Below are 121,896 nucleotides of genomic sequence, written 5' to 3'. Positions count from 1 at the left end.
GGCAAGAATACTGGAGTGGGTTGCCATTTTCTTCTCCAAGGGATCTTCCTGACCCAGGGATCAAACCCACAGTCTCCTGCATTGCAGGTGGACTCTTACCATTTCAGCCACCAGGGAAGCCTGTAACACTAAGAAGGAGGAAACATTTCCCAGGCCTGAAGAGCTGCAGCGGGGACACTGCCTAAAAAGTGTAGGCGTTAGGAAAATACACAGCCAATTCCTTGTACTCTTGGGAATCTTCCTTAATGACCTGGGGTGAGGTCGATGCACTTAGCAGCAGCATATTGGCCCAGATGCTACAGGGTCCACTGTGAGGAGCTGGGAGAGGTCAGCTGGCCCAACCATCTGTCCAGGTGGCTTCAGTCACAGCACTCCTCAGGTTATAGAGACGGCCAAGCAGCAGAGGGCTGGGATCTCTAGCAAAAAGCCTTTTGGGAAGGATCTGGGAAGGGGCAGAGGGAACCGGTGGTTGGCCACTTGGAGTGAGAGCAGGTTGCACAATCAGCACCTGTGCTTCCTAGGCCCCAGTGACATTGCCACGTCTCACTGTGTATGCCAGTGGCTTTGTGCTGAGACTGCAGGATTGTTAGGCATTAGCTCTGAGCCATGTCTCTAATTTGATCCCTGAATGGTTATCAGTAATTCCATTTCCACACCAAATGAACTGTGCTGGCCCGGGGAATAGGTTATGGATTCTATGGAGGGTGGCACCTCAGTCGGCCTTAGGAAGAAGAGTCCAGTATGGCAGTATAGGTATGGAGAACCTCATGTGTGCCCAGAATCCTGTTTACCCCAGACAGCAGTGACCCCAGAGATATTACACAGCAAAGTCAACATGCAAACAATCGCAGCCACTGCTAAGGATGAAATGTAGTTATAACTAAATCCTTTCATGCCCCCAAAGCAAACTGAATATTCCACAGTCCATCTGGCTAGAAGAGCCACTGGCTTGAACCAGCTGAGACTTGGGAGGACTGAGCTCTGTCACTGTTGGGGCAGGGCAGTTAACCTTTTACACTGATTTCTGGGCATAAGAAAGATATTCATACCTCAGTGATCACTGAGAAGCTGAATGAAAATAATGGATGACAGTGTGCTTTAGGGTAAGGGAAAAAATGGACTTAAAAAGCCTTTCAGGGGACTTCCTGGTGGTCCAGTGGCTGAGACTCCATGCTCCCAATGCAGGGAGCCCGAGTTCAATCCCTAGTCAGGGCACTAGATCCCACATGCTGCAATGAAGATAGAAGATCCCACATTCCTCAACTAAGACCTGGCATGGCCAAATAAGTTTGTTTTTGTTTTAAATAAGTCTTTCAGAATAACGTTAATATAAAACTAGGAAACGGCTCTTTGGCATTGTAAAGCAACCCTCTCATTCTTGGACTGTGCTGAAATGTATATAGATCTTCATGCCTTGACACACTCACACCCACCCCTACTCTCCTAGCCCAGCCGTATCTGCCTCCTGCTTCCTATTTTCTTCCCTGACCCCAGACCTGGCCATTCCCCAATCAGAGACAGTACTGCCCTTGTATCTTGAAGGTTGGGGTTTCTGGTCTACCAAGAAAACACTGTCTCCCTCCTTTACCATTTCTAAACTAGAAGGAAAAAATAACAACCCTGAATCAGACTCTGCTTTCATGAACTGCATCCCACAGGAGGAAAGTCAGAAGGTGGCAATCTGCTCTGTTGGGGGCAAAATTTGTTTTTTCAGGAGTCAAAGCCAGGCATGATTCTTCCTCAAACACATGGTGTGTAGACTGGAACCAGGAGCTCTGTGATAGTTTTGGCCAGGAATATAAGCATTAACTGGCTGAGCTGCAACTCCAAAGAAAGGCCCCTTTTGTTCCTAATGGGGAGGGTATCATCCACTGGACACCCTGAGGGGCAGAGGAGTAGTCCCGTTAACTTGTCAAAGTGAGACTTGGCAGAAGGGAGTCTGTACTAAAGCCATCAGTCCCCAGACCTGGTGGTTTGAAAAGGTGTTTTATGGCTTCCATCTCAAGTTAGTTAACCAACATTAAAAATAAATTCACTACAATGCTCTGCTTCCAGTTAAATGCTCTGCATGAATTCTTTAAAGTTTTTTTATGCCATCTAGAGAATTCCTGGAGTTCATTGCCTTAAAGTGGTGGTTAGACTCCACTTAGACCAAGTGCCTTGGATAGAACCTGGAGGCAAAGTCCACATCCTAAAATACAGTGTCTCTTCAATAAAACACTAGGGTTTTTTTTCTGTGTAGCCAGAGAAATGATTTTTCATTGAAACTACTGTATGTAAGTTGCTACTTTTTTCCCACCTCACTGTTGTTCAGTCTCTCAGTTGTGTCCAACTCTTTGCGACCCCAGGGACTCCAGCACACCTGGCTTCCCAGTCTATCACCATCTCCCTGCTCAAATTCATGTCCATTGAGTCAGTGATGCCATCCAACCATCTCATCCTCTGTTTTCCCCTTCTCCTCCTGCCTTCAATCTTTCCCAGCATCAGGGTCTTTTCCAATGAGTTAGCTCTTTGCATCAGGTGGCCAAAGTACTGGAGCTTTGGCTTCATCATCAGTCCTTCCAGTGAATATTCAGGGTTGATTTTCTTTAGGATTGACTGGTTTGATCTCTGTGCTGTTCAAGGGGACTCTCAAGAGTTTTCTCCAGCACCACAGTTTGAAGGCATCAATTATTTGCTGCTCATATGCGTCAAAGAGCTCATTTCCAGCTTTCATATCCATACATGACTACTGGAAAAAAAATCATAACTTTGACTATATGGACCTTTGTAGGCAAAGTAATGTCTCTGCTTTTTAATACATTGTCTAGGTCTGTCATTGTTTTTCTTCCAAGGAGCAAGTGTCTTTTAATCTCATGACTGTAGTCACCATCCACAGAGATCTTGGAGCCCAAGAAAATAGCCTGTCAGTTTCCATTGTTTCCCCATCTATTCACCATGAAGTGATGGGACCGGATGCCATGATCTTAGCTTTTTGAATGTTGAGTTTGAATCAAGTTTTTTTCACTGTCCTCTTTTTCCCACCTCACAAATCTTATTTTCCCACACATCCTACCTCTCCACTCAACCAATCCCAGGCTGACTTGACCTCTTGACCCTGACCTGGCTCCTGTAATAGTGGGGCTATGCTAGAACAAGTACTCAAGGAAAATATTGATTGGACAGAACTCCTATGAGTGATGAAGCTTCTGTTAGACTGTGACTTCCTTATCGTTCTTGAGGGCAGGTGCATGTCAGGTGTTCAGTAAATATTTGTTGAATTAACACGGGTTAAGTAGACAGAATTCACTTGAAAAGCAATCTTTTTTTTTTCAACTAGAATTTTTTTATGAGTGTGCTTTCTATGCTAAAGACCATCATTGGGAATGCGGGCAGAAGGCCCACATGTGGCCTCTACATGTGACCTGGGCTTCCTCATAACACAGTGGCTGAATGCCAAGGGCAAGTATCCTGAGAAAAAGGGGAGTAGGTAGAGGCAGAGCATATTACTTTTTACAGTCTGGGCTTGAAAGTTCTGTGTTTCTTCCACTGCATTCTGTCGATCAACATAGGTACAACTGAACAGTTTCAAGGGAGAGGACGTAGGGAGAGCTCTCTGGCCGGAGAGTCAAAGTATGGCAGAGAAGAAAGGAAGCAAGAACCTGGCAACTGGCAGTGGATCTAAACTTGTAGAAGGAAAGGCGGAGGGCCAGCTCTACATTTCCATGCATTCCTTTGTGCTGGGCTCTATGAAAATTGATTCAGTAGTAAAGAGTAGGCATGGCGGTGGGAGAAATACCATCCAGATATTTATCTAGTTACACAGATAGTAGTTTCTCATTAGAAAGCAAAATTGGTGGCATCGTGCAATCCCTTACAGCTGGAGCTGTATTGGGAGTGGCTGTAAGGTTTCAGGGCTGGGAACACTCCGATCCATTATCAGAGTGGATACCATTATCCCGTTCCCTGACACACTGTATAGTTTCCTCCAAGCCTGTGTGTAATTGGACCGCAGCATGTGTTCTCTGAGCTGCTTCTCTGGAATCTGCTTTCTCTAATGAGGAAACCAAGATAGCTTCAGTCTACTACACCGTCAGACTCTGTGCTTCCTGGCCAGGACAATGCATACCCTAGTTACGTATACTTCTAACAAATGTACAAATGGATAAACATTTACCAAGTGCCTGCTAAGAACTGAGAATAAAAATGCAGTGATGTATCCCCTCAAGGAGCCTACAGATGAGAACCAGAGAGGAGATTTGCAGACTTTGAGATCAATGCCCACAAAGAGGCCACACATTGGGGCTCCTGAGGTTATGGTGAACATGCAAATTACTACAAATCTTTCAGAACAACATGGGATTAACTATGTGTGTGTTTCAGCCACTTCTGCTGCATAACAAATTACCCCCAAACAATAATCATTGGTAGCTCTCTCTGTGGATCAGGAATTCAGATAGGGTACAATGGGGATGGTTTCTCTCTTCTCCACAGTGTATGGGGCTGGATGACTGAATCATCTGAAGGCTGCTCACTCCCACGTTCAGTGGTTGATTCTGGGTATTGACTGGGGACATCACTGGGAATGCAGGCACAAAGCCCACATGTGGCCTCTACATGTGGCTTGGGTTTCCTTATAACATAGTGGATGAATTCCAAGAGCAAGTGTCTTAAGAAAGAGGGGGAGATAGAGACAGAGCCTATTATTATAACCTGGGCTTGAAAGTTCCGTGTTTATTCCACTGTACTCTGTTGATGAGATTGTTGGATGGTATCACTGACATGATGAACATGAGTTTGAGTAGGCTCCATGAGTTGGTGATGGACAGGGAAGTCTGGAGTGCTGTAGTCCATGGGGTTGCAAAGAGTCTGACATAACTGAGCAACTGAACTGAACTGATTCTGTTAATTAACACAGGTATAAAAAAAAATGAATGGTTTTAAAGGGCAAGAAAATAGATTCCACCTCTCAATGGAAGGATATCCCACATCATAGCATGTGGGATGGGACATATATCGATATGACCATTTTTGAAAAATACAATCTGCCACAATGTGCAAGGGCTTCCCAGGTAGCTCAAACGGTAAAGAATCTGCCTGCAATGCAGGAGACCTGGGTCAGGAAGATCCCCTGGAGAGGGGAATAGCAACCCACTCCAATATTCTTGCCTAGAAAATCCCAAGGACAGAGGAGCCTGGTGGGCTACAGTCCATGGGGTCGCAAAGAGTTGAATATGACTGAGCAACTAATACTTTCACTTCACAATGTGCAAAGCCCCCCAAAATGTTGATTTTGTATTAAAATATTTTATATAAGATGTTAATGCTCTTTTAGCACTCTTTGGCTGGGAAAATATTCAACAGAAAAAAAAGTTATGTCTAAGGATGTTCACTGTGTGCATTTGTTTATTTATCTATCCACCCAATAAATACTGATTGAAGTAGTTAGCTAGGTGCTAGGAATAGAAGCCTTAAGATTTCCTTTTTACTTTGAAATAGCTTTCTAGTCTATTACTAACTTGGCTATAACAAAACCCATCAAACGTCAGTGATAGATGGTCTTACAAATTATAGTACATCAACTCTGTAAGACACTTGGAGGTGGTGGTTTAGTCACTAAGTTGTGTCCAACTTTTGCGACCCCATGGACTGTAGCCCACCAGGCTCCTCTGTCCATGGGGTTTTCCAGGCAAGAATACTGGAGTAGGTTGCGATTCCCTTCTCCAAGACACTTACAGACTTATTTTGACCTCTTTTTAAAACTCCTACAACTTTGGAAAGACTGTGGAAAGATAGGGGGAATGTTGGGTGGAAGTGAAAACAAATCAGAATTGTATGTCTACTATGATTACAATTTTGTAAAAATATGCATGCAGATCACCAGAACTAGAAAAAATAGCCAAATGTGAAATCAACTTGTCAAAATAGGAATATGGATGATTGTTTTTCCATTTTCAGAACTTTTCTCAATGTTGTATTCCTTTTACAATCACAAAAGTCCCGAGAAAAAAAGTGACACGAAGAGGATCCTGTAGGTCAAAGGATGAAAAAGCTCTGCTGAGCAAGGAGCTGAGGAAAGGCTTCATGAGAAAGGTGGCAATCGAATTCCAGGAGGAGGAAGAAGCAGAAGGAATCAAGACATGAAGACAGGAGAGGAAGAGCTGTCTTTGGAAAACTGCAAAGAATCCAAATAAAGATGTACTTAGAAGAGCATGGGAAGATGGGACCCGAAGGAAAGGTGGACCCTAGTTACTAGGCTAAGGACTGAGGACTTTATTTGTAGAGACTCTGAAGCTTTCTGAGCAGAGGAAGCCAAGGTGGTGCTGCAGGAAGATGACTGAGCACAGTCTTGAGGATGGACAGAAGCTGGAGCAACTATAGGCACGGAGACCTGCGAGGAGGCTGCTGCAGTAAGCTAGGGTCTGGATGCCAGGGGTGGCAGAGAAGACTGGAGAGCATTTGTAGAAGAAAAATGGTCACAACTTGGTAATCTGAGGCACACAATGCCAACATTTCAGTTTAGGTTATTATGATATGAAGATAGTGGCACCAACAGAAACAGAGGAAGAGGAACTGGTTTGGAGCAGAAGAGAAATCTTAAACATGTTGAGTCTGAGATGTTAATGGGACATCGAGATGGAGATGACAACCGATAGTTGGAAATACAAGTCTGATTCTCAAGAGACTTCCACGTTTGGCAGAACAATATGACTGTATCCCTTTCCCTCAAATGTTCTTATCCCAGCTATCTGTAACAGCTCCTCCCTGTCTTCACTAAGCCCTCTCCTCAAAAATCACCTCCTCAGACCCTTTCATGTTACCCTTGAAATTACATCCCTGGCACTTACCATCCCCATACCCCACATGCTCAGTTCTTCTTCATTGCACATACCTGAGATTTTACTTATTATCTGCTCCCCCCACTAGCATCCTCTTAGAGATGGAATGCTAGTCTCATCTTCCTGTTTGAGGAACTATATACTAAAGGGCACCTATGTATCAGTTAGGCTTCCCAGGTGGTGCAGTGGTAAAGAATCTGCCTGCCAATGCAGGAGATGCAAGTTGGATCTCTGGGTCAGGAAGATCCCCTGGAGTAGGAAATGGCAACCCACTCCAGTATTCTTGTCTCAGAATTCTCATGGACAGAGGAGTCTGACAGGCTACAGTCCTTGGAGTTGAGAAGATTTAGACATGACTGAGCAACTGAGCACACACCACATTTATCAATTCACTCCTAAATAAATTTCTACTGTGAAATGATAACAACTAATAGCATGTGTTTTTTCTTCAGATCCTAGTCTAAAAGTTTCAAGCTTTTCTGCGATGTTACAGAAGTAAAAACACATACCAGTGGGGTGGTCGAACACACATCGCACTGACCAGCACTTAATCACATGGACAGGACTTCCCTGGAGGCCCAGTGGTTGGGACTCCGTGCTTCCAATACAGGGGGCACAGGTTTAATCTCTCGTTGGGAAACTAAAATCCCATATGCTGCATGGCATGACCACAAAAAACATCACACAAACATAACTAACTGCAAAAGAATCTAGGGAAAGTTATTTTTTTTTCCTGGCCATGGCCAGCTAATAATCCTAGCACTACAGAAGAAGCAGATAATGGGTATCAGACAACAGTAGTAGTCTTTCCCTGCAGGAGATGTCTGAATCAATCTCCAGAGCCCTGGCTGCACCTAACTCCAAGAACAGTAACTGTGGATGCAGAACTCCTGGTTCCCTTGAACAATTTAACTCTCATCAAGTGCTTCCTTAATTGCCTCACCCTCTCCACCTTGCCCGGGGAACTGAAAATGAGGAACTGTCCAACATTTCTGTATTCCAGATGCCACAATTCTATAAAACAAAAAACACTGCAGACTTGTCCACGGTTCTCCTTGACCAACATTCTAAGTATGTGTAGCCACATCAGCATCACAATTGCTGGATCCAGTGTAAAATAAAAATATGGGGCCCTTGCACAAAACTTATCAAGACTTTTAAGACAGCCACAACAGAGCATTAAACCCAACACAGGGCTGTTCAAAGTGTGGGGTTCTGTATGACTACCCAGGTCACAGGCCTGTGAAGTCATTTCTCTATTTAGCCTTTAACAAAAGAAAGGAGTTGTTATATATCATGAAACCCAGAGGCAAGTAATGTTGGCTTTTCAGCCTGCTTCAGCTTTTAGGGGAGGTTTTTTTTTTTTTTTTTTTCCTTTGTCATGGCTCTGAAACGGCCCTGGGAATCAAACAGTTGGACTGTTTGATTTTACAGAAGCCCAGAGAGGATCTTGGGGCTTCCCTTATAGCTCAGTTGGTAAAGAATCCGCCTGCAATGCAGGAGACCTGGGTTCAATCCCTGGGTTGGGAAGATCCCCTGGAGAAGGGAAAGGCTACCCACTCCAGTGTTCTGGCCTGGAGAATTCCATGGACTGTCCATAGGGTTGCAAAGAGTCTGACTTTCACTTTTACTACTTTCAGAAAGGATCTGTGAGTGCCTGGGGTGCGGCTGGGTGCTGGTACCAGAGTCCACTCTAGAAGTCTGCCCCCCCACACTGTGTCCCCTGGGAGCCCTGACTGCATTGCGGGAGGGGGTCACTTTTCCCATCAGGCAGGCTCTGTGGTGTCAGGTCACAGGCACACTGGACAGTCTTGAGACCTCCCATTGCTCACTTGGGCTAGACTCCTCTTCCCACCTCTGGTCAAAGCAGAGAAAAAAATAAACCAGAAAGTCACCTTGTTCTTGATTCCCTTTAGGGAAGTACTGCTAGTCATGGAAAGGCTGAGTGGCTGGCCTGAGAAGGAAGAGCTTGGCCACTGCGCTCCCAGGCTCCCTCCTCAGATATCCCCTGGCGGTGGGTCTGTGCCCCTCTAAGTGGGCAGAGAGGTTACAGGAGGGCTGCCTGACACAGCAGAGGGCCCACCCTGACGGACACTCGCCGGGGTGAGGTATGGGCAGACAGACAGTCATCCTGGCGGAGGCTGGAGCAGGAGGCAGCAAGCTGGGGAGGGCAGCGTGGGGGCTGCGCAGAGCAGAAGCAGGGGCAGGGACAGATGAGTGCGTCACGGAGAGCAGGCACGCGAGTTATCAGATGGGCACGCTTTTCTCCAGGGGAAGGAAGGCTGTGCGAGACGCGAGAGGGAGGAGAGTGGAGTGATTAGCAAAGCAGGGATTGAGTCACGCGTCCAGTCCCCAGGGCAGCGTGTGCAGGCTGCGGGCTCTCCCGGGTGCAGACGTGGTGGCAGGCAGCCCAGCAGGCTCCGGGAGAGGTGCCAGGCTTCCTGCGGGGCCTCGCGAGGTGGGGCCTGGAGCCTGGGGTCTGATGGCCACCTGGCTCCTGGCTGGGATCCAGAGTCCGCGGGCATCTTTGCCTCTGGGCGTCCTCGCTGGCCTCAGACACCGTCCCAGTGAGCAGGCCTGATGTCCCTCCCCCGCGCCCCCTTCCCCTCCACACTTTAAGGATTCGGGGTTTCTGAAGAGCTCGAGGGAGGCAGAACTCCCCCCGAGGCTCCCTCCCAGCACCACTCTGGCCCAGAGGACAGAATCTGCACCCCGTGGGTGAAGGAGAGAGCATCCAGGTCTAACACACACCGAGGTGCTGGTGATCGTGGCCACATCACCGCGGGCAGACCCCGCCTCTCCACGACTGCTAGGCCTGTGTCCACTAGGTTTCTGGCGCCCTGGGGAGTTGCGGTAAAGAAACCCCACTATTGCTCTTCCCCGGAGGCTGGAGAGCTGTGAGTGGCCCCTCATCGCCCGGTTCCCGGGTCTCCACAGCCCCTGAAGATGAACGTCGTGCGGCCCTGTTTCTAGAATTCCCTTTTAAGAGCCGATGGCCCCGCCCCCCGGGCTCTGCTTATGGGGGCTCATCAAAGTTGGGGAGCACGGAGAGCTGAGGCCGGGGCGGGGGGGGGGGTGGGGGACAGGGAGCCCACGGGGAGGGGCTGTTCAGAAACGCAGGGCCGAGCGCACTTCTGAAGCCGTGCCAATGTCTCCTCGAGGACCAGGGAGTTCTTCACACCCTGGCCTGGTCACTGATGCTCGCCCCTCTGCTGCCAGAAGCTTCTCTGCCCTTGCTGAGGAGGGGTGGGGGTGGGGTGGGCGTCCAGGAGGAGGAGGCGAGGGCCGGACTCTGTCCCGGGCTCGACCCCGCACTTGGCCCTGCGTGTCCTCTCCCTCCTTCCGCGTCCCTCGCGGAGGCATGGACCGTTCTGAGGCTGGGGCTTCTGAAGCTGCTTTCACCTTCCGCTCACATTCCCCGCCTCCATTTTCTCTGTCTGCAAAATGAGATCAATACATCTCGGCTGTGAGGTAAGAGGCCCTCCCAAGGCTTAGCTTGGGACAGAACAGCAGGCCCGCCGCTCCAGACAGTGACGTGCTTTCTCTCCAAAGACAGAGCGAGCGAGCCGCCGAGCGGGCCTCGTGCTGCTGCCTCGTGCGTCACCGGCCTGGGGGGGCCAACTCCCCAGCCTCGCCCAGAGGCCGGGACAGGGGGGAATGGCGCGCGCGCACGTGTGTGTGTGTGTGTGTGTGTGTGTGTGTGTGGCTGTCTCCCTGTGTCGGTCCTTGTGTGTGTGTGTGTGTGTGTGGCTGGCTGTCTCCCTGTGTCGGTCCTTGTGTGTGTGTGTGTGTGTGTGGCTGGCTGTCTCCCTGTGTCAGTCCTTCGTATATGTGAGGTGTGTGTGCCCCTGGTGTATTTGGGGTGTGTGTCCCTGGTATATTTGGAGTGTGTGTGTGAATGTGTGTGTGTCCCCCTGGTATATTTGGGGGGGTGTGTGTGTCCCTGGTATATTTGGGGTGTGTGTGTGTTCATGTGCGTGCCCTAGTATATGTGGTATGTATGTGTTGTGTATTTTGTGTGGTATATGTGGAGAGGTGTGTGTGGTGTGGTGTGTGGCTTGGATTAGAGGCTGGGACAGGGGTGAATGGTCCTAGTATATCTAGGACCCTAGTATATCTGGGATCTGTAGGGGGTATGTATTTCATGTGGTGTATGTAGAGGGGTGTGTGTGGTGTGGTGTGTAACTTTTCTGTGGTGTGGCATGTGTGTCTAATGTGGGACTGTGTACACAGCTAGTACTAAACCGTTTATGAAATAAAAAGAGGGCAGGAGAGACTCTTAAGAGGCCATGGGGGTCCTCTTCCCTGTGCTGTCCCCTCAGCACCTTGGTCTGCGCCCCCCAACCCTCTTCATTAGATGAATGTTGGAGAGGAAGCAACTCCTGACAGACCTAGAGCAGATGTGGATGCAGCTGGGGCAGGGCAGCAGGTGGCCATCCTTAGGCGACACGCCCTGGGTGGAGAGCAGGGTTCGGCACGCCCACTGCTGGTGGGCTGCCAGGAGCTCTTCTGCAGGGAGCAGGACCTGAAGCTGCACCCCACCATTAGACCCCCAGGTAGCAGGATTTGGGGGAGGGTGCAGCACAGCCTCAGTGCCCCCCTCCAGGATTATATGCCAGGCAACCCTCTGGGAGAGCAGGAGGAATTCGAGGTTTTCAGGGTCAAGTGTCTTGACAGGCTCTTAGCCTCCCTCTCCCCAATCTGTTGTTGTTTAGTCACTTAGTTGTATCTGACTCTGTGACCCCATGGACTACAGCACGTCAGGTTTCCCTGGCCTTCACCATCTCCCCAAGCTTGCTCAAGCTCCTGTCCATTGAGTCAGTGACTGATGCCATTCAACCATCTCATCCTCTGTCGTCCCCTCTCCTCCTGTCTTCAATCCTTCCCAGCATCAGGGTCTTTTCCAATGAGTCAGCTCTTTGCATCAGGTGGCCAAAGTATTGGAACTTCAGCTTCAGCTGGAGATTAACTCATGTTATAGCAAAAGCATTTAGGTTTTGCATTCAGAGCTCCAACTCCCCTGCTTACCAGCTAAGTGGCCTTGGGCAGGTTTCTTAACCGAGTCAGATTTTTAACTGAAGCCTGTGAAGCCCAAAGTCATACAGAAACTATTATGAGAGCTTTCTGGAAAATAGAGACTGACAACACTCCCTACAGGGAAGAGCTGTGAAAGTCATTCATGGCTCACCAAGCCCTCTGGACAACGAACACCAGGGCACCTAGCCAACAGCGTCTCCATCATCTGTCCTATCTGAGTCCTCTCCCAATCCTGACCTCATGAAAAGGAAACCAGAAGGGCTCTATTACTTGGCTTCTATCTGGTATCTTGAGATTTAAGGACTTTAATCAGTAGAACGTTTAAGAGTTAAATAGTTACAATAACAAGAAAGCTGCCAGCTGGCCCTTCCAGTGACCTTGCCAGAATGTGAGGGAAATGGATGGCACAATCTGAGTTTGACTTCCCTCCCGGGGAAAAGTGAGTGACTGCAACACTTTAGGATCCAAGTTTACCCAAAGATAAGCTATGGTCCCAAACAGCTTATATCTAAAGTATCATCTGCGTCCTGTACCCCACTGCCCCCACCCCACCCCAGCCCTCCTCCATGCCCTGTTCCAGGTCCACAGTTCCAACATGGCATCTTTGGGAAGGGCTTATGGTACCACAGGAGGGCTCCCAGGGAAGAAATGTGGAAAAGTCTTAAAAAGCAGGAAGTCAACAACACTGGTTGAAAAGACAAGAAAAGGGGTGAATTTTTTCCTCAAGTCCAAGTCCAGGATTTCCCAGGCCTCTTCTAGAGGTCATCCTGCTGTCATTGGGGGAACTTACAGCTAAATCTGTGAAGGAAAGAACAATCTTCCCAGTGGTGACCGTCGAGGCAGGAGCAGGAAGGAGTGTTCCTTTTTTGAGGAACCACTGACAGGAAGCCTGAATTTGGAGACTGGGAGGCCGCCCCTAAACTCCCATGCCCCCCCAACCCCAAACCTCAGCTATGGCTGACTAGCCCCTGCCCCACCTTGTCCCTGGAAAGAAGAGGCTAGGGGAGCAGGAAGAAGGCAGGATTGAAACTCGGGCTGAGGCTCAGGCTCTGCTCTTGGAAGCACTACCGTAAGGAAGGGGCTGGGCTCTTCTCTCCCAAAAGAGTTGTAGGTGATGCGGCAGTCTGGGGGACATCTCCCCACTGAAGGACACACTGCAGCCTTGCGCCGCTTGGCCAGCTTGCCCTCTCACCTCACTGCCCCTCAGACTCCTTTCTTCAGCCCTGGAAGCTTTGCCGCCTTTGACTGGTAGGACAACACAAGCCGGCCCTGGAGGTTGTCAGCGTCCCGGCCACTCATGCCCTTTCTGAAGGAACTGACCGTCAGTCATCCTCCCAGGGAGCAGCTTGAGCTACAGAGGTTGGGGTGGCCTGACTGTGGTGGGAAGAAGTGGTGGTGAGGAAGAGCTTGCTTCCTGAAGCATGAGAAGCAAACCCCAGAGAGAGAGCCTCATGAGGTCAGCAAGGGCTTGAGGTGGGAATGGGGCGGCAGCTGGGTAGATGGTGCGGCTCCTGAGGCTGGGACCAGAGCTCCTCCCAGGCTGTAAAGTATGACATCAACCACCCAGGAAGACTCTAATCAGATACCTGCTGACACTGGCACTTTACAGGTCACTCTTTTTCCTTCTTGGGCTAGGGTCTCATAACCTTTGGAGGGCAGTTTCTCTCATTTCAGAGAGGAGGAAAGCAAGGTCCGGAAGATCACATTCTAAATAGAATCATGAAGACTCAAAGTCACGTTTGGTTTAAAGCTCATGTAACTAACCCCCGGGGCCTGGCCAGCTGGGTCCAGGTGCAACCAGGGCGTCAGGGCCCACTCAGCCGCTAGCTTGTCCTTTTCAGGGCAGGCTCTCCACAGGAGGAAATCACATGACCCAAGGCTCAGCACTACCCATGCCAGTAAAAAGACACTGAGTCGTCTTTTTTAATCCTTTAAGAGAAAGTATAGAGAATACTCTTATACTTATTACTCAGATTTGTCCAATACCTACTACTCAGCCCTGAGTTGGTGTTGAAAAAAAATTTTTTTAAGAAAAAACATAATAGATAAACTGTAGTATATCCAGATAGAGGAGTATTATTCAGCACTTAAATGAGCCATCACACTATGAAAAGACATGGAGGAAACCAAGTGAAAGAAGCCAATCTGAAAAGGCTACATTCTGCATTACCCCAACTATGACATTCTGGAAAAGCAAAACCATGTAGACAGTGAAAATATCAGTGGTTGCCAGGGGATGAGGGAAGGGGAGGTGCATTGGTAATGCACAAAAGATTTTTAGGGCAGTGACATTATTTTGTATGATACTGTGATGATAGATACATGTAACATGTATCTTTTTTTTTAATATGAAACACTTCACAAATTTGCATGTCATCCTTGAGCAGGGGCCATGCTAATAGTCTCAGCATCATTCAAATTTTAGTATATGTGCTGCTGAAGCAAGCACTGTAATATGTATCTTTAATTTTTAAAAAGTATTATTTAATAAAATACATACAAGAGTGAACCCTAAGGAAAACTGAATTATGCCTGCTTGTGACGTGTCATCCTTTGCAACAAAAGTACCCCTCTGGTGGGGGACGTTAATAGCGGAAGAAGCTGTGGCTGTGTAGAGGCAGGGAGTATATGGAAAATCTCTGTACCTTTCTCTGTTTTGCTGTAAACCTTAAACTGCTCCAAAAAAAAAGATAATCTTGTAAAAAACAAAAAGCACAGAAACATTAAGGACAATAACACCTAAGTCTTGATGACACAAAGCCTCTACAGTGCCCCCATGGAAGTAGTTCTGTAGGTCAGTCATAACAACATACCTCAAACCTGGTGACTTCAACAGAAATTTTCACATAGCTCTGGAGGCTACCCGTTCTGGATCAAGATTTGACAGGGTTCATACCTCTCTCCTAGCTCTGGTGGTTGGCTGGTAATCTTTGGTGTTCCTTAGCTTGCAGATGTATCTCCTGTTTCTGCCTTCACATTCACATGCTGTTCTCCGTGTGTCCATTCAAATTTCCCCTTTTTCTAAACACACCAGTCATGTTGGATTAGGTAGGACCCATCCTAATGATTTCATTTTAATTTACCTCTGTAAAGACCCTATCATTGAATATGGTCACTTTCTGAGGTACTACAAGTTAGGACTGCAACATATCTTTTTTTTCGGAGCCACAGTGCAACCCATAATGCCTGCTGAGGACACAGCCTTGCTCCAACATGTGGCAGCTGGTTGAGTGCTACGTTGCTATGGAGCCATTCAGACAGTGTTTATAACTAGCCCCGGCCAAGCGGATTTTATTCCATCTCAGAGTCTCACAGGTAATTTCACAAGCAGACTGCCACTCACACCTGCTCTCCCATCAGAGCAGCCTGTCAACCTGCAGCGTGGTGAGACGCATTTTCCAGGTGTCACTGGACAGTTCTACACGTGGCAGGTCAGCCTGCATTCAACAAGCACAGACAATTCTCCACCAGACGGTTTCAGGGAACCCGGGCACTCTCAGAGCTTTTCTCTTTCCCATCTGTCTCTCTTGCACAGAAGCCATGCCAGACATTCCACCAGTGAGAATTTTCTCAAGATCTATTGCCCAAAACACACTTACTGTCTGACACAGACGTTTTTATATCTTTTAGAGTCCCTTTTCGCACTGCTGACTCCAAGAAAGCTAATTAATTATTTTAGACACCACTATTAAATTGACACAGTGATTAATCTGATCATCCTCTTTATGAAATTACCTCTGAAATGCTAACTTCTCGTCTTCTGAAACTCACTGTGTAAATTACTCTGAAGATTACATTGTACCAGCTTTTGGCTCTGTAAATCTTAATAGCAGTTTTTTTGTTTTTTGCCGAAAGCAATAAAAGCTGTCCCGAATTTATCAGGTCAATCAGGAAAGAGGCGGGCAGCAGGAAATTGAAGGTGACTCACGCCACAAGTGGGAGTTTGACTGATGGATTGTTAGAACCTTCTGTTGCTGGTTACCATCAGGGGACTTGGCATCAGTGAGTCAGTGAGCAGTACACAGGCAGCCTCATGAACCAGAGGGACATGTGGAACCCACAGTTGCAGGTGTCAGGGCTCCAGCAGGAGAGAAGAACTAGTGTTCTAAGAGTGGTCGCTCCCCCCACTCTCCTCACCCCCTCCACCGCCTTTCTTGCATTTTCTCTCAGTGCACCCGCTGAGTTTCTTGGTGGCCCATTTGGGCTCAAAGCCCACAGAGAGCTGCCTCATGGCTGCCCACCCTGAGCAATCCCCAAAACTCCTAGGCCTGGGGAGGGAGCAGAGAGCACACCTTAGCTACTGCCCTCCACCATGCTTTACTCCACCCAGTGGGCAGGCTCCTAGACTCCAGGTTCCATCAACGCTGCCCCACAGAAGGAATTTTAAAGCCTGCAGAGGCTCTCAGGCCTGGTAGAAATAGCAGTGTCAATCTTCAATTTTTTTTAAAAGCTAGTTTTCCTTCTTTTTTGTAGTAAATCCTGAGCATCCCATATGTGCCTTACCAGGAGAGTGTTAGACGTCACATTGCCAGTCCCTTCTCAGGCTGCATGCAAAACAACTTTTACTTGTTTTGAGAACAGCTGAAAGACAAAACACACTGAACCTGTATCAGGCTTCCCACTTCTTTACCAGTGGCAAAGAATCCACCTGCCAATGCAGGAGACACAAGAGACGCAGGTTCGATCCCTGGGTTGAGAATCCCCTGGAGAAGGGAATGGCAACCCACTCCAGTATTCTTGCCTGGAGAATCCCATGGACGGAGGAGCTTGGCAGGCTACAGTCCATAGGGTCTCAAAGAGTTGGACACAACTGAGCACGCTGAACCTGTGGCCTCATTTATCCATCCATCAGCCCATCCATCCATCCATCAGTGTATATTGAGTAACCTACTGCATGTAAGGCTCTGCTCTAGGCTGTTGGGGGAAACAGAACAAGAACATGGCAGAGATGATTCCTGCCAGTATCCGTATCCAGAGATGATACCCTTAATAGAGAAGGTGGACAATAAATAAGATAAATACTAAGTAAGATGGTGTTCCATGCTTTCAGAAGAGGATAGGGACTACTAGTGTGGGTGGCAGTCTACAGTTTTAATTAGAAGATGACATTTGAATAAAGAACCAAAGGAGGTGAGAGGCTGAGCCATGTGGAAACTGGAAGGAAGAGCCTTCCAAGCAGAGGGGAAACTTCCAGTGCCAAGGCCCTGACACGGGAGCATGCCTGACTGGTCGAGGAACAGCAAGGAGGTGCTGTGGCTGGAAGAGGGTGGCAGGAGTTGAGTCAGAGAAGTCTGGAATCCACGGGCCATGGAAAGAGCTGAGTAAACTTGCCACTCGGGTGTTTAAAGGAAGCATCTCCGTCTTGTTCCCGTGGTCCCCTGGGGTTCTGGCCTGCCCTGAAGGTGTCTATCGGCAGGCAGACCACAGCCCAGGCTAAGAAAAGGGTTTGGGCTGGAGAGCATGAGGGGACGGGCGAGGGGAGCAGCGTTTCCTGGGCTCTGAAGCCCCGCTGCCAGGATTCTCCATGTACCTGAGGAAACTGAGGTTAGAGGGCCTCTCCCTGCGGCTCCCCCTGTAGTGTCACTAGGGCAGGCCTCGCCTCTGAGCAGGTTCCTTCTGCTTCACTGGGAAGTTTACCACCTACAAGCTCCCTCTGTCGGGGATTTTTCTCCCATCCCTGCGCATGCAGGTGCGAGATAAGAAAGTCCGTTCCCAGGAGCTGCTGGGCCGACTCCTCTGGTGAAGGCGAAGCGGTTAAGGATGCCCTCACGTTGCTCCTGAGGGCGGAACACTGTGAGGGCGGGCTCCGGTCAGCAGCTGGAGCGAGGCACGGTGAAAGGCAGTCCCCGTCCTCTGGAGGCCTGAGGGGAGAGGGGGGCACTCCTCTGTGACCCCCACACCCGAAGTCCTGTGTGGAAGTTAGCCTGTTATTTCATTACTCTCACCCCTTCAACAAAAGGATGACTTTTCCAGTCATGACGCCACATTGAGGCATTAAATCCTTCCCGGGGTCTGAAGGAGGGACAGGAAGAGCCCAGGAAAGCTTCTGAGGGGAGCAGGGCAGGGAACCCAGTGTCTGTCCCCCTAGCTCTCCCGCGCAGGCTGTTCGTTTCAGACAAACTCTTGTCTTTGGGCCTGCGATCGCATCTGTGACTGCCCCTCTGCTGAGCTGCCCCACGAAAGGCTCTTTCTGGAAAGGAATAGCGAAGTGTGAATCCGGGGAGGCTAGGAGAGCTCTGGCAGCTGTTTTCTGTTCAGCTCTGGGTGTGAGGATGCGTGACAGCGCCATAGCTGTGTGTGTCCCCTGCCCTCTGGCTTATCTGCCTCTTCCCCCCGAGAGGGCCCAACTCCTGCCTCTTCTCCTCCCCTCCTCCAGGCCCACACCACGTTCCAGAACAATCCCCTCCACCCCAACCGGGTGCGTGGTGGAGCCGGCCTTCCTCCCCGTGGCTTTTCTAGTGAGCCTTTCCTTCCCCCAGAAGTCACGCTCACATACCCGAGAACGCCATTATCGACGGCCCTCAGGGTTGCCATGGAAACAGAGCATTCCTCCCGCCTCCCCTCCTCTCTGTTTACCTTGGTAAGGGACTGCGGCAAAAACCAGCCTGCGGCGGAAGGGGAAGGAGGGCGGAGGGAGGAGAGAAAGCCAGCCTGCTCTAAACCAGATCATTCCGGTTCAGAGTGGTCCCCACTCCCTCTCCCCCGCCCCTTTCCAATGCCGGGAGCCGCTCGGCCAGGCCTGGTGGGCTGCGTTGGTAAACTCTGGGCCTTCCGGTAGCGTTAGTGGAGAGGGTCCGAGGCTCCTCTCCCCGGCCTCCCCGGCCTCTGATCAGAGCTAGATAGGGGCGCCCTGCTGAGGGTAGGAAGGGAGGAGAACTGAAATCCAGCCCTGACCGGTGTGCCTGCCCTGGCCGCCGGAAGCGTCCTTACCCTGCCTGGACCACTGCCGTGACCTCCCAACAGAGTACTGCTTCCTTTCGCGCCCTCCCTGGGGAAGCCAGAAGCATCCCCCTGGCTTAAAAGCGTCTCACTTGCTCTTAAATAAAAGCCAAACTATTTGCCCAGCTCCTCTTGATCTGCCTCACCTGGCTCTCCTTTCTCGCATTACGCACCTCTGCTTCCAGGTTCCCCTTGTTCCTTCCTTCTAGAAGACTCCAGAAGGTGGGTTTTGTCCGTGTCAGGTTCGTTATAACAACATTTGATGCGCTCTGGTTCGTTATAATAACATTCGTCCTCACTGGCGCTTTCTAGCTTCCTGAACATTCAGTAGGTTCCTAGGTTTTATCTAGCTTTTCTATGTAAAACGTAAAATAGTTCATATTTACATCAGCCCCATTCCACCCACCCCAGATGGAAGCTCCCTGAAGGCAGGGCCATATTCTCTACTGCATGGCTCACCAGGAGGCGATTGCCTCCTCTAGGGGAGCTCCGTTGGCTTCGTTTCTGCGGAGGGGAAGAGGGGGTAATTGGCAGGGGAGCCACCCAGACAGCTCTTCAGGATGCCCGAGTTGAGCACCAGGCTACCTTTAATTTTTTTTGGCCGCAGCATTGGGTTGCAGCGTCTCAATTCCCCAACTTGGGACTGAATCTGTACCCCCTGCATTGGAAGCTCGGAGTCTTAACCATTGGACCACCAGGGAAGTCCCCACCAGGCCATCTTGCTGCTCACAGAGTAACACTGCCCAGTGTGTGTGCAGCAGGCATCCCCAACCCTGCCCAATGGGGAAAAGCCAGGATGGCAGGGCGGCTGGAATCTCAGTCCTGGAGTGGAGGGGGCATGTGGGTTATCCTGCATCCTGAGGTGTAACTCCAGTGCCAGGGCTTCACGGCCCCAAACGGCCCATCCCCAGGAGGTGGGGGTGGGGGGAAATGGTTCTCCAGATGCCCTTCCACTAGGATTTTCTTGGTCATGACCTGCTGTCTGCAGCCAGGCCCTGCCTGGTGGATGACAGTTCTTACAGAAAACCTCTCGGAACTGTAGGCAGGGCGCCCTTTTTCTGGGCTTTGCAGGTCTGGGTAACTCTCTTGGCAAATCACATAAGTTGGCTTGTCTTGGTTTCACAGTCTGTGAAAGGGGGGTAAGACTTCTCCATCCTTTCAATCATCCAGTCATTTACAAACAGACTTGGCCAGAAGGGACCCAGAGTTACAGTATCTTGAAGAACTAAATTGAAAGAGCTGCACAGGATTCTGCATTATAAAGAAAAAAAAAAAACACCAAAAACCAAGAACACACACTTAAGGAAACAGCAGCTCCCTCTGCAGCCCATCTTATCTCCCAAACTCTCTTACAGTTGCTAGCTCGTTCATCTGTTTTTTCCCTCCGTTTCTTCTTTTTTAAAATTTATTTATTTAGGCTGTGCTGGGTCTTGGTTGCTGCACAGCATTTTCTCTAGGTGTGGGGCATAGGGCTTCTCACTGTAGTGGCTTTCTTCTGTGGAGCATGAACTCTAGAGTTCAAGGACTTCAGCAGTTGTGGCTCCCCAGCTCTAGAGCACAGGCTTAGGAGTTGTAGTACATGGGCTTAGTTGCTTTGCAGCATGTAGGATCTTCCCATGGGATCGGACCCGTGTCTCCTGCATTGGCAGGCATATTCTTTACCACTGAGCCACCAGGGAAGCCCCGTTTCTTCTTTACATTTCTAATATGCTTCCCTGATTATTTTTAGCTTTTCTATGTATTTCCTTCCTGACATGGAAAATGAGGATTTCTCTTTCAACACTTACTCTCTCTACTACCTCAGCTTCCTCTATTTAGTTTCTTTACTGGGTTATCTTTATAATTTTAATAAGTAAAGGTACTTCACCTTTACTTCTTATTCCATCATCTCTAGAGAGTAACCTAATAATGCTTATTATGTGCCGAACATCATTCTGAGCACTTTACACACAGGTTTAAGCCACACGGTAATATCAAGAGATGGGTTATAGTTATTAGCCCCATCTTAGGGAAAAGAAAACTAGGACTATTTTACTATTATCACTAGTGGTTTACCAAGAGGGAGAGGAGATAAACGTGGGTGGCCAATCTGCCACCTGTGCACTCAGTTCTAACAGGGAAAGTTTTCGGAAGCATTCATTCTGGTCTTTGCTCTAGTTCCTTGTTGGGCAAATAAGCGTGATGGTGGCAAGTAAGGTACAGCAGTCTCCTGGTCATCTCAGCCAGCACCAGGCAGTTAGCTCAGCTGTGGGACAGGGATCCCCAAATGTCACTGATCAGCTAAAATGCAATCAACTAAGGAGTTTGTTAAAGTAACTCACCTACAAAAACAATCTTTGGGATTTGGACCTAGGAATCTCTGTTTTTACCAGTCATGCCTCATGCTTAGAAACCAGTGGTTTTTCCCTTGAAACATAGACGGTTGTGACTGTACATAAAGATGCACATTTTTCCTCTGAATTCCCCGTAGCTTCTCCAACCCTTCAAAAGTCTTGGTACATCCATATAAACTTGTCTAGCAGTGATCTGGGGAATATATGGGATGAGACAGTAAAAGGGAATATGATTTGCCCCGCAGTCACTCCCTTGCTGATGTCCTGGAGGGAGCCGAGTCGTGTTGAAGGGACTGTGTGTGTCCAGGAGTTCCAGAACAGGGGCAGAGAGAAGGCACACACAGTGCCTGTGGGCATGAAAGGTGGAAGACACACAGATATTACAGAGAAAAGCTGTCTCTGTGGGTGGCAAAGGACGTGGTGGCGGCAGGTGGGACTGATGCTTAGGTTATACAGGTGAGCTCACATTACCATCAGACAATCATATTACCATCAGAGCATCACATTACCATCAGACAATCAAGGTGGCCTTGAACCAAATAGATCTGGGTAAGATTTATTGATCAGATTGTTTTAGAAAACCAACAGCAAAACACTGACAAGATACATAAATACAGATTGGACATTTTAGGGTAAATTCACTATATTTCCTACCTGCTCTTAGGAAACCAGGTAAGGTGGAAAAGCTGTCCTGATCACATGGCATGCACACCAGACTGCAAAAGGACTTCCACACTATTTAACAGGACTGTGGCAAATAGCTTTAAGGTAAGGCGAGCATCGTGTGTGGCCTAAGCATACCCTGTACCAAGAGCCAAGCCCAGGCTCGTTCTCGAGACTGCTGAGTGGGGGGTTCCCTTTTGTGCCCATGTCCTTCCACTGAAAGCCTCACTGGCAAGTGCCACTAGAGGGAGATGCCTGGTGCTGTCCCTGCTCAGACTCTGTGTACAAGGAAGTGGCTTTAGAGAAAGTCAGTGTGTTTCTGATGCCTCCTTTGTATTCTAAATGTGCAACTATTAAAACAGCAATTACTACAGCTTGGTGAAACTGCCTCTGACTCACCCTGTACAGTGACTAAGCAGGTCCTTTTCAAAACTTATAAAAAGTAAAGAAGAAAAAAAGATAAAAACATTTAAATTATACTAAAAAGATGGTACCACTTTTTGAAGCACAATTCAAAACTTTTTTTCTTAACAGCAGATGAGGGAAGAAGTCACTTTCCAACGAATCTAATGACCTTAGAAGGGAAACACCACTGCTGGGCATGAGCTGGTGGCGACGCACAGAGGTCACGGAACTCTACCAAACCTACCTCAGGCCCTGCCAAGGCCCTGGAGCCCCAAGGCATTTGGGGAACTTAAGCAATTGAAGCCAATGGTGACTGGTTTTGGAAGCTTATGATCTTAGGACCATAAACCCTCATCCATCCTGGAGCTCAATGCTAGAACAATGAAGAAGAAGGAAAATGGCTTATTGTGCTACATCAGAGTGCTGGCAGGTAGACAATTCAATAACCTATTCCGCCTTCTAAAAACATCTGTAAGACACATAAAAACAAACTGGTTTTAGAGAATTAAGACCAACATAGTCTTAAAGGATAATTTAACCTTCCCTACAAGCCAAGCTGAATGGCTGGAAAAGGTATCTCCTAAGGAAAATGAAGTTTCCTTCAAGAACAGTGGAAAAGCAAGTGTTTGCAAAGAGAGCCAAAGAAATGTATTCAAATGATGGGATTTCTTGTGCATCATACACAGCTTTTTCTTCTAATATGTGCTAAGAGTTCTTTGGTGGTTACAGGAGAGACAGCCTAGAACTCAGGGCAGGAGACTATGCCAAAGCAGAAGAGCAAAGAGTGATATCTAAACTCAGTATTAACAGCTGTCATCTTGTTGACCAATTACAGCTAATCAAGCTGTTTTCATGTTCGCTGGTTTCTAGCCCCTCTGGGATTCCTGCTTTTCCATTTCTAACTACACATTAGCCCCACTCCACTGAAAATGAGGTACTTATGGGAAAGGGGTAGGGAGAAGGAAGAACTATAAATGAATCAATTGTTTGATAGGAAAGTTGAAACACTGATTATCTATGGATTTCAATTATCTGTGCTTTAATCTGGTTACTCTGGGTAACCAAAGGTCACTGTTAATATACCTTTTGCTTAGAAATGTTAATGTTTATTATTATATTTTTAAATTAGTTACGTATTGGACATGAATAGTTTAGAGCAAATTTTTATATCATGTTCCAGGGCCCTGAAAAAAGAAGATTCTGCCAGTAGAAAGGGTTTCAGTTTGGCTCCTGAAAAACAGTTAAAATTTCAATCTATTCTATATTGGTTTATAGATTTTCCAGAATATGGAAAATACTTTATTACATGAAGAAAGTCATCATTTTCTTCATGTAATAAAGTATTACATTCACAGATAAATTAGTATATACATGGGAGAACTGATAGTATTAAATATTAGGTTTTAATTCTCCATTTAAAAAACTTATTACAGGTAGACTTCCTTGTTCCTGGGCAAGGAAATTTAAGAAGATATGCAAACATGAGATTGAGTACAAAGATGACTGGGGAAAAGTCTCAGTGCTAATAAGACCAAGAAACAATAAATCTCTAATAGCTGGAGTAAGGAGACACTGGACTTGAAATCCAGGTTTGCCAAGAGTTGGCCTAAGTCAGCCAATCACATCTCAAATTTCTGGTATAATTTTAACTCTAATGTAGTAAGCTGGCTTCCCCAAGACAGATACAAAAAAGTAGTCTACCTGCTTTACAGTCACACCCTATATATAATCTGTATATATCCATATGTGTTTCTATATATTGCACTTAAACTCATAGGACTGCAGTAAGATGGCTGGGAGTACCTCAAAGAGGCAGAGAAGCAGCAGGCATAAATTTTCCTAAATCAAGTAACAGTGTCAGGCATTCAGAGTGCTGGTTATAGATATACTAAATGCCTGGTGATCCCCTATATAAAACTCTAGTCATCTACATTTAAGTCATCATACACACAGTCTCATTTGGCATCCAGAACATGTGCACCTGTGTGGTTCTATAGCGCTCAGAGCTGATCATACTACATCATTTTCACTAGTGTTATATTAAAAGAAGACACTTTAGACCAAGGGTATGTACTTTTATGAAAATGTCACACACAAGGTCTTGGCTGTCAGGCCCCCGAAGTCCACATCAAAGAAGACTGCCTTCAGAAGGCTTTAAAAAGGAGGCTAGCAAGTGTGGATTGAACCAGTCTCTCTTTTAGCTCTCTGGTGTCGCAGAAGTAGAGACCTGCTTATATCCCAAGACTATGGAAGGATAAGCACAGAGGCTGAGCATTCAGTCTTTGGTCCCTATGAATCCATGACAAAGATCTTTCTGCCACCCTGAGTAGTGTGACTTATTTATGGATAGTCTCCCCCCAGCCAAATATCCAGAGACTAGACTGGAATCATGCAACAAAGCTTTGTTTTGAACTAACAGAGCTGCTCAGACTGACTTGGTCTGGAGAGAGCTCCTCACAGGAACAAGCCTACCAGTGGGTGGTAAGAGGTTAAAAGGCCAGACCGGTCATGGCAATGTGGGCGTGAGGCCTCCAGAGGAATCGCTCCTTTCCTCCTCTCCCCTACCCCTTCAACCCCGCAAAGGACCCAAACTCACAGATGAAAGATGATAAGACCCTTCAGAACACAGGCTCCATGAACTCAATCCCACATGGTTGGGAGATTATAATAAGGCCTAGAAGTTAGGAGTCCAAGTCCAGAGGCCATATTTTTCTCTTTCCCAGAACCAAACAATAGATAGTAACTTTTCAGCTACAACTCAAAGGTGATTTTAAATCCACACATGAGCCTAAGAGATTCCCTTCTGAGATGAAGGAAAAACAAGAATAATCTTAAAAGCTAAGTGAAAAAGAGGCACTTAAAGGAAAAATATGTCCCCAGTCTGTCTGAGTCTCCTGTTGTGATGTAACCAACGGGATGATCAGCACTGTGCCCGCCTGCACACCTTTAGCACCTTTCATGCACATAAGGACTTCCAACTGCTCGTGTCTCAGTAGGTCACTGATGGCAAAGCAAGTGAAAATTTAAGTCATTTCTGTTTTAAAATTAAAATACAATATAAAACAAACCAGAACTAAAACTTCACACCAAAGAAGTGAATGATTCTCAGTTCCTTTTCTTCCGCATGCTAGTTTTTAAAATGATACTTAGGTCTTCAGGAAGAATGACTTGTGGCTTTTCCCCAAGACCTTTTATCCAATTAATAGGCAATTACAGCACCATGCACATTAAAGCAGACAGAAAACGAGGCAAAAAGCTAAGAGAAAAATCAAGGGCCGATTGGTTTTCTAGAGATAGAACCCATTGCCTGAGAATATATAAGTGCATGGCCCAGAGTGAGAAAAGAAACATTCTAAAAGGAAATGGCCAGCATGACAGCCAAAGCTCACAGCCCAAGAGCAGAAGCCCTCCCTGCCCTACTCTTCTCTGGCCTCTCGTGAACTTTATATGTTTAGGGCCTGCAGTTCCCCATGATGGAGTCAAAAAGATACCTGAAACCATTAACAGGCAGAGAATTTAAAAACTGCCCAGAATGAAGAACTTTGACCACAAGTTTCTTGATTTGAAATGTTCTCATGCCATAATTTCTAAGAGCAACAACAAACAGCACAACCACCACACACGATGAAGTCTTTAGACAAGTCAACTCTAACCACTGCTGGCACCAGAAGGATAAGAAAAGAAATCACTGATTGAGAGTTGTTGAGCTGCTTAACTTTCCTCTAAAGCAAGTTAAAAGATGGGTTATGAGCTGCTTAACTATCCTCTAAAGTAAGTTAAAGGATACGTTTGGGTATCTAGGCTGCAAGATACCAACCACTGCTGCCATTAGATCCAGCTACTCAATTAGATGTACCTTTGAAAACAGCAAGTTAAACACTGAGCTTTCCCTATAATCTGCAGGATTCTCAAGGTTAGCCTTCTTGTTCTATCCCCAATGCTGCTTCTCATTGTTGCTGGATTTACTTTTTTTTATTTTTGTTTTTATTGACGATGTTGACTTAATTTATAGGGCAATGCCTGACATGGTCATATGTTGAGAGTTCCTTTAACATTTTTTTTATCTTATCTTGATTCATAATGTTATGAAGGTACTTTCAGATTCTCCCTCAACTTCCATCAGGGAAGAGGGAGTATGTGAGTATGCGTCTGTACTGGGGCAGAAGGGAGAGAAGCAAAGAAAAAAGCACAAGGGAAAGTGAGATTCCATAAACTTAAAACAATTTACAGAAAGGCATCTGATGTATTTTCTGAATAAGGCCTTGATCAGGGTAACCAATTCTCTCTGTAGCACATTCTACACTGCCCATAAATAAAGGAGTCTCTTTAAATTAACATTTCCAGTATCAATGAACAGTCCAGTAATCCTCATTTCAAGCGCTCGATGAGTCCCTGTGTGAGTCCAAGGTGCAGAAGCTGTGTTCGGGAGAGGTTTGCTAGGTTGGGGAAGGCCGCAAGCAGCTTCTCCCACGCCAGTTCCAGCAGGCTAGGAACCACCAGCCAGATCTTAAACAATGACCCAGTCCGTTTATTTTCGTGGATGTTCACCACTCCTCCATGAATGTACATGCAACCAGCCTATGAACAAATGGCAGTCAAAAGAGGATAAATGACAGATACTTAAGCTGAAAATTCGGCAAAAAAATTTCATAGCAGGCTGAACTGAATGAAGTGAAATCAAAAATTTCTCACTGATACCAACACAGTGCAGAGATCAAGAAAGATTTATATAATGAATGAGTTACTAAGGGAAAAACTAGAGATTACTTTTACTTCAACAACTTTGACATCGTTAAACTAAGATTATATTAAGTACCCATCATGCCAAAGATAAAAATACAGAGATTAAAATAAAGCTCTTAGCATTCAAGAAGCTAGGAGAATCTTCAATAACACAGCATTTTGGGGGTAAAATTATTCTGCCCTCCCAGGAAACATCTTTGATATTACTGTCAGGGCCTGAATACCACATGCAGCATTTCTTTTACATTTTATGCAGCTCTTTTAAGCTGGTACATGATGGATTTTCTCCCTTTTTCTCAGAGGAAGAACTAGCTTTGGAAGAAAGGTTTTAAAAGCACATTCTTAATCCAAGCTTTGCTAATATCAGACATCTTTTTTTCTTGCTCTATCCCTAAAAGTATTTCCTTATCATCTGCAACTACATAAAGAAGATAAGAAAATGAAAACTTACTGGTGTAACAGCTGCACAGTGAAAGTAAACTGGCTCCGGCATGGTAGCGGGGAGCTTAACCCATTGAAAAGTCTGCAGATTCAGCTTCCAGATATCTCCCAGGATCACTTCTCCATTATAGCCCCCACAAATAAACACATCTATCAGTAGAAGAGAAAACCAAAATCAGGCAAAAGAAAAAAGCCACGGTGACAGCATGTCCTATCATAGCTCTCATGGCTAGCTGACATGGGGCCAGTCCAGTTCCCATACCATAGGGAACTTCAGCTGGTGGGCTGCTCATTCTGCTGCGTTGTCCCGCACTAGAGTCTGAACTCAGTGTTTGGATTTTTTCTAGGGCTAAGGATGCAAGCCTCTGAGGATGCTTCATGTCCAGGTTCTTCAATTCAAACACGTTCAGGTGCCAGGCATAGGAAGTGAATGAGCAAGAAGGTTCAGGGAAAATAGATAAGCCAGGTAACAAACAGGAGTGCACTTGCTCTAATGGGGAAGATGGTGATGCAGCTCCCGCTGATGGAGCTATGCAGGACTTAAGGTCAGTCATGGCCAGACCTTCCAATTTTGTAAGAGAAGTTGGAAATTCAGATTTTTTTTGAAAAACAATACTTCTTGATTAAGTATTGGCCACTAATTCAAAAACTGTAATACACACATGAGCCAAACAAAACACAACTGCAGGCTACCAGTTTGCAAACCCTTCTTTTAAATAATGTCCCTAAAAGGACGGACATTTATCTGCCCATAGAGACACACATTCTCTATGTAGACAACTAGCCTGCAATGTTCAGTTTGGGGCACAGAGGTTTTTCCAAGCTTTCTTCAGCCCAAAGAGAACAGTCTGAAGCCCATGTTGATCTGTGCTAGTTATTAATGTCAGGAAAAAAACCTTCCCCCCCCAAAAAAAAAAAAATTTTTTTTAAATCGCTGTTATTTTTCTGTTTGTTTTTGTAAAATCAGTTATAACCAAGTATACAACATGTAACAAAGGCTATGTGAAACTTCAAACTAAATGCTCAGAACTACAGCTGAGTTCAGCTTCTATGGTGCCTGGATTCAAAGAACCAAATGAACCCTTGTCTTAACTCAGGTCTAGATCAAGTTTAAGCCAATACCTAATTAAACTATAAAATACACTAGAAACATTTTTGGCTAGGATTCAAAAAAAAGTATGGTTCCATTTTTAGAGAGGCAAAGCTGAACAATGCCACTATCTATAAATCTTGCCCAAAGAGCAAAAGCATAATAAAAAGCACCTCTGTACTAGAGATGGCAGCATAATCCTAGTAAAATCTGAACTAAGTTGCTAAAAGGATATAGGCTATCAAACTCATTTATACACACCTTCTTCCTCTCCAAAACTTTAAGGCAGTATAACCAACTATAAAATAAACTGTAAATTAAAAGACAGGAAGGTTGTCCAAAGAAGAGTCATTTATCACACTTAGATAAAGTAGCTGCAGCTGCTTTCTGAAGCCATACAATGCCTGTGTTGTAATATGGCCAAAGAATGAGCTAAGAGTTCTATTTGGCATCAGACAGAGAACAGAATAAACTTTAAGAAATAACACTCTGAAGGAGTTATTACAATGTTAATACAATGTCTACCAAGGTCTCTATTGTATGTCAGGATTATTAGTGTTACTCATAATAACCACAGACATCTGTTAAGGTACAGTGCTGAAAGATTAGGTGGTATAGAAAAGCTTACTTATCGCTTATTTTTGAGTTCTCTGATAAGAAGGAACCTAAGCACATTAGTTTACTTTATGAAAATTCCTAAGAGAAGCATAACTTTATGGATTTCCCTTTAAGTATAAACTACAAGAAATAGACTCTCCCCAAAGGTATGCTATGACTCTTTTAGGGTTATCATTAAGAAATAAGATATTCTCAGAATATACAATTACAAAAATGGAACCAGCATGCTATTTGAAATCCTTACCATTTTTTATTTGAACACAACTGTGACATCTCCGGGCTGCAGGAAAACCTGCCAAACATATAAACATGGAAATTCCATTATTCATAAGATACAGCAAAAGACAAACTATGAATAAGTTATTTAAAACAATCCCTTTGTTGCATTAAGCAAACACTGACTAGTCTTTCCAACCCTCCCTTATTTCACACTCAAATAAAGCCATCAGAAGTTCCATCATAATGATATAATGTTAAGACGTCAGCAAAATAAAGTGAGGTGGCAGTGGGCAACAGTTACTAGTGGGTCTCAAGCCCTTTTACCCACAAAAAGACAGGTACATCTTGATTTAAGTGCCTACTTCTTATCCTACCCAGATTTCCCTCTGCCACAGAATTCAGCAATCCCCATTAAAAGTCTTTGCTCAGCTGCTGAGGAAGAATAATTGGGCTAAGGAATACAAGTAATTTCTTTCTTTCTTTTTCTTAGTTCCCCAACCAGGGTTCAAACTCATGTCCCCTGCAATGAAAACATGAGTCTTAACCACTGAACTGCCAGGGAAGTCCCATAAGTAATCTCTAATACCAGTTCAACAGATATTTTTCTTGTCATATAATGCAATAAAATCACTATTTCACTTTCAGAACCAACTGTAAAGTACATTTGTTAAAGATAAATGAATCAATATTTTAAATTTACCTATTTTTTCATGGGGTTTTGTTGCAATTTCCTCCCATGCATTCGTTTCAAGGTTGTATGCATGAATCTTGGAGACAGAAAATAAGAAGACACACAAATAACTTTAGCCCGAAAACTGGATTTTTCACAAGCCTGTACAAACATATTCCTGGTTGAAAATGCTGCTTCTCCTTTGCTATTCTCTGATCTCTCCTAATTCTAATATAAAGCAAAACATTAGGTGAAGCAGTTGAAAGTTAAGCACACACATAATTTTATTATTTTTAAGTCATAGAAAAAAATGAGGAAGAAAGTTGGAATTCCGCTGCTTCCACATTTTCTGATAAACATATATCATTTTTATAACAGAAAAAAGCAACTGTTTGTAAATAAATATGAGAACACAGTTTTGACAAAACTTGGAAAGGACCATTAAGATTCCAAAGCAGACCAGGAGCTCTGAGGCCTATAGACTTCCTCTGGGACATGTGGATTTAGAAATGCCACAGGGATGGATGAACAGAAGCCCTTCAGAGCTCAGCTTTCTAAGGTTAGTGATGTGTTGTCCTAAACATGCCTGTTCGTTTTAGATACACAGTACTGACAATGAGAGCAATGTGACATTCTGAGAATCCTGATTCCAATTCTAATTAGTTGCTCCATTTGAGGAGCAAATGGTTGTGGTTGTGGTTACACAACTGTCAATGGGAAAGCATATTAGGGGCACAGAGTTCAACCTTATATTATAAATAGCATCCAACACAAATAGGTCTTCATAAACAACCTGCTTGAAAATTAAAATGTCTACCATAACAGGACTGTTACTTATTATGCTCAGTGTAACAATGCCTTTCCTCTGGCTCTCTTCCTCTCTCTCTCCTTTTTAATGTACCTTGTTTAAGGAATAAGCTGTCCAAGAAGTACCACCTCCCAAGATGTAAATCCTCTGCCCGTCATGTGCAATTTCATGTCTGTACCTGAAAATATACAATAAATACATTTATAATTAAGGGGGAAATGACCTACATAAGAATTGGCTGCAAGACTTTTACTGCATCATTATTTATAATAATAAATTACTGGAAATGATTCAAGTGTCCAATAATAATGAATTGGTTAAATAAATTATACAATATAAAAAATGGATTAGTATGCAACCAATAAGAATGCAGACACAGAGAATGTTAATATACTGAAAACTTCTTTTCACGTCATTGACTGAAAAAAATCAGTTAGATAAGAGCAGATAGGTTATAAGCCTACTAAAAATTTATAGATATACAAATAATGCTCAGAAAAATGACTATAAGGATACACGTAAAATGTTAACCCTAGTTATCCCTGAGTTTAGATTTTATTTTTTTATTTTCTTCATTTTGCTTATTTGTATCTTCTAGATTTTCTATAATCTTTTTGTGGTAACTGTATAAGGGGGGAAAATATTACAGAGTTTTAAAAAGTGATCTGCCTACATTTAATCAGAAAGTCTAGACTATGGGTTTTCAAATTAAGTTGCTTATTTAAGAGATACACAGATTATCAGGAAAAATCATGCTACATAAAGCTGTGAATATAATATGAAACATCTACCAGAACTTTCATCCAAATAGTTTAGCTAAAAGCTGAAACAATTTATAATATATCCATAAAATCACTCAAAGAAGGCAACTATGTGAAAGTACTTTGAAAACTTAATCTAGTTTCTCCTTTCCTGAGGCCTTGGTGCTGATAAAATATATTACATCAAAATTATTCCCTGTACCAAGCCACCTCCCACGTCCTCCTGTGGTAGTTCTGCAATGATCAGAGCACTAAGATACTACAACAGAGATAAATCTTCCTTAGCACCCATATGCCATTTTTAAAAAGCCGACAAATAGTCTAACAGTAAATAAAAAATTGTTTACTGTCTTTGCTTTTAAACTAGAGAGGGAAAAAGAAAACCACCTCTTTAAGTTTTCTGGTGAGTTTATTTCTAAGAACAGGCAATTGCTCTTAGGAAGGAAAAATGAAAGATAGTTTATTTAGGACTGCTACTAAAAGGTAACTAAAGAGAATCATGTGATGTCTGAGTGTTTAATAGAGCACTTAAAATACCCAATCTTCCCTCCCTTTCTCCCATCCATCCAACCACCCATTCAATCAACATTCACTGAGTACCACATGAGCAAGGCACTGTGTCCTTCCTGGGGACAGGTTATTAAGCAAGGGAGCCAAAGAATCCTAATATGCAAGTTAAGAAGGCAAATCAAAAAGTAACTAGAAAGTAACTGTTGTGCTGGTAATATGAAATTTAGTTACAACTGTTACCACTGGTTTTTTTTTTTTTAAGGGCTACTACTTTCTTAATGCAGGAAAACTGAAGCATAAAAGGAAATAACGTGAAAAAAATGCTATAGTTCAGAGGGAAACATCATTTCCTCACCAGAAAACCCTTCTTTAATGCTGAACAGGGATCTAATAGCCAGTCAGCTATTTCAACCAGGGCAAAGGGCTTCTTCAAACCATACTGCCAATATTCTAAAAAAAAGTAAAATCTTAGCAAGAAAGAATATGCTTCAATTCTAGAATCTCACCTCTCTTCTGGTAGATCACAGGATAGGTTGTTTGGTTTCAATTGTGTCCACTCTCTGGTATTGAGATCTAATTTGTGCAGGTCTGTGCTGTAAATATAGCCAGTTGTCCCTCCAAATACATAAAGGGAACCATTGATGATAGCCATAGCCTGGATAATGAGGAGATGTGCACAAGACTGCCTCGTTAACACATGATTAAAGAATGTAAACTTATTAGATACCCCCAAATCAAGTTTTATGAAGTTTTCTTGTACTTTTTAATCTTCTAAAAATCAGACCCTTAAAGGATTAAAAATTTTAGAAAACACAGAGATTGTTTTTAGAAAAATAACTTTTGCTCAACTGGAAAGCAAGTTCTGTCTAGATGGGCAAAGGGCTCCTTAGGGGTCTTAGCTAACCAAAGAATTTACAGATCACGGACATGAGCATTTCCACTGAAAGCTGCTTCACTTTTTAAGCACTCTAGAGAAAAATGTCTTTAAGAAGAAGGAGCAGATATGAAAATAAGACCCCAGGATCCCTAAAGTAAGAAAGTTCTCAAAACTTGACATGTTCCACCAGACTCTTCTCAATGTAAGTTTGGCTTTTGCTATAGTCACTTCTTAGCGTTTAAACCTGTGGTGGGATACAGTCATCCAGTATGTGCTTCTACACACAGTCCAGAAGCTACATATCAATATCAATGCCAGCTAGTTGAGAAAGAAGCCATTGCTTTGGCTGTTTTAAGCTTAGCCCATTATTCTCAAAGGGTCTCTGATGTATGATGAGTTGCTTCCTACCTTTTTGTATATAACTTTTCAAACCTAAGGTCTGAAGTAGTAGAACCTAACTGGAAGCTAATTTCTGTGTAATATGTGTTTTAGCCAAGATCTGTATAAAAGTCTCTTAACCAAGTGCAGGGATCATCTACTCTAAACTTAGGTTAGAAAGCTCTTCAAAGCATCAAATCACTGTAAAGACGACAGGACTTGGACTATATATATAGCCCAATCTCTCACTGAGGGTAAGTGAGGTCCTGACATTTAGGAAACTTCCGTATAGGTCTAGATCATTGATCCTAAAAGTTGGAGTAGGGAAAAAAAAAGAAAAAAGAGGGGGTAAAAGAACGGAAAGAAGGCGGCAAGCAACCAGATTTAAAACTTCACACTGGAACTGAAAAATCAAATAGTAACAATGGATTTATTTTCCGTTTAAAAAGTTGGTGGTAATATAAATATTCTGACGTTGTTCCTGGAACGAAAGAACCTGAACAAACTCATCCACCATGACTGGCCATAGATTGGTACCTGTCCATATATACGACTGGGTTTCTTCCCCCGACAGCTGAGCAAAGCCCATCTCTTATATTTCACGTTGCAGACGTGGACGTCATTGCCATTGCTCTCACCAAATGGGATGCCAGTACCTCCAAACACTAATAGGTTGTTTCCATGCAGCACAACTGGGAAAGAAGAAGCATGAATTTCATTTCCGTACTGGCTACTTGCATGGTACTCCCACATTAACCCAGGATATCGGAAAAACTAAAAAATGTCTGCTTTAATGCTTTCAGAAAATAGCTCAAACCACTGACATATAACTACTGTAAGTTCTACAGAAAAAGCTCTAATTCACACTACATCACATGGCTCACTCTGATACGTGACATGTATTCAATGCACAGTTGTGGAATTCATGAAACATTGTATATAACAATACAGAATGATATGAACTACAATCCACCACTGCTGCTTAACACAGTTCAAGTACACAGTAGAGCAGAAGAAAATGAAGGCTCATCTTTGCCTTAGCAAAGACCCAGTGGGACTCAGGATGAAGGGATAAAAGGATCATTCTGTTTTTTTCCAGGGGAATGATCTCTACATGTTAAATTATAGTTTCTGTCATCTTAATCCTACACCTGATAAAAAGAACATGAATATCCTGCTGGCAACTTTCTGTTCCTGTCATCAAATACACTTGTATATTCTTTCTCTTATGGCAAATATTCTGAAAATACAGCTACTGTATCATTTCAATGATTTTTTTTTTAAACCAGTTCTTCAATTGATAGTGTTAGAGTCAACAGCAGGAGCTCTAGAGACAGTGAAAGCTGGGTTTTAAGTCTCATGTGACCTCAGGAAAGTTATTTAATCTTTTTAAATTAATCTTTCCAACAACCCTATGAGGTAGGAACTATTATTCTCTTCTTCATTTTTACAGATGATGAAATAGAAAGTGGTGAAAGGTTTAAATACTTGTTGAAGGTTTTCTAAAAAGAACCTTGCCAAGCTAGGGTTCAATCCCAGGCAGTCTGGCTCCAGACCCTACACTCACAGCCACTGTCCTCAGGGCCTCTCTAAAGCCTCAATCTCCTCATCTGTACAATGGCAAGAATTCCAGTGTTGGCACCATAAAGATGCTGTGAGGACTAAACAGATACCATGTGTGAAGCACTTTGCTCAACAGCTGTAAACCCCATTTGTTGATCTTCTACTACATTTTGCCAAGCTGATATATGATACTTTATGTTGTACCCTCTGAGATATTAATCCCATTTTATGGGTAAGGAACTAGAAGCGAAAAATCATTAGGCAAGTACGTGACATACAGCTAAATTCAAACTCAGGATGATCCAACTCACAATTTATTCTGAATACAATGCTATAGTGTTATCATAGTGAGTCTACCCATTAACAGGGCTTAATCATATTACTATTATGATTTAATATTCTTAAAAATCATGAACAAGAAAAACACCTAACATTGAACCAGACCTCTCGGATATTTCATAAAGCCCAAAGTTCAGAACTGCTTGCACTCACGTGACATAGATGCCAATTCTCGGGGCATGTAGCCATCTGTGCCCATCTGGTGCCATACTCCTGTAGCAAAATGATACCTCCAAAGCTCCCTGAAGAGAGGATAGTCTTCATTATCTGGCCCTCCTGATTCATCATAATCTGGGTTATAACCTCCAAACACATACAGATTGGTATTATCTGCCACACAACGATGTCCACTTCGTGCTGGTGGAGGTCTGTGGCCTAGGAGAGAAGAGGACAGTTTTCCACAGGTGGCCCAGCAGATTAAAAGCACACACAAAATTTGGTAACAAGCATTTGATCTTTAAAAGGTAATCAGGGAAAATTTATGATGTGGATGCACTTTTTTTAAACTAGGTTATTTTTTATGTTCACACATACTACTTAGGATTTTAAGGAGCTAGTCTCCATTTCTATTTCATAGAACTATTTTCAAATTTTGATAACTGTAAAAGGATTTTTCCCATGGGAGGCAAAACAGCATCATAAACTTGAGAAAATGGCTGGTAACGGAATTTTTCAAGAAAAGGAGGAGGAAGGGTTTAAAAATACAAAAGCTAAAAGGACGAATTTTCTATTTTCTTAGAGGAGGAAAAACACAGGCCAACTAAATTAAACTGGAAGTATTAGAGAACTACATAAATATAATCACAAATGTGAATGAGTCATGTATAAATAAAAATACACATACATAAAACCTGTGATTTTTCTACAATATATAATTATACACTTAAAAAGAAAACTGGCTTTCAAAGAGTTATAGCAAAGTTTAGAATTTAAACACCACTCCAGATATTATGGTAGTTAACAAAGAATATCCCTGTACTTATCTTAAAGAGCATCTTTCACCCTATTAAGAACTTTATTAGGAAAAGCTATTTCAGGGAATTCCCTGGTGGTCCAGTGGTCTGGATTCAGTACTTTCACTGCCGGGGCTCCAGGTTCCATCCCTAACTGGGAAACTAAGATCCCACAAACCATGAAAAAAAAAAAAAAAATCTGTTTCTACAATCTGTATTTGCAAGCTCTCTGAAGTTTAAATTATCAACTAGTTCACTAGAAGTTACTTCGATTATTTTAGAGTAAAAAAAACCCCAAATTTATATTATTTCTTCTATCCTTACAATTTTTGTACCAGTCTACACAAATCCTTACATAGCTATAGAACCAAACATGATTAAATACACACTGGATGGAGTAAGGTACTAGGTTGTCTGTTATCCTAAAGACTTATCTACTTTTATATATTACGAATGGATACTAGTATAACATTAGTATTTATGACAATGCTAGACACCTAATAAACACTGTTATATAAACATTACCAGCCTAGTACAGGCCTCACATTTTTTTTTTAAATCAAAATCCTACTTCCTATGGTATGCTTTGAAACAAGAACTGAAATGAAACTGCACAGATCTAGAAAAACTAAAAGCCAAATGAACAAACCACGCCATCGAATCACTCAAGTCCAACCTGTAGGTCCTGAGAAGTTCTCAAACAGCAATTCAGAGCCTTCCATGCTCCTTCACACTCCTGCCTATTTAAGTCTGCTCTCTGCTTGGAAAGCCGAGTCCTTCCTTTAGCCCTTGACCTGGTCTACCTAGCCTTCAATGTCTGGTGTGGCAAGACCTCAGGGCTCAGTCCATACAGCTCTCTCATCAATAAAACTCTATGGCCCTGGGAGTTCCCTGGTGGCCTAGTGGTTAAGATCCTGGGCTTTCACTGCCATGGCCCAGGTTCAATCCCTGGTCAGGAAACTGAGATACTGCAAGCTGTGTGGCACGGTCAAAAAAAGTGAGTGTACCACCTCACTCAAATATTAGGATAGACGTGGACAATTAATAAGATGACTACACCGTAACTAGGTAAGTACATAATAAATATAATATTACACAAACTACAGTCAGTTTGGAGTTTACTCATGAGCTATGATTTATCTCAAGAGCTAAATTTCTATTTCTAAAAATCTTGAAGCAGAAAATGTGGTGTGGAAGGAAAAGCGATAACTTCTATAAATATCTAGATTTGAATCCAGGTTCTAACTACTTCCTTGAGCAAGTCACTGGCCCTCACTGAGTCTCAGCCTGCTTTTGTATGAAGGAATATTATTTCTGTACTTCACAGATTATACTTGCTATTTTGTTAAACTATGTTTATTGGTTAATATATGTATCTTCCTAGGAGGCAATCTTTTGCCTGGAAAATCCCATGGATGGAGGAGCCTGGTAGGCTGCAGTCCATGGGGTCGCTAAGAGTCAGACATGACTGAGCGGCTTCACTTTCACTTTTCACTTTCATGCATTGGAGCAGGAAATGGCAACCCACTCCAGAGTTCTTGCCTGAAGAATCCCAGAGACAAGGGAGCCTGTTGGGCTTCTGTCTATGGGGTCGCACAGAGTCAGACACGACTGAAGTGACTTAGCAGCAGCAGCAGCAGCAGCAGGAGGCAATAAACTATTTGAGGGAAACAGAACGTATTTGTATTTACCTTTCTATTACCAGGCCTAAGGAACACAGGAACTACTGAACAAATTTACAAATTTTAATTTTTCTCTATTCATTTCATTAATATTTATTTTTCTTCTCCAAATAAAGGGCAAAAATCACATATAGCAATTATTTCTGTATCACCACAACATCTAAAACAGAGAGGTATAACAGACACTGGAAGTCTCATTGATATTAACTTCAGGTCAAAGTTAACAGTAACAGGGTTGATCAGAACAGCATACAGCTCTCAGAGGACTTTGATCCTTTACTTAGAATGAGATTCAATTTAGGGGAGAGGGATTGGATTATGCAATGGTCTTCTTAAAACATAAATGCTTATAAGAATTAGCAAGAAAAATTTAATGAAAAAAGACTCAACAGAGTTACTACGGTCAACAGATAGGAACTCTAAGATTCTCTATAGTGTCATTTGCTTGATTACCTGGAACCAACAGAAATTTGTGAAACTGCTTTTGAGCAGATATGAAAAGACATATAGTATATTCCAGGATTTTCTCTAAATGCACAGTAGAGAAGTCATTCCATTTTATGTTTACTGCCAACTATTTTTGAGACAAATATAACTTATATGATTAAAGGTTGAGAAGTCAATGAAAAGATGACTTTATATTTTTCCATTTATTCATTGAGCCAAAAATATTATTGGGCGCCTGCTATATGGCAGGTACTGCACTAGGTGCTAAGGATACAATGGTAAGATCGTTCCTTTCTGTCCTCTGGGCTCAGAGTTAGCCCTGTGCTGTCCAACACGGTGCCCACTAGCCACATACGACTGTCAAGCATCTGAAATGAGGCTAGTCCAGACTGAGTTATGTTTTAACTGTCAAATACTCCCTGGATTTAACAGACTTAGTATCCAAAAATGAATGTAAAGTTACTAATTTTTATATCTGAATATAGGTTAAGTGATATTTTTGATCTCCTGATCAAATAAAAATTAAGATTAATGTCACCTGTTTTTTACTTTTTTCATAAGGCTACTAGAAAATTTAAAATTTCGTGGCTCACGTAATATTTATATCAAAAGCACTGGTCTAGTTCAATTGCTGGCTTCTGTAAATAATGCCATTATCTATGCAAATTAAACTGCTGAGTTAGGAACATCTGATGTTTGATAAACATTAAATATCCCGTCAAGAAGTCCTAGGGTTGGGAGTGAAGAGCTAACTATTCTCTCTCTCTAGTTAGTAACTAAAGATTTCTTTGGGTCTGGGGTCAAAGGAACTATACACTTGAAGTTGTCACAGATGCAACAGGGTTACAACTGGGTTACAACAGGGTTACAATTGCTTTTCAAGACTGAAACAATGTATATACCCAGCAATAGTGTATAGAAGTGCTTATTTCTTCATGCCCTCTTCAACCTTTTTAGTTTGTGCCAATCTGATGGGTGAAAGCGAAGTCGCCCAGTCGGTTCCGACTCTTTGTGACCCCCGTGGACTGCATCCTCCCAGGCTCCTCCATCCATGGGATTTTCCAGGCAAGAGTACTGGAATGGGGTACCATTTCCTTCTCCAGGGGATCCTCCCGACTCAGGGACTGAACCCGGGTCTCCCGCATTGCGGGCAGACACTTTACCCTCTAAGCCACCAGGGAAGCCCAATCTGATGGGTATCAGACCAGTTTGCATTTCCCTGATTATCAGCCCATTTGTACTTCTTCTTTGGGGAACTGCCTGATCATATATCCTTTGTCCACTTTCTTATCTACTGTATTGTCTTCTCACAGATTTGCAGAAATTATTTATTCTATTTCTTTCTTTCAGCCTACTCTGGTCTTTTAATTTTGTTTATGGTATTTTTTAACATATGGAAGTTTTTGTACAATTGAATCTCTCAATTTTTTAAGGCTCCTCCTTTGCAACAACAGCAACAAAAGGCTCATTTGCTTTACATCTTACATTATAAGATTCCTCGTGCCCTTGTGCTCCTGTCGAGTCGCATCTGACTCTTTACGATCCCATGGACTGTAGCCCACCAGGCTCCTCTGTCCGTGGAATTTTCCAGGCAAGAATACTGGAGTGGGTTGCCATTTCCTACTCCAGGGATCTTCTTGAGCCAGGGATTAAACCTGCATCTCTTGCACTGGCAGGCAGGATTCTTTTACTACTGTGCTACCTGGAAAGCATAATTATAAGATTACTATTTTCATTTCTAATAATTTTTTAGTCTTGGTTTTTCATATTCAGAACCTGAATACATTCAAAACATATTTTTGTATATTTTATGAGGTAGGACACTAATATTTCTCACAAAATGGATAGGCTGTTGTCCCTGAACCCCTTATGGAAAGCTATCCCTCCAACACTGAACTGAAAAGCTGTCTTTGAAGCTAGAGTAGTGTGTGCATGCCAAGTCACTTCAGTAATGTCCAACTGTACCATTACCCTTAGTCTTTATTGAATACTACACTGACAGGTTCTAGAGTAGAATTAGGAAAATCTCAATATCCAGGTCTAATCACCATGGACACAAAATCTATTGCTCTTTAAGAATGCATACAATCAACATAAAGACTCCACACACTCTTAAATGCAAAAACTTGTAAACAGAATATAATATTTTAGCTTAATAAGCCTATCACTTACAAGATGAAGCCACCTCTTGATGTGCTATGAAACATTTGTGGTAAAGTCATTAAAAAAAAAATTAAGACCTTTACTTCTAAAAGCATTAACTAGTTATAAATATATAGCTTAAAGGATGAATTCAGTTTAACTGGTTGCAGTTGTGTTCAGTCGTGTCCAACTCTTTATGACACCATGGACTGCAGCACACCAGGCTTCCCTGTCCTTCACCATCTCCCAGAGCTTGCTCAAACTTATGTCCATTGAGTCCGTGATGACATCCAACCAATTTAACTGGTTACTTCTTTCCAAATATAAAGCCTACCATTACCTTTATCTGAGAAGACGGGTCTTCTGTTGTACACTTGGAAGCCTGGACTGTGCCAGCTGGCTCCCACCCCTGACTGGTAGGCAGGCCTTTTTACTACTCCCAGAGTCCAAGCTGCTCAGGCAAAGGCCATCCATTAACAGCAGCACACAGTATTCTTGGTTATGTAAGTGTCTCGTACTGCAGGGCTTCCATACCCTGTGTAAGACTTATATATAAGATCTGGCCTCTAAGAGCAGAGTAATCTTAAGTCTAAATTGGCAGCAATAAAAAACTTGGTCTGATAGACACTGGTGCTGCCATGAGTTCGTTTCAAGTGCTGAGCAAAGCGTACTTGTGATAGCTGTCACTACATACTGGCCTGGGTTTCTGGGCTCTGTTCAGTCCTGCTATTTATTAATACCTGTACCATTACTACACTGTTTTAATTACGACAACTCTGAAGTATCTTAACATCTAATGGGACAAATTCCCTGCTGTTACTCTTTTTCAAAACTTCTCAGCTACTTTTCTCCATGTACTCTTACACTGGGTTTTAGAATCAGTATGTTAAAATCTGTGAGGCCCCTTGGGCAGATACCATCGTATCCAGGTGATCACCAGTAATGGGATAAATTAACACCACATGCAATGAAATGAACACAATATTACTTCAGTTGGTATTTCAGCCCCAAATGTATAAGCTGAATGTAATCATGAAAAAACACGAGAGAAACCCAAACTGAAGGACATATTACAATATGACTAGCCTGTACTGTTCAAGAATATCAACATTAAGGCTAAAGATACATGAGAACTGAATGCAACACGTGATCGGGGATTTTATTTTACTATAAAGGACATTTTTGGAAGAACTGACAAAATCCAAAATGAGGTCTGTAAATCTGATAATAGTGTTAATTCAGCCCATTATTTATAGTGTTAATTTCTCAGTTTTAATACTTGTTCTGCAATTACATAAGAGAGTATCTGTTTTCCAGGAACAGACACCAAAATATTTAGGGGTAAAGGAGTATTGTGTCTGCAGCTCAATCTCAAATGATTCAAACAGAAAAACAAAATGTATATACATATGTATTACAGATAGAGAGGGGAGAAGAGAGAAGAAAAAGAAAGAGGGAGCTGGATAAAGCAAATGTGATCAAATGTTAACATCTGCGGGATCCAGGTAAAGAATACAGGAAAATTTTATCATTCTTTTAACTGTTCTGTAAGTCTGAAATTATATAAAAAGAATATAATCTCTAGCCATTTATCCTCATCTTTTTGTATCATCAGTATGCTTTCATTGTTTTCTTGTTTTCTTTCCTACGTATGTTAAAATTTTCTGTACAACTGTAAATAGACATCTTCTATTTTTTAATTCAGTTCAGTTGCTCAGTCATGTCCGACTCTGCAACCTCAAGAACTGCAGCATGCCAGGCTCCTCTGTCCATCACCAACTCCGGGAGCTTGCTCAAACTCATGTCCATTGAGTTGGTGATGCCATCCAACCATCTCATCCTGTCATCCCCTTCTCCTCCTGCTTCGATCTTGCCCAGCATCAGGGTCTTTTCCAGTGAGTTCTTCACATCAGGTGGCCAAAGTATTAGAGCTTCAGCTTCAGCATCAGTCCTTCCAATGAGTATTCAGGACTGATTGCCTTTAGGATTGACTGGTTTGATTTTTTAATTGGTTAATATATGGTCTGTAGCCCACCAGGCTCCTCTGTCCATGGGATTTCCCAGGCAAGAATACTGGAGTGGGTTGCTATTTCCTTCTCCAGGGGATCTTCCCAACCCAGGGATAGAACCCAGGTCTCCCACATTTCAGGTGGATTCTTTACTGTCTGAGCCACCAGGAAAGCCCTCAGGCAATTGTTAATATACAAGAAAGTAATTCATCTTTAAAGTCTAAATTTTATCTAACTAATTTTCTAAATTCTAGTATTAGTTATCATTAGTTAATTATCTTGAATTTTATAGTAGATAATCATCCTGTTATTAATGGCAATTTGCAGCTCTTTCTAATATACATACCTTTTTTTCCCTCCATCTTTTATTGTATTGGCTGAAACCTTCAGAACAAGGTTGAATGGTGGAGATGACAATGGGCACTTCTGTCTTGGTTTTCACTTTTTCAGAGGATACTGGTAATGTTTCACCATTATATATGAAATTTGCAATTGGTTTCTTATATAGTCTATCAATAAAACAAACTTTCTTTTATTCCTGGATGTCTACAGATTTTTTTGATTTAAAAGTCTTATTAAAATGTATATATAGAAAAGGGCAGATATCATAACCAGGAATGAGTATGATTTAAAATAGTCATTATTAAAATGTATATATAGAAAAGGGCAGATATCATAAGAGTATAGTTTGATGGATTTTAATCAAATGAATACAGAGTATCAAATTTTATTAAATGTGTTGATTAACAGAAAAATCAAATTGTTTCTTTTAACCTTTTAAAGTACTATGTTCCACAGATAAACCCAATTTGATCTTGATTTTCTTTATATTACCCCTGCCATCTTATATACATATATACATACATATATATATATATATATACACACACACACAGTTTTTTAAAAATCTGTCATTCTTTCTTACTGTTCCATTTTCCCACTTACCTAATCTTACTGAAATAATCAAGGTTTCTTTTTTCCTCAGTTGAGCTACATACTATTACCCCCTAATATTCTTTAAAAACCCATGAGTTTGTATTTCTATAACAATACTAAGAGTAAACGAGGCCTGGAAAGAAACTTTGCTATTAACGGTGGTTACTTCTGGGAAGGGGAATAAGGTGAGGAGTAAAGATGTGAAATGGCATCTTGCTTTTTTAAGTTCTTTTATTGAGAAATATAAGACATGTATAGACATGTCAAAATATAAGACATACATAATTATAAATGTATAGTTTAACAAATTTATCAGAAAGGTAACATGGAACCATCATCTAGGTCCAAAAATAGAATATTGCCAGCACACAGATGCCCCCCTTACCTGCCCCTTTTGATTACAACTCTCTCCATCCCACTGGCTTCACTTTTAGAGAAAATCTATTTCCTAACATTTTACAGCAATCATAAAACTTGCTTTCTTTTAACAGCCTGATTATACCTAAGTATGAACCTCTAAACAGTCCTGTTTATTTTGGCCTAGTTTTAATGTGTATTTGTATAGAATAATACAGCATGTTTTCTTTCTGGGATCTTTCATTCACTATTGTGTTTCTGAGATACATCCATGTTGCTGGGCTTAGAGGTGGTCTGTTCATTTCCACTGCCAAATAGTGTATGTCTTCGTATGAATACATACCACAATTTACCCAGTCTATGTTTCGTGAATGGACATTTGGCTTGTTCAAATCAGTGGTTCTTAATGTTGCTATAAACACTTCCGTACATGTTTTCAGGTGTATAGAGATCTATATTTGTTGGCTGTAAATGTAGAAATGGAATTTCTGAAGTCATAAGCTACGAAAATCTTTACTAGATAAGGCCTGTTTACAAATTATTTAGTATTAATGTCTTCAGTCTTTTAAATTTAGCATTCTTGTAGACCTAATTCACCATGGTTTTAATATGCATTTATCTCATTACTAATGAGGTAGAGCACCTTTTCTTGTTTACTGGCCAACTGGATTAATTCTTTCAGGAAGTGCCTGCTCCAGCCTTTTATACATTCTTGTACTGAGATGTCTTTTTCTGATTGATTTGTACAAATTTGTTATATATGCTTGAGATACGGACATTCATTTTTCACCCTATATATTTCCATATTAAATTTTAATAAGCATATATTATACCTATAAATCCTAAAACAAAAAATTATAAGATCTTTAGTACAGTTTTACTTTCTCCCTAGTTTATTTAAGTCATCTGAAATGTTAGAGAATATTTCATATATATATATACACACACACACATACATACATACACATGCATATATATTTTTTATTATTCTGTATATTTAGAAATCTTTTGTTATCAATTATACCAGGTTTCACAGTCCCTGTATTTCAGTGTAACTCTAAAGTTTTACTGTGTTTTTTAAACATCACCACTTCTTGTGCCCAAATCTTCCCCTTTCTTGGATTTGTTTTCCATTTTACTGGGAATACCTCTTCAAGTAATTTTCTCAAAAAAGGTGTTTCCCATACTTTCAGAGTATTTTGACTCCTATTTAAACATTCAAATATTAGTGAGGCTGGGTACAGTTCTGTGTTCAAAATAATTTTCCCTCAGAACACTGAAGGCACTTATTTTCTAGAAAACTATATTATATCCCAAACCAGTCTGATTCTTAATCTCAAGTCTTTCTATGTAGCCTGTTTTCCATCTTTGGAATCATAAGTAGCTCAGTAATGTACAGATAGATGCTTTTCGCTTTTACATTTCTCTAGCTTGTTCCCTGGTAGGCTCTTTATACTTGAAGATTCAGTCTTTCTTCAGCATAGGGAAATATTCTTTAATTCTTTATATTTTCTCTTTCACTGTCTTTCCATATGTACCTCTATAAAATGAATACTGGATCACTTAGATCTATCCTAATAGCATAATTTTCCTCATGTACTTTCTCTTTTTGTCCTGTTGCTTTATGGTCTGTAAATTTCCCCTACTTTAGTTTTGTAAAAATTGGTCTTAAGTCTGTGTACTATTTGAGTTGGACACAACTGAACGACCTCACTTTCACTTTTCAGTTTCATGCATTGGAGAAAGAAATGGCAACCCACTCCAGTGTTCTTGCCTGGAGAATCCCAGGGAAGGGGGAGCCTGGTGGGCTGCCGTCTATGGGGTCACACAGAGTCAGACACAACTGAAGTGACTTAGCAGCAGCAGCAGCTGTGCACTATTTAACTAACTGCATTTTATTTCAGCAATCAAATTTCAATTGGAGCTAAATCTTTAACCACTCCTTTTTTTCTGCACAGCAGTTATATTTTTATTTGTAAACCCAATTTTCTCTTGATTCTGAGGGAACTTGCTGTGATCAGAACTTCCTCAAGTTCCATTCTGTTTCCTTGGTATCTCTATTTCCACAGTCAGCTGTTTCATTTATTCAGCTACTAATCTTTTTTCAGGTTTTGTTGTTGTCCAGTTGCTCAGTAGTGTCTGACTCTTTGTGACCCAACTGAGCATCCCAGGTTCAGCAGCGCTCCAGGTTCCTCTGCCCTCTACTATTTCCCAGAGTTTGCTCAAATTCATGTCCATTGAGTTGGTGATGCTATCTACCCATCTCATCCTCTGCCACCCCCTTCTCCTTTTGCCTTCTACATCTTTCTCAGCATCAGGGTCTTTTCCAATGAGTCTGCTCTTCAAAATAACAGATTTCTTCTACAGTTGTATTACTCTGTCTCCAAACTTCCAAATGGGAGATATGTTTGACTGTGGGTCTCTGCAGGTATGTGGTATACTCACAGACAGGTTTCTCTTTAGAAGTGGAGAAAAAAAAAAACAGTTTTTCCAAAATATTTTGATGGTACAGTCATTTAACATACCTCAGTCTTCAGTGGTGCTCACTTTCTTCTCCCACATTCCATCCACCTCATTCAATCTGTTGTGGAGATCCACTACCTAAAGCTCTGCTTTGCGTTCACACTCTCCAATCCCAGGTCCACTGTCTGTTCAATCCCCTCTCCAACAAACCCCCTACTTTGCTTGAAGAACTGTCCTCAGAGCAAAAGCCACTGCTCTTCCTCGCTGGCTCAATGGTAAAGAATCTGCCTGCCAATGCAGGAGGTGCCGGTTTGATCCCAGGGTGGGGAAGGTCCCCTGAAAAAGGAAATGGCAACCCACTCCAGTATTTTTTTCTTGGGAAATCCCATGGACAGAAGAACCTGGCAGGCTATAGTCCACGGGGTGGCAAAGAGTTATGTTTAGTTATGTGACTAAACAACAACAATAACAAAGCCATTGCCAGGGAGGGAGAGAAGAAGTAGAGGAAATAAAAGTTTTGAAGGCAGTCTCTTAATTATTTGCCCTGATGTTCCATTTTCCCCCAACCTTCTCCTTCCTCCTACACCTGCTGGTTCTAGGCTTAGAGTTTCAGGAAAGAAGTTCCATTAAGCAATTCTCTTTCAGCATGCAGCAGGAGTACCTACTTGGGGTTGCATTTTATTCTGTTCTGGTTTCTCAATCATTATAATTCCAACTGTTTTCTATTACCCTGAAATTCCACCAATTTTCTGGTATTATAACAACAGCAAGAATGACAGCAGCTACCATTAAGTCGATACTGGCTGAACGTAAAAGCTCTTGAGTGCTTTGCACATATTACCTCTCTTGATACTCACAGCAACCCTAGGAAGCTGGTATCATTATCATCATCCTAATTTTGCAGATGAGGAAATTGAGGTTAAAAAAAGAAGAAAGAATAAGCAACTTGCCCAAAGTCACACAGTTGGTAAAAGCCAGAGCCTGGATTCAGACAAGAGTAATCTGGCTTCAAAGCCTCCCTTTACTGTTTTTCAATACAATTATGATTCATTCTTTTTTATATGTCTGTTTTATAATTTTCAGTAATATGTGAGAAGTATGGGAGAGGAAATGGGTATAATCAGACCATCATTTTGCAATGAAAACACAGTCTTCACTACACTGATATTGTTTTCACACTACTTTTTACATGGGTAGAAAATATCTTTTAGAAAAGATACAGGATCTAGTGAAGGAATCTAGTGACAGAAAATGAGTACCATGAAACTGTTTCATCAGAATCAAAAGAGGTAATGTGTAGGAGTCCCAAAATGAGAGGCTTAAAAGTGGCAATTTCAAGAGTATAGATAACTTAAAAAAAAAAAAAAACTAAGGAAACACTAAACTGCATTTTCATATTCTCAGCAACTCATTAGTTTGCTGTCACTATCACCAGAAGGAAGTAAAAAATGTACTAAAATTTTAGTCCCATCCTATTCTCTTGACAGCAGCTTTACAAATAACAAATTCAACTCAAATACATGTGATACACCTACCACATGCACTGTGCTACAAACTGAAGATAAAGAAATGAAAGGCAGTGTTCCACTGTCCCTGCCCTTACAGAGCTTACAGTCTACGGCAGGCACAAAACAAGTAAACACATGACTGTAACTCAGTGTGATCAGTATTATGATACAGGCAGCTACACAGAGGGTGCAATCAAAACAAAGAGGCAGGCTTCCAAAGAGGTTTCCCTAGAAATAACTCTTAGACTGAGTGTCCAAGGACATGCTTTTATTGGTTTGGGAAGTTTAAACTGAATTTATTATCCTTTCCCTCAACCTGCCCTTCCATCCATCTAATACAACACCTGGTAAAGAGAAAATGGTCCACACAGAAAGCTGACGCTTTCTTGGCTTTTCCCTCCTCCTCTTCAAGTGGTCACTAAAGCTCATCTAATTCCACTTCATTACATTTTAAATCCATTACCTACTCTCTGGTCCTACTATATGTAACTACCTTAGTTGAAATCTCCATCATTTCTCACCTTGATAACTCTAGCAACCTTGTAACTGATCTTCCAATTAAATCTCTTTGCTAGTTAAATAAACTGATCCTAAAAACTCCTCAGGGACGGTGCCCAACTTGATCTGGACCCTCTCCAGCTTCTATCCGCACTCTTTCCCACTCTGCTCAACTTCCTACAGTTCCTCTGAAAGACCGTACTCTGTTCTGCCTAACTGCCTCTACTCAAGCTGCTTGGTCCCCATGAGGTGAGATGTTCCAACCCTGCCCTGTTAACACCTACTCAGACTGCTCGTGTATCTCTTCTGAAAAGGCATCCTGATGACTTCCCTTCCTCTGTCCTTCCCACATGTTCAGTCAGGTACCTCTTCTTGCGCTCCCACACCATACTACCTCATCAGGACATTTACCACAAAGAATTACACGTTCAAATTATTCTGTAATTATGTCTTTACCTGATTCTCTAGTATCTAGATGACTGAGATAGCACAGAACCTGTTACCCAGGAGGCAATCAAAAAATACTGTAAGAATGAAAGCATGAATGAACAAACAAGGTTAGTTAAGTCTGTGAAATCTGATGAGATAACAGAAGGAGATAATGGAGAGGACAGAACGTTGGAGTAATACCGATCTTTAGTGAGCAGGAAGAGAAGAAGCTAGTATAGGAAACGGAATGAACAATCAAAGAGGTTGGAAGAAAACATCTCAGATTGTACATCAAAGTATAACCCAAAAAGAGAGAAAAATTTAAGAAGGTGCAGGTGGTCAACAGATCAAACACTACAAACAGGTCAAAGGTGAGAAATAAGACAAGGCCCTGCGTCAGGGGCGGCCACTGGGGGGTCCTGATGTTGCTGGTGCTGAGTTTAGTCCCCTCAGTCTTCTCAGCACAGTCAGTCCATCTTCCTCAGCCATTTTTTGAGGCAATTTAGGGCTTACAAAAATAACCAAAGGTATGAAACTTACCTGTACTAATCTCTTTTTTCTGTGATTAAAACATTGGAAAAGAGAGAATATACGAAAGAAAATAAAATCCCACCAACCAGACAAAATGTTATTTCACCATTTCCTCTGGTTTTTTTATGTTTATATTTGTACAAAATTAATATTATATTGAATTTTATATCCTAACTACATAATTGCTTAATTATACTTAAGTTTAGTCAGCCCAAGTTAGCTTTCTCATTATAAATCAATAAATTAGCATTTTAATCTTTTAAATAGGAAAAAGAAAAATTATGTTATAGAATTAGATGTACTGCTTGGCCACATGTACACAATGGTTTTTTGTCGGTTTTTTGGGGTCACATAACACTAAAATTACCTCTTAGTTTCTATTAATACAATTATTTTTGCTAGAAGATAGCATAGCAGGAATTCCCTGGTGGTCCAGTGGTTATGACTAGGTGCCTTCACTTCCATGGCCCAGGTTCAATCCCTGGTCGGGGAACTAAAATCCCACAAGCCATGCAGTGCAGCCAAAAAACAAAAGAAAAGAAAAAGAGAATTCTTAAAAAAGGTAGCATAGCACCCTCTGTATCTTATCTTGACCTATTTATTTTTTCATGATCTGGAGCTTGGCTGCTAAAAATAGATTAGGCACTAGAAACAGGAAACATCTTTAGCTGCTGCAGGACTTTTCTCTAGACTTTTTTTTAAAATAATCTCTTTAGTCAAAATTAGATAAATTGGCTTTTAAATAAGGTCTAAATTATAATATTAAGAATGTTTGTCTGAGAATTTTGTTATATCTAGAAAAATAGTGTGAACCAGAGTTTTCAACCCTCTTCTGAGATTTTCTTTTTTTCAGTAGGAATATGTTTTATTGAAAAAAAAAAACCAGAAAGAATGAAACCTAAAAGTAAGGTTACTAGGTCAAAGGATGTGAACATTTTTAAGGCTTTTGATACATACTGCCAAATTAAATCCAGAAAGGCGGTGTTAAATTTGTACTTCCTTCAGTATATGAGTTTGGATTTCCCCATACCATTGCAACACTGAGTACTTTTATTTTTAGTCTTCGCTGACCTAACAGGCAAAAAATCTTATTATTTCAGTTATGTTTATAACAATAGTGAAACATCTGCTCATATTTATTGAGCTTTTTATTATTTTTTATTAATTGTTCATGTTCTTTTGCCTATTTTTCCAATGGGTATTTGTTTTTAAACTATTGATTTGTAAGAGCTCTTTATATATTCATGATACTAACCATTTGTTACAAATATTTCCCCCTTTTATCTTTTTATTAATGGCTTCTGACATACAAATTAACAGTCATATAAATTGTATTTCTTCCTTAAAATCATATTTAGAAAAGCATTTCCCATACTCTTATTTTATAAATTATTCAAAGTTCTTTTTAATATATTTACAGGGGAATAACACTGATATCAGTGAGATGATTTTATTTCTACCATCTAATACACATGAAGTGATTCTAACTTCCCAAAACTTATAATTACAATTCCAACAGTGCTCAATATGAAATACAGGTTTAAAATTAAAATTCTAGACTTTCCTTAATCCAATTTTAGCTGTTCAGACAATTTTTAAAAACCAGAGTTTTGAGTTTAAAAAATTCAAAGCTCCCTTTAACCCATACGAAGCACATATCTCTTGCTAGTTATCACCCACCTCTCAAAAACCTGTTAGGGATCCTTATGATGGGACAGGACTGAATGAAGCGCCTCCTAACTGGGTCCCATCGTATTTTCTTCTTACCTGTTACCACAATTATCAGCAATAAGTCAGACACATACAACACATGGCAAATAATACATAGCAACTGTAGTTAAAAAGACAGAAAAACAGGAAACAAAACAATACTTGAATACAGAAAGAAATGATGTAAAGTAGCATTTAACCCTGTTTTGGAAGTCAAAACAAAATCAAATTAATATATAAGCAGTGATGAAGGTTTTCAATTCATCCCCAAAAGAATATGAACAATTATGTGCACCATTTTTCAAAATTCTGGTTCAATAGAACATGCATTCAATAATCACCAATGCCATCTTGTGGCAAAAATTTACCAGGAGCTTTATAAACAGATCAGAAACGATGACATTTTTAAAAGTCAGTTAATGTTAAAAAGGGAGCTCTTACTAAAACTAATTTGATATAACTTAGGCTCCTGTTCTCTTCTGGGTTTGGTAATTCTTTTATCAGTTTTATGGTTAACAGGATAAAGCAATGGGCATCATTCTTTAAATATGAAATAAGCTGAACTCGATAAATTAAAATTTTATGATAGCAAATGAATAAAACAAACATTTAACATTTGACAATTCCACTGTGGGGGGAGAAAAATAAGGAAAATTTTCTATCTTCACAGGAAGCAAATTAACTGCAAATTAATCCCGATTAAAACTTGTTTTCTTATAATATAGAAGAAAATGCAAAGTGTTAATGGGATAATTTTGTCTCTTCTCAAAGTTTTGATAGGTCCCAAAGATAGCTCTTATAGGCAATAAAAACAATTAACATTAGTATTGAATTTAAAGTTTACAAAGAGCTCCTATACATGTTATCTCATTTGATCCCCACAATAAGCCTGTACGGATTCAACAGTCATTTCATTAAGCACCTGCTCTGCTGTGAGCCCCAGGCTAGGCTCCACAGTAGCCAGAGGAGGCTATGACTCCTAGCCTCAAGAACTCATGGTCTTCTGAGGAAGGCAGATGCCTAAACAAATAATTACATTATAGTGAGGTAACTGCTATAACAGGGGCAATAAAAACACTTCAAGGTAGATATTATCATTTTAATTTATAAGTAAGGAAGCTAAAAAAAAAAAAAAACAATAAGTGACTTAATGCCAAAGCCAGGAGTCAAGCCTGGGCAGTCTGACTCTTAATACATGCCTTCTTTCTACTACATCACACTTAACCTGTCTCAAATTCCTTAGAAAGCATATAGTTTTTTTATTTTGGCAGCTGGAAATATCTTAGATGCAGCACTTGTATGTAGAGATATACAAATTCTGCGTAATGAAATGGCATTACCTGTACATATATACTTAATATTGTGGAGGAAACAGACGTGTGGGCAAAGGAAATAATTATTTATTTTGCAGAGTTTATCTGTTAATCCTCTAAGTCTTTTAAATCAGTAGTTCCCAAATGTTGGCCTATGGTCCACTGCTGGGCTAAGGTAAAGATTTACCAGAACAACACAAAATAAGAAAAATATGGACAAGGCAGTGAGTTTTTTAAATGCTAAAATGTTCCATTTAAAAATCTATCCTTTTTTCAGAAATTAGCAACTTCTGTTATTAAATATTCTTTTGTGAGATGAAGGTGATAAAAAATGGTAGCTGATTTTGTTTTTTAATATTCTTTCTTGGAAAAACAGAAATTTTGCAAGCCTGTTTGTATCCCCAAATAGATACATATTTTTAAATTTATAGGTTTATGGCATCCAAAGATTGGAGAACCACAGCTTTAAATCAATACAATACTTGTCGATCACTCATAAGTCCAACATTGTAAAACCACACTATCAAAGGATACATAAGATGCATAAGAAACTTCCCTTGCCCTCAAGGAGCTTATATTCTAATTAGGGAGACAAGACAAACACATAAAACAATTAGATAGCAATACGAGACAAAATGTAACAAGTGATTAGCTTAAAATTTGACATCTTTATGTATCAAAAGCATTGAAATGTACATACCCTTTGACCCAGCTATTCCACTTCTAGGAATTTATTCCTAAAGAAACAATTATATATGCATGGAAAGATGTATGGACAAAGATACTACGGTATTATTTATAATGGTAAAAAATCTGAAACACTTTCAGATTCCAATCATAGGGAGATGGTTAAGTAAGTATGCTAAGTAAACATACTTAAATATATTCACATTCTACGCACCACTAAAAAATACATACAAGAGTATTTACTAACATGAGAAGACATTCACAATATATTGCAAATGAAAGGTACAGGTACAAAATAGCAGTAGCGTATTATACCATATTAACAAAGAAAAAAGTATATATAGTCATGAAAAATTCAGGCAGGATATACATCAGATTTTAATTGTGGTTATCTTTGGGCCGTTATTAAGAGCAATTTTGTTTTCTTTTCCTAGTGCTGTCTCTATTTTCCAAGCTTTCTCATTGAGTACGTATTACTTTTGGACTAGAAGAAAAACAATACCATATTACTAATTTTTTCTGAAGCAATGATAAGAAAATACCATAAAGAAACATATCAAAGTGCTAACAGTGGTTATGATTCAGGTTGAGGATTATCACTCCTTTTATATTATCCCCAACTTCTAAGACATACATTATTTTATAGTGGAAAAATATAAAACAAATTTAGATAACAGTGAGGGAGTAATACTGAAAATTACTGAACCAAAGTTGTAATCAAAAATTCTTTTTGATGTTTTTTCAGAATTTGTCATACATCTTTGGCGTGCTTCTCTGTCAGCAACCAACATAAGTCTGTCAAAGGCACAGGCTAATATTGACTCTGCAGAGGGTTATTCAGGCGAAGTAGGCACTAACTTCAGAAGCCTTGTTTTCTTCCTTTAGCCAAAGAGCAGATAAAATGAGAAGTCAGCAACATACCAAATATATCTTTCTGATTTCAAGTAAACATATTCCTGAAATTTTGTTCATTGAAGCTTTAATTTTTATATATATGAGTGTCAGTCTTCATTTGTGATTGCTTCTACTCTTCAAAACAAAAACCATAATTTTCCAATCATTTCATCAAGATTTTATTTTTGGCTAGCTTTTAAGTTTTTCCTGTTTATTTATTGTACAATAAATATGATGTAGTCATCAATAATCAAGACAGTAGGCTGAGCACATTGCAAGCAACTCCCCTCTCCCCAAAACCTCACAAATAACACAAAAGCCATTTTAAAAAATATATAATCAAAAAAGAACAAGAAATGGTCTTAGTCAATCACTGAAAAATGAAAAAGGGATAGAATCAGCTTAAAGGAGGTTTATCACAGTCCTACACACCCAGAGTAGAGGGCTATTGCAAATGATCTGAACAGCCCTCAGAGTTAACTAAATAAGCCCAAAGGTGAAAGCAGAAAGAACAGAAATAATTTACAGAATTTCAGCATAACTGGTTAGGAGTCGTTGCTTCCAGATGAGAACAATGGCATCAAACTAGAAAGGTGTCACTCCCCAGGTAGGAACAATGAGTATGCAAACACTTGGATCAAAAAGACAGGACAGAGCTCTGGGTGGATATTAAATCCTAGGAAAAAGGGGACAGACATTGGAGAAGACTGGCAATTGTGTATTCCATCTCTACCCACAGTCAGTGGAGACTCGCTGCAGTGAACAGATGTAACATTCACAGGAATGCTAACAAGGACTCTCAAAGAAAGATGAGTGAGCACAAAACCAAGACTCAAACATGAAAAAGGTATTAATGTTACAAAAAGAACTCACACCCAAAGAAAGAGAGCTAACAAATTAAACAGAGTAAGACCTTAGATTAGGTAAAATTACTATCCTGAGATATATCAGACAGCAATACATTTATTTAAGAAGAGATAAATTGGAACTTTTAGAAATTAAATTTTGATCATTTAACTAACAAAAAAATTAATTAAGGATGAAAAAAAAGAACAAATTAAGTTACTAGTTTAAAAGATGGAGCCAAAGAAATTCACCTGAATACAGTATAGAAGCAAAAAGAGGTGGGAAGCATTTTAATAAGATATAAAAGGAAATTGAGCAATTATTATAAAAATTCCACCTGCTTTTTTTTGCAGAAACAGACAAGCTAATATGAAATTTCATATGGAAACACAAGGAACTCATAAAACCAAAACAATCTTGAAAAAGAAATGAACTGGCAGACATACTTCCTGGAGTCAAAGCTTACTGCAAAGACATAGTATTCAAAACTGTAGTACTGGCATAAGGATAGACATGTGTATTAATGGGACAGAATTAAAAGAGTCTACAAGTAAATCCATATACATCTGGTCAATTGACTTGACAAGGGTGACAAGATTACTCAATTAGAAAAGCATGATCTTTTCAACAAATGGTCCTGGGACAACTAGATATACTTTCAAAACTAGAAATCTGTATCAACTCAAACTCTCACTCAATTGTGAGAGTGAAATTAAGACATTCTTAAAATTTTTTTTATTATTTTTTTTGGCTGTACCGCATATCTTGTGGGATCTTAGTTCCCCAACCAGGGATCAGACCCATAACACATGCAGAGGAAACATGGAGGTTTAAGGACCACCAGGGAAGTCCCTCCCAAGACATTTTTGAATGCACAAAGACACAAAATTTTTGCTTCTCTCAAGAGTTCTAGTGAAAGAATTACTCAAAGATATATATCTAGAATTTTTTTAAAATTCAGTAATAATCATCAAAGTAAAAGAAAAGAGTAAGCAGAGAAGTACTGACTTACTAAATAAGTGTTTTAGTAAAACAAAAGCTTACTAACATTCAAAAGTATACTCTCAGGTGATACTGACAGAAATAATTGTAAGGGTAAAAAGAAGGGCTGGGAGAAGGGTAAGTTCATGAATGGTTAAAAAAAAAAGATACAGAGGGTGACTAATATAGATATTGATGAAAAATATAAACTTAAGTATTATGTAAAAATTTTAAGATGGCTTCATTCCAAACATTTAAGGCAGACACAAATGCGTATAGAGAATAGAGAATCTCATTTATGAGACTAGTAGAACCCTCATATCAAAGTCTGATAAAGATATTAAGAATCATTAAGGTCAACATCTTTTAGAAACACAGGCACAAAAATTCTAAACAAAATATTATCAAATCAAAATTACATACAGAGGATAACACATCATGACTAAGTGAAATTTGTCCCCAAAATGTGAGACCGATAAAAAATTCAAAAATCAGTATAATTTACCACAAAAACAGAATAAAGAGGAAAAACTATACAATCATCTCAATAAATGCAGAAAAAGCATTTGATAAAATTAAACACCAAGCAAACTGGGAGAAAAAAAATAACTTACGCTTACACAAAAACTTGTCCATAAATGTTCACAGATCAAAACCTGACCAACTTTCCAATGAATCAGAATGGGTAAACAAACTGTGGTTCTGTCTATACCATGGCAGACTACTCAGTACCAATCAACTATTGATGGGGGCAACAACTTGGATGGCTCTCAAGGGAATTATGCTGAATAAAAAAAGCCAGCATCAAAAGGATACATGGGAAAAAAAAAGGTTACATGATTCCACTTCTATAACATAACTGAAATGATGAAACTATACAGAGATGGAGGACAGACTAGTGGGTGCCAGAGGTTTGCCAGGAAAGGTGGCTGTGCCTGTACATGAGGGGCCCTTGTAAATGGATCTGTGCCGTATCTTGACTAGGTGGCCATGAAAATCCACACGTGACAAAATTACACAGAACTCAAAGCACGTGCATAGACACACACATGAATTAGTGCATGTAAAACTAAGGAAATCTGAGTGAAGTGAGTTGATGGTATCAATGTCAATTTCCTGGTTGTGTTACTATGTGATAGCAACAAGATATTATCATCTGGGAAACTGGATGAAGGGTATATGGATCTCTCTGAATTATTCCTTACAACTGCATGCAAATTTACAATATTCCAAGGTAAAAAGTATGAAAAATAAAAACCAGAATGAAGAAGAAAAACCTAACTATGTTGATATGGAGCAGACTGCATTCAAAATGACATATCAGAAACAAGAATGAATATTTTAACAATCAGAACTATTGACAGAGAACTCGATCTAAGAATTCTAGTTTAGATGATATGGTCCTACTGCCTCATACAATTCAATATTTATAATGAATTTCAAAAGAGAAGCAAATTAATACAGTATTCAGAATCACTGCATGGTTGTGCAGACTGCTTACTGCATGAGAACTCCATGCCAAGTGGATAAATGGGAGCTAAAGTTCAGCCTGCACTCTACTCCTAAGGTACTCACAGAACTATGTCTACCTGTGCCATGGTACACTTTGGGCTGACAGTGACCAACTTGTTAAGTAAATTACTTCCTTTTAAACATAACAGAAATGACATTTACTGAGTATACATGTACATACATTTAATTTTAAACATCTGTCTTTGCCTTTCAAAATAAGATCTGAACCTGTATCGATTCTGCTGTGCTGCCTGGGTACAGAGTATTTCTTAGGAGGCTTTGGTTCTGCCTCAAATCCTTTTTGAAACGAAGCAGTATATAAATTAATACAAACCAAAATATGAGTTACAGTGCTATCCTGTGCTGTGTTCCGGTTTAGTCATGCATTATGTGTGTGTATATATGTCTGTGTGTGTGTGTGTGTGAAAACAACTGTATTCCTTAATAAAAACACTCTTCCAAGAACTCATTTAGTCCTTACCACAACTCAGAGACAGACAAAAATTATGATCCCAAATTTACAGATGAGGAAACTAAGACACAGAGAGATTAAGTAATTTGCCCAAGGTCACTTAGCTAAGTAAGTAAGTAAAAACTCCGGGATTCAAATCCATGCAGTCAATAATGCTCATAACCACAATTCAATTTGGCACCTGAAAAAAGTATGTGTAATAGAGGCACTTGATAAATACTTGTTAAATGAATGAATGAATACTGAGGCAGTAATTCTCAACCAAAGGTACACTCTCCCAACTCCTTAAACAAGTTACTCTCCTCTCCCAAGATTCTCCATTATACAGTCATTCCTCAATATCAACTGGGGATTGGTTCCAGGACCCCTTACAGATACCAAAATCCAAGGATGTTCAACTCCCTTATTCTATAAAATGGTTAAGGCTTAAGTGGGCATACAACCTACTCACACATCTTCCTGTATACTTCAAATCCTCTCTAGATTGATAATACCTAATACAATGTAAATGCTATGTAAGTAGTTTTACAATGTAAATTATCTGTAAATAGTTGCCAGAGTGAAGCAGATTCAGTGTTTGCTATTTCGAACTTTTTATTTTCCCCAAATATTTTTGATCCGAGGTTGGCTGAATCCATGGATGTGGAACTCGTGGATAGAGAAAGCTAACTGCATCATTATACTGCCACTTAATTAAGAATAAAACCATAGCAAGCCATTCCTAACTACTGGAGTAACTGTTAATACTTTCCATCCGTTAGGTTTTGGGAGTCAAACACTGTGAAGAGCAACTGTGCTGGCAACTTGCAGCTCACTCTGACTCTTTTTGGGCCTTCAAGCAGCATGCAAGCAGCTGTTGACTGCTTGCTGGTTTCTAGTGAACTTCCCAGATACAGGCAAAGGAAATGTATCTTTAGGGAGCTAACAATATTGAGGCAAAAGCATCTATTTGTTCCCCCAGACATCAGATGTTATATCTGCTGTCTTTTAACCACATTCCTTATTTATTTTAAATGCTCCCATTTTCACATGTATCTGCTTATAAGCCAACTCTATAAATAAATGGTAAATGAATGAAAATTGCTGGTTCTCACCTTTTCGTTGCTTGCCATTTCTATTGGTCATTAAAACATACTCATTTCCCTTGCCATGCTTCATTTTTCTGTTTGCTTTCACTTTAGTCTCTTTGCTCTTCTGACATTACCCCTCTAACACATGTAGCAAAAGGTAGGCCTATCATAGATTTATTTTATTCTATAAAAATAATCACAGCACACTGAGAGAAATCTTCAAATCTTAAGCTATTCTTTGTCATTTCAGTTTATATTATTAGTTATTCAAGTACTACTTTACTGAAAAAAATTGGGCTCGTTGGATGAGTAGTTTTGTCTTCAGAGGAGGGAGGGAGCACAGGGGGAGCTGTAACTAAACTGTTCCAAAAGGTAGCCGTGAAACCAGTGTTCATAAATGATACTATCCTTCCTTAGAAATAGTAAAAATAAAAGAGGCTAAAATTTTTACAGATTAAAAATTAATCACAAAGTACCGTAATTCATAAACTTCTGTTAGATTGAAATACTATACCCGGATCTAACAAACAAAAATTCTAGGAACACTTCTAATTTAAAATAACATCATCACAGGCTCCCAAGACTTTGAAATAAAGTTTTAAATAAAAACCCACCCTTTTGGACCAGTTTAATCTTTTGATAGGAAAGATATAACTATAAGCACATCACCAACTATATGTATACTAGATGATCTCCAAAGCGCTAAAGATTCTACCATTTTCAACAGAATCAGAAAGGCTTTAATCTTAGAACTTACCCAGTGCAATGGTTCCTGAGATGCTGGACTAGATGGTTCACTGCAAGCTTATTAAAAAATATAAAAACAAAAAGCAGATTACCAGGTCCATTCCAGTAGGTCTGGTACATTAACTTTGGTAGGGAATTGGGTTCCACTGAGACTAATAAAAATTATGGCTCTTCCCAGGAAAATGCACATATATGTTCACAACTTTACATATGATATAATCCTCTGAAGACTATCCACAGACTTGTGAATGTATAGACCCCCCAAGTTAAAAAATTAAAAAGAATTTAGACCCAGAAAGTTACAATTGTTTTCAAAGGGTAGTTAAAGGAAGAAGGAATGGATTTATTCCATATTCTACCAGAAGATACAACTGAAAAACTTTAGACCCAGAATATTATAACTGTCTTCAAAGGGTAGTATTCTACCAGGAAACATAACTGGGAGAAACTCAAAGTTGCAGCTGAATTTAAGGCAAATCTCTGTAACAATTACAGACAACATATAATCTGACAGCTCTCTTTGCAAATAGGCAACCCATTAACTGAAGAGATCAAAATAAGCAGATCTCTTTAAATAGAGATTTAAAAAAAAAAAAAATTAGAGCTATTGTGAAAAGGTTTCCACACTGGATAGAAGATAAAGCAAGATGACTTCCAAGGTCTTTTTCAATTTTAATATTTTATGATTCTAAGGCGTTTTAGAGTAGGGGAAAAGGGAAAAATTAAAAGTCATTTTAAAACTTTTTTTTACTCCTTATCTATGTTAATGTGGCTTTTTTTTTAATTGAAGTATAGTTGATTTACAAAGTCGTGTTGATGTGTGCCTGTCTATAGCAAAAGGATCTGTATCAAGCATATCAAATTTTTCTACAACCCTAAAAAATAATCTGATTAGCTTCTTTGCTAACAACTACATATCTGAATCCTAATTATACTGAAATGAAAATTTATAGTAATAATTCACCCAAGAGCTAGACTACACTGTTTGGTCTTTACTTGCTCCTGGATTTCTTGTACTTTGTAACTTGAATTTACAGAGAATAACCTCTTTCCCTAAAAACATTTCTGAGAGAGAGAGAAAAAAAAGACTACGTACTCTATGAGTATAGATGTTAGCAGACTAAATATGAAAAACAGATTTTTAAATCAAATCATTTTGACAAAGCCTGCTGACCTAAACTTTTGCAACCTCCCTCCTTTAAGGAACACTGAAGACGGGTAGCTCCTTACAGACACAGAGTCCATGCTATTTCTCAAGTGAAGCTGAGGAACTCCTAAGGAGAAGGAAATTCAGAAATTCCAACAGTCAAACAAGTATACCCAGAAATGCCATTTATTATCTTTGCTATTCATTGTTTCTTGATTAAAACTAGAAAAGTGATCAGTTTTGAAAGTGAAGACATACTGTTTTCTATGAATTAACTTTGCTTTCTCTCAAGTCACCATTTTCTATTGGTAAATGCAGTGTCTTCCAAGAAAAGATCTAGAGTGACCAATGGCAATGAGAGCTTGTGGTGGACTAAATCTAGCCAAAAGCAACAAAATATTCATTAAATAATTAATTTTTTAACACTGGATTTTTTAAAAACTTAAAATTTGATATTTAGAAACAAACTATCTGAAAAATTGGTAATAATCCTGTTATGTAATAAGCAGAGAGCCAATATCTTAAATGCAACACTAAAAAAATACCAGATATGAATATGGCCAAAATACACGATTTCTAGTAAGATATTTGCATGAAGCATTATATTCAGAAATAGATATTCTTTTCTTAGAAACAAAAATTACAAAAAGTAACATTTCACAAGAACACTTGCACTGAAGTATTCTTTCTAAAAATGCACAGATAAATTTTGGACTTAAAATCAAAACTGAATAGAAAAGATTTTGTTACAGCTTTGAGAAGTTATTTTTCTCCTTGAATGCTTTCCTCAATGTTTTCCTTTGTATATGCATAGTATTTAAAGCTAAAGACATTACCTCTTTCTAAGGTACCCAATTCACATTCATTTCAGTCACTCAGTCGTATCCCGACTCCTTGCGACCCCACGGACTGCAGCAGACCAGGCTTCCTGTCCATCACCAACTCTCAGAGCTTGCTCAAACTCATGTCCACTGAGTCGGTGATGCCATTCAACCATCTCATCCTCTGTCGTCCCCTTCTCCTCCTGTCTTCAGTCTTTTCCAGCATCAGGGTCTTCTCCAATGAGTCAGTTCTTTGCATCAGGTGGCCAAAGTACTGGAGTTTCAGCTTAAGCATCAGTCCTTCCGATGAATATTCAGGACTGATTTCCTTTAGCATGGACTGGTTGGATCTCCTTGCAGTCCAAGGGACTCTCAAGAGTCTTCTCCAACACAATTCAAAAGCATCAATTCATCAGTGCTCAGCTTTCTTTATAGTCCAACTCTCACATCCATACATGACCACTGGAAAAACCATAGCTTTGACTAGACAGACGGCAAAGTAATGTCTCCACTTTTTAACATGCTGTCTAGGTTGGTCATAGCTTTTCTTCCAAGGAGCAAGCATCTTTTAATTTCATGGCTGCAGTCACCATCTGCAGTGATTTTGGAGACCAAAACAGTGAGGCTCTCTGTTTCCATTGTTTCCCCATCTATTTGCCATGAAGTGATGGGACTGGATGCCATGATCTTCATTTTGTGAATGTTGAGTTTTAAGCCAGCTTTTTCACTCTCCTCTTTCACTCTCATCAAGAGGCTCTTTAGTTCTTCTTAGCTTTCTGCCATAAGGGTGGTGTCATCTGCATATCTGAGATAATTGATATTTCTCCCAGCAATCTTGATTCCAGCTTGTGCTTCATCCAGCCCAGCATTTCGCATGATATATTCTGCATATAAGTTAAATAAGCAGGGTGACAATATTCAGCCTTGATGTACTCCTTTCCCGATTTGGAACCAGTCTGTTGTTCCATGTTCAGTTCTAACTGTTGCTTCTTGACCTGCATACAGATTTCTCAGGAGGCAAGTCAGGTGGTCTGGTATACCCATCTGTTGAAGAATTTTCCACAGTTTGTTGTGATCCACACAGTCAAAGGCTTTGGAAGTAGCCAATAAGGCAGAAGTAGATGTTTTGCTGGAACTCTCTTGCTTTTTCAATGATCCAATGGATGTTAGCAATTTGATCTCTGGTGTCCCTGCCTTTTCTAAATCCAGCTTGAACATCTGGAAGTTCATGGTTTACATACTGTTGAAGCCTGGCTTGGAGAATTGGGGCATTACTTTGCTAGCGTGTGAGATGAGTGCAATTGTGTGGTAGTTTGAACATTCTTTGACATTGCCTTTTTCTGCGATTGGAATGAAAACTGATCTTTTCCAGTCCTGCGGCCACTGCTGAGTTTTCCAAATTTGCTGGCATATTGAGTGCAGCACTTTCACAGCATCATCTTTTAGGATTTGAAATAGCTCAACAGGAATTCCATCACCTCCACTAGCTTTGTGTGTAGTGATGCTTCCTAAGGCCCACTTGTCTTGGCATTCCAGGATGTCTGGCTCTAGGTAGGTAATCACACCACTGTGGTTATCTGGGTCATGAAGATCTTTTTTGTATAGTTCTCCTGTGTATTCTTGCCACCTCTTCTTAATATCTTCTGCTTCTGTTAGGTCCATACCATTTCTGTCCTTTATTGTGCCCATCTTTGTATGAAATGTTGCCTTGGTATCTCTAATTTCCTTGAAGAGATCTCTAGTCTTTCCCATTCTATTGTTTTCCTCTATGTCTTTGCACTGATCACTGAGGAAGGCTTTCTTATCTCTCCCTGCTATTCTTTGGAACTCTGGTATATCTTTCCTTTTCTCCTTTGCCTTTAGCTTCTCTTCTTTTCACAGCTATTTGTAAGGCCTCCTCAGACAACCACTTGACCTTTTTGAATTTCTTTTTCTTGGGGATGGTCTTGATCACTGCCTTCTGTACAATGACATGAACCTCTGTCCACAGTTCTTCAGGCACTCTGTCTATCAGATCTAATCTCTTGAGTCTATTTGTCACTTGCACTGTAAAATTGTAAGGGATTTGATTTAGGTCATACCTGGATGGTCTAGTAGTTTTCCCTACTTTCTTCAATTTAAGTCTGAATTTTGTAATAAGGAGTTCATTATCTGAGCCACAGTCAGGTCCCAGTCTTGTTTTTGCTGACCGTATAGAGCTTCTCCATCTTTGGCTGCAAAGAACATAATCAATCTGATTTTGGCACTGACCATCTGGTGATGTCCATGTGTAGGATCTTCTCTTGTGTTGTTGGAAGAGGGTGTTTGCTATGACCAGTGCGTTCTTGGCAAAACTCTGTTAGCCTTCGCCCTGCTTCATTTTGTACTCCAAGGCCAAATTTGCCTGTTATTCCCGGTATCTCTTGACTTCCTACTTTTGCATTCCAGTCCCCTATAATGAAAAGAACATCTTTTTTGGGTGTTAGTTCTAGAAGGTCTTATAGGTCTTCACAGAACTGTTCAACTTCAGCTTCTTCAGCATTACTGGTTGGGGCACAGACTTGGATTATTGTGATAATGAATGGTTTGCCTTGGAAATGAACAGAGATCACTCTGTCATTTTTGAGATTGCATCCAAGTACTGCATTTTGGACTTTTGTTGACTATTAAGGCTACTCCATTTCTTCTAAGGGATTCTTGCCCACAGTAGCAGATATAAAGGTCATCTGAGTTAAATTCATCCATTCCAGTCCATTTTAGTTCACTGATTCCTAAAATGTCAATGTTTACTCTTGCCGTCTCCTATTTGACCACTTCCAATTTACCTTGATTCCAGGTTTGTATGCAATATTGTTCTTTACAGCATCAGACTTTACTTCCATCACCAGTCCCATCTACAACTGGGCGTTGTTTTTGCTTTGGCTCCATCTCTTCATTCTTTCTGGAGTTATTTCTCCATTTTTCTCCCGCAGCATACTGGGCACCTACCTACCTGGGGAGTTCATCTTTCAGTGTCATATTTTTTGCCTTTTCTTACCGTTCATGGGGTTCTTGAGGCAAGAATACTGAAGTGGTTTGCCATTCCCTTCGTTGGTGGACCACATTTTGTCAGAACTCTCCACCATGACCTGTCCATCTTGGGTGGCACTACACAGCATGGCTGATTGTTTCATTGAGTTAGACAGGGGTGTGGTCCACATGAACAGTTCGATTAGTTTTCTGTGATTGTGGTTTTCATTCTGTCTGCCCTCTGATGGATAAGGATAAGAAGCTTATGGAAGCTTCCTGTTGGGAGAGACCTGGGGGAAAATGGGTCTTGTTCTGATGGGTGGGGCCATTCTCAATAAATGTTTAATCCAATTTTCTGTTGATGGGCAGGGCTGTGTTTCCTAACTGTTGTTTGACCTGAGACCAAACTATGGTGGAGATAATGAAGATAATAGTGACCTCCTCCAAAAGGTCCCATGCATGCACTGCCACACTCAACCTTGCAGCAGGCCTCCAACACTGCAGGAGGCCACCGCAGACCAACGCCTCCAAGGGAGACTCCTAGACACTTACAGGAAAGTCCGGGTCAGTCTCTTATGGGGTCACTATTCCCGTCTCCCAGGTCCTGGTGCACACAAGGTTCTGTTTGTTCCCTCCAAGAGTCTGTTTCCCCAGTCCTGCGTAAGTTCTGGTGGCTCTATGATGGGGTTAATGGCGACCTCACCCAAGAGGGCTCCTGCCACACCCAGGTCTGGTGCACTCAGCATCCCTGCCCCTGCGGCAGGCCACTGCTGACCCATACCTCCACAGGAGACACTCAAACACTCACAGGCAGCTCTGGCTCAGGCTCTGTGGGGTCTCCCTGTGTGCACCAGGTTTTGTTAGAGCCCTCTGAGAGTCTCTGGTGGGCCTGGGGTTTGATTCTAAACACAATTTTGCCCCTCCTACCGTCTTGCTGGGGCTTCTCCTCTGTCCTTTTCAATTCACATTAGAAAATTCACATTCCTGCATCAAGTTTGCGTACTTCTGTGTGTTTTAAGGAAATTATTTTATGTGACACCAAGATGTTTGCAGCTAAGCTTTGGTTTGATCAATTACACATCTGATTCAAATTAACTGGGTTGATAGTTTGCTGAAGAAACCATATGGCAAGAGACACTGAGTAAAAAGGGAAACAACTTTTCTAAAAAAGCACCATTCAACTCCAATGACTGTTTACCTCATCTTTTTTTTTTTGGCTTAATTACTTCTAATTTCATTGGAGTCTTTAGACAACTCAACGCTCACACCTTAGATAAGGCTTGGAGAAAACTGACTGACAGTATAGCACATATGAAAAAGAAGAGCATGAGCTAGAGCTGAATTTTAAATGCAGCAGGAAGCTACTAAGGATTTTGATCTGGGAAGCAATAATCAAAGTTACGCTTTGGGGAGATTAATCTTGTTTCAGTATGTAGAATGAAATAGAAAAGGAAGACTGAGAGTGACAAAAACATTACAGGTTTCCCCTGTTATCCTATAAGTAGAGTGTTCCCAATGAAACCTTTCCTAAGCAAAATGGTGTTATGTGAAGAAGCAATTACCTTAATTACCTCTGTGCTAACTGAGGTACAAAATAAATCCTGATAAAACCCAGATGCTCACAGACACAGTGCAAAGCTATGGTGTCTTGATGCTAAGATGCTGAGTGTAGTTTCCAGGGAAGGAGCCTGGAAGGGCCACTCACACTGCTTGGGGTGTGTGCTGCCTCTGTACCAGCTCACTGCAAAACAAATGTTGAACCCATATTTTTACTTTATCATAAAAGTGACAATCCTCTTCCAATTTCTTTCAGTTAGTGAAAACAGACACTAACATAGGACTTTCTTAAAAGTGGTGTAAAGTAAACTTGGAAAAGTGGGGAATACCTATATTTGTTTTGTCTATTTGTTTTCTTAGTTGCTAAGTTGTGTCCAACTCTTTAGCGACCCCAGAGACTGCAGCCTACCAGGCTCCTCTGTCCATATTTCCCAGGCAAGAACACTGGAGTGGGTTGCCATTTCCTTCTCCAGGAGATCTTCTCAACACATAGACCGTACCTGCATCTCCTGCTTGGCAGTCAGATTCTTTACCACTGAGCCACTGGGGAAGCCTTTCCCTGTCTTAATAAAGTCACATTTGAGGCAATCAACAGCTGAACTATGGCACTACTGGGAAAGACAGGCAACAGAGACGAGGACAGCACAGTAGTTAAAAACATGGACACTGGAACCACATTGCCTGTATCCAAATCATAAGGGTTCTGTCCCTTGTGAATTATATGGCCTTAGAAAAGGTGTTACCCTCTGGGCCTCAGTTTCTTTCTCTATGCAAAGGGAACAGTAACAGTACCTATTCCTCATTAGGTTATGAGTAAATGTTTATAAAAATTCTTAGCTAATAATAGTTACTATATGTGGATAAAACACAAGGGCTAAGACTAGCTGGATGGGAAAGTTGAGTAAGGTAAAGAGGTAACTATCAGTGTGAGTTTTAAAATTCTATAACTTTAAAGAAAACTTTAAAAACACAGATAGTGAAGGGCAAGTCAGCAATATTTACCACATGCATTACACAGTCTTTTTAAAGAGTAAAAGACCAGAAAAATGTAAATATCTATCAATTGTGTGGCTGGCACTTTGCTGTATACCTTGAAACTAACACAACATTGAAAATCAACTATACTCCAGTAAATTTTCTTTAAAAAAACTGTGTAGCTGGTAAATTACCATACATCCATACAATGCAATACTTTCAGCCATGAAGAAGAATCAGATCAATCTAAATATGCTAATATAGAACAATTCCTACAACATATTTTTAGTAAAAATTTAAAAAGACAGGTGCAGAAAGAATATGTACTCCAGGTATTCTTTATGTATTGACTCTAATTTGTCCAAAAATAAAGATAACATGTCTATATGTGAAGTGAAAGTGAAAGTCACTCAGCCATGTCCGACTCTTTGCAACCTCATGGACTATACACTGCATGGAATTCTCCAGGCCAGAATACTGGAGTGGGTAGCCTTTTCCTTCTCCAGGGGATCTTCCCAACCCAGGGATCGAACCCAGGTCTCCCGCATTGCAAGCAGATTCTTTACCAGCTGAGCTACAAGGGAAGCCCAAGAATATTACAGTAGGGAGCCTATCCCTTGCCCAGCGGATCGTCCCGACCCAGGAATGGAACCAGGGTCTCCTGATTGCAGGTGCATTCTTTATCTACTGAGCTATCAGGGAAACCCCATACCTATATGTATACATATGTAAATTTTAATTCTGGAAAGATACACTAAAAACTAACAGATGTGATACCTCTGGGGAGAAACTGGAGAATTAGTGATCTAAGGAGAAGGGAGATTTGGTTTCCCTTGTATACTATTTTATCAGGCTTATAGAGTGTTTTTCAGTTTAACAAAAATAATTTTTTAAAAATGACAGGCAGGTAAGGTTGAGTTCAATAATAAGAAATCATATTTACATATGTAAGTGAGCATAACTTTTTTATGTGTTCTACAAGTTTGCCCAGTATAGATACTGGTAACAGTCTAATGATCTGGGTGTTCAAAAACACTAAAGACTGTTTTGTTTTGTTTAAAAAAAAAGATCTTAAAAAAGCTCAAGGTCAATATACAAACTGAACCTTCAACCGCATCTGTTGTTTGGTCGCTAACTCATGTCTGACTCCCTGCGACTCATGGACTGCGGCATGCCAGGCTTCCCTATCCTTCACTATCTCCCGGAGTTTGCTCAAATTCATGTCCACTGAGTAGGTAATGTCATCCAACTATCTCATCCTCTGTTGCCCCCTTCTCCTCCTGCCTTCAGTCTTTCCCAGCATCAGGGTCTTTTCTAATGAGTCAGCTCTTAGCATCACATGGCCAAAGTGTTGGAGCTTCAGCTTCAGCATCAGTCCTTCCAATGAATATTCAGGACTGATTTCCTTTAGGAATGACTGGTTTGATCTCCTTGCTGTCCAAGGGACTCTCAACGGTCTTCTCCAGCACCACAATTCAAAAGCTAATTCTTTAATGCCCAGCCTTCTTTATGGTCCAGCTCTCACATCTGTATATGACTACTGGAAAAACCACAGCTTTGGGTGTACAGATCTTTGTTAGCAAAGTGATGTCTCTGCTTTTTAATGCACTGTCTAGGTTTGTCATAGCTTTTCTTCAAAGGAACAAGAGTCTTTAATTTCAAGGCTGCAGTCATTGTTCAGTGATTTTGGAGCCCAAGTAAATAAAATCTGTCACTGTTTCCATTGTTTTCTCCATCTATTTGCCATGAAGTGATGTGACCAGATGCCATGATCTTAATTTTTTGAATGTTGAGTTTTAAGCCAGCTTTTTTACTCTCCTGTTTCACCTTCATCAAGAGACTCTTTAGTTTCTCTTCACTGTCTGCCACTGAAGTGGTATCACTTGCATATCTTGCATATCTGAGGTTGTTGATATTTCTCCTGGTAATCTTGATTCCAGCTTATGCTTCAACCAGCCTGGCGTTTTGCATGATGTACTCTGCAAATAAGTTAAATAAGCAGGGTGACAATATACAGCCTTGACGTACTCCATTTCCAATTTTGAACAAGTCCATTGTTCCATGTCCAGTTCTTTTTTTTTTTTTTTTGTTCATGTCCGGTTCTAACTGTTGCATACAGGTTTCTCAGAAGAGAGGTAAGGTGGTCTGGTATTCCCATCTCTTTTAGAATTTTCCACAGTGACTGTAAGTACCATCTGCATGCTAATAATTCCAAAATTTATATCCTGAGCCTCTACCTCTCCCTTGATTTGATTATATATGGGGATTGTTTACCTTATATCCTCTACTTCGATGTCAAATAGGCATGTCAAGCTTAACACAGCCAAAAGAGAACTCTCGACTGACTTCCACAATCCTTCTTGTCTCAGTCTGCTCTATCACATTTAATGACACCATCATCCATCCAGTTGCTTAAGACAAAAACTTTGAAGTCATCCTGATTCTTCTCTTTCCTTCATATCTCACAATAAATCCTGTTCATACTATTTTCAAAATATATCTCATACTTAATTATTCTCACCACTTATACAACTATATCTTGCTCCAAGCCACTACCATCTTTTTAGGAGACTATTGCAGTATTTTTCTAAATAGCCTTTATGCTTCACTTTTACCATTTCCCACAATCCATTCTCCACCTGACAGTTACAGGAAGCTTTAAAAAATGTAAATCACACATACACAAAAAATTGTAAATCACATCACATACTCCCTTGCTTAAAACTGTCCAATAGTTCCCCTGCTTAGAATAAAGGAATGTCACAAATTCCGTTTTAGACATGCTGAACTTGAGGGGTAAATGCCATGTAAGTGGAGACATGACGAAGGCAAGTATTTGGCCCTCAAGAGTGATTTAGGCAGAATTACAAAGTGGCCTGATTTCTTCATATATAACTGAAAAATGAACACCATGGATTTGGGGGAAAAAATACCTAAAATAATTTGAAAAAAGAAGGGCAGAGGCATGGGACCAAGACTTGAGAACTCCAATTCCTTAAAGGCCTGGTAGAAGAAGGATCAACAGTAAGACTTAGTATGAGAGGCCGGACACAAAAAGAAAACCAGAGCTGATGCCAGAGAAGCAAAGGAAAAAGAATGTTTCAAAATCAAGAGAGATCAGGTAAGGTGGAAACTGAAAAACATCACTTGATTGATAACACATAAGTCACCTGTGACTTTAACAAGAGCTACTTCAAAAAAAAGAGGGGGAGATGTGGCAATGAAGACCTCAACTCTAGTCAATATTTTCATGAACTTGGCTCTGAAGACCAGAAAGATAAAACTTGAGTAAGGTCTGGAGAAGGAAATGGCAACCCACTCCAGTATTCTTGCCTGCAGAATTCCACGGACAGAGGAGCCTGGCGGGCTACAGTCCATGGGGTCACAGGCCTGAGCATGTGTGCATGAGGGTGGAGGGTGACAGGTTGGTAGCAATAAACTGGTAGAACTAAAAAAAAAAAAAAAAAAACTTGAGCAAGGTCAAATGCTAAAGGGATGGCTTGATCAACAGAAAGGGTCAGAAGACAGATAAGTGGTAGAAATGTAAATATTCTGAAAAGTCTGAAAAGGCAGGAAGGGGTGGAATCGAGGAAAAGACAGAAGGATATAACAACCACTGATAAGATTAGACATAAAACTGTACTTGGAAAAGCCATACAAAAGCTGTATGTGCTAAATTCCTAGGTTAAAAAGTTTATTTAGCCTTATGTAATGTAAAATAACCTAAACTCAACTCTCTGCCTGAGTAACTATAGATATTGACAATTACTAATTCATTCAATAAATATTTATGAAAAGTCTGCTATAAATGGGGCAGTATTCTCGTCCTGTGGAAGGTGACAGAGAATAAGACATTATTTTTCCCTTTAAGAAGCCCATAGTTACACAGGGAGCTCAGTCCCCGGTGCTTTGTGACAATATAGAGGGGTAGGATGAGGAGGGGGTGGCAAGGAGGCTCAAGAGGGAGGAGATATATGTATGTATACTAACAGCTGATCCACATTGTAAGGCAGAAGCTAATACAATATTGCAAAGCAATTGTCTTCCAATTTTTAAAAAAAAGCCCATAGTTAGATAAGTTTGAAAACAAATACTTGCAAAGTAATTCAATATAAGTACTGTGATCCTTTGTATAAACAAAAGAAGGTGATGGCACAAAGAAGAGGCACAACAGCATGGACTCTGAGTCTAAGAGACGGTCTGAACCCCACCTCTGACATTCATTAGCTATATGCCTTTCGTGCAGGTTCTGCAGCTTCTCTATAAGCCTCAGTTCTTCATCACAGAAGGGAATGAGAAAGTTATGAGGATTAAATGAATTAATATTTGTAAAACACCCTGAACAGAGGCAGACACACAGTAACTACCCAGTATATAAGTAATCTATTTGTATTAAAAGAGCGAACAGAAAAAAAGCTATGTAACGTATACTTGGGTGGGTCTTAGAAGGGATTTAGGAAATGGCAGTCTAAGAAAAAAATGGTTATGTGCAGAATCATGACACAGTGTGGTACTGCAAGAAATTGCAACTTAAAAAATTTCTCCCTCCCAACCTAACTTCTAAGAATTTAAAGCAACTAACTGCAAATAGTTCTATTGCTGAAATATAAAATGAAAGACATAAGTGGTGAGGCTGTAGTGGTAGAAAAGGTCAGAAAAATTATTAGAGTAAAGAGGAAAAATTGGCAAGACTTTGTGACCAACTGTACAAGGGGTGAGCAAAAGAAAGGAATCTAATGTGATTCTCAGATTTCTGGCCTGATTCACTAAATTGATGAGGTAGCCACTGAATTAATCAGAATAAGGAACATAGAAGCAAGAACAGGTTTGGCAGGAAAGATAATGAAATTGTTTTCAGACAAGCTGAATTTAAGGCACTCATTAGTCACCTGAGTGGCACTGTCTAGTAGCCACTGGCAAACAGGCCAGGAAAAGAGCTCTGGTCTAGAGATAGATTTATATGTTGTCAGGATATTAATGATATCACCCAGGGGAAAATATAAGAATGAGGAGGGAAACAAACAGATATACTCTTGGATATCAATATTAAGCACTAGATAAAGAAAAACTAATGAGAAATTCAAGCGATAAAAAGGTAACTAAGAGCTCTTTAGGAATACAGACTGTGTCTAGTTATATATTCCCAGGCTTTAGTAAAGGGGCTAGTCAAAATCAAAATCTAGAGCAACTGGGTAGGATGAAGACTAAGAGATAGCTAATGAATTTGGCGGTTAATAAATTATTACCTTAGCAAGAAGACTTGAGTAGAACGATGGGGGCAGAAGTGAGACATGCAATAGACTGAAGAGGAAAAAAAGAAACAATTGAGTCTTTTCTTCCAAAACCTTGGCTGTGAAGAAAAGAAGTAAAATAGTACATCAGCTAGAAAAAAATCTAAATAGTTATTCGTATGATAAATTGAGGAGAAACAGAGTCTACTTGGTAAAATAAGAGAAAACATTTAAATACAGAACAGGTTTAACAGAATCCCAAGTTGCCACTAGTAGTATGTAATGATTTACACAATATTAAATAAAACACAATTCACTGATAAAGAACTAAAAAAGCAAAATATCAAAATGCGGACACAAGTATCAAATGGAATTACTATAGATGATTTTCTCCTTGCTTCAAGTTTTTAATATTTTCCAAATTTTAATAATGAGCTGTATTCCTTTTTTAAAAATTGAAGTATAGCTGATATACAGTATTTTGTATTTTACAGATGTATAATATAGTGATCTACAATTTTAAAGATTATATTTCATTTATAGTTTGTTATATTCCATAGGTTGTATAATATATCCTGGCAGCTTATTTTCTACCTAATATTTTGTGCCTCTTAGTCTCCTATCCCTGTGTTGCCCCTCCCTACTCCTTCACCCCACGGGTAACTACCAGCTTGTTCTCTATGTCTGTGAGCTTGCTTCTTTTTTTTTTGCTCTATTCACTAGATTGTTGTGTTTTTAGATTCTGCATGTAAGCAATATCATACAGTATTTGTCTTTGTCTGACTGATTTCACCTAGCAAAGTGCCTTCCAAGTCTACCCATGTCACTGCAAATAGCCAAACCTCATTCTTTTTTATGACTGAATAGTATTCCATTGTATATATACACATCTTCTTTATTTATTAATCTGTTGATGGACACTTAAGCTGTTTCCATATACTGGCTTTTATAATAATGCCACTATGAGAGCTTGTATTCCTTTTACAGTGGTGGTAGGAAATAGAAGACAATAAGCTTTACCAAAATTAATGCTGCCTTGGGGCAGAAAAGACAAGTAATTCTAACTTGAAGAAGACAAGATAACAGAGACAAAATATCAGCAGGCAGAGAACAGAAAAGAAATGGAAGGAACAAAAATGAAACCAATGCAGAAATGAACTCTTCCCTGTAACTAATACAGAGGAGCACAGACACTGCTCAAAGTACAGTGAAGCACCGGACTGCACTTCCTTGCTTGAGAAAGGCAAGTGAGGCATCAATATAAACAAACTCTGGAAACCACAACACATTGTTGAAAGAATTAAAGAAGATCCAAATAAACGGGAAAATATCCCATGTTCAGGGATTAGAATACAACATTAAAAGATGATGACATCTTCAAACTGATGTGCAGATGGCAATCCCTATGAGAACCCCAGCTGAGTTCTTCCTACAAATTGACAAGTTGATTCTCAAATTTATATGGAATTGCAGGGACCCAAAATAGCCAAAACAAACCTGAAAAAAAGAAAAGCAGGAGAACTCACATTTTCTGATTTCAAAACTAGGTCCAAAGCAGCAGTAATTGAGGCACTATGGCACTGGCACACGGACAGACACATAGATTAATGGAATAGAATTAAAAGTCCATAAATAAGCCTATACATGTTTAAGGTTGACTGGTTTTCAACAAGAATGCCAAGACTATTCAATGGCGGAAAGCACAGTCTTTTCAACAGGACAGTCAATTAAGATAACCTTTACCACATGCATTAATGTTAGAGCAAAACTATAAAATTCTTAGAAAAAACACAGGTCTTCACGACCCTGGATTTGGTAAAAGATTCTTAGACATGACAACAAAAGCAAAAGCAAATAAATAAATAACAACAGTAAGATAAACAGGTCTTCACCAAAATTTAAAACTTTTATGCGTCAAAGAGCACAATTAAGAAACTGATAAGATAACCACAGAACAGGGAAAATATTTGCAGATCATATATCTGACAAAGGACTTGAAATACATAAAATATAAAATGTAGAGAGAGGCTGTGGTACATATACACAATGGAGTATTACTCAGCCATTAAAAAGAATACATTTGAATCAGTTCTAATGAAGTGGATGAAACTGGAGCCTATTATCAGAGGGAAGTAAGCCAGAAAGAAAAACACCAATACAGGATACTAATGCATATACATGGAAATTAGAAAGATGGTAAGGATAACACTGTATGCAAGACAGCAAAAGAGACACAATGTATAGAACAGTCTTTTGGACTCTGTGGGAGAGGGCAAGGGTGGGATGATTTGGGAGAATGGCATTGAAACATGTATAATATATGTGAAACAAACTGTCAGTCCAGGTTCGACACATGATACAGGATCCTCGGGGCTGGTGCACGGGGATGACCCAAAGGGATGGTATGGGGAGGGAGGTGGGAGGGGGGTTCAGGATAGGGAACACGTGTACACCCATGGCAGATTCATGTTGATATATGGCAAAACCAATACAATATTGTAAAGTAAAAATAAATAAATAAATAAAGGAACTTTGAGATTATGTTAGGCCTACCTGGGGGAGGTGTTGGAATGTAGAGAGAGCTAAAACGTATAAGGAGTTCTTACCATTCAATAATAAAGACAATCCAATTAAAAACTGAGCAAAGGATCTAACAGACATTTCTCCAAAGACATACAATTAGCCAACAAGTATATGACAAGATAAACAATGTCAATCATACCTTAAAAGAAAAAAAACTAGAAAGGAGGAGAGAAAAGGGAAAAACAAGGAAAGATGCTTGACATCATTAGTCCTGAGGGAAATGCAAGTCAAAAAGTACAATGAGATGCCACTTCATACCCACTGCTGCTGCTGCTGCTAAGTCGCTTCAGTCATGTCCAACTCTGTGCGACCCCAGAGACGGCAGCCCACCAGGCTCCCACGTCCCTGGGATTCTCCAGGCAAGAACACTGGAGTGGGTTGCCATTTCCTTCTCCAATGCATGAAAGTGAAAAGTGAAAGTGAAGCCACTCAGTCGTGTCCGCCTCTTCGAGACCCCATGGACTGCAGCCCACCAGGCTCCTCCGTCCATGGGATTTTCCAGGCGAGAGTGCTGGAGTGGGTGCCATCGCCTTCTCCCTTTATCACTGCACCACCAGGGAAATCCTACTTAGGCATGTACCTAAGAGAAATGCAAACATATGTCCACACAGAGATCTACACACAAATGTTTATTTACAACAGCCAAAAAGTGAAAAACAATCTATATGTCAATTAATGGATAAACAAAATGTGATCTAGTCATACAGTGGAATATTATTTAGCCAGAAAAAGGAATGAAGTGCTGATATCTGCATCAAATTAATAAACTTAAAACAGTATGGAAAGTGAAAGATGACAGTCAAAAAGACTATGGTTCCACTCATAGGAAGAAGTCCGTAACAGGGAAATATACAGAGAAAGAAAGTAGATTATGGTTACTTAGTGAGTGGGGGAGAAGAGGAGCAGGAAGATGAGGGAGGGACGACTTAAGGGACATAGGGCTTCTTCTTGAGGGGATGAAAATGTTCTAAAATTGACTGTGGTAATAATTCCACAAATCTGAGTATACTAAAAATCACTGAATTGCACACTTTAAATAGTGAACTGTACAGTATGTGAATTAAATCTCAATAACACTACTAAAGCCATATAAATGGATATGTTAACGTTTAAGAGGATTAACTACTCTTGTGCTAAAGAAAATAAATCAAAAATTGAACTACAAAAATATTCAGAAAGTAAACACAAGAAACCTATAACTTACAAGACACATCTCAAGTACTGTTCAGAAGAAAACTCAAAATTTAACACCCAGGTGATGCAGCGGTAAAGAATCTGCCTGCCAATGCAGGAGATGAAGGTTCAATCCCTGGGTCAGGGAGATTCCCCTGGGGAAGGAAATGGCAACCCACTCCAGTATTCTTGCCTGGAAAATCCTGGATTCTCTGTGGACAGAGAATCCTGGCAGGCTACAGTCTATGGGGTCACAAAGAGTCAGATATGACTAAGCCCACACACAAACATACACAACACAAGAATGAAAAGAACATTAAGGATTCCACAGAAGAAGACAGGAAAACAGCCACAAAATAAACATAACAAAAACTAAAGGAAGGATTTAAAACAGTGAGAGAAAAATATAAGTAAGAAAAGAGAAAATAATAGAACTAATTTTTTTAAAAATCCAAGACTTGGTTGCAAACAACAAAAGGGCAAGGCCTCACATATACTAAACAAGAAGTGATAATGAGTAAAATGACAGTGTAGTCACAGACACAGGAAATTTTTTTTTTTAATCATAAAAGAGTACCTTGCTCATGTTACCCAAATAATTTTGAAAAAGTGGGTGACTCAGATTGTTTTGTAGGATAATACAAATTGGCAAAGCTTCCTCACAAAGATATAAATGATAAGCAGTCAAATTATCATAGAAGTAAAGAGATAACTGTCAAAGAGCTAGTCTCCTCCCAAAATACTCAAGGTCCAATAATCTCACAGGCAATTCAACCAAACATTTAACTCGAAGGCCATTTAACCAGAGAGGAGAAAAAAGCATAGAAAAATAAAAGTTTGAAATTATTTTTATGAAAGTGGCATAATCCAATAAAGATAAAATACATAAAAGAAAACTACAAAGCAATTTAGCTTAAGAGGAGTGATGCAAAATTTCTAAATAAAGTTTAGGAAATAGAACCCAATAGCACATATAAAATAATACACAATAACAAAGTGAATTGATTTAGGAAAGCAAGGATGGTCCAGTCACAGTAAATCTATTAGGACAACTCACCACAATAGTAAACAAAGGAGAAAAATCACATAATTCCCACAGAGGCTAAACTTTTAACTTCCATATTTTAAAAAATCTTTGTAAAATGGTAAGAGCTGACTACTTTAACATAGTATGTACACTTTAACCTAAAGTCAGGCTTAATAGGAAAGCATGAAAAAACTAGCATTTAAGTCAGGAAGACAAAAATCCACTATTTTACTGTTTAATATTTTTGGAAAGTACTAACCAAATTGATTTGCCAAAAGAAAGAAAGAAGTATAAAAACTGGAAAAGAGCAGATAAAGTTATCTTTATTTACTAACAATATTGTGTGCAATCACTCAGTCATGTCTGACTCTGTGTGACCCCGTGGATGGTAGCCCGCCAAGTTCCTCTGCCCATGGAATTTTCCAGGCAAGAATACTGGAGTGGGTTGCCATTTCTTCTTCCCGGGGATCTTCCCAACCTAGAGATCTAACCTGCGTCTCCTGCATTGGCAGGTGGATTCTTTACCTCTGAGCCACCTGGGAAGCCCAATGATATTATTTAACTGCAAAACCTTAGAAAAACAACTGGGGAACCATAACAGATAGTACTGGGATTCCAAAGGTGGCCAAGTACAAAATTAATACTCAGAAATTAATAGCATTACCATGTTCAAAGAGCAAGATAAAAGTATAACAGCAATAAAAGCCCCATTTACAATAGTAACAAAAAAAGGTAAAATACCAGGAATACATACAAAAGAAATGTAAAAGGTCTCCATGAAAAAAACTTTAAATTGTTGTCAAGGGATACAAGAACAAATTTGAAAAACAAGAAATGAATGTACACCCTCTTCCTGAACGGGAGACTGAACCTCAAAAAGAAGTTAGTCATCTCTAACTCAATCTTCAAATATAATGCAGGATCAACAAAAATACCAAAAGATGTGGGGAGGGAGCTCAATAAACTAAGTGTTATACAGAACAAACAAAGAGTATCCAGGAAAACTCCAAGAAGTAGAATGAAAGAATTATAATCAAAGAATGATGTCATTAGGTGTAAATAGGTAATCTGATCAATGAAACAGAATAAAAGTCTAGTAAAAATACCAAATTATATATAGAAACTAAGCACACCTATAGATAATATTTCAATACTGTGATAACTGGGTAGCCACCTAGAAGAAAAGTGAAGTTAAATCCTACCTAAATACTTTACCTAACTAAATTTTGCACCAATAAGTGCATTTAACTTAAAAATAAATTATAAAGTTACCAAGAAAAAAAAACAAGAATTTTACTTTTAATTGGAAATATCAATAATATTGAAATAGGAAAGGCCTTTCTTATGATCCAAAAAACCTAAAATCAAAAAAAGATTAATAATTAAACTACACAAATATTTTAATTTCTGCTGAAAAATATATTGTAAACAAAGTCAAAAGCTAAATGAAACTGTGACAAGCATCTGCAACACATAACTGAGACAGGGAACAAATTTCTGTAAAACAGAGCTCCTACGAACAATATTAAACATTCCAACAGAGGAAAAAAATATAACCAGGTAAATAGGAAATATAAGCAGATGTTATAAATAAAGGAAACAAATACGGCTGTATGGTTTTTATACCTATTGAAAAGATGAAGAAAAATATACCTTTTTAAATTAGCAACATAAAAAAAGTTTAATAACCCACTCTGTTACCAAAGCTACGGGAAGCCAGAACTCCAACACCAATGAACACAATCTGGCACAACCTCTATGAAAGGCAATTGACAATATCTATCAAAATTTAAATAGCACATATCCTTTCACCCAGCAATTGTACTTCTAGGAATTTATTCTAAAGACAGACTCACTAATGTGCAAAATTATATACATACAAAAATATTAACGGTATCATCCTTTGTGTTAGTAAGACTGTAAACATCTTAAATGCCCATCCAAACAAAGAAATGCTACCATTTTTCTTCCCTCCAACACACACACTCACACACTTTTCTAGAAAAGATACATACAAAATCAGTTGCTTCAAGAGAAAGAAGCCAATTATTGGTCAAAGGAAGAAGGAAAATTTGCCTTTTACCATTTGTGCCTTATTCATAAACATATATCACAAGAAAAATTCTCAGTTAATATTTTCAGTATTATTTTTACCCAGCTTTACCAATTGTTACGTTTTTCCTCCTTTTTCTTTGTCAGTTTTCCAGTCCCCATATTAGCAACATTGTTTAACTGTTTCCCTAGGTAACACATGGCATTCACTCAAATTTACACACTTAAATCACAATAATAACGTGGGTTCCACTGTCCCCATGATCTCCATGCCCCTGAGCTCTATGACTGCGAGAGCACTGTCCCTGTTCTTTACTGCACACATGGAAAGATTATGAGTAGGGAGAAACCCAGGTCTAAGAAGCTATGAATTTCTTGGCCTATGGGGCAAATGTATAACCACTACTGTATTTAGGAGACAGAAAAAAGGTGAGAAGCTGCTCAAACAAGGTTTCACGAAACATTATTTGTGCCGCTACCACAGATGCAAAGTCTAGTCCACTATCTTTATGTTCAAGAAACTGATTGTATCCATTTGTCCAGAGTCAATGGGGCAATACGGAACTGAACCACACTAATTAATCACATTCACAAGAATTTAACTGTTTACACATAATGCCAATGTATTAATTTAGAGTTTTAAAATACATATGTGTGTCTATATATGAATACATGTATATACACATATACATTTGATGTATGTGTGTGTAAATGTATGTAAAAAGTAGCAAATCATGCATATCAAAGAATTACATACAAGTGGAACCACATGGGGCTACTAGTGTGTATGGAGAAAACAAATAAAAGGTCAGAGATGACTTTTCTGAAAAACAGTGTGATCAAGCTGAGATCCAACGGGAGAGAAGTTTAAAAAGAGAGAGAGAGAACAGAATGAGGATTAAGAGGGTTGCTAGATGACGGAATAGCAAGTACAATGGTCCTGTGGCAGAAGGGAGCACAATCTAAAGATCGTGGGAAAAGATCAAAGAACAAGACAACATGATATAGGGTTATCTGGAGAGCTAGAGAGGGGCCAGACAACTCAGTGGCTTTTAGGCCACGTTGAGGATTTCTGCCTTATTTTAAGAGGAATGAAAAGCTAGTAAGGGGTTGTAAGCTGAGATGAAAACAGACTTGTGCTTGCAAAAGATTAGTGTGTTGTACAAACTGGAGGGCAAGAGTATAAGCAGGAACACTGCTTAGAAAGCTAGTGTAGGAGACCTACGGCAGGGATGATGGCTGCATTGACTGGCACAAATAAAATAAATAGGACTTGGTGACTGATTACACCAGAAATGCAAGGAAGAGGAAACCGTTAAGGAGGACGCCCAAGTTTCAGGCTTGCATAACTGCAGGGATAAAGATGCTATCGGTGAAAGAGAGACAACCCCAAGACCGGATAGCTCTGTTTTTGTTTCATTGGTGGATGGAGGAGGGTGTATTGTGTGCATGCTCAGTCGAGTACGATTCTTTGACCCTATGGAATTGGAGCCCGCCAAGCTCCTTTGTTCATGGCATTTTTCAGGCAAGAACACTGGAGTGGGTTGCTATTTCCTCCTCCAGGGGATCTTCCTGACCCAGGGATTGAACCCTCATCTCCTGCATTGGCAGGCAGATTCTTTACCTCTGAGCCACCAGAGCTCCCTGGATAGAGGGTAGATATGCGAAAAAGTAAGAAGGGTTGCTCAGTGCCTGGTACCTGAAAATCTTGGTAGAGCAGGAGGAAAAATGTTAAATGGGATTAGAAATCAAAAGTGGGGGAAAGTTACCTACAAAGATGTATTATTACTATTATTTTTTAATCTCCAGGGTCAGCCATAAAAAAGCCTAGATGTTTCTACCCCTCCCTTTCACTTAATATCTTGTTGAATATCTCAAAATAAAACCTTTCAATCAAGGGGAGAGGTAAGGCTTAAAATGAAATGCTTGGGGAGAAAAAAAAATAATTGGTGTGAAAGAATTTCAAAGTATATATTGAAATATCAGATGTTTCCAATTTTTGAGAGTCAAGAGAAGACTGAGGCTTTCTGCTTGGGGAAGAAAGAATGAAACACCAGTCAAGGGGGAAAGAAAGCAGAAAAAAGAGCTGATGGCCCCATTGCATGAATTTTCACAGTTTAAACACGTTTATCTTTACCTCTGGACAAATGGCTGTTACTGGTCTTGTGTGCAAAGAGAATGCAGAAATAGCTCCACACTGAAGCCCCTTTTCAGAAACCAAGGCTTCCACTGCCATCAAGTGGTGGCAGTGAGGAAGTGCACCAACCAGTTTCTTGGAGCCTGGGAATGCCAATATGAAGACTATGGTATAATTAATCTAAGCTCAAAGATTTAAGATTGCAGTAATAGAGGACAAACTAGTTACAGTCTTCGGTATCTTCTAACCTGTCAATATACAAAAATGAAAGTTTTTGCTATTACTTTGGGGTTAAAAAAAAGATTTCTTTTTCCTTTTTGATGTTAAAGAGTACATATTTAGCAGTTTTAGAATACCCAGTCTGATATGATCATCTCAAACCCAACTCCTGGTGTATTATATATTTGACTAAAACAGCTTCACAGTTAATTTTAATGGTGCATATAAACGGATTAATGTGCATTTCTAGCATAAATCAATAACCTTATCACAACCATAAGCAAGTGTCGCACTCAGTATGCAAAATCCCCTTTCTCTTCAAATTAATCAAATAATTTTTTTTATTACTTAGTACAAGGCATGGTAGTAAACACCCTCATTCTCAAAACTCATCAGCTAAACAAATACAAAATCACTGATAAAATCAACTTCAATCTTATTCACAAAAAAAACATAGTGAATGATTAACACACATTCTTGATAGTTCTCTTCATGGTAAAAATAAGCTTGCCCAACATAATATTTGACATTCTAGGCAGTACACCTTCATTCTCTACACTGAATATTCACCTACAAATGTAGCTCTTTAAAATTTGCTGCACACACACATCGATTTGATTTGTCTTTCAAGGCATCGGAACACAGGGATAGTAAATTTACACAAAAACGTTAAATATTCACACTGGGTACATTTTCCAGTTCTCAATAAGCTGTTTTCATATGGGGGTGTGTGTTTAGTCGCCAAGTAGGGTCCGACTCTTTCACGACCCCCTGGACTGTAGCCTGCCAGGTTCCTCTGTCCATGGAATTTCATATGGTAGCCACAGCATAATTTTGTCACTAACGATATTCTTGATTTTCATTTTTTCCCGTTAAAATCCATACACGCTATCCATTCTATTTATATTCCAAAATATTAATAATTCAACTAGTTTCCCTAATTCTCTTGGTTCTGTTTCCTACCCACCTCCCTCCCACCCCCTTCTTCTCCTTTCTTGCTTCAGAATGCCTAAATCTTACACACTCGAGGTGGTTTTTACAAAAATCATTCCTTGGAATGCTCTTCCCTCTTTCTTTCTTTAAAAATAATTTCCCACAGCTAGGCGCCAATGTCTTTCTTTTACAAGATCAAACTGCGGAAGAGGACGAGACTGGGAACCGAGTAAGCGAAACATTTGGGAATGTCAATGAGACGACGGCCTCTCCTTTGAAAAGAAAACACAACAACTTTCAGCACAGAGCTTTCAATAGATCAAAAATACTTTTTTTTTCCGCCGTGCTCCTGTTCCCTCCGTGACCTCAAAGACACCTTTCCTTTTCTCTAAGCCCCCCGTCGTTCTGCTGTGCGTGGGGCCTGCCTTTGCTCCTCCCAAGGAAAAGAACGGCAGGGAGAAAAGAAAAGGGAGCAGTCACCTTCCCACCCCGCCTGCGAGCTGTCAGGACCGTGCCCCACCACTCACCTGGCAGGTGCGGCCGCCCGGAGAGTTGCACGAAGCGGTTGAGCTGACCAGTCCCCCGACCCCCGTTGCCCCCACTGCCCCCGCCGGCCCCGCTACCTCCGCCGCCACCGCCGGCTGCGCCTCCTCCCCTCCGGCGGTTCCTGTCCCAGCCCTGGGCGGCCGACATGACCGGCTAACGACTGCCGCAGCCTGGTCACGGCAGCCCGTGGCCCGGCGGCACTAGCGGAGCCTCCTTCCTGGGCTCCTCAAGAGACCCGGGAGACCGGGGAAGGGGGAGCGCCCAGTCTCATCAGCAGCCAATGACTGAGTAACTTGGTGACAGATAGCCAATGGCCAGTCGTCTTCTTGGTAGGTGGAGGGAGGCGGGGAGAGACGTGGTAACCATAGCTATGGCTTAAAAAAAAGAAAAAAGTTGGGGGGGGTTGGAGAAAGGCAGAAGCAGCCACTCATCACTCGAATCCACCACGCTAAGCAAACCGGCGGCGCGGTGACTCCTGAGGGGTCAGGCGGGCCAATCGAAGGCCGAGTGAGAGAGGCCACACCTGCAGAAAGAGTCCCGACGATAGCCGGGAATCCAGGCGTGTTCAGGACTCAGGAGCTCTTCCCCCATAGACACTGAAGCCAGAAACAGGACGCTGACGAAATACACATATTTTGAGGCAATACAGTGTTCTGCAAAGAGCTCTCTTCGACCGGGACGGGGGGGGAGGGGGGGAGGGGGGGCGCGCTGGGAAAAGAGGCAGAGTCAAAGCTTAAATGTAAGAATGAGATCTCATTTGTCCTGTCTTTCAGTCCACTGGCGAATTCCTCCCTAATTCAATACAAGCCACGTCTCACGCAAACGAACAATTTTAAACCTGGTTAACAAATGTGGGAAGATGTTCGAGCTCACCAATAACTGTAGAAATACAAATTGAGATCCCAGTGAGAAACCATTTCAAGCTTATTACGTTAGATTTCTTAAATAACATCCAGCAGAGAATTAGAGTGCCAAGAAAAAGGTTCTTTAGTAGATGACTGACGGCACTGTAAATGTTTTTGCTCAAACTCCTTTTTGCTCGTAGAAAATTCGAACCAGCTGGAAGACAGGAACAGGTACAGAGGATGAAGATCAAAGAAAAATATAGATACAGAGGTCAGGAATTCTACTGTTCCAAAATTAAATGGAAATTTTGACTTTGAACTTAACTGGGCACAGTGCAAAGTAGGAAAATAGATTGTTCACTGATGTTTATGAATGGTAAGAGAAAACCATATGAATTCCTCAAGAGAAACAAAACTTTTCAAGATTTTTAGATCAGGTGACTCTTTTTTTTTTTTTTCATACAGGAGAACCTTACCTGATGTGGAGAAAAAAGAAAATCTGCTGGATCTGAGGATGTGTATCCTCTTGGTGCATGTTTGGAGTTTCACTGTCCCCGCCTCCTTTTGTCATTTTCAGGCCCCGTGGACAGATAATTTTTCCCATGAAGCATTAGATAGCACTACTTATGAAAATGTTTGAGATCTGAGGGGAAAAACTCTATGGCTCTAAAATATTAAAATTAACAAAATGTTAATATTTATAAAGAATCTGTACCACTGAGTAACCAAGTAGCAGAAGAAGAAAATTTTCTTTTTATAGGAGTATTGCAAGAAATAAATGATGAGTGATAAGACTATCACCATTTTGTAACTTCTTTATGAACTGAGAGATCAAGCCATTGAGCATCAACTACATTATCACAAAAAGCTGAGACATATGCCTCTAGAATGGAAACATGACTGTACTCTTGTAGAAAAAAAATTGAACTGGAATCCCATCAGACATCTATATCTAACTACCAATTTATAAGAAATATGGAGGCCAGAGAAACATTAAAAAAAATACTATAGGGATGCAAAAAGCAAAATCTAGACTATGAATATTCTACAGGATAAAAAAGCAATTTCTTCAACAAAAATTACAAAGGAAAAAGATTTGGAGATTCCCCTGGTACTCTGTGGTTAAGAATCTGCCTTCCAATGCATCAGACATGGTTCAGTCCCTACTCTGTAAGATTCCACATGCCTCTGGGCAACTAAGCCCAATTGCCCTACCAAACCCACACCCTGCAACTGCTGAAGCCCCGGCACCTAGAGCCTGTCCTCGCACCACAACTAGAGAGTAGCTCTCACACAGCAGCAAAGACCCAGTGCAGCCAAAAATTAAATACATAAAATTTTTTAAAGAAAGCAAAAAAGAGAGATATGCAGGGAAAAAACCTATAAACTAAAAAGAGATTTGTGATTGTTATATAACTCTAATATATTAAAAATCACTGGTATTGGCTGCACAACTTTGTGAATATATTAAAAACCACTGAACTGTACATTTGAAAAGGGTGAGTTTTCTGGTATGTGAGTTTTATCTCATTTTTAAAAATTTAATAATACAAGAAGGGAGAAGTGGATGGGGAGCTGGCCCATCTTTGTATATGTTAAAATTCTTCATAATAAAAAGGAAAAAAAGAATCTTCAAAAATAAGGTGATATTAACCAATCAACTGAAAACCATCTCATATAGTTACATAAATAATCAATTTAAAATTCCAGTAACAAAATGAAAATTTTATTCTGAACTAAATTTAAAATTATGAAATTGATTTAAAAGTCTTTAAAAATGGTTATGGTTTAATTTTTTAATGTAGAATATGGATACACTGATGAATACAGACATGATTTGGAGAGGGGCCTTCAAAATAAGTGCATCTAAATAATATGTACCTGCTCAAATGATGTACTATGAAGTACACAAAATCACTTATGAAGTAATCATTCCAAAAACATTAACTTGAATTAATGAAGATTTAACTGCTACTATGGGCAGGAGGAGAAGGGGATGACAGAGGATGAGATAGCTGGATGGCATCACCGACTCGATGGATGTGAGTCTGAGTGAACTCTAGGAGTTAGTGATGGACAGGGAGGCCTGGCATGCTGTGATTCATGGGGTCACAAAGAGTCAGACACAACTGAGTGACTGAACTGAACTGATCCAGTTTACAGGAACTTTCAAGGGTCAAAGTAACAAGTTAAATGGCATGTGAAATGATGTAATAAATCCAAGGAGACAGTCTCCATAATATCTAGACTGATCTTGTCTATAAGTCAATGTCACGAAAAACAACATAAAAAAAAAAATGAGAGGATGGTAACCCCTTATAATAGTCCTACTCAATGATAACCAGTGGCTGCTAGCATAACAAAAATAAACAAGACATTATGTTGGTGAATATTTGTACCAAAAAAAAACTGAATAAAATAAAAAGTTTTAGCTCTAACTACCTGGTGGCTCAGACCGTAAAGAATTTGCCAGTGACCCGGGAGACCTCGGTTGGATCCTGGTTGGGAAGATCCCCTGGAGGAGGGCACAGCAACCCACTCCAGTATTCTTGCCTGGGAAATATCCCATGGACAGAGGAGACTGCCAGGCTACAGTCCATGGAATCATAAGAGTCAGACACAACTTAGCAATTAAACAACAACAACAAAGAGACATATCAGCCAAATGCAGTGTTTGAGCCTTATTTGCATTTTGATTAGAATAAGCCAACTATTTTTAAAGGGAAAATATGCTTGGGCATTGGATTATGTTCAGGAATCATTGTTAATATTTTTTTTTTAGGTACTGTAGTTTCTCTTTTTTTTAGTAACTCAACTTTTGTAGAAGCAGACTGAAATATGTACAGGTAAAATGCTATGATGTCTAGGATTTGCTTCAAAATAAGCCAGGAAGTGGGGCATGGGAAAGAGGATGCAAATGAAGGTTAAACAAGACCGTCCATGAGTGGATGAGTGTTGCTAGGTGATGGGTACTTGGAGTTCATCCCACTATTCTCTCATTTTTGTTTTGTTTTGTTTTGTATATTTGAATTTTTCCATTGTGAAATGGTTTTTAAAAAATAGTTCTTCAAAGGACAATTCCAGATTAAAGGAAATTTACAACAAAATGTATGTGGTCCTCTTGAACAAATCAACCTTAAAAAACTAGTGGGGGGACAGCTAGAAAAATTGGGATTTGGAAAGATTATTAGAGGCTTCAATTCAGTTGTGTATGACTCTTTGCAACCCCATGGACTGCAGCACACCAGGCCTCCCTGTCCTTCACCAACTCCTGGAGTTTACTCAAACTGACGTCCATTGAGTCGGTGAAACCATCCTACCATCTCATCCTCTGTCATCCCCATCTCCTCCTGCCCTCAGTCTTTCCCAGCATCAGGGTCTTTTCAAATGAGTCAGTTCTTCCCATCAAGTGGCCAAAGTATTGAAGTTTCAGCTTCAGCATTAGTCCTTCTAATGAATATTCAGGACTGATTTTCTTTAGGATGCACTGGTTGGATCTCCTTGCTGTCCAAGGGACTCTCAAAAGTCTTCTCCAACACGACAGGTCAAAAGCACCAGTTCTACAGCACTCAGCTTTCTTTATCGTCCAACTCTCACATCCATACATGACTACTGAGAAAACCATAGCTTTGACTAGACAGACCTTTGTTGCCAAAGTGATGTCTCTGCTTTTTAATATGCTGTCTAGGTTGGTCATAGCTTTTCTTCCAAGGAGCAAGTGTCTTTTAATTTCATGGCTGCAGTCACCATCTGCCAGTGATTTTGGAGCCCCCCAAAATAAAGTCTCTCACTGTTTCCATTGTTTCCCATCTATTTGCCTTGAAGTGACGGGACCAGATGCCATGATTTTAGTTTTCTGAATGGTGAATTTTGAGCCAACTTTTTTACTCTCCTCTTTCACCCTCCTCAAGAGGCTCTTTCATTCTTCTTCACTTTCTGCCATAAGGATGGTGTCATCTGCATATCTGAGGTTATTGATATTTCTCCTGGCAATCTTGATTCCAGCTTGTACTTCATCCAGCCCAGCGTTTCTCATGATGTACTCATCATATAAGTTAAATAAGTAGGATGACAATATACAGCCTTGATGTACTCCTTTCCTGATTTGGAACCAGTCTGTTGTTCCATGTCCAGCTCTAACTGTTGCTTCCTGACCTGCATACAGATTTCTCAAGAGGCAGGTCAGGTGGTTTGGTATCTCCATCTCTTTCAGAATTTTCCACAGTTTATTGTGATCCACACAGTTAAAGGCTTTGGCATAGTTAATAAAGCAGAAGTAGATGTTTTTCTGGAACTCTCTTGCATTTTCAATGATCCAACAGATGTTGGCAATTTGATCTCTGGTTCCTCTGCCTTTTCTAAAACCAGCTTGAACATTGGAATTTCATGGTTCACGTACTGTTGAAACCTGGCTTGGAGAATTTGGGCATTACTTTGCTAGCATGTGAGATGAGTGCAATTGTGTGGTAGTTTGAACATTCTTTGGCATTGCCTTTCTTTGGGATTGGAATGAAAACTGACCTTTTCCAGTCCTGTGGCCACTGCTGAGTTTTCCAAATTTGCTGGCATAATGAGTGCAGCACTTTCACAGCAGTATCTTTTAGGATTTGAAATAGCTCAACAGGAATTCCATCACTTCCACTAGCTTTGTTTGTAGTGATGCTTCCTAAAGCCTACTTGACTTGGCATTCCAGGATGTCTGGCTCTAGGTGGGTGATCACACCATTGTGGTTATCTGGGTCATGAAGATCTATTTTGTACTGTTCTTCTGTGTATTCTTGCCACCTCTTCTTAATATCTTCTGCTTCTGTTAGGTCCATACCATTTCTGTCCTTTATTGTGCCCATCTTTGTATGAAATGTTGCCTTGGTATCTCTAATTTTCTTGAAGAGATCTCTAGTCTTTCCCATTCTATTGTTTTCATCTATGTCTTTGCATTGTTCACTGAGGAAGGCTTTCTTATCTCTTCTTGCTTTTCTTTGGAATTCTGCATTCAGATGCTTATATCTTTCCTTTTCTCCTTTGCTTTTTGCTTTCTTCTTTTCATAGCTATTTGTAAGACCTCCTCAGACAACCATTTTGCCTTTTGCATTTCTTTTTCTTGGGATATTAGGGTATTAATGTTACATTTGGTAGGTGTGATAATGATATCAAGATGCTGTAAGAATATTCCTTTATTTTTTTATTTTATTTTTTAGACATGTGTAATAAAACATTTAAGGCTGGACTATCAGTATGCAAGATCAAAACAATCAATCCTAAAGGAAATCAACCATGAATGTTTATCGGAAGGACTGATGCTGAAGCTGAAGCTCCAACCCTTTGGCACTTGATGCAAAGAGCCAACTCATTAAAAAGAAAAAAGAAAAACATGATGCTGGCAAAGACTGTGGGCAGGAAGTGAAGGTGGGGACAGAGGATGAGATAGTTGGATGACATCACAGACTCAATGAACATGAGTTTGAGCAAACTCCAGGAGATGGTGAAGGACAGGGAAGTCTGGCGTGCTACAGTCCATGGGGTCGCAAAGAGTCGGACACAACTCAGGCACCAAACAACGTCATTACATCTCTATGCCTTCAGGCAGCAGGACCATCTCTACTCACCTGAGGCTTACCCATGATCATGATATGCAGGAAGAACTTGCAACAGATTCCAAATCAGAAAACAAGTCAGTCGGAATTAGCAAGAAATCTACATTGAGAACACTTTCCAAAAAATTATTTTATAATGTTAAATACATACAGTGATTCAAACAAATTTCCAGAATTATTTTCCAGCAGAGATTCCGTAACTACAACATTTGATGTAGTGAGGAAGCAAAGGACTGGGTAAGTAGTGACAAGTACTTACTATATATGAAATCTAGTTTTATTTATCATATTGGGGTCTTAAACTCAACACTGCACTGGGAAACCCAAAGACTGTCAACACTGACTGCATTTTGGACTAACCTTAGACCATTTTGGAAAATACTGATATTCAGGTTCCATTCAGACCAATTAGATCAGAATCTCTGTAACACAAACATTGGCCATACTTTTTAATTTTTTTTCTTTTTTTTTTTGGTTACTTATTTTATTTTTTATTGGAATATAGTCGCTTTACAATGTTGTGTTAGCTTCCCCTGTACAGCAAAGTGGATCAGCTATACCTATACATATACATATAACTCCTCTTTTTTGTATTTCCTTCCCATGTAGGTCACCCTGTGCTATACAGTAGGTCCTCATTAGTTATCTATTTTATACATTGCATCAATTGTGTATGTGTGTCAATCCCAGCCTCCTAATTCACCCCACCCTCGCCTCTCTTGTTATCCATAAATTTGTTCTCTACATCTGTATCTCTATTTTTGCTTTGTAAATGGCCATATTTTTAAGTTCCCTGAATTATACTAATCTACAGCCAGAGTTGAGGAAACAAACGCAATCCTTTGAACCCCAGTTTTATCACATGCAAAATGAGAGTAATATCTTTTGTATTAGCAATATCTTAGTGTTATTGTGAGAAATCAATGAAATAGCATATGTGAAAGTACATGGAAAAGTATAATGTTTCACCTGAATGTAAAGTCATATTATCACGTTAACAATCATGGTACAGCAATCCTTTAAAAATGTTTACTTCTTGGATTGTTGGTTATTGTCATAGATTAAATATAATGCCGGATCATATGAATTCTTTGGTGAATAGGCAAAGGTGACTAACCACCCATCATTGTACCATGCACTGTGTGCTCAGTTGTGTCTGACTCTTTCGTGACCCCATGGACTGTAGCCCGCCAGGCTCCTCTCTCCATGGGATTCTCCAGGCAAGAACACTGGAGTGGGTTCTCATTTCTTCCTCCAGGGGACCTTCCAGACCCAGGGATCAAACCTGCATCTCCTGCACTGGCAGGTGGATTCTTTACCACTGTGCCACCTGGGATCAAATGGGGCATTGATACTAAGAAGCCCAAAGTAATGAGTCTTAGTTTACTTAATTATGAAAAATTATAAGCATTTACACATACAAGCTGGAGTAGGAAATGGCAACCCATTACAGTATTCTTGCCTGGGAAATTCCATGGACAGAGAAGTCTGGCAAGCCACAGTCCATGGGGTCGCAAGGAGTCAGACATAGCTGAGTGACAGAGCATGCATGCACACATACAAGGGTCACACACACATACATCATAATTGTATAGATGTCATAGAAACACAAAGTACAAATTTTTTAAATTTTTATTTATTTATTTGGCTGCTTTGGGTCTTAGTTGTAGCATGTGGGATCTAGCTCCCTGACACTGGGAGCTCAGAGTCTTAGCCACTGGACCACCAGGGAAGTCCCAACCAAGTACAAATTATAGCTAAGACTGCCCTAGGGAAAGAAAGAAGAGGGTTTCCAATTGTTGGCCACCTTTTGTGAACTAAGTACTTTTGTGTATTATCATTATAGTATTTTTTGAGACATTAAGTCATGAAATTAGTTTAGTGGGTTATGACCAGTAACTTCTTTTTTTACAACTATAAGTCACCATTCAAAGATATTACAGTGATTGACTATATTGCCCACACTGTACATTTCATGACGCATGACCAGAATGTCTTACATGAAATACAGTGGAAAAAGAATAAAAATATGAACAGGAGAAAAGGACCCAGGAAATCTTAAAACACCTTATCTAGGGACTTCCTTTGCTCCTTGGAAGAAAAACTATGACAAACCTAGATAGCATATTAAAAAGCAGAGATATTACTTTGCCAACAAAGGTCCATATAGTCAAAGCTATGATTTTCCCAGTAGTCATGTATGGATGTGAGAGTTGGACCATAAGGAAGGCTGAGCACCGAAGAACTGATGCTTTTGAACTGTGGTGTTGCAGAAGACTCTTGAGAGTCCCTTGGACTGCAAGGAGATCCAACCAGTCCATCCTAAAGGAAATCAATCCTGAATATTCATTGGAAGGACTGATGCTAAAGCTGAAGCTCCAATACTTTGGGCCCCTGGTGTGAAGAGCCGACTCATTTGAAAAGACCCTGATGATGAGAAAGATTGAAGGCAGGAAGAGAAGAGAAAGATTGAAGGCAGGAAGAGAAGGGGACAACAGAGGATGAGACAGTTGGATGGCATCACCGACTCAATGGACATGAGTTTGAGCAAGCACTGGGAGATGGTGAAGGACAAGGAAGTTTGGCGTGCTGCAGTCCATGTGGTCACAAAGAGTCAGACAGGACTGAGTGAGTGAACAACAAAGGGACTTCCCTGGCAGTCCAGAGGTTAAGACTCTGCACTTTCAATGCAAAGGCCACCGGTTTGATCTCTGGTCCAGGAACTGGGATCCCACATGCTATGCGGAGAGGTTGAAGAAAACACCTTATCTATAAGTATTCTCATTTGAAGAGCCTGTTGGGGAAGAACAGGTAGACTCTACAGCTCTTACCTTCCCCTCTCATGATTCTCAGGCAGGTATTTGATCAACATTAGAGGTGGCAACTAATATGTTTAGCGAAGTTTTAGGTTCTCAGAAGCCCTGTCTCAGAAATCAATCTGCAAATTGTGAAGGCGACTCTTTGTCCCTCTCCTACACCCACTTAAAACAAAACAAGGAAACAAAATGAATTTCAAAGCTCTCATGTTTCTTTGTGTAGCTCTGTGGGTAAAAGCCTGAATTTGCCATTGAGGTTTGGAAAAACTACGTTGGGCTTTGCAAAGGTAAAACCAAGATTTCTTTCTGGACTGGGGAAGGAGTTAAACAATTCTACTTGAGATGACATTGGAAAGGTAAGCCTCATCCAAGCGCTTAGACTGAATCCTAATGGAGCAGGAAGCCACTGAAGGTTTTAAGCAGAGAGGTGACATGATCAGATTTATGTTTTCAAAGATCACTCCAGTGAATTGGGTTGAGGATTTATCCTGGAGACGGTCTACCCCTACAGGTGCACCTGCCTATAGGCAGCAGCCTCAGGGAAAAGACCTCTACTCCCAAATATCTTCTACCTGCCTCACTAAAGATCTATCAGCTTACATTATGCATGTCTGCAAGCAATATAACTAGAGATTGGAATTCTTGTTTAGGCTATGATTTAAATGCAATAGTGTTCTAACGCTGAGCCTCAAGGTCTTATAACCTTGAATTATGAAGACAACATTTTTGTAGTGGTGTTCTGTAACTGAAAGCTGAACAGAATTAAAATTCGTTATTTAAAATTGGGTTTTTTACTTGTCATCAGGAAAATGACATACTGTAATGCTCTGCTGTGCTTAGTCGCTCAGTCGTGTCCAACTCTTTGTGACCCCATGGACTGTAGCCCACCAGGCTCCTCTGTCCATGGGGATTCTCCAGGCAAGAATACAGGAGTGGGTTGCATGCCCTCCTCCAGGGGATCTTCCTAGTCCAGGGATCAAACCCAGGTCTTCTGCATTGCAGGTGGATTCTTTACCATCTGAGCCACCAGAGAAGCCCAATGTAATGCAGTAATATCTTACTTTAATTGTTGCAGGCTAATGAGGACACGGCTGATATATAACATGTAAATGTTCACTCTTAACTATCTGACATCACAGCCCCAAAGCAAGTCAAGTCCAATAAAAAGTAGAAGATTATTTTTAAAAAAACTGAAGAGTCAATCATTCTTAATTATGCAAATGAGTCATTTGAGTGTTTACTTCCTTCAATAATCTAATACAAAGTTCTGGGCTAAAACTGGACAATTTTTTCTAACATCGGCAATATTGAACTTGAAGTCCAGATATTACTTCCTGTTCCCAGTTCCAGAACAGTTGCCTTATATACTCATTTAATGCAGATTTAAAAAACACTAACTCGACTACAAGGGAACAAGACACTTTTACAAAGATGTGAACTGACATCTCATTAAATTGACCTTTGAGGAATGCTGCCTGGCACAGATTTCTGAAGTATCGAGTCAGATGATCCAAAACAAGTAAACAAAGCATTGAAATTATTAATATCATTTTGTATTTTTGATGTGACAGGCTTGCATGAACAAGCACTCTCTGCATGTGTTAATATCAGTCAAACTAAATTACACAAGCAAATTAAATAGAGAACCTACACTGGGACATATTTTTCTACTTTTCTCCAATGTTGGTGATTGTAGTTCAGCAAAGCAACATCATTCATCAGAGTCATTTCATCGATATGAACTGTTTTGAGTTTATGGCTATTTACTTTACATTTGTATTCTGATTTTATAAGTACGCCGACTCTGCAACCCCAGGGACTGTAGCCTACCAGGCTCCTCTGTCCATGGGATTTTCCAGGCAATAGTACTGGAGTGCATTGCCATTTCCTTCTCCAACTATAAGCATAAGGAACTGTAAATAATTTATGTGTTTAAGTAACATTCTGATAAAAATAACTTGTCAATAAGTTGAGGAGGGGACTTTTTCTCTGTTTGAAACAAGAACAAAAAACATGGACTGAACATTACTCAATTTTAAGAAATACTGTTCTACCAAATTTTCCTTCTCAAGTTAAATTAGGTTTGTTACCTGAAGTCAGTAAAATCCTAATTAATACACTGTCGCTAGAGTTGTGAGAAATGGATGCAAACGATAAAGTAAACAACAGATGTGAGATATTTACTACACAAAGTAGATTAAGAAATGCTTTTTAGTTGGCCAGCTAAGAGAGGCAAATATTATTCGTTACAGCATCGAACTTTACTTCCATCACTGGTCACATCTACAACTGGGTGTTGTTTTTGCTTTGGCTCCATCCCTTCATTCTTTCTGGAGTTATTTCTCCACTTATCTCCAGTAGCATATTGGGCACCTACCAACCTGGGGAGTTCATCTTTCAGTGTCATATCTTTTTGCCTCTTCATACTGTTCATGGGGTTCTCAAGGCAAGAACACTGAAGTGGTTTGCCATTCCCTTCTCCAGTGGACCATGTTTTGTCAGAACTCTCCACCATGACCTGTCCATCTTGGGTGGCCCTACACAGCATGGCTCATTGTTTCATTGAGTTAGACAAGGCTGTGGTCCATGTGAACAGCTTAATTTTTTCCGTGATTGTGGTTTTCATTCTGTCTGCCCTCTGATGGATAAGGATAAGAAGCTTATGGAAACTTCCTGATGGGAGAGACTGACTGTGGGGGAAACTGGGTCTTGTTCTGATGGGTGAGGCCATTCTCGGTAAATGTTTAATCCAATTTTCTGTTGATGGCCAGGGCTGTGTTCCCTAACTGTTGTTTGACCTGAGACCAAACTATGGTGGAGGTGATGAAGATTATGGCAACCTCCCTCAAAAGGTCCCATGAATGCACTGCCACACTCAGTGTCTCCAACCCTGCAGCAGGCCACCGCAGACCCACACCTCCACCGGAGACTCCTGGACACTTACAGGCAAGTCTGGGTCAGTCTTTTGTGGGGTCACTGCTCCTTACTCCTGGGTCCTGGTACACACAAGGTTTTGTTTGTGCCCTCCAAGAGTCTGTTTCTCCAGTCATGTATAAGTTCTGTAATCAAATCCCACTGGCTGCTGAAGTCAAATTCCCTAAGGGTTCTCAATCCCTTTCCCAGATTCCCAGCTTGGGAAATCTGTTGTGGGTCCTAGAACTTTCTTAACAGTGTGAGCATTTCTTTGGTATAATTGTTCTGCAGTTTGGGGGTCATCTGCTCAGCAGCTCTATGGTGAGGTTAATGACGACTTCCTCCAAGAGGGCTTATGTCACAGGCAGTGTCTCCAGGTCTTCTGCACTCAGAGCTGCTGCCCCTGCAGCAGGCTACTGCTGATGAGTACCTCCACAGGAGGCACTCAAACACAGTTCTGGCTCAGCCTCTGTGGGGTCTCTGGGACCTGGTGCACACAAGGTTTGGTTTGAGCCCTCCAAGCATCTCTGGAGGGTATGAATTTTGATTCTAAACATGATTTTGCCCCCCCTACCATCTTGCTGGGGTTTCTCCTTTGCCCTTTGATGTGGGGTATCTTTTTTTGGTGGGATCTTGCATTCTCCTGTCGATGGTTGTTCAGCAGCAAGTTGGAATTTTGGAGTTCTCACAGGAGAAGATGAGCACACATCCTTTTACTCCACCATCTTAGTTTCTAGAACAACACTGCATAGGAACCTGGAATGTTAGGTCCATGAAGCAAGGTAAATTGGATGTGGTCAAACAGGAGATGGCAAGATGACATTTTAGGAATCAGTGAACTAAAATGGACTGGAATGGATGAATTTAACTCAGATGACCATTATATCTACTACTGTGGGCAAGAATCCCATAGAATAAATGGAGTAGCTATCATAGCCAACAAAAGAGTCCAAAATGCAGTACTTAGATGCAATCTCAAAAACAACAGAATGATCGCTGTTCATTTCCAAAGCAAGCTATTCAATATCACAGTAATCCAAGTCTATACCCCGACCGGTAATGCTGAAGAAGCTGAGGTTGAACGGTTCTATGAAGACTTATGAGACCTAGAACTGACACCCAAAAAAAGATGTCTTTTTCAACATAGAGGACTGGAATGCAAAAGTAAGAATTCAAGAGACACTGGAAGTAACAGGCAATTGGCCTTGGAGTACAAAGTGAAGCAGGGTGAAGGCTAATAGAGTTTTGCCAAGAGAATGCACTGGTCATAGTAGACACCCTCTTCCAACAACACAAGAGAAGACTCTACACATGGTCATCACCAGAAACCATCACCATGGTTAATACCCAAATCAGATTGATTATATTCTTTGTAGCCAAAGATGGACATGCTCTATACAATTAGCAAGAACAAGACTGGGAGCTGAACGTGGCTCAGATCATGAACTCCTTATTGCCAAATTCAGACTGAAATTGAAGAAAGTAGGGAAAACCACTAAACCATTCAAGTATGACCTAAATCAAATCCCTTACGATTATACAGTGGAAGTGAGAAATAGATTCAAGGGCTTGCATGTGCTAGATAGTGACTGAGAAACTATGGACAGAGGTTCATGACATTATACAGAAGGCAGTGATCAAGACCATCCCCAAGAAAAAGAAATTCAAAAAGGCAAAGTGGTTGTCTGAGAAGGCCTTACAAATAGTTGTGAAAAGAAGAGACATGAAAAGCAAAGGAGAAAAGGAAGATATACCCATTTGAATGCAGAGTTCCAAAGAATAGCAAGGAGAGATAAGAAAGCCTTCCTCAGTGATCAATGCAAAGAAATAGAGGAAAACAATAGAATGGGAAAGACTAGAGATCTCTTCAAGAAAATTAGAGATACCAAGGCAACATTTCATACAAAGATGGGACAGAAATGGTATGGAGCTAATAGAAGCAGAAGATATTAAGAAGAGGTGGCAAGAATACACAGAAGGACAGTACAAAAAAGATCTTCATGACCCAGATAACCACAGTGGTGTGATCACCCACCTAGAGCAGACATCCTGGAATGACAAGTCAAGTGGGCTTTGGGAAGTATCACTACACACAAAGCTAGTGGAGGTGATGGAATTCCAGTTGAGCTATTTCAAATCCTAAAAGATGCTGCTGTGAAAATGCTGCACTCAATATGCCAGCAAATTTGGAAAACTCAGCAGTGGCCACAGGACTGGAAAAGGTCAGTTTTCATTCCAATCCCAAAGAAAGGCAATGCCAAAGAATGTTCAAACTACCACACAATTGCACTCATCTCACATGCTAGCAAAGTAATGCCCAAATTCTCCAAGCCAGGTTTCAACAGTACGTGAACCATGAAATTCCAGAAGTTTAAGCTGGTTTTAGAAAAGGCAGAGGAACCAGAGATCAAATTGCCAACATCTGCTGGATCATTGAAAATGCAAGAGAGTTCCAGCAGAACATCTACTTCTGCTTTATTGACTATGCCAAAGCCTTTAACTGTGTGGATCACAATAAACTGTGGAAAATTCTTCAAGAAATGGAAATACCAGACCATCTGATCTGCTTCTTGAAAAATCTGTATGCAGGTCAGGAAGCAACAGTTAGAGCTGGACATGGAACAACAGACTGGTTCCAAATCAGGAAAGGAGTACATCAAGGCTGTATATTGTTACCCTGCTTATTTAACTTATATGCCGAGTACATCATGAGAAATGCTGGGCTGGATGAAGCACAAGCTGGAATCAAGATTGCCAGGAGAAATATCAATAACCTCAGATACACAGATGACACCACCTTTATGGCAGAAAGCAAAGAAGAACTAAAGAACCTCTTGATGAAAGTGAAAGAGGAGAGTGAAAAACCTGGCTTAAAACTCAATATTCAAAAAACGAATTTCATGGCATCCAGTCCCATCACTTCATAGCAAATAGATGGGGAAACAATAGAAACAGTGACAGACTTTATTTTGGGGGCCTCCAAAATCACTTAAAATGGTGACTGCAGCCGTGAAATTAAAAGACGCTTGCTCCTTGGAAGAAAAGCTATGACCAACCTAGACAGCATATTAAAAAGCAGAGACATCACTTTGCCAACACAGGTCTGTCTAGTCAAAGCTATGGTTTTCTCAGTAGTCATGTATAGATGTGAGAGTTGGACTACAAAGAAAGCTGAGCACTGAAGAATTGATGCTTTTGACCTGTCGTGTTGGAGAAGACTCTTGAGAATCCCTTGGACTGCAAGGAGATCCAGTCAGTTAGTCCATGCTAAAGGAAATCAGTCCTGAATATTCATCGGACGGACTGATGCTTAAGCTGAAAACTCCAATACTTTGGCCACCTGATGTGAAGTACTGACTCAGAAAAGACCCTGATGCTGGGAAAGATTGAAGGCGGGAGGAGAAGGGGACAACAGAGATGAGACGGTTGAATGGCATCACCGACTCAATGGACATGAGTATGAGCAAGCTCTGGGAGTTGTTGTTATACAGGGAGGCCTGGTGTGCTACAGTCCCTGGGGTTGCAAAGGTCGGACGTGACTGAGCGACTGAACTAAACTGAAGAGAGGCAAAATAAGATAATAAATATAAGAAGTTGTAGATACTTCTAAGATAGCTATATTGCCCAAGAGCTATATGGATAACTATACTGTGTCTTTAAATTAAACTTAAAATTTTTAAATAATGAATATAAACTTATTGTATAATCTTCAATAAATGGAAGAAGACATAAAAAATATGAAACTCTCGCTTTACCCTCCACTCAATCCTACTCCCTACTCCAAAAGACTGTTAACAGCTCAATGTCTAGCCTTCCAGGTTTTTTTCTATGTATTGACATATACGCACATGTGGACCCTGGCATCTATTCTATTTTCAGTTCAGTTCAGTCGCTCAGTCGTGTCCGACTCTTTGCGACCCCATGAATCGTAGCACGCCAGGCCTCCCTGTCCATCACCAACTCCCGGAGTTCACTCAGACTCACATCCATCGAGTCAGTGATGCCATCCAGCCATCTCATCCTGGGTCGTCCCCTTCTCCTCCTGCCCCCAATCCCTCCCAGCATCAGAGTCTTGTCCAATGAATCATCTCTTCGCATGAGGTGGCCAAAGTACTGGAGCTTCAGCTTTAGCATCATTCCTTCCAAAGAAATCCCAGGGCTGATCTCCTTCAGAATGGACTGGTTGGATCTCCTTGCAGTCCAGGGGACTCTCAAGAGTCTTCTCCAACACCACAGTTCAAAAGCATCAATTCTTCGGCACTCAGCCTTCTTCACAGTCCAACTCTCACATCCATACATGACCACAGGAAAAACCATAGCCTTGACTAGACAGACCTTAGTTTTAGCTCCTTACATAAATGGGACCTTACAGAATGTCTTCTGCATGGCTTTTGTTCTTTTTATACAAAATGTCTTGGGTATATTGGATACATTTGTATTCATTAACAGGTCATTCTTTTTTTAAAACCTGCAGCCGTTCTTCTGTCCCCTTTGGTGGGAAAAAAAAAAAAAAAAAAACAGCCAAGACCTTCAAGCCCCAAATCAGCACACTGTCTTTTGGAATGTAAGTTTACAAACACAGCAAAAACAAACAAGAAGGTGTTAAAGAAATCCAAGGATTCCAAACAAATCCAAGCAAAGTTAGAGTTGCCTTCAGCACCTGAAAAATCTTTTTCTTCTTCTTCAAAAAAAATATTAGGGGTTGGGAGGGCGAATTTCTCCAAATGAGTAACATAGCTTTCAAGATCTCAGAGGATCTGGGAATACCCTTGTTGACTGCATTGCACAGTAGGTTGAAAAGCCCCACTGACTTTCATTTCCCTGAAAGACTTGTTCACAGGACAATATTCTGGTTTCTCCCTGCAAATTTCACTTACATCGGGGGTTTTGAACCTTTTTCAGTCTGGTGATGTCTGTGGATACTTTTATAGAATAATATTTTTAATGCATAAAACAAAATTTCTGACCAAAGAAACCAATTATACTAAAATGTAGCTATCAAAATATTAAAAGAATTAAATTTGTGATATAGCAGTTCCTGTACCTCCCTATCAACACATTAAATAACAAGGTCAAATGGGAATCTAATAACTACTATAATTTAAAATAGAGCATAACAATACTTCAAGATGTTTGCAGTAAGTGTAATGGTGACAAAGTCAGAGTACAGTTAATACCACTGTAGTTTGTTGCTTACATTTATAATTGATAGATGGGACCAGATCACTTCATGGCAAAAAGATGGGGGAAAAGTAGAAACAGTGGCAGATTTTATTTTTTTGAGCTCCAAAATCACTGCAGGTGATGACTGCAGCCACAAAATTAAAAGATGCTTCCTCCTTGGAAGAAAAGCTATGACAAACCTAGACAGCACATTAAAAAGCAGAGACATCACTTTGCCGACGGAGGTCAGTATAGTCAAAGCTATGATTTTTCCAGCAGTCAAATATAGATATGAGAGTTGGACCATAAAGAGGGCTAAGCACCGAAGAATTGATGGTTTTGAACTGCAGTGCTAGAAAAGACTCTTGAGAGTCCCTTGGTCTGCAAGGAAATCAAACCAGTCTATCCTTAAGGAAATCAACCCTGAATATTCATTGGAAGGACTGATGCTGAAGCTGAAGCTCCAACACTTTGGCCACGTGATGCGAAGAGCTGACTCATTAGAAAAGACCCTGATGCTGGGAAAGATTGAAGGCAGGAGGAGAAGGGCACGACAGAGGATGAGATGGATGTGACTCAATGGATGTGAGTTTGAGCAAACTTTGGGAGATAGTGAAGGACAGGAAGGCCTGACATGCTGCAGTCCATGGGGTCGCAAAGAGTCAGATTCGACTTAGTGACTGGACAACAACAACATAATTGATGTAAATGCTAACTTTCAGTTAGAGAATTTTTAAAATAATGGTATTTTTGCCCTATCTATATTAGTTTTTTTGGTATATTAATTTGATAGGCTCCATAACAAAATAACACATACTAGAGGACTTAAAACACAAAAATTAATTTTTTCTCACAGTTCTGGAAGCTAGAAGCCTGGGACTTCTCTGGCAGTCCAGTGGTAAAGATTCCGCAGTTCCACTGCATGGGGCAAAGGTTCGACCCCTAGAGGGAGAACTGAGATCAAGCATTTCCAAGCAGTGCCGGGAGGGGAGGGTGGTGGAGAGGAACAAAATGCTGAAGCACTGGAGGCTAGAAATCTGATATCAAGCTATCAACAGGATCAGTTCCTTCTGGAGGCTCTGGAGGAATACCTGTTCTGAGCCTCTCTCCTGCATTCGGGTGGGGTTGCTGGCAATCCCTTGCCTTCCTCGGCTTGCAGCTGTGCCTCTCTAGGCTCTGCCTTCATCGCTACATGATGCTCTTTCTGTGCGTCTATGTCCAAATTTCCCTCTTCTTATAAGGATATCCGTAAGGACAGCCATATAGGATTGAGGGCACACCCAAATCTAGGGTGATATCATCTTTACTAAGTCCACCTGCAAAAATTCCATTTCCAAATAAGGTCACATTCAGACGTTAGAGGTGGACATAAATTTTGGGGGGACACTATTCAACCCAGTGTACCATTCAAGTTCACAGACTCCCTAGCTTAAATGGAATCAACACTATGTTTGCAAGAGAGAAATGATGGAAAATTCTAATGATTATCGTATTGGAGAGTGAAATTATGGAATTTTTTCTTCTTATCTCTACTTTCAGAATGTTCTAAAATATGATTATATTACTTTAAGAATAAAAAGTTAATAAAGAAATAATGATGGTATTGATTCTAAGCACTGGCAACTTTTTAGATAATTTCTCCTGAATTCAACCTTGGATAATTTCAACAGCCTAAAGACAAAGGGACCTGGACAGCAAGAGGAGTAAGACTCCTGATTTTATACATCTGTGAAGTTTCAGATTAACCTGAAAAATCTCTCTCAAAGAAAAAATATAGTCATGTTTAATTCTTTTAATATAATAAAAATGTTACCAAAGTCTCCTTGGATAAAAACAAACTACAATTGCCATGTAAAAATGAGATTAAAAACACTAGCCAACATACCTGGTTAGAAAGAGGCAGGGAACCATGCATTTATGGGCAATTAACTTTTGACAAGAGTGTCAAGTGCATTCAAAGGGGAAATAATAATCTCTTCAACAAATGGTGCTGCAGTAACTGGATTTCCACAGGCAAAGGAATCAAGCTAGACCCCTAACTCACACCATATACAAAAATTAATACTCAGTGGATCAATGACCTACATATAAGTGCTAAAACCATGAAACTATTAGAAGAAAACAGAGGTGAATCTTCATTCTCAGATATGACACCAAAACATAAGCAATAAAAGAAAAAATAGTTAAATAGGATTTCATCAAAACTTAAAAATGTTTATGTGTCAAAGGACATTATCAGAAAAGTGAAGAGACAACCTACAGAATAGGAGAAAATAATTGATGTTTGCAAATCATAATAGGGGTTTAATATCAAGAATACATAAAGCACTCCTAAAACTCAACAACAAAAAGACAACCCAATTTTTAAAATGGGCAAAGGATTTGAATAGACATTTCTCCAAAGGAGATACACAAATGGCCAATAAGAACATGAAAAGATGCTCAACATCATTAGTTGTTAGGGAAATGCAAATCAAAACCACCTGAGATACCACTCCACATTCCCAAGGAGAGCTAAAATCAGAAAGAGATACAAGAATAAATGTCAGGGAGGATGCAGAGAAATTAGAACACTCACACATTGCTAATGGGATTATAAAATGGTACCACCACTTATATTTTTCAGTTAAACATATGACCCCAAAATTTCACTCCTTGATTTCTATTTAAGAGAAATGAAAACATATCTACACAAAAACTTGTACACATTCATAGCAGCATTATTCACAACAGCCCCAAAGAGTAAACAAACCCAAATGTCTATCAACAGATAAAAACAAAATATGATATATCTTTACAATGCAATATCATTCAGCCATAAAAAAGAATGAAGAACTAATACATGATATAACATAGACGAACATTGAAAACATGCTCAGTGAACAAAGCCAGACACAAAAAGCCACATATTGTATGACTTCATTTGTATGAAAAGTCCAGAACAGGCAAACTCATAGTGACTCATCAGTGATTGCCAAGGGCTAGGAGAATCCCAGGGACGGGGGAGCCTGGTGGGCTGCCGTCTATGGGGTCGCACAGAGTCGGACACGACTGAAGTGACTTAGCAGCAGCAGCAACAGGGGGAAGGGAGAAATGGAAAGTAACTGCTGTTGGGTATGGATAGAGATGGATAGGGTTTCTTTTTGGAGTAATGAAATGTTCTGGAATCAGATAGTGATGATGGTTGCACAACCATGTGAATACACTAGAAACTGCTGACATGTACACTTTATTAAAGGGGGAATCTTGTTATTTTAGTTATATAATAATAAAAAGTAGCTCATAAGAAATCACCACCTGATTTGAAGAGCCGACTCATTGGAAAAGACCCTGATGCTGAGAAAGACTGAGGGCAGGAGGAGAAGGACAGGGAAGCCTGGCATACTGCAGTCCATGGGGTCTCAAAGAATCGGACAAAAAGTCACAAAGAGACGGGCTTAGTAATTGAACAACAACATAAGGCATCAAAATGTTTGATAAATGTGTGCCCACTTAAAAGCCTATTAAGTATCATGTTTTATAGAAACTAAATTTTCAATAAAAATATAAATTTTGCTGTTTGGTATATTTTTCTACTTCATGAAAGAATGATATGAGCAAACGTAGTATGTTTGACATATCCCTGAGAGGAGAGGTCCTACATAGCAGAATAGGCTTATCCACATACATTTTTTGTATATTCTCACCACCCAAAAAACCCACAGCAAAGACAGTGTGACAGCTGGAGCTATCAGCAGAGTTGTTAACTTCACAGGGACAAAAAAAAATGGATAAGCTGACCCTGAGAGGGTGATTAGCATGATGCAAGTTTTGGGGGAGAGCACATGGAAACAACACTATGGAAAGGAGTGGGAGGAAGCAGGGTGGCAGGCGGAGAGGCAGGACTGGGATCCAGTCTTAAGGGAGGCCCCAGGGGCCGCTACAGACAACTCTAACGCTTATGGCCCTTCAGCATCATCCAGAGTTAGGAAGAGGTTAGGCCTTTTAAACATCTGTCTTGGCTAATTTCTGGATTCAGGATGCCCTTGGGAAGGAGTATTAGGTTGAGTATATAAGGTTGGTCTTATGTAGAAATGGGCTTCCCTGGTGGCTCAGATGGTAAAAAATCCGCCTGCAATGTGGGAGACCTGGGTTTGATCCCTGGATTGGGAAAATCACATGGAGAAAGAAACAGCTACCCACTCCAGTATTCTTACCTGGAGAATTTCATGGACAGAGGAGCCTGGCAGGCTACAGTTCATGGGGTCGCAAAGAGTCAGACACACTTTGGGTCTTCACAACCCAGATAATTATGATGGTGTGATCACTCACCTAGAGCCAGACACCTGGAATGCCAAGTCAAGTGGGCCTTAGGAGGCATCACTACAAACAAAGCTAGTGGAGGTGATGGAATTCCAGTGGAGCTATTTCAAATCCTGAAAGATGATGCTGTGAAAGTGCTGCACTCAATATGCCAGCAAATTTGGAAAACTCAGCAGTGGCCGCAGGACTGGAAAAGGTCAGTTTTCATTCCAATCCCAAAGAAAGGCAATACCAAAGAATGCTCAAACTACCGCACAATTGTACTCATCTCACATGCTAGTAAAGTAATGCTCAAAATTCTCCAAGCCAGGCTTCAGCAATACATGAACCGTAAACTTCCAGATGTTCAAGCTGGTTTTAGAAAAGGCAGAGGAACCAGAGATCAAATTGCCAACATCCACTGGATCATGAAAAAGCAAGAGAGTTCCAGAAAAACATCTATTTCTGCTTTATTGACTATGCCAGAGCCTTTAACTGTGTGGATCACAATAAACTGTGGAAAATTCTGAAAGAGATGGGAATACCAGACCACCTGACCAGCCTCTTGAGAAACCTGTTTGCAGGTCGGGAAGAAAGTTAGAACTAGACATGGAACAGACTGGTTCCAAATAGGAAAAGGATTACATCAAGGCTGTATACTGTCACCCTGCTTATTTAACTTATATGCAGAGTACATCATGAGAAACACTGGGCTGAATGAAGCACAAGCTGGAATCAAGATTGCCAGGAGAAATATCAAAAACCTCAGATATGCAGATGACACCATCCTTATGGCAGAAAGTGAAGAAGAACTAAAGAGCCTCTTGATGAAAGTGAAAGAGGAGAGTGAAAAAGTTGGCTTAAAGCTCAACATTCAGAAAACTAAGATCATGGCATCCGGTCCCATCACTTCAAGGCACATAGATGAGGAAACAGTGGAAACAGTGGCTGACTTTATTTTGGGGGGCTCCAAAATCACTGCAGATGGTGATTGCAGCCATGAAATTAAAAGATGCTTACTCCTTGGAAGGAAAGTTATGGCGAACCTAGACAGCATGTTAAAAAACAGAGACATTACTTTGTCAACAAAGGTTCATCTAGTCAAGACTATGGTTTTTCCAGTAGTCATATATGAATATGAGAGTTGGACTATAAAGAAAGCTGAGCGCAAAAGAATTGATGCTTTTAAATGTGGTGTTGGAGAAGACTCTTGAGAGTTCCTTGGACTGCAAGGAGATCCAACCAGTCCATCCTAAAAGAGACCAGCCCCAGGTGTTCATTGGAAAGACTGATGCTAAAGCTGAAACTCCAATATTTTGGCCACCTCATGCGAAGAGTTGACTCATTGGAAAAGACCCTGGTGCTGGGAGGGATTGGGAGCAGGAGGAGAAGGGGACGACAGAGGATGAGATGGCTTGATGGCATCACCAACTCAATGCACATAAGTTTGGGTGAACTCCGGGAGTTGGTGATGGACAGGGAGGCCTGGCATGCTGCAATTCATGGGGTCACAAAGAGTGGGACACGAATGAGTGACTGAACTGAACTGATAAGCAATGTGGCACAAGCTCAGAAAAAAAACAAACTGCTACTCTTATACTGGATTTTGAGCAAGTGGGGAGTTCAGGGATTGGTGACCTTTCAGAGGTCTAAGGGTGTTGACATTCTCCCTACAAGTGATAACTTGGGTGAGACTGTTATTGATTGGTTGGCATTTGGTGGCTTGTTTATTGAAGTGAGCCTGTGATTAGCTGATTTTCGGAATCAATGGGTTGTCTTTAGGTTTGCAAAAGCTCCTTCACTGGGATGAGTTATCAATTGATTGAACTTAAAACTGGTTCTGATTTCTGGCTACTACCATGAGAATGAAAAAAGAAAAAAAAAGTGAAAATGTTAGTCGCTCAGTCCTATCTGAATTTTTGCGATCTCATGCACTGTATTCCACCAGGCTCCTCCATCTTTGGAATTCTACAGGTAAGAATACTGGAGTAGGTAGCCATTCCCTTCTCCAGGGGCTCTTCCCTGACCAGATCTCCTGCATTTCAGGCAGATTATTTACCATCTGAGCCACCAGGGGAGCCTACTACCATGAGAATATGGGAACTTAAAAAAATTCTCAGTACTCTATATGCTAGTGGGTAGATGTGGAGTGGAAATTTGTGAAAGTTTTCTTCTGATTGCTTAAGTTTTTTTAGTGAAATAGGAAATAAGGACATCAGCAGACAGGGAGGATGGATTTGGAGAGATGTGAAAATCACCTATGAAGGCAGGCGAGGAGGTACACTAGGGAAATGTAGAATGATTACTGGGCAAAATTAAGGGCCCACTTGAGGTCGAAAATAGAGAGACAAATCAGCATGTCATTCATTTTTCTTTAACCATAGTCAGCTAACAGAGTTCAAGAGCAGAGTGGTGGAACACTGAATTCTATTGTGATTGAGGTTTGGCCAAATGAGAACTACAAATCAAGAAAGGTTCAAAGAAATTGAGAGTACATTCAAGGGAATGTATGCTTTTTAACTTATATATTTTGCTTTTTACTATGACATTGTCAAAAATACCCAATAATATAAAGAATAATAAGCCCTCATCTATCACCCAAAGACAACAATTCAAAGCATTTTGGAAAACAAAACAAAACAAAACATTTTGCCATCTTTTTTCATCTATTCTTACATTTCCTTTTCATCCAGAATTTTAAAGTAAATTCCGGACATCATTCTAGTTCACCCCTAAATACCTCCAAATGTACCTAAGGACTTTTGAAAACCATAAATCACAATGCTACTATCACATATAACAAAAGGAACAAGAAGTTTTTAATATTAACTATCAGTCCACATTCAAATTTTGCAAAGGAATGATAATAATGATTGGCAATGAAGTGGCTGGCTAAGGAGAGAAGAAATACGACAGGTGTTGGAGTTACGATCAGTGGAAAGACTTAGAGCCATAGGCGAAAGTCCTGGAGGGTGGAAACGTTATCGGAGTTAGGAGCCCACAGAAAGTGAGCTAGAAGGGTCGGAGTGGTTCCACTTTCAACTTTGCCTATTGCTCAGTCATATCAGTCTTTTTTTTCCTCTTAAGAGTCTGTGTATTTCTCTTTCCCACCATCTCATCTATTTTAATTCCGGCACTGATGCTCTCAGAAGAATCTGAGGACTGAATTAAGTCCTTTATACCCTTGGTATTTCTTTGAAGCACTTTTAATTTCAAAAGTTCACGATAACTTTTTTTTTTTTTTTAATGTCTAACTCCACTAAGAACGATGTCTCCTTTATTCACTGCTGTCATTGCCATCGCTGAGGACAGCGTCAGGAGAACACCCTCACTAAATATTTTTTTGGACAAAGCAGGGAAGAAGTGTTCAATGATGGCAAATACTGGAAACTTCTAAATCCACCCATAACACTGTTTCTAAGAAGAATTCGAAATTATTTACTCTCAAGTCGCCATTCTGTCACATGTAAAAAGATACAACTTTAAACCTTTTGAGTTAAATCTTTTAAACCTTGAGTTAAACCTTTTTAAACCTATGAGTTAAAACTTTTAAACCTTATCAGTTAATTTTCTAAAGACTAAATTGAGTACCTCACCCCTGTTGAACTCTAAAAACCTATCAACCCAGGTCGGCTCGTACATAAAAGAAACGATTAAACTTCGTGATTAACCAGAGCCCTCCCGCAAGGGTCTATCTCGTGTTTTTTTGCGGGGCGGGCCACGCTGCACATCACGCGGGATCTTAGTTCCTGCGACCAGGGGATCTGAACCCGCCCCCTTCAATGGAAACACGTAGTCCTAACCACTGGACCTCCAGAGAAGTCCCTAGCTCGCTCTAAAACGAGAATTTGCTTCCTTCTAATGTGGCCAAGAAGCGCTGGGCCCCGCGGTGAGGCCCCACAGGTCTCTCGGGCTAACAAGCGGGAAGCCAAAGAAAGATCTTAACCGCCCAGAACGGAAGTTCCTGAGCCTTCACACCCGCGGGGAAGTAACTCTGACACGGACCAAGATGGCGGCGCCCAGTGAGGGGACTGCCTTTGCTGCGGGGGTCGAAGAGAATTGGGGTGCGGTTGTTCGCTCTCCAGAAGGGACTCCCCAGAAAGTCCGGCAGCTGATAGATGAGGGAATTGCCCCAGAAGAGGGAGGCGCCGAAGCGTGAGTGCAGCCTGTGTCTGGCGACGGCAAATTGAAAAGGGTTTAGGGGACTCGGAGCAGAGGGGATACCTGGGTCTGTAACTCAGGCGGTGGGGGCGGCTTCGACCCGGGTCTTGAAGAGACTGGGATTACTTCGCCTTGTCGCCTTTAATCCTCTACTCAGGAGATCCTGGATCCCACACCGCGGGCGCAGTTTTGCCTTAAGCAGACTTTTTTTTTTTTTTTTTTTAAGCGGGGCGGGAGGAAAAAAAGAGGACCGCTAACTAAAAATGCGCACCCAATTTCTCTTGGTTGGACTTCTTAACCTTTTTAAAGTCCTAGACACTTTTTGCGGCCTGGTAAAGTTTATGAACACCTCAGAAAGTTATATTTTTCAATGCATGAAGTAAATGCATAGGGTTATAAAGGATACCACTTTCTTTGGAATGCGGTTTATCAGAAAGTAAAAGATTTAAATGTGATGCAGTAAAACGCTTCATTAGTAAAACGCTTAATTATTTAGTAGTAAATATGTTGTCTACTGTGATTTTGATGTAGTGTTAAGCATAAACGGTATTTCAAAACATACGCAATAACCATAATGTGGGGACAAAATATCTGTAACTTCCATGGTGACAAGTTTACAAATACTGCTGATGCTACTGTGGTTTTTTAAATTATCTTCATTCGTAATGGAAAGAAGTGCTGCATTTCAGTTCAGTTCAGTTCAGTCGCTCAGTCATGTCCGACTCTGCGACTCTCCTGCTCTCAATCCCTCCCAGCATCAGAGTCTTTTCCAATGAGTCAACTCTTTGCATGAGGTGGCCAGAGTATTGGAGTTTCAGCTTTAGCATCAGTCCTTCCAATGAAAAACCCAGGAGTTAGAGGTTACTAAAATAAATGTCACTTTTTTCTATCCAAATTTCTGAATCCTCTGAATTTTTTCCTAGATCCAACCTCCCTGAGGCTCTCTGTGACTCTCAGAAGGATTCTTAGAATAAATTACTTTGAGTTATAATGATTGATGTAATCTTGAAAGTGAAAGTTGTTCAGTCATGCCCAACTCTTTGGGACCCCATGGACTATACCATCCATGGAATTCTCCAGGCCAGAATATTGGAGTGGGAGCCGTTCCCTTCTCCAGGGTATCTTCCCAACCCAGGTCTGGAACCCAGGGGTGGAACCCAGGTCTCCCACATTGCAGGCGGATTCTTTACCAGCTGAGCCACCAGGGATGCCCTGATGTAATCTTAACTTTTATTAAAATTATTTTTTTCTAATGCAGTTCTTCCCTTTACCCTATCCAGGCTCTGTTGAAGTGCCTTTCATTGACTATAAAAGAATTGTTTTGCTGTTTTTTTCTCCTTGAATTTTTTCATGAAATAGCCTAAAAATCTTTACTTAGATTTAAATTTTCAAATTAGTTCCTTTGGGGGAAAAGTGGGTATCAAGTATCAATCTAGGTAGAAATATAAAAACTTATTTTCTGCTGTTAAAAAGAGTTGAATTTGTAAGGTGGTTCAAGTTGTATAATTGATGATAGAAGCCTTGAGTCTTGTTTTGTGTTTACAAAAGTTATGCAAAGTGCTGTCAGAGACCAGAGAGTGAGATAAAACAGTTTACCAGTACAGGATTAGCAGAGCATGGTAAAGTAGAAATTGCTTGAAACGTAGTTATGGCCAAACTGTAAAGAGATTTGAATGCCAGACTGAAGAATTTGGATTCTGTGGAACTACTGAAAATGTTAAGTAGAGAAGTGAAATTTAGAAAGTTTAAAATCTAGAGTGGTGTGAGTGATATTATGATGTACAGAGAAGCCGGATACAAAATGTTTAGGCAAAGTGATGCCTTGAAAGGATTACCAGTAGTTCTGCCGCTTTATTTTAGGAAGGACACATCTGCCACATTCCAGTCAGTTAATGGATCACCCCAAGCAGAAGAACCTCCGTTGGAATCTACAAGCAAAGAAGCCTTCTTTAGCAGAGTGGAAACGTATTCTATATCCTTTTAGGTTCGTGTGAGTTGCATGTTCTGCTGCTGAATCTACCCGCCCCCCCCCCCGCCACCCCCCCGCCCCAGGAATAAGACCACTTACTCTGATGTTTTAATTTTTAGAATTAAACTTGGTAAAAAAATTTTTTTAGGAAAATTAACATCATAAAATATTAAGGGACATTTGACTGCTAATCTTCCCCCCCCCCCCGCCCCCACAGAAGAGAAAACTAATAGCTTGAGAGAAAAAGGAATAACTGATGTTGTATATAGTGTTTTCATGTTTATTATCACATTTGAGCTTCATCTTAAACATCTGAAAATAAGTATTCTTAATCTCATTTTTGCAAAGAGGAAACAGTTCAGGTAGATTATTTGATTTACCCAAAGTCAATTTACTAGTAACTGGTAGAACTGGAATTATGGTGTAAGGCTGTTAGTGCTCAAACCTAATATTATTTTAGACTACAGTACATTTCCTGTCTCTTTCAAGATTTTCCTCTGAAAGTTATACATGGTTGCACAACAGATTATCCTCAGACTTAGTAGCTTAAAACCACAAACACTTATTATCTCACGTTTTCTGTGGATCAGGAATCTAGGCACAGCTTAGCTGAGTCCTATGGTTCAGGGCCTCTCTCAGACTGTCATCAAAGTGTTGGCCAGGGCTAGGCTAGTAAAGGATCTACTTCTAAGCTCACTCATGTGGTTGTTGGCAAGATTAATTTCCTCATGTCTATTGGACTGAGGGTTTCGGTTCTTTACTGGCTTTGACTGGAGCTACATGGGCCTCTCACAGGAATAGTTACAACATGGCAGCAGACTTCAGTCAGAGGGAGCAAGCAAGAGAGAGCAAGATAGAAGCTAGATTATTTTTATAACCTAGTCTCAAGCAACATCACATCACTTTTGATGTTTTCTATTTGCTGCTGCTGCTAAGTTGCTTCAGTCATGTCTGACTCTGTGCGACCCCATAGACGGCCTCCCACCAGGCTCCGCCGTCCCTGGGCTTCTCCAGGCAAGAACACTGGAGTGGGTTGCCATTTCCATCTCCAGTGCGTGAAAGTGAAAAGTGAAAGTGAAGTTGCTCAGTCGTGTCCGACTCTTAGTGACCCCATGGACTGCAGCCTACCAGGCTCCTCAGTCCGTGGGATTTTCCAGGCAAGAGTAATGGAGTGGGGTGCCATTGCCTTCTCCTTCTATTTGCTAGAGTGTTTTTAATCTAAAAGCAATTACAGACTTAATAGAAAAGTTGTACAGGTTACAAAGAACCTTCTTTTGAGTACTTGAAAGTAAGTTGCCAAAGTGACACCTCATGACTCCCAAATATTTCCCACAAACAATGACTTTCTTTTACATAACCACAATGAAATCATCAAAATTGGGAAATTCACATAATAAATTACTACTGTCTAACCCTCACATCATAATCATTCCATCAGTCATCATAACCTTCTTAAGAAGATCCAGTTAAAATCTTCAGTTTTTCTTTGAATTTCATGACCTTGATACTTTTGGAAATGATAGGCCAGTTATTTTATAGAGCGTATCTCAGTTTGGATTTGTCTGATGTTTGGTTATGATGAGATGCAAGTTGTGATGCTGTGTTCTCGTTGCATCCTGTCAGGTGGCGCATGCTTTTGATATGCCCCTTTACCTGGATGATCATTTTGGTCAGTTGATTAAGTGGGTGTTTACTGTTGTAAAATAACTTTTTCCTCCTTTGTAATTAAGCTGTTTTGTGGGACTATGCTTTGAAACTACGTAAATATAATTCCTCATCAAACTGTGTGTAACTCACTTGTTTGTAGTAGCTTGGTCTCCTGATTTCCTTTTTTATTCAATGGATTTTAATCCATTACTAGTATTATATATTTTGAAATTCCTGGTGCCCCCTGATTTGGTGAGTGGGAGGCCCATGTAGATACTCTTTACACCTCACTTGGTTACAGCACCCCAGGGTGCTCCAACATCCCCCTCTATGTGGACTCCCTCTTTACTTCGGCTTTGACGCCTTGCCCTGAGCTGTCCCCCTCACCCTCCTGGCTTATTCCTCTGCCTTGCACCCCCTGGTGGCTTTAGGACTGAATTGTTCAGGCAAGAGAAAGTATTTTAACCATCCTTGTACTGCTGTTCCTTGGATTAATTCCTAATATTGATACAGCATTTAAAAATTATTTCATTTTGTTATTTTTTGTTCTCAGTGAATTTAATTTGATTACTACTTTGATACGATAATAATTTATTTGACCTAAGCTAGTTAAGTGATTCTCTCACTTAAAAAAAAATTTTTTGTTTAGTTTTTAATTGAAGAATAATTGCTTCACAGAATTTTGTTGTTTCCTTCTTTTATTCTACAGAATTCAAACTCCTTTAGCATTTATATCTAGATTCTATTTCTATCCTTCAGTTCTTTTGCTGCTATTAAAATGTTTTCAAATTCCAATATCCCTTGTAAAAATACAGAACTTTGCTGCAACTTTCGTGTTTTATCCTTTTTGTGTGTATATGCTCTGTAAAACAAGAGCTCTGTAGGTAAACAGAAAAAAAAGTGTTGAATGTTAAAGATCAATAAATGATTTTATTTTCCCCATACTTGTAGATGCTCTTAATGCTCTCAGCCTATTTCAGACACACATACCACCTACACACATTAGTATATAACAGTCAAATTTAGGGCAAGGATGAATAATGAATAATTTTACTGACTTTATTTTTCAGAAGGTAAAAGTAGGGCAGCACAGAGGAGTGATAAATATTTCTGTTGTTTGACCTTCACCATCCCCTATTGCTCAGGCAAATCTGGGTACTTTCACTGGGTTTTCAAATCCTTAGCATTTTTTTTATTGTATTGTATTTATTTGTGGCTGCACTGGGTCTTCACTGCTGTATGCAGGCTTTCTCTAGCTGTAGCAAGCAGGGGCTACTCTTCATTGCAGCGCACAGGCTTGTCATTGTGGTGGCTTCCGTTGCAGAGCATCGGCTCTTGGGTACTCGGGCTTCAGTAGTTGTGGACCAGGCTTAGTTGCTCTACAGCATGTGAGATCTTGGACCAGGGGTCGAACCTGTGTCCCCATCATTGGCAGGTAGACTCCCAAACACTAGACCACCAAGGCAGTCCCTAGTATTTCATATTAAGCAAAATAGAATGGCTTCTCTACTCCATCCCACAACTGGTAATAAAAAACACTTTAAGCATATAAAATATATAGGGCTTCCCATAGCTTTTCCTCTGAATGTGTTTATTCCTAACTATACTAAGAGTGAATTAAAGTTTTCATTTCTGACTTGTTCATTTTAATGTACTCATGTTTTTCTTAACATGAATACTCTCTGAAATGGGCAGGCAAGCCCTCTGAGCTGTCTCCACTGGTCTGTGCAAAATACGGCTGGGTCACAGTTGAGTGTGATATGCTGAAGTGCTCCAGCTGTCAGGCTTTCCTCTGTGCCACTTTACAACCAGCTTTTGATTTTGACAGATGTAAGTATAAAGTACAAATTACATTTTTCTCCAAGTTCAAAAGATATCTATGCTAGCTTTTCTGAAGACTAGCCACTTGTGTTTGATCAAAGAATGTGTCCTATATATAACAAGGTAAATTTGTGATTTTCTTCACCCTAATTATTAGCTTCAGTCATTTCTTTTTTTTAAAGCTCAGCTACTTTAGAGTGAACCTGTCTGTATGCATTCTGGGAAACTAAACAGCAGTATGTTTATAGTAGGATTCTGAAATTTATGCTTTAGGCTAAGAAACACAGGGTGTTAATGAAGGCTCACATTTTGGAATGCTCTGCCTTATAAAGATACATAATAGCTCCTTGTTAACTGGTCTTAGAATCTTGATTTAAAACTTGGTTTGTGACAAATATTAAGATGATGCAGTTACTAATATTTCATATCTTTAAAAATTGCCTTAGTTATTTTTATTTTTAGTTGTATCTATACTCTTAAAGGCTCTTGGCCATTGGATGTTGAATCTGTGATAGTGTTTTTTAAGGCATTGTTACCTATGTGGGTTTCAGATAAGGAACGATGTGCTGAGCTGAAGAAAGCCTTATGTACTGCCCATGAGAAGTTCTGTTTCTGGCCAGACAGCCCCTCTCCAGGTACTTATTCCCAGCATTTCCCAATTGTCATCTCTTTGGTCATTGCATTTCTAGTATTGTCTATTTCTTTGTAAAAATCTAGTCTTTAAAGTTTCTTTTTTCTCCTTTCTATTTGTGCTTTACAAGAAGCACTGACATTAATTTATTCTTATGTCATTATTTTATTAAATGCATTTGACATGACAGAGATTAAACCATGCATGCATTATCCTGTTTAATCCTTTCAGGGGCCCTGGGAGGTAGATAGTATCAATCTGATTCTTAGGTAGGGAAACTGAGAATCAGAGATCTTAAAACCAACTAGTGAGGAGCCATAACCGTGGTTTTATCTGATTTCAAACTCTCTGCCTTTCTTACCGTAGCAAACCATGTTCTGCCCAGGCTTCCTGGTACACTAATGGCATTAATGGTGGCAGTTAAGCAGGGTTCAGTTGCTAAGGAAGACTCACAGGACTGCACATGAGCGTGACTACAAATCTACAGTTTATGACAGTAAAACAGCACAGCATACCGGTAGCATTGAAGTGAAGGTATCACAGGGGCTTCCCAGGTGGTCCAGTGGTAAAGAACCCACCTGCATGCAGGAGATTCCAGAGACAAGCCCTGGGTTGGGAAGATCCCCTGGAGGAGGAAATGGCAACTCACTCCCATATTCTTGCCTAGAAAAATCCCATGAATAGAGGAACCTGGTAGGCTACAGTCTGTGGGTCACAAAAGAGTCAGACGTGACTTGGTGACCAAACAATAACAACAAAGGCTGTCACAGCCAAGGATGCCCACGCCGTAGGGAGTTTGGAGAGGCCAGGTGCAGGCTCCTCTTGAGCTTCCCGTGGAAGAGCTGTGGCAGTACGCCCTTTCTCTCCAATTAGAAACCACTCATGTGTGCACAAAGCTCTTCAGAACAAGGGAGCCCAAAACGTAGTCTCAAGTGGTACTTGTTTATATTTTGCTGGTCTCGGAGGCATATTGAGTAAAGCCTTGAGCACAGCCTTCTGGGGGCTCACAAGACCAGAGACAAAACTCTTTGGATAGAAAGTGTCTCTTTGTTTTATTTTTAACTTTTTAAGTAACTTCTAAAATTTTAGTGTTTCAAGTATAAAAAAAAATGTAAATAGTAATATAAGAAGCATCTCTATATCTACCACCCAACCTCACTAACATTTTGCTACCCTTGTAAACACTCACCTTACATTCTTTCTGTTAATCAGGAAGAATTACAAGTACAGCTGTGTAGTCCTCCCCAGCCTCATTCCCTGCTTCCCTGTCCTGCAGTAACCACTATCGTGAATTTAGTGACCATGATTTGTTTACATGGTTTCTGTATCTACAACATTTTCAAGTGTCTAGAGGCAGTATATATGGTACTATTTATTTGTTTTACATTTTTCTATAAATGTTGTCATTCTGTATATATTCTGCAACCTATCCTTCATAGGGGGAGTCAGCTTTTTTGAAATTAATCCATGTTGTCATATGTAGCAGGCTTGAAGCTTTATAATTGGTAGAACCATCTAATTTTAATCTGAGAGCTGAGGAATAGTGTTTATCTAGTTGATTCTCCCTTTGGGAACACTGGCTTATTCATTTTAGAGCCTCCTGTCAGACCCTCTTTCTACATTATTGTTGTGTGACTGTAACTTGAACACCCTTCTCACCAAGTTACGTGTCATCACAGGTGTTAATCAAGCTTGCATTCTTGGTGCACTTCCTACTTACTCTAGTATAGTGGCTCTTTCTCTGCTTACACAGATTTTGAGCTTTTGGATGTACAGGTTAATGTTTTTAATCAAATTTGGGAAGTTTTCAGGTCATATTTCTTCAAATGTTGTTTCTGCCCCTTTCCCTCTCTTCTGGGTCTCCCATTATGCAGCTGTTGGTGTGCTTGATCGGATCCCACAGGCCTCTGTTCATTTTCCTTCATTCCACATGGATGTTCCTTCTCTCCATCCTTGTGCCACTGATATCTTAGAGGGATTACTACTTCAGATCACCCCACTGTCTGCTATGCTTATTTCTTCGCATCTAGGCTAACCCCTTAGTCTCTAAACTAGTGCATATATTCTATAATATATTTTTCCTTTAAAAAAATCTTCCAGTAGTTTCTCATCAACATACATTAATAAAATTATGGCCTGACTGCTGTCTATACTTTGACCTTCTCTTCGACTCAGCTCCCCACAGGAATAGTGTGTTCCAAGCCTGAGAAGCTGTTTAAAATTCCCCACATATGCTGTCCCTTAGGGCTTTACTTTTACACATTGTTGTTGGTCTTTCCAGTTCAGCTTAGACCTGACTGCTTCTGAGAAACCTTTCCTGAGACTCTGCTTTCTAAATATAATCACAGGGACTTCCCTGGTGGTCCAGTGGTTAAGACCCCACACTCCCAATGCAGGGGGTACAGGTTCAATCCCTGGTCAGGGAACTAAGATCCCGCATGCCCCACAGTGCAGCCAAAAAATAAAACAATCACAAAAGTATCATCATAGCCCTATCCAAAAAAAAATCGGTGGTTTCTTAATATCATCAGATATCATCTGTTTTACATTTCCCCTGCTGCTCTATGCATGCTTTCTTTTTAAAAGTAATTTGCACCAATATCATCTTCAGTTTACTGTTTCCACAGATCGATTTGGGATGTTGCCATTGGATGAGCCCACTGTTCTTGTTAGTGAATTCCTAGATCGTTTTCAAAGCCTTTGTCACTTGGACCTCCAGCTTCCTTCCTTGAGGCCAGAGGACTTAAAAACTATGGTGAGTTTTTCTTGGCTAGCATACAGTGGCCTTCAGTTGTCACCAGCATGCAGCATTTCCTTTAATGACCAGAGGATGAAGATAGCTAAGAAGAGAACTGCTTGTTTGTCTCTCAACTGACCTTTTCCAGTCTCTACTGGAAAGGTGACTTGAGGGTTTAAATAAATGAGTTCTATTTGCACTTTTAGATATGATGCTCTAAGTGGCATAAATTCAATTTTATCTCAATTTGTACTTAAACTACTTAACAGGAGATACTGAAATGTGGCTTCATATGGCTTATTGCATACCATTTTCCAAAAAAAAGTGTTAGAGAAGTTATAAACTCCCTTCTCCCTTGTAAACAGAAATTTTGAAATGCTTTGGCCCATCTGTACTTTGAAACTGAACGTTTACTGTCCCGTTTGTCATCCTGTGATTATTCTATCAAGACAGACTGTAACTGTAGGAAATAGAAGCTATTATTTTGCTTCTTCAATTGAGAAACTATTATATATTTTAGCATCAGACTATGAATGTCTGATGCCTATTATAAATGTCCACTTGTCCCTAGCCAAGGCAAGTTTTCTTCACCCTGTCATAGTTCTGCATTATTCTTAGAACAAAAGTAAAGATTCTGGCAAGCTCTTTTGTTGTATCAGAAGCAAATTCAGGGCTTCCTTGGTGGCTCAGAGGGAAAGAATCCACCTGCTAATGCAAGAGACACAGGTTTGATCCCTGGTCCAGGGAGATCTCAGATGATGTGCAGTAGTTAAGCCCATGGGCCACAACTATTGAGCCTGTGCTGTAGAACCCAGGAGCCACGACTATAGTCAGGCTACATGCCTTAACAGCTGAAGCCCACATGCCTGGAGCCTGTGCTCCACAGCAAGAGAAGCCACCGCAGTGAGCAGCTAGACAGAAGGCCAGGCAGCAACGAAGACCCAGCACATCCAAAAATAAAGTAAATGCAGTGTCAGCGCAAGATACAAGATATAGGTGGTAGTCATTATTTGGTTTTGAAGTTTACAGATTTCAGAGAAAATATGGAGTTGGTGATTTGAAAGCAAGTTGGTACTAAGAGAAGATGAGGTAGTTCCAGGAAAACTGTTCCCTTTCTCACAGCAGATCCCGGGCAGGTCAGGAAGTGCCTGTGGATACCTTAGCCTCTGCTAGAAGTAAGTCTACTTGAGTGAAGAGAACTGTCTTTGTGTTTATCATTTTTTCCGTGATTTTTGCCTTGTACCATCCAGATGCATCCTTATGGCTTCTGTTCATGGTGGTGGAGATCCGTGTAAGCCTTTCATGTTGGTTCCTTTGCAGTGCTTGACAGAAGACAAGATCAGTCTTCTCCTGCACCTGCTTGAAGATGAACTGGATCACCGGACTGATGAGAGAAAAACTGCAACCAAATTAGGCTCAGACATCCAAGTGCATGTCACTGCCTGTATTCTCTCCGTGTGTGGCTGGGCGTGTAGGTTAGCGAATGTGCCTGGGAACATAAACCGTGGTGACACTATATACCCATGTGTATCAGTTTCTCTTAGCATTTCTAGATCACGTGGTATTTGTATAAGAAAGGCAGTGACAGAGAAAACCTAAGTGGGCGGAAGAGGGATAGTAAGAATTAGCAACAAAACCAGAATTAGAACTCAGGAATTCGTGAACACACCTGAACTGTTTCTTTTACTGTCACTTCCCAGTAGGAAATTTGTGTTCCTGTAAGCAGTGAAGCTCCTTTCTAGTTTTAGAAAGGAAAAAGCAGTTTAATTGATGAAATCTACCAAGGAAGCACCAGCTGAATCCTCTAGGCCCCAACTTGGTGTTACCATTCCAGCTGCTCAGTTTGGCACAGAATCCTTCTGAGACAGAAGACTCAGACCAATTTTGATTTACTTTAAATATACTTTCTTTGGTACATTAAGGACTATTCTTTTATAGGGAAAAACTTTTAAAAGGGACATGAGAAATTTATAAAACATACCTTTAAAGTGGGGCTTCCCTGGTGGTTCAGACAGTAAAGAATCTGCCTGTAACACCGAAGATCTGGATTTGATCCCTGGGTCGGGAAGATCCCCTGGAGAAGGGAATGCCTATCCATTCCAGTATTCTTGCCTGGAGAATCCCTTGGACAGAGGAGCCTGGCAGGTTACAATCCATGGCATCACAGAGAGTCAGACACAACTGAGTGACTTAACACTTTGATCTTTAAAATAATCTTGCCATAGTTGGCACACTAAGACCCCTAGATCTTTCTATAGGAAATTCGTAAGAGGTGATGAAGTTAGGTCCTGAGACTGGAGAATAGGGGCCCTGAGAGGAGGTGGTCCCTAGGCCATTGGACTGCCCAGAGATTTGATGAGATGAAGCATGCTCACAAATCATTATGTTTAGTCCCTTGGCAGTATTACCTTCTGAGAAAACCCACTCTCTTTTCTTTTCTTTTCTTAGTTCTTTGTTGGAACCCATGCAGCTCTCCCTGATAACTTGTTCACAGTGTATGAGGAAGGTGGGGCTCTGGGGCTTCCAGCAGATTGAGTCGTCCATGACCGACCTGGACGCTTCCTTGGGCCTGACCAGCTCCCCTGTCCCAGGATCTGAGGGCCGGCCAGAGCGCTCCCCTCTGGTGCCTGAGTCTCCTCGCAGGATGGTGACTCGGAGCCAGGACACCATCTTTTCCCCAGGCTCAGAGCAGGTATAGACTCCTTTGGCTTGTGTGGGGTGGACTTTTTAAAAACATCATTCTTAACAAAAATCTTGGTGGAAAATTGGAAATTAACTTAGGTTAATTGATCAGAATACCATAGAATGGTTTTATTCATTAGTTGCATGGAGATGCTAAATTCATTATTTTGTATGGAAATCTGTTATTTTTGAAGAGTTCAGTTACACAGTTCAGAAACTAAATTTTTATAGTTTTTAAAATGTTAAAAAGATAAATGTTAGCTTTCACATACTTCTAGAAATATTTCTCCAGACCATAGTCGTTAATGTCATTGTCCAACATCTCCCCTTTCCTTCAGGCTGAAAAGAGCCCAGGTCCCATCATCTCCAGAACTCGGAGTGGGGACTCCTCCAGTCCTGTGGACCGTCCCGAGCCGGAGGCTGCTGGCCCCGCCACCAGAACCCGCCCAGTGACCCGCAGTATGGGAACAGGAGACAGCACCGGCCTGGAAGTGCCATCTAGTCCTCTTCGAAAAGCCAAACGGGCTCGCCTCTGCTCTTCTAGCAGCTTGGTGAGCCCACCCACATGCTTGCAGGTCCCTGAGCATGGCAGCATGCGAGCCCTCACCGTGTATACAGCGTGGAGAAGCAGGCATGAGCCGAGCCTGCTCCTGTGGGTATAGGAGGCTGTGGGAATAAGTTTAAAGATGGGACAGTTGGGTGACTAGAAGGGGGGTGAAAAATTAAGGGTTTTGCCTTTTGTTTCTTTGGGATGGCTACTGGAGACATGATAAATTTGTCTAGCCCAAGGGACAGTAGTGACAAAGGGGAACAGACCTGGTAAGTTGTGGTTTAACAGAAAGGGAGTGAAGGAATTTTTACGAGAGGGAAGTAGATGGGCAGAGTTTAAAGGAGAACATAAAACTAGAAATTTGAGCATCATGAGATTCTGAATTTGACGACTTACAGTGTCTGCCCTTCATTAACACTGACTGCTCTGCCTCCTTCCTCAGGACGCCTCTTCCCGAAGCTTCTTTGATCCCACGTCTCAGCACAGAGACTGGTGCCCTTGGGTAAACATCACACTCAGCAAAGAAACCAGGGAGAATGGTGGCACGGAGGTGGATGCCAGCACTCCGGCAGAGCCAGGCTGGAAGGCAGTGCTGAACATCCTCTTGGCCCACAAACAGTCTAACCAGCCCGCTGAAACCGACTCCACGGTGAGATAAGCCGTTGCCCTGATCATGTGCAGCGCTTGCTGTTTATGAGATGAGGAGAGGCTGTTCCTATAATTAGCACCCTGCCTGCCCACACTTTTCACAAGTCAAGATGGACTCAGTCTGGGTTCATCCTAGAGAACAAACACGGGACTGGCTCAGTCCTTCTGCAGTTTAGCATGTGGCATTCCACCAAATTCTGATAAATTCTTTGTCTTCTCAACTTAGATGACTCGAAGTAGAAAAGGGATAGAGAAACAGCAAGAGGTAACAGGCCGCTGCTTCAGCCTCGTGTTGTAGAGCAGCTGCTTTTTCCGTCTGAGTTGCTGTCTCTTGGACTTGGAGCCCTGGCCAGTTAGCGTAGCTGTCTGCATGGAGCTCTGTGCTCTGCTTCCACGAGCACAGCTTCATTCCTCATGGCGGGCGCGTTATTTTGCCGTGTTCCGAGGCCCCAGGCTTGTGTACTGACTCTCAGCTGCCATCACACGAATGACTGCTGCTGGTTCCACTTGTGGGTAAAGCAAACCAGTCACGAAAGCTGAGAAAGCAACTCAAGCATTTGCTCTGTGCCACGGATGGAAGCGAGAGGACGGTGGGCATTAAGGAATCATGAAAACTGCATTCTCTTTCCTTTGCTGGCTCATTTCCAAAT

General features: G+C 40.5%; 2 protein-coding genes, 1 long non-coding RNA gene and 1 other non-coding gene across 8 annotated transcripts in view; 1 reads left to right on the top strand and 3 right to left on the bottom strand.

The window, feature by feature from the left end:
• Positions 1 to 14,197: 14,197 nt before the first annotated feature.
• Positions 14,198 to 14,304, bottom strand: LOC138439868 (U6 spliceosomal RNA). The gene has a single exon (XR_011256815.1). It is a non-coding gene; the product is annotated as a U6 spliceosomal RNA (small nuclear RNA).
• A 2,621-nt stretch (positions 14,305 to 16,925) lies between these two features.
• Positions 16,926 to 18,725, bottom strand: LOC138438922 (uncharacterized). 3 transcript variants are annotated; one of them, XR_011256504.1, is made up of 2 exons: positions 18,432 to 18,725; positions 16,926 to 17,763 (listed from the first exon to the last, which is right to left on the bottom strand). It is a non-coding gene; the product is annotated as an uncharacterized lncRNA (long non-coding RNA). The 3 variants fall into 3 exon arrangements; XR_011256502.1 differs by having other exon boundaries at positions 16,926 to 18,045; positions 18,432 to 18,686; XR_011256503.1 differs by having other exon boundaries at positions 16,926 to 18,045; positions 18,352 to 18,467.
• Positions 18,726 to 21,667: 2,942 nt separating this feature from the next.
• Positions 21,668 to 83,238, bottom strand: KLHDC10 (kelch domain containing 10). Of its 3 annotated transcripts, XM_069586955.1 has the most exons (10): positions 82,770 to 83,233; positions 50,848 to 50,934; positions 35,366 to 35,587; positions 33,848 to 34,002; positions 32,562 to 32,710; positions 30,878 to 30,962; positions 30,007 to 30,073; positions 29,332 to 29,379; positions 27,390 to 27,529; positions 21,668 to 26,773 (listed from the first exon to the last, which is right to left on the bottom strand). In XM_069586955.1, exons 1-10 carry the CDS (start codon positions 82,933 to 82,935, stop codon positions 26,564 to 26,566), a joined length of 1,329 nt encoding a protein of 442 aa, XP_069443056.1. In that variant the 5' UTR covers positions 82,936 to 83,233; the 3' UTR covers positions 21,668 to 26,563. The 3 variants fall into 3 exon arrangements, with proteins under 3 accessions (XP_069443056.1, XP_069443057.1, XP_069443059.1); XM_069586956.1 differs by lacking the exon at positions 50,848 to 50,934 and having other exon boundaries at positions 82,770 to 83,238; XM_069586958.1 differs by lacking the exons at positions 50,848 to 50,934; positions 82,770 to 83,233 and adding an exon at positions 42,792 to 43,492.
• A 24,913-nt stretch (positions 83,239 to 108,151) lies between these two features.
• Positions 108,152 to 121,896, top strand: part of ZC3HC1 (zinc finger C3HC-type containing 1) — a 15,923-nt gene continuing 2,178 nt past the window's right edge. Inside the window, exons 1-9 of the mRNA XM_069588385.1 lie at positions 108,152 to 108,555; positions 110,422 to 110,533; positions 113,857 to 114,007; positions 114,550 to 114,633; positions 117,257 to 117,384; positions 118,687 to 118,841; positions 119,815 to 120,058; positions 120,387 to 120,599; positions 121,041 to 121,247. Of these exons, the coding sequence (XP_069444486.1) occupies positions 108,410 to 108,555; positions 110,422 to 110,533; positions 113,857 to 114,007; positions 114,550 to 114,633; positions 117,257 to 117,384; positions 118,687 to 118,841; positions 119,815 to 120,058; positions 120,387 to 120,599; positions 121,041 to 121,247 (1,440 nt within the window). The 5' untranslated portion in view covers positions 108,152 to 108,409. The remainder of the gene's footprint in view (positions 108,556 to 110,421; positions 110,534 to 113,856; positions 114,008 to 114,549; positions 114,634 to 117,256; positions 117,385 to 118,686; positions 118,842 to 119,814; positions 120,059 to 120,386; positions 120,600 to 121,040; positions 121,248 to 121,896) is intronic.

The sequence above is a fragment of the Ovis canadensis genome, chromosome 4, assembly GCF_042477335.2.
Source record: "Ovis canadensis isolate MfBH-ARS-UI-01 breed Bighorn chromosome 4, ARS-UI_OviCan_v2, whole genome shotgun sequence".
In the NCBI taxonomy this organism is placed as follows: Eukaryota; Metazoa; Chordata; class Mammalia; order Artiodactyla; family Bovidae; genus Ovis; species Ovis canadensis.
Note: the sequence above shows the minus strand (reverse complement) of the source record. Positions and strands in the feature narration are given on the sequence as shown.

Excerpts from the sequence above, each read along its gene's own strand:
- KLHDC10 (XM_069586955.1), bottom strand. The coding sequence starts at position 82,935 with ATGTCGGCCGCCCAGGGCTGGGACAGGAACCGCCGGAGGGGAGGAGGC. Across the intron at positions 35,588-50,847 it reads CCCTAACAGGTTTTTGAGAG|GCCACAGACCTCCACCAGCA; the intron begins GTGGGTGATAAC and ends CTTCTCTCCTAG. Across the intron at positions 27,530-29,331 it reads TTGTGTTCAAATAAAAAATG|ATGTGTTTATTTGTGGGGGC; the intron begins GTAAGGATTTCA and ends TTCTACTGATAG.